The sequence below is a fragment of the Calonectris borealis genome, chromosome 5 (genome assembly GCF_964195595.1).
Source record: "Calonectris borealis chromosome 5, bCalBor7.hap1.2, whole genome shotgun sequence".
NCBI lineage: Eukaryota > Metazoa > Chordata > Aves > Procellariiformes > Procellariidae > Calonectris > Calonectris borealis.
The window spans coordinates 29,220,961-29,338,261 of NC_134316.1; the positions used below are offsets into that span (position 1 = coordinate 29,220,961).

Here is a 117,301-nt window from a genome sequence, read left to right on the forward strand (position 1 = left end):
AAGCATATTATGTCACATATTTCAGAAACTTCAAGGCAAATCTGCCTTTGGGGGGCAAGTATATACTCACACCCGTCTTCTGATACAGAATTAGGCAGAGTTCCTACACAGGCAAACTCCAGACAAAAGGAATTTAATTCCAAATAATGGTAAAACTAGCCTATGCACAAAGCTCACGCTGGCTCATCTAGATCACTTTTTACGCCTACTTAACTAAATACCTTTAAAACCCTGTGTTAATGTGCTAATATAACGTTTACACCTTGTTTCTCAGCGTGTCCACCTGACAGTTCCCACCACAGCAGCTACACTGATGCCAAAATAACTCCAGTTAAACTAGTTCACGGTCTGGTCTGCATGCAAAGCTCAGGATACATCCAAGGGTAGGATTTAGGAGTAGACTGTGTTAAAAAAAAGAGGTGTGAGGAAAGTTCCCTCCTGCATTCCCTAACACTGTGAAACTGTAACAATTTACAGGGGCTTTTATCCTTCCCTAAATTCTTATGAATTGATAGTTTATAAAATAAAGGGACAGAAGGGACAGAGTTAATTTCACAAAAAAGGATGGTTACGTGCACAAGGTCTATACACCATGGAAATATGAAAGACTAGTTATACAGATTAATTCTGGTTTGACTGAAGAAACAAAGTCCAAATTATTCCCAGCAGCATTTTGTTGTTCGCCCCCCACTGGAACTGATTACATTTTACGACTCTCAGCAGAAGGACCTCTTAATTTCTGGGGGGTTTTATATACACCGCGCACCGATGCCGAGTGCTGGACGTGATCTGGCTGGTGTACGGGGAATAGCGCTGCTCGCGGCGCCGAACCCAGTGCCGCTTCTTCACCATCGACCGAAGGGGCGGCCAAACCCGGTGCCCGTGACCCATGCGCTTCAAAGCTTTCACGTGGCCGGGAGCCAAAAGACACTTCCTACCCTATTTCGGCAAAGGCCTCAAAGGTGGAGAGGGACGCGGGCCTCCCTTGGGCAGGGGTGACCCACTTCGTGGTGGGCCGCTGCGCACGGCTGTTGCGCCGGGGCCGGTGCCGGTGCCAGCTCCAGGGGCTGCCCAGGCTCCCAGCCCGCCGTTGGGAGCCACGCGCCGGACGCGTGCAGGAGGTCGAGGTGACGGACTGCGTGGCCTTTCTGCCGCAGCCGCAACCCCGAGCCTGCCTCCTCGGGCAGCCCGCCTGGGGAGCGGCGACTTTCAGCCTCCCGCGCACCCCCTGGAAGACGGGTCGGACAAACTGCGAGGGCCTTCCCTAAAACACCTCCTCCCGCCGACGCTCGCCTCCTCGGCCTGCTCGGGTTAAGCTTTAACCAGCCGCCTTATCTACAGGGGAGCGCGTCCGCCCGCCACGAAGCTGCCCCTAAAGAGCGGCTTGCGAGGGCCTTCGTCGTTCGGCCGCCATTGCCCACGCAGAGACCCCGCAGCGGGGGCTGCGGCCGCGCCCACCGCCCGGGACCCCCGCACGCGCCCGCCGCCGCCAGGGGGCGCCCCGGCCGGGCCGCCTGCCTCCGGCCCGGGCCCCGGCCCCGGCTTGCAGCGCCCGCGGCCGGGTTGCCGGCAAGGCGGGCGCCCGGGGCGGGGAAGAGCCTCAGGCAGCGGCCCGCCCTGCCAGCCGGGCCTCCCTCCTCCCTGCCGCCCGCACGCTCGCTGCTCTAGCGGCTTGAGGGACTCGAGGGCCCTTGGTGGATGGATGTCCCCGTCCCCACACCAACGCCCAACTGCTCGTGGTTTAGGCAGGCATGGAGCCAGATGTCGGGCCCTTCCTCAGGGAAGCCGGGAGCCAGGCGTGGAAGCTCCCTCCATCGCGCAGGCACTGCAGCGGTGCCCTGGCTGCTAAAAACGGCTGGCGTAGAAGCGGCTCTGGCCGCACTCATCAGAAAACACGTAGTTCTCAAACGTGTTTTTCTTCCAGATCCCACAGTTAGCGCCAAACTCTGTCCCGATCCCACCGACGGGCCAGCCTGGGGAGCTGGTGCCCGCCGGGGTGGCAGCATCGGCCTAACGCTAAGATACAAATTGGCGGCAGCAAATGAAACTTCTCTGGCAGCATTTACTCATTAACATAGTCAGACCAGGCTTTGCCAGCCAGCAGATCACTGCTTCTATTTGCTTCTGCAAAGTTGTTTGGGAAGTCACAACTTTTTGTAACCAGGTTTTATGTGAACGTTAAGAAGAATTCGTATGTGTTGGCCTCAGAGATGGGCTGTAGTCATAGGCTGTTGTGGAACTCATCAAGAATCCGACCATCAGCGCAGACCCGAGCTGTGTTTCCTGGCATACCTTTCCCTTTCCTCCTCCTGATTTTTATGACAAATTGTCCTCCTGCCAGGAGATTCCTTCAGACTGTGTGAATGAAGTACTATTGGGGGGGAAGTGTTTTATTTCAACTTATGTCAGCTGTTAAACATTTTTATCCAAGCATGTGCGCATGCAATATGCACAAGTATTAGATAATGCTGAGGTTGTAACTCCTTTTGCTGCTAAACTCTCAGTTGCACAACAGGCAAGAAATGGAGAATTGAGGTCATGTGTATGCCTTGCATGGTTAAAAACCTATCTACGAAGCCGGAAATTCTCTCACTGAACTTCAGTTTTGTCACAGAGGCACAACACACCCACTCACAGACATAAGAAAACAAAAATCAAGGTAGTTCAGGGCAGTGATGGGAAGGCATGGGCATTTTTAAACTTGATCTGACCTTTTAAACCTTTTTCCTTGGTACTGACGTTAGCGGGGGTACTTACCGAGATAAGGTATAAAAGCACACTTTCTTGCACACTTTCTCCTTTTTTCTCATTATTAGCTGCATTTCAGTCACTGGACCTCAGACAAGTTAGTGGTACTGAGTGTAACTGAAAGCTTTTCTTGAAGGAGGGGTCTAACCCGTTGCATACATTAGGGACTAGGCAGAGCTGTAGGTGACCTTTTGTTTTGCCCTAAAGGAGGCTTGCAGTTAAAAGTAACTTTCTGATTTCTGGGGACAACAGGATGGTCAGTATGCTGTTTTAAGTGTTACTGTTCCTCTGTAAACCTGGATTTACATACAATTTTTTATGACATTCTGTAATTATGATAACTAGGGTACAAACTTTTACAAAGTATTTTAGCCTGAGATATTTATACCAATTCAGCCTTAAACATTTAGAGATGCATAAGGATAAATTGCATCACTGGAAAGTGTTCCTATAGAACAATAAACAATGTGGATATTTGCATTTTTACAACATTTTATCTATGTCCATGCTGTGGGGTTGTACTGAATGAGGTCTCAGGTACTATAACTTCCATGTGTGAAGGTGGTCTTAGGATTGTAAAGTCTTGCCTTTGCTTTTTGTTTAGGAACTTCTTGGATAACTGGAAATTACAACTGAAATAATTTTAATTAATTCACGAGTTACTGAATCTTTAACAATTTCATTCTGTCAACTGTTGTGCTAAATTGGTACCGGTAACAAAAAGATTTACATTTTCTTCCTTGCTAATTCCTAGCTTAGCAACAGTACGGTAACAATCCTACTAACTTTCCAGCTGTCCTAAGTCTTCCAAAGCCAGCAAGATCAAAGCACACACTGGATTTACCACCTTTTAAGTTGTTTTTCCTTTAGTTCTGCTCTACATGCATGCCTTATGTAAACCGAACACATTTATGAGTGCCTGACTTTTAAGAAATGTAGAAATTCCATCAGTATCTCACTTTCTCCTGGGTGTGAGGCCCCAACATGGGCATTGTGGGACAACGGTGTCCACCTAATATGTGCCTGTCCCTGGATCTTGTGGGAGGAGGGAGAATGATCATGTAGGCTGTGCCTCAGGAGCTCTCCTTTCGGAGGATCTCCCTTGAATATAGCATTCCCCTAAGGAATATATTCTGTGGCCATAACATAGTATGGTGGGCTCCCCTCCAACTGTAGGACTCAGCACACCAGGCTTGGGTCACTCTGCTAGCACCCTGTTAATACAAGCAGTTATGGAAAAGCAGTGTCCTGCAAAAGCATGAAATCAAAACTGCGGCTTATTTTGTACTCAGGGCAAGCTACCACTTTACTCCAGTCGTTGTCCACCTGGGCTGAAGTGGTGGCCAGGGTCTACGCACTTGCAGGATCATTGTGGTGGGGCTGTTCCACCCGCACACACCACAGCTCGCTCATGTGTTGTCAAGTGGGGAGACATCCAGAGTCCCCGTCGAGCCAGCTACTGGCTTCTTCAAGTCTGCTTTTATTTGACATCTACCATCGGAATAGTGCCTGGATAGTTAATCTCTTTGCCTTATCATTCCTAAAGCCATCTATGAAAGATGAGTAGCAGGACAGAACAAAATAAGGTGGGGGCCAAAGGAGTCTCATATTAAATGGATAAGTAAGTCAGAATACTAGTCACAGTTGTGAGTCATCACATTTGTCGAATGAATGACTCTATGAAAATCCAACACGGTCTGTATTTGAGCAGAAGTATATGTTTCAGATTGGCTCATCCATGTAATGTTTGACTAAATAACCCACATCAGCTACTGCACCAACTTCTCTTCATGTGCTCCTCAACAGAAACTCCACTGCGTGGGACCTCTTTCAATATGCAAGCAGGTTTGTCTAATCTCAGTATTACTGAAAAAAAAGTTGGGACTGTGTAGTCATATAACAAAATCATAAAGTAACATCCTTGAAATTATTGGTTCTACTCATCAGCTGGACAGAGAGGTGTTCAATATAAGTAATTCAAATAAGATGAATGCAAGCTTAGTAAATGGTAGGTTAGTATTATGCAGTTCGATAGTTCTCAATCTTAAATTTGACTGCATAAAGAATATTTTATCGATTCAGATCCAGGTTTCAAGCAGGCTGATGCAGGATATTTAAATCTATTGTAAAATGCCATACATCACTCCAGATAGTGACAACGTGCATATGTAGCAAAAGATAGCAAATTCACCCATCGTTCATTCAAAATCATTCATCAGTCATCATTCATTCTAAATATTGGTTAGCAATGAGAAATTCAGCATATTTTAGTGTCAGAAAATTACAGTAGTGTCAACACTCTGTATCCTGTGCACTACAACTGTAGGAAAGAAAATGCAGTACCAATCCTCTCAGAAATTAAGCTGGTTTCAGAGACATTATTAGGAAATGAATAGTGGTTTCACAACATCATTTTATCGTTTTGTAATCAGGTTAGAGGCCAATCATACATGGTCATCGCTGCAAAGTAGATGAGGTCAGAGTTCCTCCCCGCTAGTGTAAGTTTATCAGCTTAAATACCTTTAATAGCCTTTTCTGAGAGGGAAAAAATAGGATATGATTAAAGTAAACTTTAAAGGAACATATCTCTTCATTTCTGGAGCTGCATGGAAATTAAACATGCAATATCCGTTAAAAGCAGTGAGAACTGTGTGTCTAAATCCTATTAAACTGTGAAAAAAAATGAAGAAGATGGAATGCCTCTCTGTAGAATAACTCTGATTATATACGAAACATCTCAGTGCTTCCCGAGGGGTGTGCTTTGCTGAGGGACGGGCCCTGCTGTATTGGGTGTTTTTTAGCCTTAGCAATAGGCGAAGCAGACTCCGGCCATGACTTACTGCCCTCTATGCTAGCAACAGACCCAAAGATTATGCCTATGTTTGCAACTGTGGAATGCCTGGGTTAAGTCTATTAAGAAACGACCAAAAAATGTGACTATACCAAAAATTCACTGACCACAGGGATTGATTCTTTACCTTTATTTGTGACCCATGTGAAAGCAACAAGTGTTGAACGCGTCCAGCAGCTGCAGAATAAGGAACCTCCTATCCTTGTGATTACAGAACTGCTTTAAAAGCATGTTGAAATACAACTGAGCTAGAATGACAGAAAAATGAAACGCGTTGTGAAAAATCATCTGCGTATCTCTTCCTTTTTTTTTTTGACTGAGGTATGTTATTTATAAGTGAGTATGTTATTAAAAACTGAGCATAGCGCTTTACAGCCAGTAAAAGACAATAGACCAAATGTTACTGTTACCCACAGCTGGAGTGGATTGATAAAACCAGCACATTGTCTTTGCTCACATAGTTTAAATAAAGATATATGATCAAAAGAGTAAATTGGCTCAGCAAGGTGGCAGAGAAAGGGCAAAAAGTGGACAAAAGCTATATCAGTAAGTTATAAAATGCATAATCAGATAAATAAGGTGTTTTTGCTAGGTGTCGTAAGCTTTAAAAAAGTGATCTATGGTTTGTTCGCGTTACGGAAATGAAGGATTTTCAAAACAGTGTCTGGAAAGAAAAGGGATGATACTATCCCCCAAAAATCTACTCAGTGCATTAAAATGAGTCGATGCTTACATATATGTTATACTTCTCCTTTTTCACATGCTCCAGTCAACAGAGAAAAAGCTAGAGATTGATATTATGTCATTTGACTGAACAACTCACTAGCAATCTATCATTTACACAACTAAGTGCATCTTTCGCATTTATCTTCTCAACCATATGTTTTTTACAAAAATTAGAGTTGAGAACCTAGCATGCCATTCAAAGTCCAAGGAAGTTCTTTATGAAGAAATCCAATGAATTTTTTTTCTCTGACTTCAGCCAAACCCTGAGAGAACAAAGTGGCAACTTTGGGGGAAAAATAAAAAGAACAAAAAAGCAAGTGAGTAAATGGCTAAACATACTCTACAGAAAAAACTCTCCCAACTGCATGATAATACAGGTAAAACTGAGTAAAATTTTTGCCTTTGCATGGTTCCAAGTATATGATTTGGCTAAACATGAGTTATTCCAATATAAAGTTAGGTGTGAATTTAAAGTGGCAATGCTCTAGTAAAATAATTCCACGTGCTCTTCTTGTTCCAGAATAACAATAGTCACATGTGGAATTATTTGGTAATGGATATAGCTGAATAGATATTTTGGAATATCTGAATAGATATTTTGGAGTATCTTTGTGTACAGCAGTTCTTGGTGGTTTAAAGACAAGAAGAAAGAGGACGGGACAAGGAAAGAAATCTCCGATAAAGCAAGGAGCAAGTGAAAAGGAATAAAAAATTTGCAAATTGTGGGGAGCTTTGAAGGAGCAGCTGGGGGGCTGCCCCGAGCCTGGGTCATCACTGTCCCTGGGAAATTGTTCTACCCTTGTAAAGCGTAGAGAACAAGTGTTTGGTAATGTTTTATGTTCCCAGTACAACTATTTTTAAAGTTCTATGAATGAGAACTGCAACCTCCCTGGCTAGGGAACTCGGTTTAGTATGGCTGTTAGTGTGTAAGTCATCTTTTAAGAAGAAAGCAGCTTCTTTTTTGCCGCTTTGTGGCAAAATCCATATCAACAACGCCACTGAATGTCATCGATAATCCCATTCTTGTATCTTGAATGAAAACTATATTTTCAGTGATGTGTTAAAAAACCCAAACTATTGCAAAAATTAAACACAGTGTAAAAAGACAATAAATATTCCCATGGAAGGAAAGTAACCTTTTTCTGATTTCTCAGAATTAATTTCCATTGAATTCTCAACGCCCACTTAGTAGACATTAGCTGGTGTCATAAAAAATTGTTCTAGTTCCTGTTGACCTTACTGGGAGCAGAATCAGAGCCTGGATTTGTGGATTTTAAAGAACAGAGCTGGATTCAGAGGTGAAAACTGAATGAACTGCTCCTCTGTATCCTAAGAACATGAAAACACAGTGCAACCCTATTACTCAGTGAGGATCTGTTCACTGGAAAATCACTGAGGGAATAATGAGGGAGGAAGAACAAGAGGAGGACGAAAAGGTGAGAAGAAAAGAGAAAGAGAGCGAGAGAGAGCAAAAAGGAAAAAGGAATTTGCTTTTGATGTCACGGTTCTATCAACTCATGCATTTTTCATGGATACCAACTAGTGCTAAAATAATGCTGTGCTGACAATCCGAGCATGAAAAAAATCAGCCAAGTTCCCAAACATCATGATACTGCCTTAAAAATAATGAGATTTACAAAAATTCAAAACTCAAAGCTTTTCTTTCCCTTCTAATTTGTAAGCCTTTTGGGTTTGCATATTCAGGCTTTTCTCTCAAACTTGAGATTTAGAAATGTAATTATTTTTAAGGGGACCTGAGGTTCCAATTTAATCACATCTGCTGAAGAGCTAGAGCTTAAAACAAAGCTAAGTGTTGCAAAATCTCACTGTAATCATAAGAGCTGGCAACACTAAATGTCATAACCATGGCATACTGTACAGTTTTGATGCAAAACGAACTAAAAATTAGCAGATGTTAGATACAAGTGAATTAACTCAAGTTGCATTTGTGCCCTTTGCTAGAAAGTAATTAAAAACTGAAAGTGAAGCCAGCTGGCAAATGAAAATAAACTGGTGGGACTCAGGAGTTAATATGTTTTGTAGCTCAAGCTTCGTATTTTGTAAACTTAACTAGAAGAAACGAGCATTAACATTTCTCAGTGCTTTTGGTTAAAACGTGATCACCTTTTAAGCAAAGTAATTCATGGATTGGATGTAAACATTCTTTTAGGTTTCAGTCACACAGGCTACAGCAGTGCCGATCGTTGCCTTTACTTGCAGTGGTAAAGAAAACAACCTATGCACAGGTGCAGGAAACAGCACGGGACCTTCATTTGCAGGAATAGCATTTTAAGTTGTAAACTTAAACTACTTAGATATCAGCCTTCAGGTATTAGTCACCTCAATAGTTCTATGGAGTTTCTACAATTATCTTGCAGATTTTTCATATACGTGTTGGACCTTGTGATGATGAACTATAATGGATGTGGACTTTCTGCGTTTTTATGTCTTCACTCTTAAGAACACAGTTAAATTAACACCCCAGTTTTAATTACCAATGGCACTGTAAATGCATTAGTGTTAAAAAAAAAAAAGTGGTGAAAAATTAATACACTAGTAAAACCATGGAGTGACATTTTCGCTGAACTGGAAAAAAATGAGGCAACGTTAAGGGGCCCGCGTACGGTTCTTATGCTCATCTTAATGATGTGTAATTTCACTTTCAGCAAAATATATCCGTATGCCCCTGTACGCTCTGATAGCAGTATACTCCTTGGCTTTTGGGCTGTTAACTGAGAGAGAAACGTCTCCGGAATGGCACTGTCAAACGCCGAAACGGCTGTGGATCAGCCGAGGGGAACACCCCTGCAGGAGACGCGCCTGCCCTCGCCCGCAGGGCAGGTACTGAGGAGAGCGGATCCCTCCGGCACCGAGCGGCGGGTGGTCTCCCAGGGGCTGGGCGGCTCCTCGGCGCCCGGCGCCGGTTTCGGCAGCGCTGGTAACGCCGGTGGCAGGAGCCGCAGGCTCGGCCGCCCCTCCGTGCCGTGCCGTGCCGTGCCGTGCCGCCCGGCCCGGCCCGGCCCGGCCGGCAGCGCCGCGCGGCAAGAGCCGCCTTCCCCCCCGCGGTCAGCCGGCCTGGCCCACCCCCCCGCACCGGAGATCTCCGGCTGATAATTCAAAAATGGAGGATGCGCCCTCTCAGCCATTAATTAATAATGTAGCTCGCTGTCTTCCTGTGTGACACACGCTGGAAGGCACCGAGCGGCCAATAAAGATGTAGGGGAGAGCAGGGGAAGGCTCCTCCCCGCAGCTCTTCCTGATTGAGGGCTTGAAGAAGTAGATCAAAAACTTCCCAGGAGCCGGGGGGGGCAGAGGAAAGGGGAGAACCGCGGCGAGGGGCACCGCGCTTCGCACCGGCCAAGCAGCAAGGGCAGCCTGCGGCCGCGCCAGGTGGGCAGGAGGGGAGGGAGACCCCCGGAGCCCCCCGCTGCGGCAGGCCGGAGGGCGGCCAGCCCCCCGCGCCACGGCCGCGCTGTCCCGCGGCGGCGGAGCCCGGCGGCGGCCGGGCCGCGGGGCGGGAAGGGCGAGGACCCCCACTAGGCAGCGTCCCGGCCGGCGGGGAAGGAGGGAGATAAGTGGTCGGCGCAGCCCCTCCCGGGTGTTTGCTTTGCGGGGAGGAGGAGGCGGAGGTGGAGGTGGCGGGGGAGTGGAAGTTGGTGTCCGGCCCGGCGTGTGTGGGTCAGAGGCGGGGGAAGGGGGTGACCCGGGGGCAGGGGAGCCAGAGGAGACAAAGCGCGGCGACGGCGGCGGCCGGGGTATCCCCGAGCCGAGCACGTTGCGCGGCTGGGGCGGGGGGCGCCGCCTCCGCCCGCCGCTCGGCGTCATGGCCCCATTGTGAGGCAGAGGGAGGCGGAGGCGGGAGGAAGGATCCGCCGCTCGCTCCGCGCGCAGTCCCAGGCAGGCAGCGGCGTGTCAGGCACACAAAAGGCCGCCGTGCCGCCGCCGGCGCTTTCTCCCGCTCCTTCTCCGGCTCCCCCGGGGGGAGGGACACGCCGGGCCCGCTCCCTCCTCCCCGGGCCGGGGGGCGCCGCTGCCCGCACTCGCTCGCTCACTCCCTCCGTGTTTTTATTTTTTTTTTTCCCGTCCCTCTGGAAGCGGGTCCCGGGGCAGGAAGAGAGCGCGGAGCGGGGCGATGCCGCTGCTGCACCGAAAGCCCTTCGTGAGGGAGAAGCCCCCCGCCGACCTTCGGCCGGACGAGCGCGTTTTCTACTGCAGGGTCACTAACGAGATCTTCAGGGACTACGAGTAAGAGGCGACCCCCGTGTCTGTGTCCGTGTCTCCGTGTTCGTCCGTGTGTCCGTCCTGCCCCCCCACACCCCCCCGGTCCTCCGGCGGCGGCGGGCGGGGAGCGGTTTAACCCCCGAACGGCTGACACCTGGGCGGGCGGGGAGGGGAGGGGATTCCCCGGCAGCGCCGCGGGGAGCCCTGCCGGGGGGGGGGTGTGTGTGTGTGTGTGAGGGGGGGCGCGGCTGGCGCCGAGCCCGTGCCCTCCCGAGGGGGGGGGGGGAAGAGGGCGGATCTCTCGCCCGGGGCAGGGGGAATCCCTGCCCCTCCTCAGCGGGGGTATCCCGCGGCCCCCTCCCCGCGCGGGGAAGGCGGGGGGAGCCGGCTCCTTCCTCCCCCCGCCGCCGCACCGCTTCCGCGCTGTCGCCCTCGCCCCTGTCCCCCTGCCCCCGCCGGGGAAGTGAAAGTTGCGCGTGTGGGAGGCGGCGGGCGGCAATGAGCGTCTGCCGGGCCCGGGCTCTCCCCCTCCCCTCCGCCCCCGCCAGCAGCCGCGTGTCGGCGGCGGACGGCGCTAGGCCGCCTCGCGGAAGGGGCCGCGCCGGGCCCGGGTTCAGCCGGCGCCGCGGGGCAGCGGGGCCGCCCGCCCGGCATGTGCCGGCCGCCCTATTGTTGTGGTAGCGGCCGGGTGGGGGGCGCCGCCTGCGGAGCCCGCTGGGCTCGGCCGGGCTCGGCTCCCCGGCCGGCTCCCGCCGCGGTTAACCCCTTGCTGCCGGCCCTCGGCCGGGCCGGGGTGTCGGAGCCGCCGCGCCGCCCAAGGCCGCGCTCGCCCCGCCTCCGCGGGGAGCCGCCGGCTGACCCGGTTGGAAATGGCTGGTGGGGCCGGCGGCCCGGGCGCGGTGCGAGCGCGGCCCGGGCGCGGGGGTCGCTGCACCTGTCCGGCGGGGCGCGGGCCCTGCTGCCGGAACCCTCCCTTCCCGGCCGGGCGGCACCGCCAGAGGTTAAACCCGGCCTGAAACCGAGCGGTCACACCTGTCCCCTCAGGAACCCTCTTTCTCGTGAGGTTTCTCTCCCTCCTTCCGTCCCTTCCTTTTTTTTTTCTTTTTTTTTCCGTATTTTTTCTTTCTTCGTGTGTAAAAAGACCAGTGGAAATTGTGAAACTGTCGTTAACCGTTGAAGGCGTACTGCGCGGATAGTTACGAACTTACTGCCGCTTACTTTATCGCTTGTAAGAACAATGGACAGAAAGTATTTAGCGAGACGTTTTTCAAAAGCTGGTAAATACATGTGTTTTCACCCCCAGTCTGATCCCGCCTACAAAAGGCCCCCGCATCCAAACTCTCTCTTTATTTTTTTTTTTTTTTAAAGACGTGCAGAGTAATGAGATTAAATCTGAAATACTTTTCATTTGCAGCATATGAAATTAGAGCACACCTAAATCTTTTTCGTGTTTAGACTTGTTTTTCTTACTTAAATACACTTCACCTAATAAAATTTTAAAGAAGTTGGATTAGGTAACTTCGGAGGGTAATGCCTTAGTGTTTCCTGGGCGATACACTCTGGTGGGGAAGGGGGGTGTTGAATATTTTGTTGGAAGTTTTGTAAGGAGTGTTTTCATTATGGGGCGTATAAGAACCTAACGAACAAGAGCTGACAGCCTCCAGTTTCTGTAGGAATTAAGTCCCCTTCTGCCAGCTTCCAATATTTTGAAAGCTGCTTTTCTGGTTACAATTATTATTATCACATAATTAGATGACTCTCATGTATTTGTTGACATTGCACTGAAATACGTTTCAGGTATGTGTAGTTTTGCTAAAAGGTCAGCATGAAAAGTATCCTTTTAAAACATCTTTCTGTTCTCAAAGGGTTTGGTGAATATTTTAAGTACTCTGACACGCTTATTTACACTGCAAAGATGTTGTCACTAAGAAAAAGTATGAAAGACCAAATTCCATATTTAACCAAAGTTCACAAATTAAGGGATAAATTTAGACTTCTAGGCGATCCCTAGAAATGTCAGTGGGTGGTTAGCTCAGAGGTCAGGGCTTAGAATATGGTATTTGGGAAAACTCTGCAGAAAACTCTGCTATGCTTGTTTTTTGTGTACGTGGGGTGGGTTTTTTTGGTTTTGGGGTTTTTTTAAATTCTCTTCTGGCTTTTTGTTAGGTTGGGTAAAATTGGTGCTTTGGATTGAAAAGTTTAGTTCTTTTTACTTAGCAGGGTGTCCTGGCACAGATGAGTAAGTTTAATGTTGGTTGGTTGTGGCATAATCTAGTGGAGAACATAGGTCATCTTTCAGCAAGTTTTAAAGATGCTGATCCTTGTCTCTGCTGGTTGCAAAGTGATGCTTCAGATAGCTAGTGTCTTCTGAAAACAACATCTCCCATTTCTTTGCCTAAGCAAGGGCAATTAGATTAATAGGAATAGGGAGGGCCCACTTTTTAAAAATCGTGTTAGCTGTTTCATGAAAGAAAACCATTGTCTAAATCAGGCTTCTCTGAATCTGCTTTTGCAACAGCAACTTGAGTTTTTTGAGGGGAGAATTTAAAAATTATAGTCTGACTAGATCAAGCAGGCTGTATAGATACATGGTAACCTGAATTCACCCTCTTCCTCAACTATATGAACGCTTTTAATTACTACAAACGGTTAAGACTTAAGTTGTTTTCTTGTTTGTTTGTTGTTTTTGTTTTGTTTTGTTTTTTTACAGAGCACAAACTTAGTGTTGAAGAGCTTCTTTCATGCCCATGGCAGCTTTAGTAGAGATGAATACAAATCATACATTAGTATTACTCTTCTCTATATAAGAAATCATTATGCTAACGCAAGGAGAATTTGGCAAGACTAGTATTTTGTAAAGTGACTTTCCCGTTAAGAATGTATTTCCTTTTTAATCTGAAATACCATCACATAATTTTGTAACCCTTTAAAAGGGGGTGCATTGAGGTGGCAGTGTTTGATTGTATTTATCAGGAGTAACAGGAACTGGGGGAACTGATGTTCTTTGTGCTTGGTTGTAGTCCTGGTTAGAGGGACAGGCCAACAAAAGAGTCTCTGGAGCCATAATAGTAGCTGCAAAAGCAAGTATGGGGATGCACGAGATGCATAGGATGCATAAGAAACACATTAAACCAGTGGGATGTTACCACCAGTCTTTGACACCTTGTCTGTGAAAGTTAATAGCTGATACAGACGTGCGGTGAAAGCTACTATGAAAGTATGGGAAGTCTTGCTTGTGAAGACAGCCTGAAAATGATAAGTAGTATAGATACAGTGGTAGGAATGTTCTTCATTCTAAAACGGGGAGGAAAGAGCAGTTTTGCATCTTCAAAACTTACTGAAACTTCTTTATAGATTGGCCTGTGGAATTCTTGGTTACAGTCAAGAAGAGATCTGTTCAAAAGGCTTTTTAAAGTGTCCTTAGTTAAGTGGATTTTTCTGTTTTGTTGAAGAGAAACTTATAACTTGAAATATATTCCTTAATGCATAATTAACCTGTAAATACTAATGAATAAATGTCTCTTTATCTTTTTTTTTTGTTTGCTTGTTTCTTTTGTGCATTATTTTTATAATATGTATTATTGACCACTTCTGGCGATAAGGCAGAGTACAAGAACGCTTTTGTAATCCAGAATGGCAGAGTTGGTCTTCCATGATTACCCTCCTACCATAGACTAAATAAATTATATATTAGAAGCTCATAGGGGCTTCAGGATTAAAAATAACAATTATTACAAGTTAGCCATTCCATAGATTTATTTTTTCTTGCTTTTTTCTCTCTCTTAAATTTCACTTGCTTAACATGACTTGTCATATTTTACATTCTCCGATATATAATTCTTCTTTTTAAAAAAAGAACACCCCCCAACTTGTTTTTAATAGATGCTAAGAAAATGAATGAAAGTAAATGGTTTGAAACAAACATGTTCTTGAAGCACACTAAAAATACAGTCCAAGAAGATCTTGGACTCAATGGGGATACTTGGTTAGTTCAAGCAAAACGCATCTGATATTTCTAGGCTGGATTTTTATATCCATTGCAAGTGCAGTCAGCACAGAGATTGCAAGTAATTTATTTCTAGCTTCTATTAATGAACTGCCTCCTATGAAATACCTACAAAATAGCAGTATTTCTCAGTGATTTGCTGATAATTTTGCTGTTTACCTTAAGTTGCATGGAAAACTAACTATATAATGGAAATGGAAAAAGGCATCCAGCTGAGAAGTCAGCATTAATTACTACTACAAAGACAACTCAGTTTTTAGTCCCTGCTCCTCAAGTAGTTGAGCTGATGTGGACATCTCCACCGGGGCCCTGCAGTCCCGTTTGGCTTCTCGAGGCAGATGGGACCATGCAAGTGAGCTTTGTGGATGTGTTTTGTATGAAATTCCTTCTCCATATTGTCAAGAGTTACTGAGATCTTGAACCAGTGAGGAAGCCCCAAAGACTGTAATACCCTACGTAAAGAGGTAGATAAGGCTTCAGATGTGAGATAGCAGTAGATGCACTTGCTGTTGTGAATTTAAGTTGAATTTAGAATATGATCAAGTGCATTATTACTCTTTAAGTAAAGAGAAAGGGTATTACTGCTGCTGCTACTGTTCTCTTGGTTTGGTGGCTGTTGTGTCTGCTCTTTGTATATCTTTTTGTGATAACTGACATGCACCAGAGAGAGACGGGGACAGAAGGAGCACTACAAATAACATCTACTGTTATACTGTTGGGATTTTGTTTTCTCCTCTCTCTCAAACCAAGTTAAAGTGAGATCATTAAAACATTGCAATAAAACCGTGTTAACAGACTAAGCCACAGATGGTTTTGATGTGCTATAGGTAATGACTAGCTAAAGACAAATAATGCTTTCAAAATTGAATGTAACTTTTTTCTGCACAATTTTTTTCTTCCCTATAAGTTCACGGGGCAAAAATCCACACAAAACAAAAGAGGAAATGAGGAAGAATGAAACTAGATACACAAACTACTCTTGTATGCAAATGGAAAAATGTTTTCCTCAAATATGTTTCAGTTAAAGTAATCTTAGAATTTTGCATTTGTAATAATCATGGATTAAAAATTTTTAGAGAGGGGTTTGTTGGTTGTGTGTCGTCCCCCCCCCCGGTAAGTTCAATGCTGTTGCTTTAAATAGCCTGATTGCCCGGTGTCCCCTCACAAAGAATAGCAGCAGCTCTTAAAGGGACACTGTCAGCTTCAACCTCAGTCTCTCCCTCCCACTCTGCTCTCTCTGTCTTCCCCCCTCTCCCCTTTCACTTTCATAATTTTTGAAAATTATGTTCTGGTATATTTTTTACTAACTCTTAGGGTGGTTTTCCTGGCTAAAGGTAATTTCAAGAACATCTTTGGTAAGTGAGACACAAGAATATATGTCGAGACACACAACTGCATGAAGATTGGAGTAAATGTTCCTTTATCCATTGAAGTCAGTAAGACTACTAAAAATTATTGTGAATCTAATACAGAAGTATTGAAATGTAGGGCAGGAAGAGACCTGAAGAGATCATATTTTATGTATTCCATCACCTTTAAAAAAAAAAAGAGACAGATTTTTGTCTGATCTGTTCTTTAAAATATTTAAGTAACTATTCTATACCTTCAAGATGCTGATTCACCATAGTTGACAGGAAAAAAAGAATATTCTGTCCTATGCACAAAGAATGACTGACAGCCATCCGTTCTTCATATATTGAAGAATAATTTCATTCTCCTTTGTTCTTCTCCTTTTCTTGTTTAGAGTAAGCAAACCCAAATTATTCCTCATTACTTAAAGTGTCAGACCCATGTACTGTCAAATATATTAAGGAGATGCAGGTGATATAAAAATCTGAAATTTTGTAGCTATTAAGTATTATTCAGATAATGTATCTCTTCCTCTTCTGTCCTTTTTCCCTTCTCGCAGCTGATGTTCTTCCTAAAGCATCTTTCTCTCACTCAGAGGAATCCTGTGCTCATACAGAAAGGATTATCTTGGCCAGGACCCTCCATTGTCTTCAATCTGGAATTTCCATTTTCATTTACAAAATGTTATGGTTCATCTGTCCATCTGCAGTGAACATCATCATCTGCGTCGGTCTGACTGATGCACGTTTGCCAGCTTGAGTTTGCAGGGAGCCTGCAAGAAAAAACTTGAAGTGTGAACTGTCCAATTCTCTAACCCCATTACTAGAAATTATTTGAACAGTTTTTTCCTTTTAAAAATGGGAACACTGCGCAGCGTAATTTTTTTTTTAGACGAATGAAACTTCAGTATAGGTATCTCGTGTAGCATGCAGTGTCCTGAAAGTACTGTGTGTTTGCCTTGAAATAGCTATGCTGAACTGATACAGGGCAAAACAAAACTCGGTTTGTCATGTTGTGTGTTGCATGCTTATCGATACTAGTCTGTTAAGCTTTTTAAAGAAAGGCAAATAAAAATCGTTGTCTGAGCTGGGGCATATTGAAAGATTGCTCTGCTGTCTGATCACTGATCCGTAGTATATGATATGTTTTAACATGGTTTTGTGAATAGCTACAGCATCTAGTTCATCTAGAAAATGTTTTAACAAACTGCTGTTTTTCTGATACCTGTCAAAAATTGACAGATACTGACTAATGAAAGCTCTTCTTTCTTGATTCCAATATAATAACTAGTAAGCAAGCAATAACACCAAGTAATTTTAGCATTAATTGGAAATACAGGGAAGGAGGAGAGTCAATATTTGCTAATGGAACAAGGGAGGAGAAGAATCTGTAGGAAAAAATAGTTTAATGCTTTTTCTAAGAGCAATGCAAACAGTGAAGGAGTAAAAACTATTTAGAGAACTACTTGACATTAATTTTCTACCTCTCCCATCTTTTCATTTGTGAGCTAGGGCACTCAAAATCTGAAACTTACTCAAGTTTCAACATGTTTCTGTGGTCTTAAGGTTATTTTATGCTTGTACAGTTTTAGACCCTCCTCTTGCAAATATTTGTGGAAATGTGGGGGATGTGAGGAGGATATGACACCTATTAAACTCAGTGTGATTATTTTTATGCATAAGGCTTCTTACACGTGAATATGTGTTTGCAGCACTTCTAGGTCTTGATGCTGTTACTGTAGTCTCTAGAGAGAGGAGACTTTGATTTTACAGTAACAATTTATGATGCCATGGCTAAAAAGTGGTAAATAACCCTTGATTATCTACAACCCGTACAAGAGTAGAGCTGCCTTTGCATTTCAGGCTTGTGAAAGAAACTTGCTGCTGTATTAATAGCGAGCAAATTGAAAATGTTAGTCAGAACTCAACAGTTTCCTTTCTCTCTCCCCCACCCTCTATCTTTTCAGTGATTTTTTTGAACGCACCATTCTGTGCAACAGCCTTGTGTGGAGCTGTGCTGTCACAGGTAAACCAGGACTCACATATCAGGAAGCACTGGAATCAGAGAAGAAAGCCAGACATAATCTTCAAAGTTTTCCAGAGGCACTCATCATTCCAGTTCTCTACTTGGCCACCCTTACCCATCGCTCCCGACTTCACGAGATCTGTGATGAAATCTTTGCTTATGTCAAGGATCGGTATTTTGTTGGTGAAACAGTGGAAGTAGTTAGAAATAATGGTGCAAGGTAAGTATATTTAAAAATAAATACGTATTTCTTTTTGTTTGGTGTGGGTAGGTTTTGTGTGCACTTTTTTAAAACCAAAAATCAAGATAAACTCCCATCAAACACACCCAAAGTGAGGTGTGAGGCTTAACCTAGCGATACTGTTACTGCTCCTCCCTACTTTAATTAAGACTAGGATTGTATTGCTGGGCTCGGTATCCCTTTCCTTAGCTTAGAAGCAGCTGTGGAGGCAGGACAGCTCTCTCAGGTCTGGACACTGCAGTTTTTTGGTCCACATGGTAGATTTGCAAAGGAATGTCAGTCCCCTGGTGTGAGAAAAGTGGGTTGTTTGTAGAATGACAAACTAGGAATGAGAAACTAGGGGAAGCTATGAATTAAAAATCATATGAAAGTTTTGATGAAATCATCCAGAATGTAATTCATCATGTGGTGTTTTGTGTACTCAGAATGGTGGAACTATTGAAAGCTTAAAGAATCAGGTAAAGTTGGATATTTGCTTTTTAGGTAGTGGCTAAAATTGTGACTGCATTCTCAGAGAAGTTGGGAATTAATCATAAAATGTTTGTAATAGGTGATTATCTGGGATTTAGTGATGGGTTTTTTCCCCAGTCAGAGTTAGTGTTATGTTTACTCTTACACTGATGTATATATTGCAAGCGTTTTTATTGTTATCTTAGACTGATGAAAAACTTGGAAGAATTTTGAGCTTCCGATACTTTCTTTCTCATATCATTGGTACATATGCTCTGTAGTATAAGTAAGTTGGTTTACAACACATAGCTAGCTTGAGTCTTTCTTTAAAGCAGCTTCTGGGAGAGGACTAGAAAAGGTCCATGTTTTGTCTAAATGAGTTTGCATATGCACCTAACTGAGGTTTAAAATGTGAAAGACTTGAACATGCTCAACTTGGAAATACCTGCAGAACGTGTGCTAAAGCCTTTGTGGGTTCAGCTGTTGCTGTTTTTGTGGTTGTTTATTTGTGGGGTTGTTTTGTTTTGCTTTTTTTCAGGAGGAAGGTGCCAGCTTACACTGCAGAGGGCACAACCTGTTGGCTTCTGTGGGTAGCCTGAGGTCTCGGCATCTGGTGCCTATTGGGTGATAGGAGAGGGCTGCTTCAAAACAGTCATTGGAGAACATAGTTAGTCTATGAGTGTTTTTAATTGGCTGATCCAGTTCTTAATTAAGGCAAATTTTGTGCTATACCAGGAAGAAAAATCTGTTATGTGCTACAGGAGATAAGTTGTAAGGAAATTTGTATGGGTATGTACGTAAGGTTGGTGCTTAATAGAAAAGCTTTCCATCTCTTCCCTACTCTATTCCTTTCAACCAGTGAAGTCCCAATCTGCAAAGCCAGGACAAGAACAACTTTCGGTAGAGTTGCTGCTTTCTGTACAGAAAACCTATATTCAAAGTTTGTTTCTATCATTCTCATCTTCATACTTGCCTAATGACTAGACCCAGGTTACCACTAGTATTACAGTCATTTTGCTTAGAGAGTGAGGTTTTTTCTTCTTTTTTTTTTTTAACTAGAAACCTGAATATTATGAACTGTCAGTGTAGTTCAGCTGTTGGTTTTCATTTGCTCAATGAAATGCCTTTGTTTTCAATCTTTGATGATACTGTCAGTTTCCAAACTAATAGCAAAGAGAATGCTTTAGAAGAACAAACTTTTTTCCCCAAGAACAACCCTCCTGTCTTTCTCTTACTTTTCTAAAGTCTTCTTGCTAAGATATTGATGCATGTGCATCTTAGCTTTTCAAAGCTTAAATGAAAAGTAGGCTTATATGCAGTAAAGACAAGTGTCTTATTTCTTCATCTTTGAAATTCAGAATCCTTTTCACTTTTCTTTTTAGACCATCATAATCAGTTTTTAAGTTTGCCCGAACAAAATGGTTTCTACTTGCCATGTAAGCTAAATTCTGTTCAGATAAAGTTGTGATACGGTTCTATCTCATGAAGATAGCGCCATCATTTTTTTTACCAGCCTTTAATTCAGTCATCTTGGTTATTCAAAACTGTGTTGAGATACATATCTTAATTCTTAATTTCTTAATTCTTAATTTCTTAAGCCTTTGGGGTGGGCTAGCTATCATTCAAAATACCGAAGATTCAGATAAAATCTATTTCCATCAAAAATTAACCTGCTAGAGATTGTATGTTTGAAAACACATAAGTATAAACTTGTGTCTGGTAAAATGAAGCATGAAAAAATTTGCCTTAGCTGATTATATGCCACTGATACTCTAGACAAATGTCGCTAGTTCAGGCCTTTACTACTAAATCCAGGAAAGAGTGCAAATAACATGGTAAGCAGGGGGATTTTTGTGCTTAGAGATACATAATTAAAGAATACAAAGTGGGAGGAGGTGAGGCATAGTTATTATTCCGCCCAATTAACAGTTGACTTTGACATATATTTTGAAGTACAACATAGGGGGTTAAGTATACCAACTCATGTTACTTGTAAATAACATGGCTGTTCAACAGAGTGATTTGGACATGTTTGTCCTGTGCAGCTATGTTTTTGTGATCTTTTCTAGCAAAAATGGTCACAGTCCATCTATAGTGTAATAGCATCCTATGAGACCAACAGAATTTGGCAGATCATGAAAACCCAGTTGTGTCATGGTGTTGTAAACCCTTCTACTGCATTTATGTATGAAGCTTTTTGCACATGCAATGTCAGCAGGATCGTTTGTTACCTGAGCTCCGTGCATCATTTAATGCGAAGCCTACAACATAATGCATGTGTAATCAGGGGTTGCTCAAGCAATTTTTAGTATTCATATTTTATAGCTCCTAACTTTGCTCATGTAATATTCTTGTAGGATAGATTGCTTTGATGCAGCTTTCTAGATTTTGAACAAAGTAAATGGGAGGGAACCCAAACAGTAGAAGGGTTAGCATTTTGGCTTAATGTAAATATTTTTATCTTGAGCGTATGAAATAGTCTATAGTACTGTAAGCAATGGACAGGTGATCTAGAAAGAGTAAGAGGACAAGTGCTTTGTGCAGAGGCTAGGCAGAAGATTTTTTTTGAGACCGGTGGTTTTTGTATCAACCCGTGTGTTCTGGTTGTTGCAGAATCTGATGCCCCATTGCTTTTTCTGATCTTATGTCCCTATCAGGCTCTTCTTGTTTCTAGCCTTTTGTTGTGCTGCTCAGTTTTGAATTTGGCTGCTTCGGCCTTGTTGCTGAGGTCTGGTAGGAGGAACTCGGAGAGTTTGGGAGATACTATGTCTTCCTGTTGTTTTGGTATGTCTGGTGTCTTAACAGCCCTTACCAGAAAGAAATTGCAGAGGAAGCCCCCCAGTCCTATGATGTGGCAGTCTCTGAAAACGATGAGTGCAATTTGGTAATCTAGTAGAAACAACAAGGAGATAATTCTGCTTGCTCTTTAACTCTTTCAGATGATGTATTGATTAAAAATGGCCAGCTGTTTTGGTTTGTATGTGTCCAGCTTTTCTGGCCAAACTGACTTTTCTCCAAAGTGGCAGCTGTGCTATGCTTTAAAACATGAGGTGCTTGGATTCCTGCTTAAAGAACCGTAGGAGCTGTGTAACAACGTTTTCCTAGTACTGCCTTCATAAAAGATAAAATTATTATTTGAAACATCAGTCAGAAACATCATATAATATAGACAGAAAACTTAGTCTCAAATTAAGTTTGTTTGTCTGAGTTACCAAGGAATTGAAAACAATTGACACTGTAAGTACTGTTATTTAGATGTCAAATTGCTGTTTATGGAAAGTAATTTATTGAAAAAGGCATGGAAATTATTCGAGATTTGGGGGGGGGAATTAGAGCAATATTTCATGTTAACCATGGTCAATTAAGATGTAAAATAAGCAGCTGATGTTTTAGCTCACACTTTATCGAAGCAGAGGAAAAATGCTGATCACATCGCTGGAATTGCTTCTTATATTTGCTCTTCAGAACTGAAAGTTTAAGACCCATATGATACTAGTTGGCCTTTTATTTTTCCACAAGGAATGGCATCTCTTGCAGTAACCTGTCCATTTGTTGCTGTCTTAGTACTCTGTTGGATTATTGGTACTTAAAACTTGTGAAACTGATTTTCAACATCTTGGTATCTGAAGTCAGTTACCTGAAAGTTGGAACTATGTGGTATGAAAGGCCTACCTGAAGTAATCTCAGTGAATGCCTCAGACACACCAAATAAAACATACAACTGTGTAACTCACTCAGCTGTAGGACCTGTTCCTTTCTCCTTGAGGTCAGGAGTGTGCTTTTTTTTTCCTTCATTATTTTAATTTGTCAGAGGAAAAACTAGATTTAAAGCATGTGTAAACAAGCAGTTGTGATTTATCATCAGTGTTCTGAGACTGGATGCCATCACAAGAAATAATGGCAGCCTTTATTAGGGTAAACAAGTGAGCAGGGTGATAATTAGTTAATTAATCTGTAAGCTTGCAGTCTGACTTCAGCAGTGAAGAGATCGGAGGTTTTAGGTTGGACAATTCTACTAGCTCTTCAGCTCCCCCTCCCCCACCCTTAAAAATAGCTTATGTGACGATGCCTTCCCTTCCCCACGGAGGGTGGGAGACAACCAGTTGTTGTCCAACAGTTAGTACGGAGCTTAATTAAAAAGTCAACCACCTGCAGACTAAAATAGATTGCTTAAAGGTAGTGTATAAGAAGGAAGAAATCATACAAAACGTGGCAGATATAAAAAAGGAATGTCTTTTTTCCATTGACTTTGACCACTAGATGACACCACTGCAAAAGAATACTTGGCTAATGTCTGTGAGCAGGCAACACCAGAGTGCTTTAAGAGAAGTTTTTAAACTGAACCTATTTACAGAAGTAGTAGATGACCGTTCTTAGTTAGGAAGATTGCTGCATCTGATTATACATTAGGTATTGGCTAACATCCTTTCTCTGCTCTGGATGATCTGATGTTGACCATTGCCAAGCTGTAGGAAATGTAGATAATCATTGGAAGAACCTTGTCTGTAAGTGAAACTTCTTTTTTTAACTCATCAATTGTTTGGCTGATGTGTCCCAGTGCTTTAGGACTTTCATAGTGGATTAACTACTGCATTAAGCCAATTAAAAGATTTACACACTGTTTTTGTCTCTGTAAGTGTTAACTGGGGCACAGGAAGCGTGTTGCTGGCCATGACTATGCCTAGCTTGATGTGGAGTTGGGATGGTAGAAGATAAGCCTTGTAAGAGATAAGATTATAGCTAATTTTCCAACTTTTTCATTCAAACTGGCAACAAGGTATTACTTGCTTATATATATGTAGTTGTCTTCTGAGAACTAGGAAAAGTTAATATAAGACCACTAGGTAGTAAAAGGCAAAGTGTCTTCCATGTTTAGACTTTAACAAGTTACAGCGAATTTAAATTATTTTCTAGTCCACCAACAGATTTTCCCTTTGATATGTAGGCTTCAAAGCTGTTTGGATGTAGAGGTACTGGAGCTAACGTCTACGGAATCAGAAAGTTACAGTGTGTGTTTGTAGTGGGAAGGCTTAAGCATAAGTTCCTGCATACAAAGAAAGTTTCTAACTTTATTTCGGAAGGTGAATTTAATTCCAGCAAAGTTAGTGTGGTGCTTATGAATCAGCATAGCTGACAGTATTGGAGAGCAACTTACCTATTCATAGAGCAAGTACAGTTTGTATTCTTCCACCATTGCCGTTTAAGGATCAGTCAACTCCTGGCCTGGAAAAAACACATTTAAGGAATTCACTTTCCACTGCCCTTAAGTCCTTTGGGATATAAATATATTTGTATTTCTTGGCCAATAAATATATTTGTATTTGACTAACGGAAGCTATGAGATGATGATATCTGGGAGAGAACCTGCAACTCCTTTCTTACAGGTTGTTGAACAACTGTTACAACTATTTTTGGGCGCTGCCAATCTCTGTTAGCGCTCTTTTCTATGCACACTCTCTACTTTTATAGCTATAAATTTAAAGGTATGGGTTTTGATTGGTTTGTTTTATGATTTTTTTTTTTAATCAGTACAATACTATCAACGGAAGGCTGGGCAGTCAAAACAGTGCATATACTGGTGTTACTGCTAGTTAGTGCTGTCCTAATTCCACAGGAGGCAGCCGATGCAGCTACTGTGTATGTAGGATTCTCTTGTCCTAAGCAAAAACATCCTTCTTACTAGTTTCTTTAAAGCACACAATCTTGCTTATAACTTGACAGAGAAATGAAAATGCTAAAACTCAAAACCAGCAGCTCTTGCTGTACTTCAGGAAGCCATTATGTGCATAAAACTTGTCTCCTTGTTGTATGCTTTTGTTTTGTGTGTGCATTAAACTGTACCAATTAGCTTATTAAAATATGTCACTTATTCCTTCAGATCTCTCTCACTTTTATCTCTCTAATTACTTCCAAGTGTATGAGAACTGTTAGGACAAGGATATGAGTTACTGCACTTACCTGACATTTACTTCTTAAACTTACTAAAAGCTGACAAAACAGAATGAAGCTATAGCTTTTTGGTACTTCTTGGTTCTTGCTACTATAGCTTCTTTTATTAGTGACTGTTTTGGGGTTTTCTGTATTCAACTAACTTTACATACTATTAGAAAAGGTGTGCTTTTTTAATTTTGGCATTTGAAAAACTTTGCTTTCATTTGGGTGTCTGTTTTAAAAAGTGAATTTCCTTTGCTTTTGACTCACTGATCATTGTTTTCTTTTTATGTTAAAAGTTGGCCTCAAAGTATTGCAATATTCCCCCACCACCACAGCCTTCTGCATCCAAGGGATGTTTTTTGTCCGCTTATTGTAAAGCATACAGAGGCATGTTTGCAACTCACCTGGGTCTTCAAGGGATCTTGGTTTTTGACCTGAAATGAGGACATAGCAGAGTGCTGGACTATTATTTATATGACAGTAGTTAGCACCAGCCAGGTCAAAAGCTGTTGTGTAGAATGCTCAGCTGATGGGCAGTGAGAAGTGGTCTCTCCTTTCACAGCTTCCAACTTCAGCCATGGTTGGATGTAAAGGCCTGCTCAGCATTTGGAAGAACTTCTCCGAGTTAAGTGAAAGTGCTGATAATTGCAGAGTTAAGGTTTCCGCTTGACATCCTGCGATGGCTGGTTTTGGCCTGTTACATAGTGGAGTACAGCTTGTCTTTCTCCTCTTCAAATTGTGGTGTTCTACTGCTTCAGCAGAGGTAGATGGAGATACCTGCATGTCCTGCAACTTGTAATAGCTTGTGTATGTGCTTTGAGTTGCTGAGCTGAATGAAGGAGAAATGTGGCAAGTAAGTTATCCTTACTCTTTGTTCTGGGTTTTCCTGAATCACTCTCACCTTGGACTACTGGTGAGTTTGAAGCATGTACCATGTCTTGCCCAACTACCTTGTTAGGTGTGTGGTTTCCCTGGAACAGACTCTGCTAGTGACCCAGTGTTCATTTGCCTAGATGTCATTTTTCAGTTAGGAAGGATAAACTACTGAAATCACTAAACTACTAAAGAAATTACAGTGTCTCCTTCTAAATGAGGGAGGTCTTACTACTTCTCCTTCTTCCTCTGCTTTTGGCTGTGGCCAATATTTGCCTCTTGCATGTGCTCTAGTTCTCATCAGATCCTTCAGTGAGCCACTTGAGGTAGCTGATAGGACAAAAACTTACCCAGCTCTTCACATTGGGTTAGTTTTGGGGTTGGTTTTTTTTTTTGTTAGGTAAGTGAATTCAGTTCAGTGGCAATCAATAAACGATAGTGAGCACCAGAGCTACAAAAAGCAAGCACCGCACCAAGTATGTGGCTGAAAGGAGGAGTGGCAAGGGAAAATTTCCGCCTTTTGGCAGTGTTGAACTGTTAAGTCATCCCTGCATCTCATGGAGCAGCAGCCTGAGACTGCGGATGCAGTTTGCTTTTGTACATCTTCAGCCTGGCGCTTCCTTACTTTTCTGGGACTGAGGTTCAGTCCTACCTTGAAGTTTTCTCCTAGTTGTGTTAAGCTGCTCTTCAAAGCACAGCCCAGAATCGTTCTTCTAGAGAGGCTGATGGAGTTGAGTTTCCAGAGAAACTATGTCCTGTGCCACAGTCTCCGGTGAGTGTCTCTTGCCCTTAGATTGCTGGAGTCAGTTATGTTCTTTCACCTGTGCAGCTGACCAGCCCTACCCGAAATTCACGGAAATCAATGGAAGATCTCAGTTTTTTTCATTTGAGAGAAAAGGAGATGTACACTGGTATTTTTTAAAAATTACATTGGTGATATCTCCTCTGGCTTTGTGTTTAAAATTTTTGTGCTCCTCTGTTGTTCTTCTCTTTCTTCAAAAACCAACAGATTTAATCATATAGGCTGAGCACTTCTTGGAACCTTTCCCATAACGTAAGAGGACCTCAAAGAGCTTGGTTTCTGAGCTTAGCAAAAAATAAAGCTGTGAGCATAAAGGCCATCCTTGGGTAAGGTCAGAGGACCTGTACCCTGTTGTTGAAAGCAGCCTGTAGTGCAGAAGGAGGTACAGGGTAGTCCTTTTGCAGGTTTACTATTCTAGCTTTTGGCTGTCAGTGTCTGAGCTAGAGTTGCTGGGACTATAGTGTAAAAGTTCATGATGGCTCTATTCTCAATTTATCTGATCCTTTTCTGAATACCTTTGGGATTCACTTAGTGTGGCTGTAAGCTTTTTCACAATATTTGTCGTTATTTGAAGGAATTGCCTCCTGACTGAGGGGGATATTGGGGTACATATCTATTTACTTTAACGCCACTGTCTTTTTAGATGGAGGTGCCCCTAGTTCTTACTTTATGGGAAATAGTGAGTGAGCATGGTTTGACTTTGACATAAGCTCTGTAAAGATCTTAAGGTATCCTTTTTAGAAAGTATTTCAAGTAGTACACTTCATTTGAGTGTCTTGCTTCAGCTTTCAGCTCTGCTGATTTATGTGCCTTGTGATATAAAATAAGAGTTGTAGTAAGTGAACTTGGGGAAATATTGAGAAGAGCAGATCTTCATTCGCACTAGAAGCAGGGTGGCTTTGCCTCTCTTAGCCCAGGGCTGCTACTAGCCACGACTTGAATGTAGCAAGGCTAAAAAAAGTCTTCATTTGTCGATAATTATTTCTTTAATGCCAGAAGGAACAGTTGCATTGCTTACTGTAATCCCCTGTCTATCAGTAACCATTAAATTTCATTGGATTATGCTTTTATTGAGCCAGGTAATGTGTGTTTCACTTGATTCCTTCCCCAAAGATTTCTGGTAATTATTTGAATGCTGGCATAGAGGATGGAGAATCACTTGCTTTCTGTGATAGCTTATTCCATTAGTCATTCTCCCTGTTTAATAATAAAAAGGGGGGGGGAGGGGGAAGGCAGCTGTATTGGGGATTTTGCTAGTTACTGAATCAAGTGTGTAGAATACATAATTTCCATTCTTACAGAAGGAGATGTGATACCCTGTAAATTACAGGGCTGTCCGATGGATAAACAGGTAAATTAAGTGTTGGTAAAATACTCTGTGACTAAATATTGAAGTCTTTTTGTCCAGGAGGATTGATTCACGTGTGTGTGTTTTAGCTGCTTTGTCCTTTCATGGCATTGGGTAGTGTAGGTTGTGATTTGACTTCACGTGGCTGTTCTACTGTGATTGCAAATTTAGTGTATATGCGCTCCCTCTAGTGGTCTTCAAATAGTAAACAAATTAGAAAAAGTGTCAGAAGCCTTAAGCATTGGTGCTTTTGATTATTTTCCGTTAGAAATTAATTTTAAAGTGTTTTTTAAATTGAATTGAACTCTCTAGGAAATATATTGTATAATCTGAAACAAAAATAATTCTACTAAGAAGTCTTTTTTAGCAGGTGATCTCTGTTGGAGCCTAATAATACGCATTCTGCCATGCAGTCAGCTCCATATTACTTCGTATGAGGGGGAGGCTGTGATGTTCCAAATATTGGAAAACTGAGATACTGTGATGATAGACTTTTCCCTGAGGGCTCAGCTGGAGTCTGGTGCAGGGCCAGACCTTAATAAGCCTCGTTGGACTTGGACTTATTTTGTGAACAGCCACTAGGCTCTGTCTCCATTACATACTTGGGTGCTCTTGCTTCTTTACACGGAGTCTATTTACATTTTTGCAGTTAATTAGCCTGGGCTCCACTCACCAGGAAAATGTGTCTTTCAGCCCCAGACCAGCCAGCTTTGGAAACGGGGCCGGCTGCATTGGAACGGCAGTGTGCCTGCGGTCAGTGAATCCAGCGGACTCAGGCTGCCCCTGCGTGCAGGCAGCTCTGGTGTCCCTGTGGATAATTAAGCACTGGTCATATTGTTGTCTTCAGGAATATATAAAGTTGTTAATAGGTTGGGGTTTTTTTTTAATTATTTTAATTTTTTTTTTTTTAAATAACCCATCCCATTGGAGCATCCTGGAGCTCTCTCCCTGTTGGAGAGAGGCTTGGGGAGGACAGCTACAGGCACTAACTGCGTTACTGGTCCTAGCTAAATTCACAAGTGAATATGACCTAGGATATTTTAATGTTTAACTTTTCTCCCTCTGCCCCCCTCTCTTTCCCCCCCCCCCCCCTCAATGTGTGCAGATTTTGGATGGTACTGTCTGCTTGCAGAAAGAGGTGTTTAAATTTTGACGTTTCCTTTTTGCCAGTGTTCCGTTCAGATAGAAGAACACTTAGAATTTGTCTGTCATAGATTTGTTGGGGATTTTTTGTTTGTTTTTAACTTAGGCGTGATGCCATGGTAATTCAAGTCCTGTGCTCTATTTTATTCATTCCAAGAGACAGTGTTTGGTGCCCAGAGAAGAGAATTATTATGTGTTCTTTCTGCCCCCACGCTTTGAGCTTTTAGTAGTAGTATGTGACAGCATCCATTGACTGCAATAGTTAATTTTCATGAAGCAGACAAGGCTTTAGGAGATTAAACAAAAAAATATGAACCATGGAATTCCAGAAAGGGGTGAAAGTTAGTGGTTAAGAACCAACTATAATACAGTTACCCAGCATGAAGTGTGATTAATTATACTTTTAATATGTAGTTAATTCTGCCTTTTATAACTAGCATTCAGGATGGCAAAGGGATAGACTTGTTTTGTCAATTGTGTGGATGCCAGATGGAGCCTTAATATGTGTCAGCAGATAAAGGGGCCATTATTAAGATTAGATGCATAATGATCATTTCGGCCTTGTTTATTTAGGTCATCGACAGCAGTAGAAGATGATCTCTTATAAGTAAAAATACTTTAGGATCTGAAAATCTTTTGCTTTTCTTAGACTGCTATCAAAATAAATGTAAAACGTTTGGTGTCTAGTTTTGAAGTAACACATTAAGTTAACTTTTAGTTTACTTAAGTGAGAACGGAAAAAAATTCACAACCACTAATAATTCTGCCAGTGACTTGATTTGTTGTCCTGAGTAGTGAAGCTAATAGCTGTGTAAGCAGGTGAATTTGTTCATTTATTAGATGGAACTCATGAAATTAATATTTTTTCCTAGTATTTCAGTGCAGGGCTCTTAGGTACTTACTTATTTGGTAGACAAGACAATGTTCAGTTATATATGTATTCTTAAAAAAAACACCTGCTACAACTTTAGACTCCTTGCATTAGTGAAAGACTTCGATGGTAATAAATGTCTGTGTTTTATTTCAGGTTGCAGTGTAAGATTTTGGAAGTCATAGCTCCAGCCCATCACAATGGAATGGCGAACGGCCACGCCAGCAGTGCTGACGAAGACACAATTGTCATCAGTGACAGTGACGACTCAGAAACGCACAATAGCTCTGCACAAAATGGGTAAATGATACTTTTACAGTATAAAGCATTTGGGCGGGCTAGAAATGAGACTAAAACAGACGTGGCAGGGTCTGACTGAAACAAATTATTTGATCCGTATGGATCGTGAGTGTTCAGCCAGCTGAAGGTGACAAGCTGAATATTCACAGGTACCAGTTATGCTATGTGTAATCCACCAGAGAACTGTGTGTTATGAGAAATGGAGTACCCACAGAATAATCATTGTTAATCTGTTTGGAATGACAGTGTTTCTGTTGAGAGATGGTGGAAGAGCCATGCGTGACTATCACTAGTCCTGTGTGCTGTGGAACCTGTGCTGCTGTAGCTTGGAAAATGCAGTCATGTTCTGCATTTCTACAGTCTGGTACTACTTGGCATGATGTACTACTTCACTTCCATCATGGGGCTCAGATTTGAGATTGCCTTACAATAAGAGGACATGCTCTTACCTGAACTCTCTGAAAAGTCTTTCCAGAGACTTACTGTGTTTCTGTCCAAAATACACAAATATACAAAGCTTTCTTCATTGTGCATGTGTTGACATAAATATATACCATTGTATTTCATGGATTTGATTATGATTTTAGGTGCAGTGGAACAGTGTATGTCTTGTCTTAAGGAACTGCCTATAGGCTGGAGTAGCTTAATAACATTGAATAAGAGAGCGCTTCTTTGGCTATAATTGTGGTGTTTAATTTGGAGTATCCCTTTACCGACCAGTAATTGAGCTTATCTATGCAGCTTATCCTAGCAGTATAATGAGAAGAAAGATTTCTGTGCTTTACAAGCACAATGTTGATGGAAGAAGAGGGTTTGAAGTGGGCCCCAATCTTGCATGTACCAACATACAGGCTTTACGTGAACTGTCACTGCCTTGGAGATATCATGTGGATGTAGAAGTTAGTCTCACTGATTCCAGCATGAGGACTTCCATGTCCTGACATGCCTTGAATAAGTAGGGTGAGGCTCCTCACTTGGCTAAGAAGATAGCATGGGATAAATAATCTTTAAAATTCTCTGCTGTCTCTTGAAGGCAACGTCCAAGTTGTTCATGAAGAGGTCCTACATCTTTGAGAAAATAAATGCATTTTCTGTGTTCCAGAAGGCATATGGCATTTGAAAGGAGGTTGGTCTTGGTATAATGCAAGTGTGCAGAGAGCTGACTGTGGGATTGATTCCTTTATATTGCTGTCACTTCCATGCATGCAGAGCTGGTAGTAAGACTGAGCCTTACACTCCCAGTCAGTCTGTGGTTCTCCCCAGCTGATTACTTATTCTGACAATGCTGACAAGGGAGGGAAAGTAATTTCTTTCTCTTAGAAAGAGAAATCTTTTGAGAATATACAAATTTTTGAAGCACTATTCTGTGGCATACCTAACTAACATTTATGCTACAAGCTTAAATTGCAAACCTCTTACGGCTTTAAAGTGCTTACTGGAAGTTTTACGCGAGTCTTTTTATAACAAATGCAAGAGTGTAATAACACTCCAATTAGCTTCTGGATATATTCTGGATATATGCAAACCTTTACTTGCTGTACCTGTAGCAAGTATCTGAAAGTAGACCATTGTTGTCAATTTTTTGTATATTGGCATCTAAGATTCTTTATACCCTTACTCATAACAATAAGAAATCCCACTGAATTGAATTACATCGTTTTGCAGCCCTAATCCTTCAGGGACTATATTCTGCTGTTTAAGGAGAAACTTGGATGTGGAGAATATGAATGTTGTTTGCCTTGGGACCAGTGTCACGTTGATATGCGCAGAACCACAGTTCTGCCTCTGTCTGCACACACATCTCCAGGTTTTGAGACCCAGCCTTCGTGCAAAGCTGCAGTGCCGTTAAACAATGGTACAGCAGATGCTCAGTGTGTTTGTGAGAGAGGGGGAGGGGAGCACAGCACAGATTGATGGGCCATCTGCAAATATTTTTCTTAAAGAATCTGTAAGGCTAGAGAATCTTAACTGAAAATAGATGTCATTAGAGATACCAACCTTTCTCTGACCCCGCTTCTGTCTGCGCGGGGCAGAAATAGCCACGCGTTCTGTACAAGTGTTCCTGCTGACCTTTTTTATTGTGTTCTGCAGTAAAAGCTGAGGTTGTACAGGGAGAAAGAGGCCAGGACGCTCTCACTCCTGCACTCCCTCAGAAAAACAAGCTGCCTTGTAAGGCCTGGGTTGCAAAGCAAAAGGTAGCAATCTTCTTAGATCTTAAACTGTTGATGCTGTGCCCTGGGACCCTCTGGTACTGTAGGATAGTGATCATCATAGAACAGCAGTGTTCATACCTTAAACTGCTAGTCATTAGGGGTAAGGTTGAACTCTTGCATTCGCTTTAGCACTTAGCAGCAGACTGGAGATTGAGGGGCCTGTGCTGCCAAATATATACAATACTAGCTGCAACTTAATTCATGGCATTCCTTCTGCTGGGACTATGAGTAATGTGAACCATCAACCACATCAGAAATACTAGAAAAATTTCTTCTAGGTTTGCTGGCTGGTTCGTGGCAGTAAATTTGGGTGTTTATTCAATTTGAAGTGAAGTATCATCTTTCTTTTGGGGAAGGGTTAACTGTTTCTGCAAATTTTGTGATGCAAGCAGAGGTAACAGAAAGTTTTTGGAAATAATGCCAGTGGAACCTTACCATCCAGATTTTTTACCACCTTCAATCCAGTTTTCCGCCTCTATTTGGAGAAGAAATTATGAACAGGATATTTCAAAAAGTGCTTGTCATTAAAGCTATACAATGTCTCAGCAGAACAAATCTTTCCTCATCTTTAATTCTTACCTTTCCTCTTTCCTTTCTTCCTCTCTCATCCCTCCATCCCCTGAATCTAGTAATAATGATGGTAGGTCTTAGTCCACTTTGTATTGTAAGGAAAGACGGAAGTACAGGATCAAAGGCAGCTTAAAATCTTTATCGGAAGGTTCGAAGTCAGGATTTTGTTGCAAAGTGCTGTTGGCTTGTCCCTAGAATGGTGTAACCAGTATGCTGTTATCAGTCTTCAGGTTGCTGTATTTCCATATTGAAGTTTTAGTTGGATTCCAGAAAATATTTGCAGTTCCAAGTGGGAAGTTGTAATTGCTCGGTATAAAGTAGCTTGGCAGCAGCAAAGGTGTGCAGAGGCCAACTTTTCTATCAGGATCAATATACTGACAGATTACTTCTGTGTAAGGCTTGCACTGGAGCGTAAGGAGACCGTAAATGATTGTGTTATTTAGCAAGCACTCTTCAAGCGAACTTTTCCTATTCCCAGACTTATTTAAAGAGAAGAAGAAAAGCCACTGCCTCTCTTTGGAAAATGAGGACAGCATTCATTTTAGATGTATTCCTGATGCTCTAACCCTCAGTAATTTTCTGTGCAATTTTTCTAGTTCCTTCAATACCGCAAGATATAGGTAGCTCCAGCAAGACTCAGACCAGATAATATAGATAGTCGTGTCCTGGACAAGGTAACTCAGAAGGACAAGGTCTCAGAAGTTTCTTGGTAAAGCTACCTTAAGACCATGCTGTCTGAATATAATACAGCAGGACTGTAAGCAGAAATTTATGTCCAGGCCATGTGGTCACCGTGCCAAAGTAATTGAAGGGCTGATGAGATTATTATCTGTTGGTGGTTCAGAATAACCTCATTCAAAAAATGCAAGACTCTGCCAGGTGCTAGGCATGTTTACTTGAGTGCAGTAGAAACTAGTATAATATGGGCGAGTCAGTTCCAGTTTTCACCTACTAAGTTACAAGATACTCTGTTATTCTTTCCTCTGGATCTGGTAGTCTGTCAGAGCTGTCTCGTGAAGACTTGCTGTAGGGGATCTCTGCTGCAAAATGGGTCTAACCTTTGCTAACTCTTTTGTGTTTTATATAATGCTTTATAAAGTAAAATAGAACAAAAATAATATTATGACTTTTATGCCAAAGCGACTAGATAATCTATGTAATTTTTAACACTTTCTACGTGTACTGAATGACCTTTTTCTTCCTCTTCTGCACTAAGCAAAATTTTGACTTTAAATTTGGAATTATGGAGGAGGATTTCAGGAATATGTTAACTTTTTAAGATAGTCATTGGAAACTCAGAAACTAAGCAGAAAAAACTTAGTGCGTTTGGAAATTAGGTTGGGGATATTATATACGATCCATTGAAGGTGAGAGAAGGATTTACTCAAACTAAAAAGTAAAGGTTAACGATACAAGAGTTAACCGTTCAGTTATTCTTTGGGCCCTGCTTTTGATTACAGACAGTATCGGAGCTGAGAATCTATTCAGAATGTATAAATAAGTTAATATACTTTCAGTATAACATTGGCACTCTGATGCTTTTTATTTTGTATCTGAACATTATCTGTTTGGGTCCTTCTTTAGCTTGTTAGACTAAAGGACTGGAAACGCAGGGGTGTATGGTGAGGGAACAAGCTTGTATTTGATACTATCCAGAAACTCCTAGCAACAGCCTTCATTACTTTAGCTTTCCTACCTTGAGACTGAAGGTGATCATGGAAGACCAAGTCATGGTATGACCAAAATATGAAGCCTCTTTTAACAAACTTAAAATTATAGGCAGAGATGTTAAAATCTTGCCAGTGTGTATACAGACTGACTTTGTTTACACAGTTTCTCTGTTTTGCTATTATGACTAGCTGGGTGAGTTTTTAAATTATTTTTCTTAAATTGGAGTTGGTCACTTGGTGAGTCAACTTGAGACTGTAACTTGGATAGCGTCTTGCAAGGCAGACAGTGTATATCATTGCGCTTATCTGTAGGTCCAGTAGACGTGTTGCTCTTTCCAAGTCTAAATCTTCTCTTCTGTCCCTTCATTTGTTTTTAACTATGTTGATCATTTAATCATCATAAATTATTTTTCTCCAGAAATTTGCAAATTATTCTTATCTAAAATGACACTAACTGTGGATAAGTACTGTTTCTTTTACACTTCATTTGTATGAATTAATGTATTTATTACTAGGCATCTGAATGTTTGAACTTCTATTTCACAGAGTTAGTGGGGAACAAATAAGAATTGGAGCTAATTTCGTATTCAACAACCTTGCAAAGTACAGTTCACTACATCTTGTGTGTGTTCTTCATAGGGGTAAAGAATAGCAAGTGGTATATTGATTTATTTTGTTTTGTCACAGACTCCACCTTCAAGCATTTTGTAAATGCCAGGAGGACCGACAAAGATGATGAAATGCATAGCTGTAAATCTCCTAGTTCATCCACATAACTTCTTCACCTTCCCTTACTGATGAAATAAGATGACGGTTGAATTCTTCCTGATAAAGCAATACAACTTTTGATTACAAATTGCCACCCTAGGAGAAGCTAGTTCTGTTGCTTAGTAGCAAAATGCAACATTATTTAAAGAAAATCTCAGTAATTTAACTCTGTTCATGAAGTCTGTCCATAAATATACCACACTATTTAAAGTATATTGTCTATGGCAAAAACCCTGTCTTTGTTTTTTTAAAGGAGTGAATTTTGTTTTGGTAGCACACCAGACCTGGGTGGTTATTATCCTAGGAAGAGGTGTAAGAAAACAGTTACTGTTATGTTAAAACTGAAGAAATGTTTTCCATGGGGGAAAAAAATCTAGTTCTCTGTAGCTGATAGCTGTAAAAGGGAAGTACGCTTCAGGGAAAAAAACATGTAACTTGGTAAGCATTTATTTTGAAGTGTAGATGCATTGCCTTATGATTCCTGTTATTTTCAGAATGTTGTTGGTGAGGGTGGTTTTTTTAAATTGGTATTTCAGAAAAATATTCTACCTGTCTTTTATTCATTTTGAGATGTAATCCGTAGCTCTGTGGCTACTATTTTTATTCATTTTATTTAACTTTGTCTTTTGGACTCCCTCGTTATCATCTTTTTCTCCTTTTTCCTGCCTTCCTGTTGCCATCACAAGTACTGAGGGTATTAAGGAGATGGTTTTCTGAGGGATAGGGATGTATGATTTCTTGTCTCCCTCTTTGTTCTTCCCTTCTCATGTCCCATCTCCCCATTAAGAAAACCAACATCCCTGATCCCTTTTCCTGTTCCTTGCAGGAACTGGCTTTGATGCCGATCTAAATCTAATGGCAGAAAAGTTGGCAGAAGTGAATAGGTCCTCTTTGGTACCAGTAGAAGTTACAGCCTGTATTAAATATGGCTGGGTATTTTCAAGAGGTCCATTGTGTATGTGTATAAATATATTAAATGTGTACAATGTAAGACTGATGTTTTGTGATTGTACTTAACGTTTTATTTTTTTTTAATTTTTAAAAATATTTGTAGGGAGAAGAAAGCCATAATTGATCCTTTTTTGTTCAAATACAAAGTCCAACCTATTAAAAAAGAACTATATGAAGCTGTTATCGTTAAGGCATCGCAACTAAGGTAAAAACTAGCATATGAAAGTTAAAATTGTACTTTATAACTGTGTGAGTTGTGTAAGTCACTGTAAGATGTTTTCGATATAAAATGGCATTTTAAAATAATACGTTAGAACTATAATTAGAGCCACTGGAACAAAACACTGTCTTTCATGGGCTTTCTGTAGCAAGGGTTCCAAGCTTTACTAGTATTAACACAGATACCTACTCCTTAAAAGTCTCTGTGCTTTCGTTGGCACACAGATGAGACCGGTTGTTACTTCTGATACCTGTGCCTACTGCTATGACTGATGGAGTAGGTGAAAAAAAGTTTGAGAACCCTGTGCTATGATACTGATGAACTATTGGTATTGTGAGCTCTCTCTGTGTGGTAGCATTACTGGTTTGAAATGTTGGAGCCGACATTGGCAATCAGACTGCTTTACTGCTTTAAAATAGAAAGCTGCAAAAAGTTTTTGCTTCTTAAATAACATAATTTTGTCTTGAATTTAGTTAAAACGTTTTTTTAGAGTAGATTGTTCATCAAAACTTTATATAAACTGGATACTTTGGAAAAAAACTTCAGTGGTTTCAAGTTGTTTAGTTCCAGCATGAATCAAGATTAGTTTTTTCATTAACTACTCCTGTGTAGTTGGTTTTCTCCTTCCCGTGAAGTACTGCGGGTTCCCTGGGATGCCAGGAAGCATTCAGAGCACGCACTGTCCTGTAGTGAGGAGTGCCACAGCCTGAGCAAGCGGTGTGTGAATTCACCCCTCTCGCTTGTTGGCTTGAGACTTCTGTGCCTTGCCTTCCCGTTTGAGAGATGTGAATGCTGCTTTCCTGCTGGCCTTGTTTGTTTGTTTGTTTTCACCCCCTTCTGAAACAATCGGACTTTAGTTTTATTTGGGAATTTTAAAAGCTGCTATGATAGAAAGGAATTTTTGGAGGATCTAGCGGGGATGAATAAGCTGTGGAGTTCGTCTGTATGTGTCTATGAAAGAGGACATACCAGCATCTTCAAAACAAAAATTACAGATGCCTAAAACAACTGTTTAAGTATTACTTGGGTTTTGTTCTGTTCATAAGGAAATTTTTAATTGAATTGGGGTTGCAAAGAAGGGCTGTTAGTACAATAGTAAGGGTGTAATTTATAATTACAAGAATGAGAAAAAGGTCAATCATATGATCTGTTACATGTGTTCTTGCACATATTGTCAGCTGTACTTAAACAATAAAGATGTTAGTTGATAAATGCTACCTTTCTTTCCTAATACAGCCGGAGGAAACATCTCTTTTCTCGTGATAGACTTAAACTTTTTCTGAAACAACACTGTGAACCACATGATGGAGTCATTAAAACTAAGGTAAATAAGAAGGAATAATTTGTGGGATAGAATATTGACCCTACTCAGTCTTTTTTTTTGCTCTTCTCTACTAGCTGCTCAGAGCTTCTTTTTTTTAAACTACATCAAGTTTAGCTTTTTATAGGTATAATATATTGAGTTAATATTTGACTTTTTCAAAATAAAAGGATGAATACTGCAACTTTTTCTGTAAAAACAGATTTTTGTTAACTTTTGCTTGTATACAAGATAGTAGTTTTTCTGTACATGAAGCAGAATTTAATTCTCTAATTTCTTCTTTAGCTACCAGTTTAGAAAAGTCCCCAAAATAAAAATGGGAGCTTTTACCTAGAAAAATGTTGTTTATTAAAACATAATATATTTTTGCTTAGTCTAACACTTGAGTTGTTTTCATTCTTCAAGGTATGCAGCTGGTATTTCTGAGTCAAATAAAAATTAACTATTTCTGTTTTGGTACAGTAAGCTAATATTATTCTGTTGTAGTGCTTTTAGCTGGAAAATATTTTATTGTAGATTGAATTCAGTCTCCAGTTCTTCAGAGAAACAGAAGTACCGAAGAGTTCAGGTGGCTGGAATGGGCTTTTGATGAGGCCTTAGATGTTGAAGATGTTAAGATGCATATCTTTGTCATCTTATGTGGAGATGTAGGGTGATAGTTAGTACAAGTTCAGACTAAAGTTCACACCTTGGTCTGTGCAGGATGACTGAGAATTTCTGTTCCCTTGTGTTCAAGGAATTGAGTGGCTTTTTCCACGCTTACCAAATAGGCAGTGATTTTCCTTGCCTTGCTTGCTATGCTGTAGGAGATCCTGGACTCTTTCACTGCATATTGCAGCCTTGACCCTGAAATCCTTCTTATCTTCATCTGGTGTTTTTTTTTTTTTTTTTTGAAAGTAGCATGTTTGTTTATTACATCTGGTATTTTGTGTGTGTGTTTAAGAGGAATCCTCATAAAGCTGTGTAACTGCTCATTCTGCACAGGAAAGCTCTGAGATGAGAGCATCAATGAGAGTCTTGCCTCTGAAAGTTGTGGAAAATAACAACGGCAACTAGTTTCTAAATAAGTTTGTAACTTTAGAGTCTCTCTTTTAAAGAAATGGAAATAGAAGAAAATAGAGCTGAAAGGGATAAACCACCCCCTTCCTTGGGCTTGTTCGTGATCATGTTGTCCTTGATGTGATACAGTGTGCTGGGTCTAGTGATCTATTAGCGATGCTTTCTGGTGCCTCAGGAAAATTGTTAAATTCTGTATATGTGTGCATTTGTCATCTTCTCTTTGTTTGGGCTTTTTGTGGAGTGTCTCTTTGTTCCTTTGCTGATTGCCTTGCATTTCAGCAGTTACGCGAACATGTCCTATTTGGAGTGTCTCCTTTGTATCCTCATCCATATCACTTGATAAGGACAGACCCCCTGAAGTCACCAGGTTGAGAAAGCAGACTTGAAAAGAAACTTTGACAATTCAGAATGAGAGAAGTCATAAATTTTCTCCTCTTCCAGGAATGTTTAAGTATGATAGAGAACTATGTGATTCTTCAGTAAATTGATTTTCCGGCTTTCTCTGTCAAAAGTCATTCTCGACGCATTTCAGTAACTTGCTAGGAAGACTGTGTCCAGCTGTGTTTGCTAAAACGCATCTGAAGAAATAAAATCTTACCAAATGAGGCCAAATTCTATTTTCAAATGTGTGCATTATTATCCACTTGGTGGATTAAGTCTACAGTTATACTATTTCAGAGTGTTATTTCTTATCCTAAGCTAACCAGTTGTGAATCTAGTTACTTTTATTGTCCTTCTTTTTTGTGAATTAGTGATTCATTAATTAGCGTATATTTATGAAAAGGTAAGAATTTCACAACGAATATCTTGTTTTCATCTTTCTTACTAAGGCAACATCAATTGCAAAATATAATCTAGCAGAACAAAATTTTTCCTACTTCTTTCCTGATGACCCACCCACATTTATCTTCAGTCCTGCAAGCAAACGGCGAGGGAGACCTCCAAAGAGGGCATCTACTAGTCTTGTAAGTAATAACATTTTTAATTCCAAGTGAAGACACATCAGCGTAGTCTTTAAGTTCCTCCATTTTCTCTGAACTTTCAGAACAGTTGGAATGCAAGGTTGATGTTGTGCTTTTTTTCTTTGAGGATGAATTGGGATATATTAATTAAATAATTACTATTAAAGTAATTGCTTTATAGTTAAGCTGGTAAAAGGGACCATACTTGATAAGTTATCTTCTTATTTTTATCTATCTTATTTCTGTGATCTCACCAAGAAACTAGCTTTTCAATGGGTTGTGAAGGTGCATAGAGTACTTGTCCCTTCTGGGAATGATTAATAAATAGTTTGCTAAAAAACTTATAATTGTATCTAAGAGTACAAATTAGTCACTTGCCCTCAGATACAGTTATGTCACTTGCCTGTATTTAAACACAGCGAAGCTTCGTGCTCTAAACTACTTCATTTAAAAAGAAAGCTGGAAGAAAAAGTTTTGGGTCCTCCATCCCAACTATTAGGCAGGATCTCTGACTAATTAGTATGTTTGTGGGAAACTCTTACAACCTGTTTTTATTCTTGTATTAGAGAACTGTTGAAAAATTGGGAATATCTGTTGCTGGTCATTTCACTGTAGATATCATGTTCTTTTTTTCCACTTCCCCTCCAAATTCTCTGTCAGGAGGACGAGATTACTGCTAAACAAAATACCCAAGGAAACAAAAGTAAAGTAGCAAGGGAAAAGACAAGGTTCCAGAAGCAAAAAGAAGATACGCAGGCCATGGGTAAGTTGAGGTTTAGTCCTGTGACTAGTAGAACCAGTTTTTGCAGGTCTGAGAGCAGGCCATAATTAGAGTATTTTTGGGGTTGTACCTTTCAAAGGGAAAATGTAATAAGCGTGCACTGCCACAGCACTATTGCAAAGTGCTCCTTTCAGTGGTTAGAATGGTTGTTTCCTGAATTTTTTTTTTTTTCAATTAAACTGGGGAAATGTAGGAAGCTTGCAGTCCAGCTGTCTTGATTTCTATCTCAGATAATAAAGAGCAAGATAAAATTCTTGCAGCAGTTTGGATTCTGAAGTCATGTATAAATTTTACCTGCTGAAGGTATATCAAAACATGAACATTTAACACAAATCAATCTGTTGTGTAAGTAAAACCTGTAAATGGAAAAACTACCTCAAAATTTAAAAGATCTGCAATGCTTTCTAAACCTGTAATAATCCTTAAGGAAATCTTGAGTCTTTCTGAAGATGTCTGTGCATAGATACTTAAAGTATGTCTAAATGTTCTGCAAGATTACTTACAGTAAGTTTACAAATTTTTCTAATTAAAAGAGCAGAAATCACTTAAGAGATTTTTATTTCTTATTTTCACTTAAGAGATTGATTTATTTTAGCTTAGTTTTGACCCTTTTCTGATCTATTTAAACTTGATTTCAAATGAAGTAAGGGGACCCACATACCTTTTGTATGGGTTTAACTAGGTAAACTGGTGTGTCTTCTTGAGGAGACAAAGCTCAGACAAGGAGATGTTCTTCTGGATTGTAAGCACTGATGTCCTTCCTAAGGAAAGGCTTTCATCTGTGGAAATATTTCAGTGAACTTCTGGTTTCTACTTCTCGTTTCCATTATCATAGAATGTTTTAGGATGGCAGGGATGCCTGGAAATTATCTGGTCCAACATCTGCTTAAATAACTGCAAAGTTGTCTGAGGCTGCTCGGGGCTTTTTCTTCACAGGAGATGGGGACACTAGGGTTTAATGGGCTCCACTAAACTTGTGTGTCCACTTTTTTGCACAACTAGTATCTATTTGTTTATGGGCTGGAAATGACAGCACAGAACAAGGTAATTGCTGATCAACGTCAAAGCTGCTTCCTTTCTTGTGTGGCGTTAACTGCAACTTCTAGAAGGCTAGTTAAGACACGTTCTGGCTTAATTTTATCTTTGTGTTATCCTGTTGCACCCCAAAACCCAATATCCTTGAAACATATAGTTTCAAACAATGAAAGAACAATCAGCCTTGAAATAATCATAGAATAATAGAATCATTAAGGTTGGAAAAGACCTCTAAGATCATCGAGTCCAACCGTCAACCCAACACCACCATGCCCACTAAACCATGTCCCTAAGCGCCTCATCTACACGTCTTTTAAATACTTCCAGGGATGGTGACTCCACCACTTCCCTGGGCAGCCTGTTCCAAGGCCTGACCACTCTTTCAGTAAAGAAATTTTTCCTAAATGTCCAATCTAAACCTCCCTTGGCACAACTTGAGGCCATTTCCTCTTGTTGTATCGCTAGTTACTTGGGAGAAGAGACCAACACCCACCTTGCTACAACCTCCCTTCAGGTAGTTGTAGAGCACGATGAGGTCTCCCCTCAGCCTCCTTTTCTCCAGACTAAACAACCGCAGTTCCCTCAGCCGCTCCTCATAAGGCTTGTGCTCCAGGCCCTTCACCAGCTTCGTTGCCCTCCTCTGGACGCGCTCCAGCACCTCCATGTCCTTCTTGTAGTGAGGGGCCCAAAACTGAACACAGGATTCGAGGTGCGGCCTCACCAGTGCCGAGTACAGGGGCACGATCACCTCCCTGCTCCTGCTGGCCACACTATTCCTAATACAGGCCAGGATGCCGTTGGTCACCGTGGCCACCTGGGCACACTGCTGGCTCATGTTCAGCTGGCTGTCAATCAGCACCCCCAGGTCCTTTTCCTCCGGGCAGCTTTCCAGCCACTCTTCCCCAAGCCTGTAGCGTTGCCTGGGGTTGTTGTGGCCGAAGTGCAGGACCCGGCACTTGGCCCTGTTGAACCTCATACAGTTGGCCTTGGCCCATCGATCCAGCCTGTCCAGGTCCCTCTGCAGAGCCTTCCTACCCTCGAGCAGATCAACACTCCCGCCCAGCTTGGTGTCGTCTGCAAACTTACTGAGGGAGCACTCGATCCCCTCGTCCAGATCATTGATAAAGATATTGAACAAGACCGGCCCCAGTACTGAGCCCTGGGGAACACCGCTCGTGACCGGCCGCCAACTGGATTTAACTCCGTTCACCACAGCTCTCTGGGCTCGGCCGTCCAGCCAGTTTTTTACCCAGCGAAGAGTGCACCTGTCTAGGCCGTGAGCCGCCAGCTTCTCTAGGAGAATGCTGTGGGAGACAAATAAGTTGTATAACATGGAGATCCAAATGTATTCTTTGTATTTTCTGCCACCTCACTAGAAAGTTGTTGATATTCAGACTTTGTAAATACTTAGTGTTCTTTGTTGAGGACACAAAATGATGATGAATGCATCAAATAAGTAACAACAATAATAATAATTAAAAAAACCTGTGGTGTCACTCTTGTTCTGTGTGTTCATTTTTGGCCCAATGTTGGCCCATGATTATAAACTTTATTTTTTTTTTAAAAGATGCAGTTCTTTAATTTGAAACCAGCAACATATTATACTGGTTGTTTGAAAAGTATGATCCCATCCATACAATAAGCTTAAAAGCACACTTTCAAATGTACTATATTAATGTAATAATATATTTAATCTAAACATTTTACCTGTAAATAATGTTTAATTGGAATGGCAATTACTGATATTCATAAAGACTCTTATAAAAGAGCTGCTATAGTACTTTACTAATGATGTGAAAAGGTAGCAAAATACCAAGTACCTTGAAAAAATCAAGCTTCTCAGTATGGAGAAGACTATGGGGGATCAACTTCACTGCTTTTGTTTGCAATGTATGTGTAGTAGCTATCTGTGAAAGCAACCTAGCCCATTTTCAGAATTTTACAGGAAAATGTAATCAAAATCTTTTTTTGAGTGCCATCCACTTGGTAATAGAAGTAAGGATCTCTCTTCATTTTCTTCACTTGTGATTCTAGCTTTCTTGTTTATTAATTAAAATGGTAAGCCCCCTGACCCCCTTTTATTTGTTAGCCTGTGTGTGGGTTGACAGACATTGTCTGTCCACAGAAAGTGGCAATTTGTATCCTGCTGTTCTTCTGCAGGCAACTACAAAGAAATCTGGATGTCCTCAGGCAATAACATTTATTACCAATTAAAGTTCAGCTTAAACTGTATAACAGAAGCAAAACTTGCACAAAACCCACTGAAATACTAAGTAGGTTTCAAATGTATTGACTTTTCAGTAATTCGGTAATAATTAAAGATTTAAAGATCACTTATTTAAAGGTTTTTACTATCACAAATATTTCATGGTTATATGCCACACCTAGTTGCAACATGCTTTTATTAAGCAGTCATTACTAAATATGTTGCTGTAATTATATGCAGTTGGAATCAGTTCTCATCTTTATATGTCACTTGATAGAAACCAATAAACAAGTAATAAACTTCTGTATACTCATAAAACAGAGAAATTTGACTTTATTACAGTGATGACAACCTTATAAAACATGTATAATACTTAGGCTTAAAATTCTGATTCTCTAAAGAACTTTCAAGTGATTGAATTTCTGGTTGGCATAGAAACAATTCGGTCTTCATAACAATATCTTTTTCATATGGTAATTATAAAAAGATCAGTCTATTTAGCACAGTTAAATAAAATTAACATTTTATAAAAGAAAAAATAACTTTGGTTTGTTTGGGTTTTTTTCTCTGTAGCTTTTGAAAAAGCTAAATTAAAAAGAGAAAAGGCAAGTGCTATAGAAGCTAAGAAAAAGGAGAAAGAAGATAAGGAAAAAAAGAGAGAAGAATTAAAGAAGATTGTGGAAGAAGAAAGGATGAAGAAGAAAGAAGAGAAAGAGAGACTCAAAATAGAAAAGGAAAAAGTAATGCATTTGCAGTATATGTGTTTCATATAGGAACAGTATAATGGCTTTCTAGTTTACTTAGTTGCTATCTGCTTCAAGTTATTTTCCATTAACTGTTTTCAGTTCATAGAAATGCACTTCAGAAGAATAGGCTGTTATATGATTATGGATTTGTATTTCTGGGTAACATTCTCTATATCATAATTTTAGTTCACAAAAAGTTCACTTTGAACTTACTTCTGAAGTAATGTGGTGGTGGGGTTTTTTGCCAATAATGCATGACAGTATTTGATTTGATGGTTGTCTTCCACTTAAGTGTTAAAGACACTGTACTGCATCAGATTCACAGCATATTAAATGGTTGTGGGTTTCCTTGTGGTTTCTCTTTGGATGGGAAATGCTAAATATCTTTTTGTCACTTTGAATATGAAGAAATTATTTATTCCATTATATTTTACTGCAGCCACATCCACTATCTATTTTGGTGGTCTTTTTTTGCAGCAACTTTCATAAATACTCTTATTTTTAGATATTTTTTCCTCAACCACTTCTGTTTAATAACAAACAAATGAAAAAAACCCCAACCAAACAAAAAAAAACCCACAACAAAACCCCATGTCTAATCCAACAAAGTATCACCAGTTTAATTCTAAACATTTTTGCCAATATCTTCTTATACAAAATAAAAATTATTAGATTATTTAATTCTAATTAAATATATTTTAGTTTTATTTTTCAGTGTGATTGAAATAGTAAGTGGTGCAGTTCTAGAAACTAATAGGGCGATCTGACCATATTTTTTATACAATTATGACTCTGTCTTTCAGGAAAGAGAGAAGCTGCGTGAAGAAAAAAGAAAATATGTGGAATACCTGAAACAGTGGAGTAAGCCTAGAGAAGATATGGAGTGTGATGATCTTAAGGTATGCTTGAATTTGGAATAGCTTAGGCTTGTACTTTACAGGGTGCCCAAGCTAGATTCCCTAATGCAGAGGCAGATCTAGATCTGATCTGAATGCTAGGGATTGTGAATCACCCGCAGTCATGTAATATTTCCCAGTGGTGATGCTAATAGGATCGTCTGCATCTGCATTTTCACCCTCCAGAAAAGCTTTACAGGCCGTTCTCAGTCTTAACATGGAACAGATGTATTTTTAAAGCACTGATCTTACTGAGTGGAGGGTATTGAGTATGCCTGACTTTTCTGTTAAATATAGAGCGTGAGCTCACCTAGAATAAAGCTGAGTTACTTAAAAGATTTGAGTAATGAAGAAACCAAATTTTTGGCTGCAAAAGGTAGAAAGGACATTAACTTGTTACTCCCTGCGGCATTTTTTTGATTTAAACTCTAGCAGTATTCTTGCTTAACGAGCATCTTTCTGGATGACCCTGGAAACCTATAGAAAGTAACAAGAATTTACCTCCCAAACAACTTAATGTTCCAAACAAGAATATAGTGTGGCTGTATGTAATAGAAGATTGTCTAGTGTTATACATTTATGTACACTCTATTACGATTAATTTTGGCAGGGGATAATGAAAGGAGGCAAAATTGTCAGAAACACAAGGACAGGGGTTTAGTTGAGATACACAGGGAAACATGACAGCGCAAAAGGACAAGTGGGAATAGAGGAGAGTGTTAAATTAATTTAAGTGATAGCACTGGTTGGGAGGAATATGAGAACTGAATTTATTTGCAAGGAGAGCTGTATAGGCCTTTGAAGGTGAGAGTGAAAACTCTTAGCTGTGTACAGAAAGGGAGAGGAAACTGAAGAAAGGGAAGAGCGTTGTCAAAACGAGAGGAAGCTGTGCAAAACGGTGCTGCTATGTTTCAATTGGAAAAGAAAAAGGGAGGGGTGGGAGAGTAGTATCATCACTACAGTGAAAATTGACAAGAATATGAATAAAGATGAGTTTAGGTGAGGAAGCAAGAAGAAAGATCTACCCATAGACTGCTTTTCAAAAAATTCCCTTCTCAGGAAACATACTCTGTTCTTCTGAAAGCATAGTATTTGGCATTCTTCTCGTTAATGTTTGTGGAAAGGAGCCATCCTTCTGGAAATTGTTTGACTCTGTCTGCTAAGAACATTAAGTGAAGACAAATCTTGAAGATTTACATCAAGATATTAATTTGAAAGTCAAACTCAGTGTTAGATGCTGTCATCTGTGATTTGGAGGTGGTGTCTCTGTTAAGTGGTCTTGGTACATGGTTACATCAGCTCCCTTTAAAATGTCTGCAGCTATCATAACTGGCTTACCAACGCAAAAACACAAATACCAGAACACTCAGTCATTAGACATGATCTTGCATATCCTAGTATTAGATGGGTGTGTTTTTATGTGAATGTGTTGGCCTTTTGTTTGCTTGTCTTTGCAAGCAATAATGAGTAACTTTTAAAAAATATGTTTATTTTTGCTTGTCTGGACAGTTCCAACAAACTTAAATTCAAAACTCTTGTAAAATAATACAGGTTTAAAGGAAAAATCTTGACAGCCAGTGTTCTTAATTTGTAGCGGATTTGAGCTCCTTTAAACAAAGGTATAAAATTATTCAACTTCATGAACATAAATAAACTTTTATCTCAAAAGATTTACGGCCAAGTTGCATGCTCTTTGTTTTTTAAAGTTAGCACTACCACAGATGTTACTGTGATAATTGATTATGTATCTTGCAGAACTATTTTCAGTAAAATGTAAAGAAACCTAACACATACACTCCTTAAAATCATAGACACTTTGTTTTTAATCACTTGTGTACTCTGCAGAAACAAAATACGATATTAAGTTGTCCCATTTGGATTGCAGGAACTTCCTGTTCCAATGCCAGTGAAGACGAGACTTCCTCCTGAGATCTTTGGTGATGCTCTGATGGTTTTGGAGTTTTTATATGCTTTTGGGGAACTTTTTGATCTTCAAGATGAATTTCCTGAAGGAGTGACTTTAGGCAAGTTGTCATTTATGTGGCAAGGTGCCCCAATTTTGTGGTGTCCCTTCTCCTACCAAACAACCAAACATCTTAAGTGCACCGAAGTACCAGTGCTACAAAATTTTCTGTGCACCTTTAATATGTCAGTGCTTACAAGTGCATATCAATCCAGTTTTCTCTTCACAGTCAACTTCTGCAGTGTTTAGAAAACCAAAATTAATTTCAATGTAGAAGCTGTTAATCTACTTATTAAAATGTCTACTTGTACTTTACTCTTGCAGTTATATATTAAGAAAATAATGTTGTTTTGTCGGCACTCTTTCTGACAGCATCAGCTTAGGAATATTGGCAGTAAATTATGGAAAAGTAACTTGATTATCATACCTGAAGGGGAAAAAAAAATGTTTTCGTTCTTCAGTACATAATTGTTTTCCAACTTTGCGGCAAAAGTGACGCTTCTTAAACTTTATTCACAGAAGTTTTAGAGGAAGCTCTTGTAGGAAATGACACTGAAGGCCCACTATGTGAATTGCTGTTTTTCTTCCTGACTGCCATCTTTCAGGCAATGGCCGAAGAGGAAGAGGAAGTGGCCAAAGATCAAATAGCTGATGCTGAGACCAAAGGTCAGATCCTTAATTTTACTGCTGAAAAACTGAAATTCCACTGGAATTAACTTTAAACTGCATGATTTATGGCATTCCTTTGTTTAACCTTGTCTTATTATGCATGGATATTGTATGTAAATGGACTTGTTTTTTCTCTTTTATCTGAAATTAAAGCTTTAAACTGGGCATGGATGGTGGGGTCTGGGGGGGAATAGAGAAAAAGCAAGCTCATTGTTACTATGATTGTATCCAGCAAAGCATAATAAGCTTTTAACAGCACTGCTTATGTTTTGGAGGTGAGGGAAACTTGGCTTCACCTTCCTCGTCTTCCTTCAGCACTATTAGATGTTTCTCCTGAGGGTCAGGAAACAAGGCATTTTCCTAAATCTTCTCGAAGGTCTTTATCTGTAGCTATAAAAAAAAATTCCGGACCTAACTAGATTAAAATCTAAAACTCCCCAGCACAACTATAATGGAGAATTCAATATTCATTGACCTTCAAGACTTAGAAGTATGCATCCACAACTCCTAGATACTACCATGTTTTTCCCGTAAAGGATCTCACAGTCACTCTGCCTTTGGTCTTCACTCTGAGGCTGAAGTTGCCCATGTTTTCAGAGGTATTTGGTATATGCTAACCACTGATCAGCAGGAGTGCAGGCTTTGTTCCACATTTATGTGGTCAGGGACATTATATCTGTGCCTTCACACTAAGTAGACTGTTTCTGTTCTGTGTTCAGGCAGCTCAGTGATTCGGTCCACGGTCTGTGAATGCTCTAAGCCTTATTCTGCAGAGCGCTCTACCTGTAAGATCTTACTGATGCTACACAGAGTGCTTTGCAAAGGGTTTGTCCGTAACGCAAACTTAAAGTATTCTCTATATCCCCTTTGCACAGTTTTGGTTTTTAATGCCCTTATAAATAGCTCAGCTATTTATAAGGCGTGCTGTGGGTCGGGGAACTGATCTGACTACTTTGTTATGCTCAGCAAGTATCTAGTGATGGTCTCTCAAAAGAGTGTGCTGGCGTAACTGAAAAGGTAGAAAGAAGCATCAGATTGGGAGCCTTGAAAATATTTTAAGATGTTACTGTTGCATGTACCTTCTGTGTTTTGAATCTGAGGTCTAAGACTTCCCCCAATTCTTTTGCCTTCTGCAGTGCTTGGTGGAAAGGCAAGGCAACTGTTGCCACACCGCTGTCGTCCACTATGTCCTGTGTTTAAGGGCTGCCAAATTTGCTGACTAGTTAAATGAGAAACTTTGACCCCTCCTGCTAGTCTTTATTTCATTAGAGGTAGATAGGAACATAAGAGCACTCCTTGTTGAAGTCAAGTGAATTCTGTGGTTCCCCTGTAAGGCAGATGCATGAGGTACAGGAAGGTTCCTTTAATTTCTCTCTTGAAGACGGTGCGTATTCTCATGCTTAAGGCTTATGTCCAATCTATAAAATGCCTTTATATAAAACATGGGCACTGTCTTCAGCAATACAGGCTGCTCTTGTTAATTGAATAAAAGTTACAGATTTGATATGGTGTTAACAAATTTAGACTGTATTTTAATTACTGTTGAATTTAGCAATTAAACTGTATCTTTTAATTACTGAGAGCATTGCTTGGGCAATATAAGCAAGGATTCCATTGTCAGGTAATCATAGAATAGCTGATTAGATTCTTTATTATTCATAGGACATATTACATATGTAATGTAACTTTCATATTTTAATTTGACTATATGGGGCTGGCAATTACAAAAATCTGCCATTTCGCTTCTAGTTTAGCAGAGCTGTGGGCAGGGTACTATATCTATTATCTTTTACTTGCCTTTGAACTTCCATTTCTTGTCACTCTTGTTGAGACATCTTCTTTCCTGTAGAAGAATTACATGTTCTCGGCTTTGTAATTCTGACTAACCAAACTAGTAGTAGTCAGCATGTTTGCTCACTTAAATTCTGTACAGGCAGTGTTTCTGCAACAGAAAACACCATGGGCGTGGGGTTTTGGTGTGTACAGTACTTTCTCAAACCTTGTTATACAGATACAGCGAGAGGGGAGGCGTAGAGGTTAATTTTGCAACGTCTGGGTGACAGTTTTCAAACAACATCAATCATGATAGAAGACTGTTGTGAATTTGCTTTTTATGTAGTCTTTAGTTTGGATTTGCGGCTCTTTATTGACTTGATAACTTTGTAACTGCTTAATGATTTGGACTGGTGATGTGGACTCACTTTGGATAAAGTGAAATTGTTGAAACAGCATACAACGCTGAAAAAATTCTGCCAACCCTCTGGAGAAATACCTGTAAGTGCTACGGAAACTTCTGTCTAAGAAACAGGGATTTTGCTGTTTCTTCCTTTCACTGCCTGCTTTCCTGGTCAGTTTGCTAATGTGTGATGCTCCTTATTAAGTGGAGATGCTTGTTTTGGTGAAACATGGTTTCTTAGTAATGGTATTTGTGCAGAACCGGGAGGCTATATTTAAGTTACAGATTAAAAGTGTAGACTGAATGGTGATAACCAGTATCAAAATGTGTGATTGGTTTGGATGGTCTTTCCTAAAAAGAAAATGATGGTAGGAAATAATAGTTCATTTGAGGGAATGAAATACAGGTGTTCTTGCACTGTTACTTGTTTTTGCTTTAAAGTGTGTTTACGGATTTGGTTTTGCTGCATTTTATGTTGCCATTGTGCATGTTTTGTGCATTGTGATTGCTTTAACAGCTTATATGTAGGGAGAACAGCGTATAGCATGTGGTGCATGTCCTTAGCTTTTTAGTCGGATTTTTAGTTGCATTTAAAGATACGTAAATTTTAATTTGGATGTTGAATTGAGTTTTGAATACATTGATGCTTTTGTAAATATTGGCCCTCTTTTCGCTTTGTCTGCAACTTTTAAAAAACGGCTTGCTTTCCTCCCCTCCACAGTACAAGTTTTAATTTTCACTAGAATAAAGTGTTTATTTCCTTAAAGATTTAACAGAGGCTTTGGATGAAGATGCAGACCCCACAAAATCTGCACTGTCTGCAGTTGCAACTTTGGCAGCTGCATGGCCCCAGTTACATCAGGGTATGTGTGGGTTTCACTTCTTGTTTTGTTACTGTTCTTATTTTAGTCTGTATTTTAAAGCACATTTTTTATATTTATATACATTTAAATGTCTATATAAAATAACTGTTCATTCTTCTCAACTGTAGGCTGCAATTTGAAAAACTTGGATCTTGATAGCTGCACTCTTTCTGAGATTCTCAGACTTCACATTCTAGCATCAGGCGCTGATGTAACATCAGCCAATGCGAAATACCGTTACCAGAAACGAGGAGGGTTTGATGCTACTGATGATGCTTGCATGGAGCTGAGATTAAGTAATCCTGGTCTCTTGAAGAAACTTTCAAGTACCTCAGTGTATGATTTGTTGCCAGGTAATAAAAGATAATAAATGGTTAGATTGCTCATCAAGTGATCAGTTTTGTAACTGCTTCTGATCAATAATGGTCAAAATTATTATTACTTTATCATAGAATAATGTAGGTTGGAAAGAACCTCTGGAGGTCACTTAGACACACACCCCCTATGCTCTAGCCCCCACAAGCAGGTTCCACCAGATCAGAGATTGCAGAACTAGGCAGTCTCATTACTTCTGAGTAGTTTTTTTAAATCCCATTTTAAAAAAAAGATGTTAGTTTTACTTGCAGAAGGGCATCTCTCTGGGAGAAGCATGTGAGTGTTTGATTCACCCCCTGCTTTTTATTGCTGTTCTGGTTTGGGTCTTTTGTTTGTTATTTGGAAATAGAGAAAAAATTACTATCTACTGTTCCTTTTTGAAGATAACATTGCATTCTCTCCTTTTGGTGCTAAAAGTTAAAAAATTAAAAATAAAGGTTGGCATCTCTGAGCAAAGCAGATATTTCGGGAAAAGCCTCTTTGCAAGTACAGCTGGTGCACTACGAACGTTTGACTGTTCACTTTTTCTTGAATGAGAAACAATTTTCAGTCTGGAGTCTGTAAGAGTAAGCCTTTCTTCTCCTGTGAGGAAAGGCTGAGAGAGTTGGGGTTGTTCAGCCCGGAGAAGAGAAGGCTTCGGGGAGACCTTATTGCGGCCTGTCAGTACTTAAAGGGGGCTTATAAGAAAGATAGGGACAAACTTTTTAGCAGGGCCTGCTGCGACAGGACAAGGGGGAATGGTTTTAAACTAAAAGAGGGTAGATTTAGACTAGGTATAAGGAAGAAATTTTTTACAATGAGGGTGGTGAAAGACTGGAACAGGTTGCCCAGAGAGGTGGTAGATGCCCCATCCCTGGAAACATTCAAGGTCAGGTTGCTCTGAGCAACCTGATCTAGTTGAAGATGTCCCTGCTCGTTGCAGGGGGTTGGACTAGGTGACCTTTAAAGATCCCTTCCAACCCAAACTATTCTATGATTCTATGATTTTATTTATCGGTTGTATAATGAAATATAAACATTGGTCTGAATTTTATTAGGAGAAAAGATGAAGATCCTTCATGCCCTCTGTGGGAAACTGCTGACTCTTGTCTCCACTCGAGATTTCATCGAGGACTCTGTTGATGTGTTACGACAGGCAAAACAGGAGTTCAGAGAATTAAAGGCAGAACAGCATCGCAAAGAACGAGAGGCGGCAGCAGCAAGGTAAAACTAGGATATGGAAAGCTAAATTTTGTTGCTACAAATTAGATTAATTCCTTGATTGCAAAAGGCATATAAGAAACAATAGCAGTGTTTGTGTTGTATGCTGGTTTCTTGAGACCCTTGACAGGAGTGACACTTTGTTGTGCTAAGCATTGTGCTTTCCCACATTACTGTTATTTTTAGAGAATGCTGTAGTATAAAAGAGAAAAATGTGGCCAGATCAGATACAAGATTAATTGCAACTAGTTTTCTATATTCTTCTTACTATTAGGATACGTAAGAGGAAAGAAGAAAGGCTAAAAGAACAAGAGTTAAAAATGAAAGAGAAACAAGAAAAGCTGAAGGAAGAGGAGCAAAGAAATCCTGCTGTAGAAGTATCTGTTGGGTACGATACATGGTATTACTGTGATACATATGATATAGCACTTCTCAGTTATGTGGCCAAACCTTACCTTGTAGTTTTCATTGACTTGATCATATACAAAGGTATATTTTAATTTAAATATACAGCCCTTACTGTTGATTTTATTTTTCTTCCTAGTGTTCTAGAATTGCTTTATGAAAGTGATTTTATTTTTAAAATCAACTTTTATTATACTCATAATTCTATTGAAAGCTTGACAGTTTTACCTAATGACAAGAGAAACTTGAAAAATCTAATTTGGGGTTTTTTGCATTACTTTTTGTCTTGCATTGATTTCATATCTATGAATATCTTCATAATAGACCATTCTAGTTCGTTTTCTAATTTGAGGAATTGGTCTGATCTGAGCTAGATAATACTGACCTCACATTAACAGTTTATGAATCAAATTTAATAGCATTTTTTAAAAAAATGCTGTGCTATCCCAGCTGATTTCCATAAACCCAAGACTTTTTGTTCTATTAATAAAACTGTATGGTTTCAGGTGGTAAGATTCATGCACCTGCAGCTGTATATGATTCCAGAAAAAAAAGCAAAGTGTATATACAACACTATCTTTACCTGCTTGAGGAAGGGAGTTAGTTAAATAAATCTGCTTGCAAAAGGTGAGCATGGGCCAAAGACAGATTTGTGCTATGTTTTTGAAACTATAATTGAGAAAAAATAATAAAATAAATGTTATGCCATAATGGTTGCGTTGTAGTTCTATAGGTTTTTAATTATATTTGCCAGATAAGGGAAAAATGTGTAATAAGCATTTTATAAAACGGTATACATTTTGGAAAAGGAAACATTTTTTTTTAGTCATGAAAAAAATAATTCAGGTCAGTAGAACTACACTAAGATGTCTCCAAAAAGGATGTGATTATAATAATGCTCTTCAAATGAAAGAGTGAATACCGAAGTGCAGGTTTTAGTCTTTAATGTGGAACTTTCCATCTACAGTTCAGTGGGTTTCTTTTGGGTTTTAATGTATTCTATGATTTAAAGTTTATTTTTAAAAAGCATTATAGGTCTTTTACTAGCTTAAGTACTTCTGAGAGGAAAATACTGTTTGTGTTGAAGGTGCCTTATTCTATTGCGTTTTTTTTTTCATTCCATTCAGCTTTGAATACATGGTTGGTGAGTTAGTCACCTTTTGTTTATTTTCTTGTGTCAGGGAGGAGGAACGGGAAGACCTTGACACTAGTACAGAGAGCAAAGAAATTGAACGTAAAGAGCAAGACATGGACACAGTGACAGAGGATGAAGAAGAGCTGGGACCAAACAAAAAACGAAGAAGAGGTAGCGCTATAATGTATTTGTTCATTTGGGTACATGTATGCACACACACGCATGCATGCACCTGGGAAGTTCTTGGGTTTTAGAGTAAATTTTTATACAGTATCAATCTTTCCTGTGAATTTTTAAAGGAAAAAGAAAAAAAAGAAAAAACAAACAAACAAACCCCCACCCAAACATAATCATAATGGGCTATTAAGTGCATTGAGCTGGCCTGATTCTAGTGGACAGCTGTACTTTTTCACACTTCTTCTGTTTCTTCTTGTCTTCCATACTTGCTGTCGGGATTCCTCTTTTGTCTAAAAAAACCTGGGCTGTTGCCTGACAAACCATTACAGTTAGGAGTATTGCACTCAGAGACTGAGGGAGAGAGTTGTAGGAGTCTTACCTAATTGGGTATGGTGTGGTTTTGATTCTTTTCGTTAGGAAACTGCAAAAACAACAGGTATTTTAAAAGAAAATGTTATATTGAGTGGTTGGGTTTAGTTTGCCTTTGTTAATGAAGCAGCATGCCATCTGTACAAGAATGCAACCAGACTTAACCCCAGATTTAATTTCGTCAGCAGTGTGCTAGTAGGAGCTGTGGTGCAGTAAATGGCAGAGCCTGCTATTTGTAACTAAACATAGATACCGCCACAGGAGGATGAATTGTTGATGGCTTTGGGCTGCTAGCCCATCTGTATCTTTCTCCCGTGAAGGCTTTGTGCTAGTGTCTGTGCCAGCAAAGTCCTGGATCATTGTGGACTTAAGGTTGCAAACTTCTACAGTTCCTAACAGTACCTGGGAGAGAAATTCTGAATCATTCAGTAATACCGGTTTGCATGTTTATTACAGCTTTACGATGGTAAAACAATGAGGTCTTAAACAGAATTTCAAGTTTTTCGAATGCCTGTGTTTGAGACATTGTACCTGGAGGGCAGACAAGTGTTATTTCATTCCTACAGTTGGAGAAACTGAAGGTCACAGTGGGAATCAGTAGAAATTGAGTGCTGACAGCATCTTTTCGCTGTTGCATGTGTTAATTACAAGATGCACTTTTCTAGATGGCTATTGGGACCTGATTCTTTGGTAAACTGAGATGTGAACCGGAGTACTTTCAGCTGCTACAAGTTCAGGGGAAAAAATAGTTGTATATATACTTTAAAAAAAGTAACATAACTGAGTTTGCAGTAAAAGCTCTCATATAGGGATTCTGGTTTAGCCTGAGGTCTTTGGGGGGGTTTAAGTTGATCATTTTGAGTATGATAAATTAAGTCCAAAATGTAGTTTGTATTCAATAATGAAATTGCTAAAATTTTACTTCGTAAGATACTTCTATAACATACTTTTAAGTTCTTAAAATTGTGATTCTTTTTTTATGGTGTTAAAAATGACAATGTCAGTAAATGAGACTTGGTCTAGTTTCTGCAAAGTGAAAGTACACTAAAGATGGCTTCCTCTTTATCAAGGGAAGGGGGTTAATCCCTTGAATTTTTCTTTAATAAAACTAGTATTGTTTCTTGACTGAGCTGATAGTCCTTGACAGTGTAAGTTTAGATAATCAGAAAGGGACAGAACCAAAACCCTCCCTTTACTTGAGTTTTTGGTTAAAGAAAGAATTGTGTTGCTATCATTCTTCTTCCTTTAACTTTTAGGAAGGAGAGGGCAAAATGGATATAAAGAATTTACAAGACAAGAAGAGACCACTTGTGAAAAGAGTGAACCTCTTACTGCTGAAGACGAAGAAGCTTTAAAACAGGAGCAACAAAAGAAAGAGAAGGAACTGTTAGAAAAGATTCAGAATGCAACAGCCTGCACAAATATCACCCCATTAGGTCGTGACCGTCTGTACCGACGCTACTGGATTTTCCCCTCTGTTCCTGGATTGTTTATAGAAGAGGACTATTCTGGTCTCACAGAAGACATGTTGTTGCCTCGAATCTCTTCCTTTCAGAATAGTGTACAGTCTTGCACAAATGAACCTCAGGTATTCAGTAAAACTGGAGAGTCTTTGAAATCTTCTGAATCTACCTCCAATATTGACCAAGATTCACACACCAGTGTTGTCGTAGAGGTGCCAAGGCCAGTATATAAACCAAACCGTTGGTGCTTTTACAGTTCTCGGGAACAACTGGACCAACTCCTAGAGGCTCTCAATTCCCGAGGACATAGGGAGAGTGCCTTAAAAGAAACTCTTTTACAAGAGAAAAGTAGAATATATGAACAACTAAGCAGTTTTCCTGTGGAAAAATTCCATATTCCAGGTAAATGAAATGTTCCTGATATTAATTTGCTTCCACAACTGTAATTTCTATATAATATTCTAGAAACCTCTCATTCTCATCTAATTATAATTCCTAAGAAATAAGAATTATTCTTAAGCATTGTTTCACTCTATGGAAAACAGGTTTGGTTTTTTCCTTTCTTTTTTTCTTTTTTCTCTCCTCCCTGGCCCACCCCCCCCCCCCCGGATCTTTGTGGTGTTTTTCTGGCATTTTGTGCTAAAAAAAGCAATAATTTTTCTATTATCTCATTGCTTAGTAAAATGGGATTGGCTTTTAAACAAACATCTTTAGGAAGTAATTTGAGCTTTGGGAAAAGATTAACTGGGGAATGAAGATTAATATCTGCTAAAGGTAAATTATAGTATTGATCATCTGATGTCCTCATTTCCAGTATGATGAAAGGAGACGTAAGATACGACACTGGAGACAGAAACATCGCAAAGGGAGGCAATTACTATTACCTTGATTTGTTGAGTAGCACATGTTCTTTCATAACATTATAATGCATGAAATTATTCAAAAGCCTTCACTCCTATTGTGAACAAGGGAATGATAGCATATTGCAGGGTCACGCTAAAACCTTTGGGAGGAAAAAAAATAGTGTAGCACTCATTGCATTTAAGATAAACCCTGTGAACAGAAATGTTTGCCACCTATGCATATTTGCAAGCACTAATTTAGGATCTGGGCATACTATCAGCTCTTTCCTGTGGCTTTTGAGCTTTTGGATGAATTTTCAGTTCTCTTATGAAGAGGTTTTTGCTTGACAACCCATCATCAGCTCTTCCCTTCTTTTTCATAAATTATCTTGCTGCCTTGTTCCTTCCCCCCCCCCCCCCCCCCCCCGCCTTTAATTAGAGGACACAGTCTAGTCTGTGCCTGTGTCATCTTATCTTTATCTGTTTGTTTTGTTTTAAAGTTAGGTTTTTAAAAGGGATTATATCTTGTTCTGTTAGTTTTTGTGATTGTCAGTTGCACATGCTTGTTTTAAATGTTGCCATGATTAAGATCCATGCAGGAAAGAAAACTGAGGAGTGCTCCTGTAAAGTAAGGGCCATCAAATATGAAAAATACTAGAAATGTGACTTTATTCTCTTTCTTGTTTGGTTTTCTTTTTTCCTCCTTGCACTTACAGCAGAGATTTGTTATTTATTATCTCCTACTTTAGAAAGTATTTTAAGACAAAAGAATGACTTTTAAATTGACAGGAATTTCTCATCCTGTGTGTTGGGATGAGCGGATGCTAATCTATAGGTCTTCCCTTAAAAGTATACTCTGCTTGGATCAGATGCCTTAGTTGGCATGGAGATGTTGGTGTTGGCAACTGTCGCTAGAGGAAGGGAGTTTTGAACCTGTGTGCTTTTGTTCCTTCCACCAGTAGCTACTTTGAGGAACGAAGTCCACTAACACAAAGTTACTTGGTGTTTTTGCAGACAAACCTCAAAGTGACATCAGACCTTTTTCAGGACGGGGAAGGATGCAGAATGCCCATGATGGATCTCACTTATCTGCAGAGAAGCAGCTTGAACTGAGACTTAGAGACTTTCTTTTGGATATTGAAGACAGGATCTACCAAGGAACATTGGGGGCTATTAAGGTATTTGTGAATTGTAGAATACCTAGGAGCACAGTGGTGCCGTCGAGTCTGTAGCTTAAATGAGAACTCTTGCATGCTATGGGTTTTACTGAAAGCATAATTAAATTAAGTGTAGACAGTAATTGGCACTAAAAGTTTGTGGCCTTTGATTCTTTCTAAACGTCAAGTTTGTGTGTTTGCTTCAGGTTACAGACAGACAGTCTTGGAGAGCAGCCTTAGAACATGGGCGGTATGAGTTTCTGAATGACGAAAACAAAGAAAATGGTATAATTAAAACTGTGAATGAAGAATCTGAAGAAATGGAAACTGATGATCAAGATAAGTTTATTGTGAAAGACAGGTAAGAGCTATAGTTTTAGTAATGGCTCTTCCCTGTAAGTTTTATAGCAGTGCTCTGTTTTTTTTAAACCTTCAAATTGTTTTTACCTTCAAATTCTTTGCAATAGTATTTTTTAAGATTTGAGTTGTAAAATGTGAGATTTTTGTATTGGTTTATATTTTCTAAATGGCACTGTTCTATTACCGTGTAAGACTAAGACACCAATTTTTACAACTTTTACTATTCAGATATTACACTGCTCAAAATGTACATTAATTATCAAATAAGGAGTACATGAATTCATTTTAAAATCATTTAAAATGCAGAGAAAGGTTAATCTGGCAATTTCTGGTTTGTTTTCGAGGGGGGGAGGGGAAAAAACACCCCAAAACTTTGTGGAAAGAGTAGGAGTGTTTAAAAGGGCAAATGGTAATAGTAACAAATTGCTGGTTGAACTGGCCAGTGTACCTCTTCATGAGTCACAGTAAGAACCATCAGTGTAACAGGCCATGGTCTGGATTAATCTTTAGCACTGCAGCAAAAGAGAGATATAATCTTATAACTTTATGAATTATGATCCTTCTGTAGAGCAAGCTGCAACATAGTAAAAGAGAGGAAACCTCAAATCATACAGTGTTGCAACTGTAAAAGTGTTTTGTTGGTTTTTGTTTTTTAAACAAACATTTGAGACGGATGTGGGACTCTATATCGGTGTTTGTTGTAAACCAAACTATAGAACCTTGAAGATTTCTAAATATTTAATTCTTAGAACTTACATACTTTTCAGAAATAAACATCTACCTTAATACGTACAAAATTGTATGTCTTGATAGGATGTGAATGTTGAAATATTGCAGGAAATATTGGAGGCGATCAGTGTACTAACACACTGTTTGCTTATGTATTCTGTGAGATTTTCTGCAATTAGACTTTTATTTTATGAAAGCTTTATTTCTGGGTGGACTTTGGAATGCTGAGTTGGATGTAGGAATTTCAAGTTCTTTAAGGTTTCTCCATTTTTATTTCAGTTTGCTGAATTAGTATTTTCATATAAGACTGCCCTTTGGATCTGAGTTCTCTAGTTGCATGCAAAATGGATAGGGTCATCCTTCTTTATATTAATGACACACAATTTACAGGCATTTGCTTCCTGAAAACCACAACATAGAAATATTCCACTGTTTTAATTAAGAAGCTAAAATTTATCTGTTTCCAGTTACCTTGGGCACTTGCTCCATTGCCAACTCTCAATTCAACTGCAGAAGCTTGTTGCTTCATTTTTTTTCCATTTGATACTGACTCCATCAAAGTTTCTGAATAAAGTCTACTCTAATATAGAATCTTGCATATTAAAATAGAGACTATGGGATTCTGAAATCATGTGACAGATTGCTTTTGATGCTGGGCTTTTTATCCACCTCAGAGCGAGTGACATCTCATTAAGACCTTGGAGTTTGACTAGTGAAATGTAAATAACTATGCAGCTTTTTTTCTGTTTGCTTTCAGGCTCTTGAAATGTGTGTGACTGCAAAATATAATGAACAGCTTTTAAGTGTGAAAAAAGAACAGGAACAACCAAAAGCATTGCTCATTCACCAGAATAAAGCAGAATCCAGACAGCCTTAATTAGTTTTTTTTTTTATAAATCCCAAGTAGAAATTGAATTTTATTTTCATTAGTGTGAGTTGCTCTCCTACACTATACTTAATGTTTGTGGTTCAGGAAGATTAACTATACTTTGAAATGATTACTTAGTCTTTGGTCAAAGAAGGCTGTTTTATTGGAAACTTACCCTTTTTTTTTTTCTTTTCCTTTTTTCCTTACATGAAGAATTAGTATTTTAGAAAAATCCTCCAAGGATGAGAACATATAAGTTAACAATTCTTGATTTAACATTCTAAAATTACTTTCTGGTTTTATTTCATTTATTTTCTTTTCAAAAATCTTACTAATTGTGGGGATATATGTAGTTGAAGTTCTGCAGATGGAAGTATTCTAAAAGGCTACACCTCACCACTGGAAGTGTTTTCACTGAAGAATTAGTGGGGCTATACTCTTCACAGAAATCTCTCATAAACTAGCTGATGAATGTTGCATCAAATTTTCTGGAAATCTTAATAATTGTATTGAAATTTGTCATCCACATTTCTTGAAATTTAGATAACTTTGTTACCTAAAGATGATTTATCTAGATTAGCTAGACTAATTAAGCAAACTCGAAGTGGGGTAACTAATCACACCTGTGCAGTATCTGTTCATGTCCATAGTCCATGCATGTAAATGAAGTGAAAAAAAAAATTTACTGTGGATACAGACCTGTACAAGTACCTATGGTGTTAAATTCAAAGTATGTTAAAAAAAAAAAAGATAATTTAATACACTTTTATTCTAGACTCATTGGGTTAAAAACTGAAGCTCCAAGTGCTGCATCAACAAGTACAAGTACTCCTCAGCCAGTTAATAACGTGGTCCACTACTTGGCATCTGCACTGCTTCAGATAGAACAAGGAATTGAGCGCAGGTTTCTCAAAGCACCTCTTGGTAAGCTTTCAGAATTGAAACTCTATGTCTAATTTTGTGTAAGATTTTGTAATAAACAAACAACCCCCCCCAAACTTGCTTCTTCTGTAAGACTGGATGCTTTAGAGGGACATGTTGGGGAAAAGAACAAATAACTAACCTATTGCTATGTACCATTGTAAAATCAAAAAATTTTAGATTGTTAGTATACAAGGCCACAGATTATGAGGAAATATTAATATTTTTCTTATTATTCTGCATGTCCTGAATTACATGTATTAATTAAGTAACAGCATATTTTACTCCTAAATACATGCCTATTTAACCTGGATAATTTCAGTGATCTTGTTTTTGTGGCCCTACAATTATACTGATGCATTGGGAGACAAATTGTACCCTTAGGCAGAAATGAATGAGCTTTCTGGAGGAATAGTCTGTAATTCAGCATTACTGTCGAGGCCAATGTATCATGCAACTATACAATGAGTTTCTTCTGTGTGTTTTTAGGCTGTAAAAATGTATGGTCCTTTTTATACTGTTTCTGTGAAAGCAATATAGGCCTGGTTTGTCTGGATCACCTTGTTCAGCAATAACAGAATATTTACAGTAAAACATAGTCAAGATTTACATTGCGAACTTTCAGATCCTCAGGTTTTGCATTTATAAAATTTGGAAATAAAAGGTTGCAAAAAGAATTTAAACCAAAGCACGATTATTGCATGACTTTAACGCATATTCCTTCCTTGAATTCCTCTGACGTGTTCTAGGGGTGAGAGAGGGGATCCAAAGTGCACAAAGTAACTTTGTTTTCCAGTGATCCCTTAGGTCTGGATTCCTAAGGGTCCTTTTGCAATTCAAAACTGGGGTTTTGTTTTGGAGAAATGTGTAAAGGTGGTTCATCCTTCCTGAGGCAGCTGTCTCAGCCAGGCTTCCCTTGCGGCTGCCACGCTGAGGACGAGCTGTGCTCCGTGCTCAGCTGGACTGCTTTTCTTTTCACTGGAAGGGTGCAGCGTGGTTTACCAGGACAGCACATACTAGGGGTCCTCCAGAGCACGAACTGCTTCACATCCTATTAAATTGATACTCTTCTCTGATAATGACTCCATACAAAATCCTTGGGCTCCGGCAGATTTTGCTGCAGTAGCTTAAGATGAAAATGCAGGTTTTGGTGTATTAACACTAGACGTTAGTGCCCCATGGCACAGTTGACCTAAAACTGTTTCTGCATCTCAGCTGCTCCTGCATGGAGTCTGGATATCAGTTGCCACTGAAGATGAGTTTGAGCTAGATTTGTGCCAGAGACTCTAACATGCAGGCATGCGTTCCCTTCCACAAGCCTTTGTTATCAGTGTGATGACCTCTAGAAGAGGGAAATGCAGCAAATGATTGAGATGAAAGGGGAGAGCGTAGGAGTAGTTTAAACCACAGCTGTTTAAAAGCTTTACTTGGCTAATTGTTTGGTCAACTCAAGTATGTCTGCCCTTTCCAAGCCAGGCATGATACAGCTTGTTTCCTGCTATATGACAAGATTTACAACATGTGCATGGAACAGTTAATTGACAGTACATTTAGTGTTTGTCATATTTACTCTGCATGTGCAAGTTGTAAATACATTGGGCAGTATATGCCTCCATTTCCAGTTCTCTCTGGGAGTATTTTGGCAACAGCATCTTGCTGACAGCTGGAAGGTTACTACAGTGTGCCCTTAAGGGGAAAAACATGGCTGTTAGTAGGTTATGGCCATAGATCGGGCATCCTGAGTTAGAGGAAAAGGACTAAAAGAAGAAAAGTGTCCCTAAAGTATTGGAGAGAAAGTTTTTTAGCAATCCTCCTACGTCTTTTTTTCAGTGGTCCCAACTCTGCATGATCTAATGATGGTTCATGTTTTTGCCTGACCTTTTGATGGTGGTGGGGTTTCTTCTTTATTTTTAACTTGGGAATCCTGTTTTCCTTTAGATGCTTTATACTGTGTGACAAAGAAAGTACATAGGGAAAGCAGTCTTATGTGATTTGCATGTCTTAAATCTCATCTGTTCATTTACCATACTGTGCCTGTGCATCTCTTCTGCTGTGAAAAATGGTACCGCTGTAAGATTACTATAATGTATAGAATAACTTATATAGCTGAGGGAGCAGGAAGGATCCCAGGTCTCCTCTGCTCTGGCTTACTGCCCTAACCGTTAAGCGACAGTGTCAGGTTCCCTCTTCCTTGCTTTACCTTTGGTGCTAAGCATCTCATGTTTTTGGTTGTATAATGGGCCGCTTTTAGCAGGAGAATGAAGGAAGGCAAGATTTTAGAGAGCTCTTGGAGGAGCTGCAACTTTGAGTGGCTCTGTAGTAAAGAAAGTTTAAAACACACACCTATTTGCTGATGATTTTCTGAGCGCTGGGCAGTTAGCTGTATGAAAGGTGCTCTGACTGGGGAACTTCTGGATGTGACCAGAAGGCGCAACTGCAGAGTGTCAAGGAAACCTGTTTGAGAGGCATCTGGCAAACTTAGGCACTTTAGAGGTCAAGCAGCAGTTCTGGATGCAGCCCTTTCTGGATATAACTCTTCAATGTTTCAGACATGCTTAAAAAAAACAAGAGTGTAAAATTTGCATAATCTTAAATTCAGCTTATGTTCCCCAGTTGGAAACAATGTCTTTGCATGCTACCACAGCAAGTTCTGTTTCTTAGTTTGCAACTTGCATATGTATAACAGGCAAAGAAAAGTTCCCTACTTAGCTTGACAAGCAGGTGTTAATAGTGTTACTAAACCTTTTAATAAAAAGTGGACACCGCTTCTTGCTCGGGGATTGCCTTGTGCTCAGAATTGAGGTGCCCTCTTTCATTCACCCTGCCAGGAAGTGGCCAACAGTACTCTGACTATAGAAATTAGCTTTTAGTTTGTAACCACTGCGTTTTGGTTTGTGGGTTTTTTGGTTTTGTTTGCCTATTATATAGATCATTGTGTTTGTACACTCATTTTTTTTTCTAACAGGAGTTTTTTTTATAGTTGTTCCAACCGTCCCCTAGAAAAATCCCTGCATATCTGTTTCTAATGTTAAACCTGACAAACCCAACTTTTTAAGCTGATTTAATTACCACTGAAGTAAAACCATTGGAAATCAAGCAAGTGCTAGGAGTTGTGTTTTGGTAGCAGTACAGAGGAACACTTTTGGTAAAAAGAGTACCCCTGCATTTTCTGGAAACTGAACGTGCTTTGTCTTTGTCATGATTTCAGTTGTTGCCTTCACTGTGGAGTTTTTCCCTCTCCTCTCCTTCACTGTGCTCTGTTCCTGTTAGGAAATGGAGCCATGCTTAGCAATTTTTAGTTTTCACTCTATTTACAGCTCCTAGTACTAAAGACAGTGGAGTGAAATTTACTGCAGTCACTGGCAAGTTTATCCTGGTGGCCTCCAGAGTGCAGAGCAGACAAAGGGACCCAGCGCAGCAATAAAAGGACCAGCTGCTCCTCTCTGCTCCGTTTTTGTTCTGAGGCTCTATCAGGCTGCCAAGAGCCTCGCTGGTGATTCTGATAAGTTTAGAGTTGAGGTGCATACCAAATATTCAAGTGGAAGAGCAAGAAAAGACTGACACAGAAGATAGCAGTGCAAATGGAGATCTAGAAACCCCAGAAACGGCACCCTGTGCTTTGCAGAGCTGCTAGATGGCCGCTAATCTTCTGTTGTCTGGTGATTAAATGTAACATGACTTGAATTGCATGCATTTCTTAATTATGAATTGTGTTTTAGAAAGTCTTTCATTACGCATTAGCTATGAAAATTTTTTTTTTTCTTCCTTCAGTCCAGCCCAAGGTAATGTTTGGGGAAAATCACAAAAAAGGGGGTGCAGCTTGCAGTACATGGTTTTTCCTGCAAAAATTCCGAGTTAAGATGTAAAAAAGCCTTTTTTTTGTTTGTTTTGGTTTTTTTGTTGTTTTGAATAGCTGTTTGATGGAAACTCTGAAGTGCTACTTCTCAGATAAAAAATATGTTTGAGGATGAAGAAATACAAACAATTTTTATTGTGGATTTTTCTTCTTTTTTAGTATTAATTACTTTTCCTTACATTTCAAAATACTTTGCAATGGAGAAGTAGGTCTCATCATTCCTATTACATATATGTGAAAATTGAGGTATAAAATGATGAAATGATTTGGTTGCCCTGGAGTTCAGTGAGGCAGCCACGGAAAAAACGCTGCCTTCTGCATTAGTGCAGGACTCTAGTCATTAAGCATCCTTCAGATTTCCATACGAAAGGTTGGATTTTAATTCATGGGAGCACCTTTGTGACTGATATTGGGAACCATTTACCTCCTTTTTAACATGTGCCATGCACTTCTTGCGGGACAAAAAAACCCCACAGCTTCTTCGCTCCTTTTTGCTTGTCTTTGTTCCATTCCTTTCTTTTTAGATTTTGGTTATTTTTGTTTCCTTTACTCCCAAAGTTGTTTCCTTTTCTATTTATAATTGTCCTCCTTATAATAGCATCAGACATCTTCCAGCAGTGAACTGGGATAGGATTAGTATATATGCATGCTTTGTTCTCGTTCTCTGTGGTTTCGTTACTTCCCTGCAGAGTTTCATGAGCAGAGGCAGTGAAGGTGGAAGTGGGCTTTTTTTTCTCATGAAGAATTTCTGTTTTCAGAGAAGGCAGTCAAAGAAGGTAGCTTGCATTTGAAGCAGATGAGGTTTACTATGGCTCTTACTTCCTGGGAGAGTCATTTCACCATTTTAATACTCGAGAACACTCCTGCACAAAAATGTCTGAAGTATGTCATTTCACATGAACAGATGAGCTAGTTCTCTTGGTCCTTGAGGACTGTGCCCATAAACTGGCTATATTTTTGAGATCTTAGGAGGTTCATGGTAGCATAGACCAGACAAGTTGTTTGCTGAGAGAGAAACCTGTGGTCAGTAAGCTGCTGCTGTAGCCGTTTGTTGGACAGAAAGGTAAGGGAGGGTAGGTTTAAGAGCTTTCCATTTAAGCCTTCTGTTTGAAGTGGGAGTCAAAGTAAATCCTGGGATGTGCAATTCCTCCATTATTCTCTTACCCTTCCCTGCCTACGTTTTTTTGCACATGTTGGGAACCACTGTTCTAGTTACATTTTTAGACTACACAAGTATAGATTATAAAAATTAATTTAAAAAATAATCCACCATGCTTCAAAAAGGTATTTGAAATAACTTTATGAATTTAATGTTAGGTGATGCAGAAGATGATAAAAGGAACCACTGGGGGGATAAAAAGAGGAAGAAAGTGGAAGACAAGACTAGTCAGAGAGATGGTAAATTTTAAATGTTACTTGTATTGCTAACAATTAGGAAGTATTGAGTATCAGGTTTTCTTTTTTTTTTTTGTTCTTTTTTTTTTACTTTAATAATTTTGTAGCCAGTTCCTTACATTGACAGAATTGCAGTATTGAAGCCAAAGGTTTAAACATGGTAGTAAAACAAATACAGCTCAAGGATATTTTTTTAAGTTTTCTGCAGCCAGAGATAAAGAACTGTGTTTTCTTTTTATCACTTTGGGACAGAAATCTGCATGTTCACATAATCCTTTTTTTTTTTTTTTTTCCTTCACCCCCATTCCTTTTAATGCCCCCGTTTTTTTTTAAACTTCGCAGCATTGTGCAATTGCATATCCTTTCTAGAAATACTAAAATGGAAAACCCTTCCCTGAACTCAATTAGCTATTGATAGATGAGTGCATAGATCTGTCAAACAACTTCATTTGCATTGTAGCAAGGCTTGGAGGGCTTAGCTGACAGAGGGGTATCCCACTGCGCAATGTAGAGCTGCTCAGACACAAAGGAAGAGGCTGTTTCTCCCTCCAAGTTAACAATGTAAATGAGAAAGATGATGGATGGAAGAAAAAAGTGTTATTCTTATTTTACAAATTGGGATCTGAAACAGCGGGTGTCGTTTGGCGTGTTTCTTTCAGCAGCAGGACGTGCTGAAGCAGGTCGTGGTCAGTAATTCCTCTCTCTAGGTTGCAACTGCCATTTTGCAGTGCAAGTATTTGTTGTGTTGTGTGATGAACTCTATCGGTGAACCAATCCAGGCTAGAAATAATTGCCAGAAAAAAGTAATAATGCTCGAGCTGCCATTGTCAGCAAAAGAAATGCTTGCCAGACTAATATACACTTAAGATAAAGTGTCTTTGCCAGAGTTATAGTAGAAGTCTGCAGCAGAACTGAGAACTGAAGTGGGTCTCACGGTAGATTCTAGTGTCCTGACAAGCGGTTTTAATTTTCTTCTTACTGAATTTTAAAAAATACATTCAGAGATATACTGCAGTGCCGTGAAAAGGACCTTGACCACTATCCTTGGTAAGACTGAACTTGAGACAGGAAACCTAAGGATGAAGTAATAGGAAATTTTAGGAAATCCGGATTTGTATTTGCAGTTCAGGAGTGGCTATATTTTATTTATGAAGCTGTATTGCCTGTTTATCCTCTGCCTTCTCCCATAGCTGCTCTTGTGCTGCTTGCTGCTAATGCAAATGTATGCAAGATGAGGCAAATCCTGGCAGCCAGTTGATGAAAAGGCAGAAAGCCCTTGCCAGGAGAGCAATTAGTCTCATTTTTGTTCTTTCATTTTATTTGTTATTAGATATTTTCTCTTCCTATTCCTGAGGAGAAAACATTTGGCAGACGGGTGGATTGTAGGCCATTCCTGTGCCCACTGTGACTAGTGCAGCAGGCAAGGTGGCATTTTATACTGGAGTGCATCATTAATCGGCTAGAGAACATACAGTAATAACTGGACTAACACTTTTAGAAGGGAACTCTGTGGACATTTCTATAATCAAAAGTACTGCTGTATTGTCTCTTCTTCTCCTCAAACTTCTTTACTTTAAAATGCAAGAAATAGCTTTCAACATTCGTAAAGAAATTCCCTTTCTGCTCAGCAGCAGCAGTAGTGCAGAGTGTAATTTATACCTTCTTGTTTCTCTAGCTCCTCAAACAGCCCATTTGCTTCTGTAATTCCCGGCTGCTCATTCCCGTTCGGTACTGCTACCCTCACTATTCTGCATGCGTATTTCTGTGGCTGCTTCAGTGGCCGGGATTGCAAACCAAACCTGTTTGAAAATACAATATAATTTCTCACCCCTTCCCTCCCTCCCCATTTATTTCTGACTTAATTAGGATCCCAGGTCTTACTTGGTTTGCCAAGTAGGTGTGTAGGTGTGTACCACAGATTCACGTGTGCTACATTGCTTATAAAATATCAAGAAAGCAGTTATATTTCAACCAGACCAGTTGCCCAGTCTGGTTAACCACACAGACGTGCAGGTTCTTGTGAAGGTGGAGTGCAAGGCAGGAATAAAGGCATTGAGGTGTGGGGAGAGGGCTGAAAAATGTCTGCTAGACTATACTGGGGCAGGGGCAAGTGCGGGTGAGAAGAGCCCTTTAAGTTGTTTTTTTGCCCGTGAAGTCTCTGTTTAATGCCAGGTGCTTTCTTTAAATGCAAATATTTTGGGATTTCAAAATGTACACGCAAGGGGAAGTAAATTGAGAGTGTGATTTTTTTGTTTTGTTTTGGTTTTTGTTTTGGTTTGGTTTTTTTTTTAATCTTAAGTAATCTTCATTTATACTTTATAACTTGAATCAAATTGTTAGGTTTCCAGGTTGACATCTGAGTAAGACTTTTATGTCTTACTCATGTCCTATGTATGTGCAAGTTCTAAGTTGAATTGGTATTGAAGAGTAAAATCTTATGGCTTCAGCAGCTTGGAAACTAAGGAGGAAATATTCAAGTATTGAAGAGATAAGACAAAGGTTGTATTATTATCCCAGTTTACTACTGCTATCTGAAAGTCAGAGCCTTACTTCATAGTCTAGAATAACCTGGGTGTTTGAAAAAGAAGTTTGATCATCCTGCTTTTTCTTTTCTTTTCTTTTCTTTTTTTTTTTTTTTTAAATCTCCTTCTTTAATGGAAGATGCCAGTGATGGTGGACGATCCTATAAAACAGTTTTGGATCGCTGGAGAGAGTCACTTCTTTCTTCTACCAGCTTGTCCCAAGTATTTCTTCATCTGTCTACATTGGATCGAAGTGTCATCTGGTCAAAGTCCATCCTCAATGCTCGCTGTAAAGTGTGTCGAAAGAAAGGTGATGCAGAAAGCATGGTGCTGTGTGATGGCTGCGATCGAGGCTATCATACTTACTGTATCAGGCCCAAGCTCAAGGTATCTGAGGGAAAAGAAGTGCTTCCTTTTCGCACAAAACTTGAATAGTTCTTACGACTTAATTGCATATTACTAATGCTTGCTTGTTTTTTTTTTCCTTCTGTTTCTAGGTCATTCCTGAAGGAGACTGGTTTTGTCCAGAGTGCCGACCAAAACAGCGCTCTAGACGCCTCTCCTCCAGACAGAGACCTTCTGTGGAAAGCGATGAAGAGACTGCTGAACAACTAGGAGAAGGGGAAGAAGAGGCAAACTATGATGAAATGGGACAAAGTGAGGAAGAGCATTATGAAGAAGAGCAAGATGAGGAGGATGAATCTCAAGAGGAAGAAGAGATAAGGTAAATAGACATCTGTTGAAGTGGTCTTCTACGGAAATATCATCTTGATTATTAGGTGGAGTAATTTTTCACATAAGCACATATCTTGAAAATCCAGTCTGAAGATTATTAAAAAAAAAAATTGCAGCTTGTTATGAATTTGGCTCTTACTGATGAGTTTAATATTAACAAAAGTTAGGTCCACTGGACTTAGACTCACTTTTCAGGATGAAAATTCCAGCCTTGGATGTGTGGGTGAGAGATGGCCATCAGAGTTGTAGTTCTGTACAGCTACTGTTTGAATATAAAGTGGAAAGAGTTTCAAACAGCAAAGATTTTCTGGAGAAAACCTGGAGTTGTCTTTGTCCAGTTTTGAATTTTGGGGCACTAGATGCATACAGTAAGTATTGAAACATTAGGGAAGATAAGGTCATCCATCGGAGGCTATGTGACATTGGGAGGATGTGAGGACTTCTGCAGTAGCTGTTTTAAAAAAAAAAACAAAAACAAAAACAAAAACAAAACAAACCCCCAAAAAACCCCCACCAAAAAACCCCAACCAACCAACCAACCAAAAAAACCCCAAACAACTAAATAATCCAATGTGATAATTTCAGTAAAGTGGTGGATTTGATACACGTGCCAGAAGTGTAAAAGTTGAAGGAAACTTTTCTGATTTTGGAGTATTTTTCTTCTTTTTGGTACAGTCTTTTGAATTGACTGAAGCAAGATTATTTGCGGCTCTGACAGTTCGGATTCAATAGTTGGAGAGAACTTGCATATCCTTGAAGTAAATTTATCTCTGGGATCTTCCTTCTCTCCTGTAATGGAAGGAGAGTCTTGAGTATTAGTTATAAACCCTGACGAGAGCATAACTGTTATACTTAGTGTTTTAGAACTGCAGTTTATTTATGTAGCTGATAATATTGTTCAAAAATCCTAGTAGTTACAGTTGCTGTGAGAAATAAGTAAGTGATTTAAAGAAATTGATAGCTGGTGCTCCAGTTCATGCATTCATATTGCACAAGCTGAAAGGGTGATCAGAATTCTGAGCATTTCTTTAAAGTATGTGCTCCACGTAATATTTAATTAAGAGACTTCAGAGCAGTATTTAAGATAATGGTAATTGGATGACTGCATCAGCTTGAAAGCCAGCTGCTTACCAGTCCAACCTTGAATGGTTGGGTTTTTTAAATGCTGAATTAGAAAACTGAGGGAAAAGAGAGGAATGGAATTTTGGGATAAATAAACATAATTGTTCACTTTTTGTAGCCCATCAAAGCAAGGAAGACCCCAGGTCAAGCTTCCATTAAAAATGAGAGCAGCCAAACTCAACAATCCGTTCTCAAGTCGGAACAGCCAGCGTCAGGCAAGATATGCTTCTCGGAGTCAGCAAAACACACGTAAGCAAACTGAATCTTCATCTAAAGTTACCAGAAGGGGTTTAAGAAAAGTAAAATCGGCCCCTCCGTCAGTGTCAAAGCCTTCTTTAAGACTTAATAGCCGGACCACTCGTCAGAGCCAAAGTTCATTACAAGCAGATGTATTCGTGGAATTACTCAGTCCTCGAAGAAGACGAAGAGGAAGAAAGAGTGCTGATAACACACTGGAAAACAGTCCTTCCAATTCTCTCGGATTTAGAATTGTTGATACCGCAGACTCGAACGAACGGCTTAGGAAGTATCCAGTTTCTGCTTCAAAGCTTTCTCTTCCTGTTACTGAACCCAAGAGAAGAGGCAGGAAACGACAATCCACAGGTTAGAGAAATGTGTTTGTCCAGAATGAAAACCACGTTCTGTTCCTTGCTAAAATATTTGTGTGGTAGAGCAAGGAGACTGGAAGTGGTGGTTGAAGGCATTTTTACCACTTCCAACAAGACAGTTCCCTTCTTTTGCAGTGACAGAAGTGAACCTTAAAAAAAATTTCAGTTATCTAAAGAACAAATACTTAATTTGCCAAGGAGATTTATCATATCCATCTTTGACATTTCATATTTGCACACAATATGGAGCAATTGCTAATAAGTGGATAGAAATGTGAAAGTGGTATTTATGCCTTAACCCATGCAAGTGCAAATGTTTACTTACAGCTTTTATGGTTTTGTTTTATTGAAGAGTTAAACAGTGAAGAACGCAGATGCAGGCAAGGTAGTGAAACGTACAGCAAGAAACTGCTACCAGAAGAATAATGTCGTCTATCTGTTATAGGGCTAGCAGTGTCCTTGCTTGTTAAACTAATACCAAGTATCTGATGGTAGGGAAATACTTGGAAAGCTACACTAACCTTTTAAAAACAAAAAGGACCCAGTGTGAGACTGAAGAGTGTAAAAGAGCTTGTACTTCAGTGTGGCAGCCTTGTATTCTGCATCGTTTCTGTCCTTCACCATTGGGAGTTTCTGGGCTTATCCTCTAACCACCCTGCTGACTATTCTTGAAAGCAGATAAAACCACGCTGAATAGAGGTTTTGTGGAAGTAAAAGTTATGAGCAGGCGGTTTATTCTGTTTTTCTTTAATAGGGCTTTTCTTTAAACGTGTAACAAATTGTTTTAAAATTGAAATCAGTGAAAAATACCCTTTCCAAAATTAATGCGGTGAAGGAGAATTGAGGAGGAACCCAGCTAAGTCCTGCTACTTATCATTTTGTATGGCAAGAGAGACATTAGTGGTTAATAACAAGGCTGTAGTATAGTTAATACCTGAAGCCAAACTACATGAGCTGTGCCGTGAAATTACAGTTTTAGTACCCAAGAATAATGGTGTTTCACTTTTTTCAATTTTTTTTTTAATTTTACTTGTCAGGTTTTTATTTTTATCTGGTGGGGTGTTGTTTTTTTTCCAGAATCATCTCCTCAGACCTCGTTGAACAGGAGAAGTTCAGGACGTCAAGGGGGAGTCCATGAACTCTCAGCTTTTGAACAACTCGTAGTGGAACTGGTACGACATGATGACAGCTGGCCTTTCATGAAACTGGTTTCCAAAATCCAGGTAACTAATAGAACTGTAGAGGGAATGGTAATGGTTGAGAATCCTGTTTGCTGCCAGTAAAACTTGAGATTTTATAGCATTGCCCAAACAGGGGGATACAGCTAAGCCATGGGATTCAAGAGAGCTCTTGCATTTCAGCTCATATATTTGGTGCCAGAAATAACTTTTCTAATTGACATGTTATTCGAAAAATTTTAAATATGCTTGCCATCAAGCATTTTAAAATGTGAAATGCTTTGATTGGGGGGGAGGGGACCAAAACCCCACACCAAATTGAGCACGGGACTGCTAAAGGTAAGCTTATGGTTATTAATTACTTAGTTGAATTCATCTTCAACTTATGCAAAAGTATTTTGAGAACAGACCTGCAATAAAATAACAAGGTAGGAACAACTTCACTCTGATGTTAATTGTAATGCAGTAAAAAGATGATTTCTTAGCTTAGTTCTTAATTTAATTTCCCTCTTGTTTAGATTTTAAAATACTTGATGGTAAGGTAGGTACCCAAAGTAAGTGCTGCTTTAGAGGTTTGTATAACAATAAAAGCTCCCAAAGCACATCTGCTTTTCTGCAGGCTACACTGGCTTGTCAGTTGTAAGGCACTGCTGGAACTATCCTCTAACAACATGCCTGTCCTCTCCAAGCCCTCTGGAGCAACTCTGCAGAGACATTCTTGCAGGACCTAGAGCTCCGTGGTTTTAAGTGCTCTATTAAAATTAACAGTGATAGCTGTTAAATGAAGACTTGAAACTCTGAAGAGTCACAGATAGCTGGAAGGTTTAATGTATCTGGACAAAAAGAATGATGTACAAACGTGAATGAAAGATGTAAGCGCCGAGGAGGAGAGGAATTTTGAATGAAACAGACACTAGTGTCTGCCTACTAGAGTACAGGAATTACATTGGAAAGTGCAAAATCTGGTGAATGCAAGGAAGCTTCTTAAGGAGGGATGGAGAATTCAGCTTAATTTTGATCCTGAAAAGAAACTGCTAGAATTCAGTGCATTCCAGTTTGCCTGAATCAATCACTAAGGGATAGTCTCTGTATAATTTGGAAAGAAAAATCCGTGCCTGAGTGACCCAAATTTTCTTCATCATGATAGAAATTTTGGGTTAAACTTTATGCTGCCTTTAAGACAATATAAAGAATGCACTGAATGATCAGTGCACAGCAAGGCAGAAAATCACCTTTCTTTTTAGTACTTATGTAAACAGCACTCCTAAAGGGAAAGGAATGAAAAATGTGTCAATCTAACTCTATTTCTCTACTAATGCTTTTTCTAGGTTTGTTTGCAGGTTGCACTTGATACAGTAAAGTTACAGGTCATAACTAAGAACTTGGTTTTAAAACATACATGATGGTGCATGTGGGTGTCTTTTCTTGGGGGGGAGGGGAGGAATATCAAATTAGGATCAGATATCCTTTTCTTTTGTCCCCCTGCCCCGCTTTTGTGTGAGACAGTCACCCTAAACTTGGTGCTTACCTGGAATTCAAAATCTGTGATCCAAATGATCAGTGCCCTTAAGGGTTAAGCAATCCTTTTCCTCCCCTCACTTTTATCACATAAATGCTGTTCTGAGTGGCTGTTTATCTCTGGCACTGAGTACTGTGTCCTGCTTGCTACAGAAAGGTTCACTACCTTCTCTTCAACACAACTAAACGGAATCTCAGGATTTCATTTCTCTTGCAAGCCTGCAAGATGGTGAATGGTAGTGGAGAAAAACAGCCATTACTCATGATTAAGGAGCTTTTAATATTGTAGTATGTTACACGAAAATGAAAAGTTTTAAAATCTTGGAAACAATTTTTGCGCTTGACAGATGGGAATAGCTGGAACACTGTAATGCTTATCTGCTCATGCAATTTTCTTACAGTTGTTCACAGGGTATTTAGGATTAAATTTATCCATTGAATTGCTGGCTAATGTTTGTTGTGGTCTGCTACTCTAATGATATAAAACATGGAAAAGCAATACCTGAACACTAATATTCAGTTTAGGAAATGGAGGTGGTTGCTTGGGACTCCTCTGTTTATTTAAAAACAAAACCCAAATGCTTTCTGCTTGCACATTATTTGCTTAATTTTTTACATAGGTGGAATTTTAAGCTTCCACTTGTTTGTTTATGAATAATTCTTGTTTTGTTTTGTTTTGTTTTTTTAAAGGTACCAGACTACTATGATATCATCAAAAAACCTATTGCCTTAAATATAATCCGTGAAAAAGTGAATAAATGTGAATATAAGTTAGCATGTAAGTATTATTTATTGAAAGAGGTAATGAACCCTATTCTTTCTTCTAAAATAAATTCTTGTCCTAAACTAGAGCTGTGTCAGAGGATTAGAAAGCTGAAATTGTGTTTGGTTTGGGGTTTTGTGGGGGGGGGGTGTTTGGTTGTTTTTTTTATAAGAGCATTTACTAATATTTTTTTAAATAAGATTTGTTGAACATAGTTCCTTTACTACCAAAATACATGATGTAGAGATAGATAAGAAATGAGCAGCTGAGAAACTGCTGGTAATTTCTCAAGCCTTTGATGTCAGTGAGTGACACTGAAATATTTACAAAAGGTACTGTTGTACCTGCTCGGTTTGTATTTCCTTTATTGATAATCAGAGAAATTTAAGAATGTTTATATGGCACTCCACTAATATAATGATAGAAACTTGACACATATGTAAAGACATTTTTGTGTTGCAACTCTGTGTGGGATCACTGTAGTAATTCAGTGGTGTCATACTGCTTTGTCATGCTGCTCTCTGATGACTTGAGACACACTGAATTAATTTATTTACTTTTTATTTACTAGCGGAATTCATTGAAGACATTGAGCTGATGTTTTCGAACTGCTTTGAATACAACCCTCGTAACACGAGTGAAGCAAAAGCTGGAACTAGACTTCAAGCTTTCTTCCACATTCAGGCTCAAAAGCTTGGACTTCCGATCACATCTGGTAATGTGGACCACGCCGCTCCCGCGGCAAAGAAGTCACGAATCTAACCTCTGCCTTCCAAAGGATTATTTGAGGGAATCTGTTATGTTCATTAAAATGAAATGTTAAATCACGCAGTCGTCATACCTGTATAAAGCAATAACAACTGTTCAACCACCTTGAAGTGTGGCCTGCACTATATTCTCGATGTAATATTAAGCACTCAGGAGAACGTAGGAAAGATTACCTTTGCTACAGTTTTATTCAGTGTCTAATAATTTTGATAGATGTACTGGATACAGTACTGGTTTACAGAGGTTTTGTACATTTTTAATACATTCATGTGTCCAAATATCTTCCAGAAGTACATTGTTTTTTCCTGCACCAAATGACCTTGTTTCATCCTCTAGATTTTGTAGGAGCTGTGGTATTGAGGGCTTTATCAACTCAGATAAAATCTTCTGCTGTAGCACAGTTGAAGAAACTGTGTGTGTTTAAAACTTGTTTGAGCATATCTTCTCAACACTACACATGAATGAGTACAATTGCATATCTTTTAAGTACTGTACCAGTGCTGGCTGGAGGTATTCAGTCTGAGTTTATTAAGTAGATATTTATTTAGCATTCAAAGTAATTTGTGAATTTGTTTTGTATTTATAAAATTTGTATGTGGGGATTAAAAACAAAAAAAAAAGAGTTCCATAACTTTTTAAATTTTTTTCCAGTGTGGGTTTTTTGTTTTTGTTTTGGGTTTTTTTTTGTTTGTTATTCCCCTCTAACTTGATGATCAATCAATAAATACCTTCCCCTGTCCCTGGCAGTTCTTCTAGCAATGAGTAAATTTACAGGACTGTACTATAAGTTTCTACGTACAACTTTGGAAGTGTACAAATAAAATGACACATTTTTCAAAGTATTTTGAGCTTCTGGCATTTCCTTTTGAGTTATAGTGCTACACCATCTTCCCCATTAATTTATGAGGACAAGTTGCTGGAGAGAACACAGCAGAATTTGGTTTCAGTGCGAGTACCCCAACCAGCATTTTCGGCAGCTGCAGCCAGTGTGATACCTGGCCTCCGAGTGATGCAAATGTTCATCAGTATGTAAGGAGTAATCTAAGAAGTATGTGTGTAAGTTGTATGGTTCTTTAATTAGGATCTTTATTCTAACAGTGTAAAACCTCATAGCTTTGTTTAGCTGACCAGCAGCTGCTTTAAACTATCCTTACTATCCTTGATAGTTTTACCTTCAGTATTTATTAATTTACATTTATTAAACTCAGTTTGAGTCAATAGTTTTAAAACCTTTTTAAAACCAGTTTTGCCCACCTGGAGGCCTGCCATACTCTGCGAAAACAGCATGGAAGAGAAGTTTGGGGGTAGGAGTGAAGAGGGTAAGAAAAACTGAAACGCGAGTTTGCTGCTGCAACAACTTTTCTCTGAGTTTGTGCCGGCTTATGTTATAGCATTAAGACCTGTATATGCTACAGACCTGGACAGCTACTTGCCGCGTAGTTGTGGGTTTTCTTTGCTGCTGTAGTGCTTACCTTGCCTTAGAGGTGGCAAGAGTGGGCGTTCCCCGCAGACGGGGAACGGATGGCGACAGAGAGGAGGCTGATCGGTTTGAAGCGTCGGATTTTTGTGGTTTGTTTGGGGTTGGTTTGTTTGGTTTTTTAAAGTCTAAGAATGAGAACAGAGAGGGTTATTGTTTAGATGTGCGGGGGATATTGTTTAGATATGTCTGTTAATACTTCAGTGTTTCTATACGAGCTTTTCCTTGTTCAGAGCTGATACCTCTCTCCTGTCAAGATCAAAGATGCATTTCTTCTTCCCACCACAAGGAATGCTAAATACCGTAAGGAACGCGCGCAGCAAAGACTTCTTTGCAGGGTGTAGGTTGTACTTGATATCCCTGCGTCTGTCTAGTCCCAAGAGGATGTGAACATCTGACTAGCAGGTTGCACACACAGTTGTGCAAGTTCTTGTTCACATGAATAGTCCCCATTGACTTAAATGTGAATACTCTGAGGGGGGGCACCGTGAGCTGAACAAGCCCATCTGTGGCAGATGCAATTTAAATTGTTACTGTCCCCAACCTACTCCCAGCTGTTCATTCCTATCGCTCTTCAAGGTTATTTCCTTCAATAGCTTCCCCTCAGCAACACAACTATAGTTTTGAGTTTGGGTAGAGCAGGTGGGAACATTTTAACCCAAACCTCTGCTTGTGACAGTGGTGTTCGTATGCTTGCGCTATGAGTTATCAATTTGTCATTAAGTTTGCAAGCCTAAGGCCTCAGTTAAACATGCTGAAAGTGAAATACAGAAAAGTGCCTGCTTCTTCGAGCAGCTGTGCTTAAAATATTCCTGTATGCTGCATGTGCAATGCAGATCTGACTGTCCTTGGCTTCAGTGGTGCTCACAGGGCATGAACCCAGCCCTCTGTTCTGGCAGTAGACTGCCTGAGTTGGTACTTTCATTGCAGCTTTTTCAAACTTCAGCTATGCTTTTTCTGAGTTATGTCAAGATGTCTTTTTACGGCTGTTTATTTCCCCCGCACATACCCCTTTGGAGAAAGGGGAATTGCTTCATATCTCCCTCCATGTCTTAGGGGCTGAGATATTCATGCTCCTTGTCCATCTTTCCCCCAAAACACACCCGTGTCTTGCCGTGATCAGCCATCCCATGTGCTGTCACCACCAGGGTAAGGGATGTGCAATATCTGCAGGGGGCTCCAAGCCAAAGTTTCACAAAGGTGCAGAATGGATAACGTCAACGGCTTCATCTCCGATTCAGAGGCCCTGACTAATCAGGCTGTACCAGACTCTTCAGGAAAACAGGCAGTAGGCTTCCTTGAGCTCCAAGTCCAGCGTCTGTCCTCCAAGCATTTTGACAAGATCCAATAGTGAAAGTCTTTCCCTCCTTGGTAGCTCTGCTATATCTCAGCCCTGGCAGGTATCCAGAGACTGCTATACCAGCTGTTTTTCCTGCTGTGCAAATTCTGCCCCTTTCATTTATGTCAGGGCTGGGAATTACTGAGTTACCACCCTAGGCACTTTCTTCTGATGCTTTTTGTACATAACTCTCGTAACCGTGGGGCCAGTTCTTTTGGAGGAATTGGGCTCCAACCCAAAGGACTCTCTCTTCCAGGAAATCTCAGCGTTTCCTCAAAGACAACTTGCTCAGCTCCTGGCCACCACAGACTGTCAAAGATTCAGAAGACAAATCTGCCATCATTGGAAGCTGCCCTTCCTACCCAAGCAGGACGAGGTCAGAAGGAGACGACCTGTTCCAATGCTGGATGCAGCCTTGTGTGGTGGTTGCAGTCAAGCCGATACTGGCTGTTCATGCCTAGGCGTCAGCTAGCAGCACCAATGTAGCAAAGTTGTGCCAGGTCCCTTCACCTGTATCAGGAGGCAGGTGATCACCTTGACCGGCATATCCAGTGTCAGATTCACCTGCTGGAAACCTTTAACAATGCTGGAAAGCTTGAGCTGCTTTGGTCCGGCAGACCACGTGACAGATGTGAGCCAGCACTCTTCATTGTGAAGGGTTTGGGCTGGGGCCACCACCTCTGCACCCAGTGTTGGATGGCTCTTGTGGGGAGGGTGAAGTTTTAAGCATCATAGGAGAAAGCACATAAATGTTAGCATTAAGAGCAAAGGAAGATGACTTTAGCATAATCTTAGCAAATAGGGCATTAGAACCAGCAAGAAGCAGCGGAAAACCAGCCTGAACTTGCATGTATAATTATAGGGAGGCAGAGATTGCTGGACCCTGAACAGTCCAACTTGATGCAGTCACCGGCTGCCATCTGCCCCCCAACCAGCCATCTCTGAAACGATCATCGTGCAAAGAAGTGGAGATTCTGCTCTGGACGTGTGCAGGGAGCAGATCCCTGGGGACACCAGACCACGCCAGAGTCCTGCCTAACATCATGTTGCTGCTGGACTGGTAATCTAGTACTTCAGGATTTAGGAGATTACACGTGTGGTTTATGATTTTTGAATCATTGATGTAACCGCTGAATTAACCCTTACTTTGCAACAATCTTTTATATGCTAAGTTTTATACTGTTTGTATTCAAATAAATAATATCTTACACTCGTCACGTCGCCTAGTGTGGACCACTGTCATAACTGATTGCAACAATTTCAGCTAACACTTCTTGAGGCTACCAAGGACTATTTCTACTCTGCAAGAGCCTTCTCACTCTAAAAAAATTGCCAGTGTCCAGACGAGTGCAGGTAGTTTTCCCTGCGGCATTCGGCTCGGTTGCTGTAACTGCAGGAGATCTCTGCCCTGCACTGCTCAACTCCCGTCTTCATCTTCACAGCAGTGACTTCTTGGGCCAGTTCTGCAGAGGCGCTCCTTGTGCTTTACCCAGCTTGCTCTAAGGGGGTATTCGGAGATTTCTCAGCCTGCTACCACCGGACCAACTGATGTCGTCCTCCTCCCGCCTTTCATCAGCAACCTACTTCCCTTAATTTGGTGCTTGCTTAAACAGTGCTCTATTAAAACTTCGCCTTTAAGTGCTCGATTGTATAGATGTCTGATATCAGGCCTGCATAACAACCCTTCTTGGAGAATCTCCAGTTATCACCGATAAGAAAGTTTCCCATTTTGGGGCAGTCAGGTTCGAAGATGTTCAGATTAAGTCAAATGCAAAAGGTAAAATGTGCTGCAAATCAGAAAAATCATAAAGACGGATAAGTAAAGCCGTCAACTTGCTTCCCATCCGTTTCCTAATAGGGATGCTGAAGTAGCACCATCCCTAAAATGTGTCTGTGTATTTGTAGATGTAGGTGTGTATATTTGTGCAAAGTTTTGTATTTTTAACTGCTGTAAGCCACCGACTATCAGAATAACGGCTATCATTCCTGAACATTGTACTTCTGTGTCTTCAAAAGGTACATCTCCAGTACCTGGGAAAGTGCTGGAAAAACTGGGATTTACTCAGACCGTGAGTGGTGCTGGGAGCAAAGCCCGGCTCCCTCCTGCCTCCCCCGCTCCCAGCAGCATCCACTGGCCTGAGCTTCAGTGACAATGTGCGGCTGGGTCTGCGCTTAAACTTGAGGTTATTCTTTTAAGTAATCAAACAAATCTGGTCTGCTGTTGGTGAAACACTCCACCCTCAGCCACGCACCCGGAGCTGCATTCTGGCAAACAGGTACTTTTCCAAACCAATGCTTTTTAATATTTGGAGTGCATTAAAATGCTAAACATCGATACGAACTACACCTGACGTGTTTTTGGTGGCAGAAGGCCACAGGCTGCATACATTTTCCAAAAAGTGCACTGAGACCAACTTTGGGTTTGTTTCTCTACCACAATATATCAGCTTCCTGCGTTTGTAGTGCTGCTTTTCTGGAAAATTGCTGAAACTGATTTTAAATTTTTTTTTTTAGGTGCAACTCCATCTTTAAATTTTTTTAGGTATGAAAGAAGAAGGAAAAAAAAATGTTTTCTGGGCCTCCAAAGGGAGGAGCGTACCAGCCGCTGCCTGGCGAGAGGCTCTGGGTACGGCGGGGGCTGGCCGGGGCGGGGGGTGCTCGGCCCCAGGCGAGAGCCCCTCGCCCTTCGCCAGTGGGGCAGAACGCAGCAAGCGCCGGCGCTCTGCCTGCGCCTCCCGCTGCCCACAGAGTATATCCAGCTGTTCAGGTCACTCGCTTTTGATGATAGAAATGTTTGATTGGGCCAAGTTTCCTACAAGGATGTTACATGACAGCATGCTCTCCAAAGCGCTGGCCGCTGCCCACAGAAGATCGGCTTTCACTTATTCTTCTCTACAGTGGTTCGCCTTGCCTTTCTTAGATTTGTTTCAAAGAACCACGAAAGAAGGGGGTCTTTATTCTAGTAACGGAGTGCCACTGCGCTAGCATCGTGTCGCAGCGCAGTTATTCTGGCCCTGCGTACAGCCGGATTTACGAGTGCTGCGTGGAGGAATTGAGAGTGGCAAGCTTGCGCTGTGATGTCCCTTGTAACAAAGTTGTCTCGTAGAGGATATTCCTGCTCTGCTAGGGTAATATACAGTCTAACGTGAGGTTTGTCGATTTGCTTTTCTTAGTTTACCAATTTATTTAGGCGTTATATAGCTATTTCCTAGATTAACAGTCCTATAAGAACGTGTATCGTAATCTATGTGCTTCCCTATTTTTCTTCTCCAGGCGCCTTACAGATGAAATCAGTTTGCAGAGGGAAGGACTTGAAGAGACGGGTTGTGCTGTGGCTTGGCTGCTGTGAATCATGCGTTTGAAATGGCAGAAATGTGAGCCAGGATGCTGAAACATTTGGGTTTTGGATGGCAGTTCTGCATTTGATTCTGGGCAGTGTGGGGATTTGCCTGTGGGATCAGGGCTTCGTAGCTGCCTTTCGCGAGCATTCCTGTGTGGATCCCACCACCGGAGCCACACGCCGGGCTCTGCAGTCCGGGCACCACTCGAGAGCGCTGCTGTCACCGGAGGACGCTTCGGCACTGACCGACAGGTCCTGCGTCCAGCAACGGTTATAAATATTCCTGTGCCCCAGCCATCCTAAAGCCCATCCTCAAGCACCAGAAAGTGATCTCAACTCATGTATTTAGCATGTTAGGCTTAGCTAATGTTTTATTTTTAGATTGCTATCTGAAAAAGAAAAACTTAGAGGTTTTAAAAGGCAAGATCAACTTTTTAAGCAACATACTTTATGAGGGGGCTCTGCAATGCTTGAGTAGGTTTAGTTTGTGCATCTTTTGTTTCCATAGTTGTGCTTCTAGGAGGTTTCTTAGAACCAGTCCTTGGGTTCAACCTTCATCAAACAGAATTCCCTTCCATTCAGATGCAATGCTGCAAACTGAGTCCTAGGTCTGTCTGGAGCAATTTTAATAGCATTAAAACTTCAGATCCAAAAATGTCTGTCCTCCTTTTTGTCCGGCCTTTGTGACTTCCAATCTAAACAGGCCATGTGAATTAATCTCCCCTGTGTTGGCACTTTTGTGATGACTTCCCCCATCTCCTGGGGGGGATTTGATCCTTTCCTGGTGACTACTTTTTGTATTGCAAAGATGTCTCCTTAAATCAGACCTACAATGTCACAGAAGTGCTGATCATTATTAAAAACAGTCCATTTTCCAAGGACCTTATTCCAACGCGATGACGTAACCCCAGTAGGAGGGGAAGCACGGAGCGATGAAGGTTAGTAGCAGAATCAGCCAAGGCTGCAAGACTTGGGATTAGTGCCCGAAATCTGCGTGCAATCTGTGTACAGTGCTGCTTTGCACTTGTCCAGCCACAGGAAAACACGGATTCCTTGTCCCACCAGGAACCCTGGCTGTCTCAGGGGGCCCACTTTTTGGGGGCTCTTCCGTAAAGAAGAGCGTAACAAAGCTGAATCCTTGTATTCCTTATGTGCCAGCCAGCCCCAGCCTCTTGAAGGTCTGCATGTACCTATCCAGAAGGCAAAGAGCCTTCTGAAATCATTGCCACCTTTTCCTGGAGGTGCACCCGTTCCAATTGTGTCATCTGCTGAGACGTCTGACTGCATCCTACCTTTTGGCAGTCATCCTCCTGCGAACCAGGCTGAAGCTGTTCAAGAAATTACCCCTTCCAGCTGTCCTGCTCCTCCGCTGAGAGGAGTCGCTGCTCTGTGGCTGAACAAGGTTTCAGAAACCTAAACAAGATGAAACCTCTGTTAGGAAAGTTGTAGGTGTGGACTTTATTTTGGTGACACTACTCCTTACTCCTTCTTTGTGTAAGTTTTATTATATTTATGTACTAAATTTTACATACTGCAAGGAAGTGAAGAACCAACTGTTGAGCCGCAGGACGGAGTAAGAAAACAGACCACATTTTAATCTCCATTCTGATTTTAAAAAGAAACAAAAAATTCTGCTTCTGTGCTGTGGCAAGTCTATTGAAATCCTAGCGTAAGAGGCAGCAGAATTTGACTTCCTAAGCTTGGAGGGAGAAACTTGGAGACGGCCAGCATAAGGACTATCGCTCGATTTGTAAGACATGGGAGAAAGAGCAAAAATTGCTGAATGCTGCCGAGGCACGTGCATAGCAAAAGGACATTGCAGCGGTAAGAGACACGCGGCTGGAGCAAGGCGTACGGCAGTGCTGAACAGCCACTGTAATAACAGACAACTTTCTTCTAGTGGCAAAGGCAGGGAATTTTTGCCATAAACTTGAAGAGGTTAGCGAGGGGTGAAATTGCTATTGAAGAACCACCTCCTGGGACCGTCGTGTTGATTAACACGATTAACATGCTAACCTTAGGCATCCCAGTTTTATAGCTCTGCTAGAAATTCCTGGCAGAAACCAGCAAAACTATTGACGGCATCTCCTCTGTCTTACTCCTATGCGTGTCCTTGAATAGTGCTGGGAAGGAGGATGAGGCTGTTGGATTCGTCCACAGCTGTGAGTGGATGCCGCGGGCTGAGGGAAAGGCGCTTAAATAGGAGCTCCCAGGCGTGACTCCCCATGCGTTACCCTCCCCTGTGCAGCAGCTCCTCTGCTGCAGACACAGATAGCGAGAATAACGTATTTCAAAGTAAAAGCGGTGTACTTCGGCCGACAACCAGCTGGCAGTACCAGAAAACGTTCTGTTTTTTCTTCATACTGGTTTCACAACTGGCATGCTTTTAGTGTGAGAGATTTTCACTTTTAGGGGACTCTGCCATTAGCTCATTTTATCGGAAAAAGTTACATATATGAAACAAGAACACAAAGGGAATGGATTAGCCAGAAGGGGTTTTTCCAGGTGACCGATACATCTAGCAAATTATGCCATTGCTTTCTGGTTGCTTGAAGAACATTTCTGGACTTTTATTTTATTAGAATAATTAAATAATAAAATCTATATCTTGTTTAGGGTTACAGCCTATTCTACCAAAGCACTCTGGCAGCTCTTCCCCTAATCCACTTACCCAGCGTATAGGTCAGCTATATACGCCTGGTTTTCTAAAGGTCACTTTGGCTCCCTTCTTGCCGTTTCACTGTAACAAGCATTATTCTGTGATGCACAGCAACTACCGTGCTCCCAGAAAATGACGCTGCTTTTTACATTTCCTCTCTTTAGATAGGATTTACCATATTGCATCCATGTCTGCTATATAGCCGGGGTTCTATGTCACTGTATGTACAGATATATGAGAGATATATATATATAAAAATGCTATGTACATATATATACAGATGCAGATATATCTCCCGGTAGCTGGAGATAACAGCCAACATCAAACCCCTCGAACCTAGTGTTGTCAGAGGATGCTTATTGAGAAGTCTGACTTTGCTGTTTGCTTGAAACAGAGGTTTCAAGAAAATAATTGTTCTGACCTACGTTTCCTTCCTTAGGTGGAGGGATGGTCTGGGATTTAAAGTAGGGACAGCGATTCACGCCTTCCTGCCCTGCACCTCGGCCTGCCACAGCCTTCCTGACCCCGGGCAACCTATTCAACAGGATAAATAATACTCATCAAGCAGGGATACTTCATTAATAATTTTAATAAAGAGCTTTGATACCTTGGCATAAAAATGCTACAAGTAGAAGTGAACAAGAATACTGTCTCTACCATGGAAGCGGAAGTTGTCTGTGAAAAAAAGTGAATAAATCGAGTGAAATAGTCAGTGGCTGATCTTACAAATCCTTCCTTACCTGAGGTTATGCTGTAAATTTATCTCAGATGTGAACAAGAGGCAGCAAGAAGACAGACTTGGGAAGAAACTGCTCCTGGGGAAAATGCATTTTGCAGGGCATACAGGAATTTATGAAGGCTAGCAGAGTAAATAGTAGTTACTTTTTCTAGTGCTATACATGTGCAAACCTTTGTGAATGTCGAATATGTGCTAATTACTTAAAAGTAATTTTTATCTTCTGTTTTATTAATAAGGCTGAGCAAAGTTTCCCTGTATTTTAGACTTCAGGGGAATTTTTTGGTTCCATTTAGCCATTTTTCTACCATTAGTTTCCACATTTCTCTCATAGGAGGAATTTTTATGTCCTTTTTTGTTATGTTTAAATACCATCCCTAAAATGATGTCATTACGAGACATAACATTTTAATTAAATCTCCCTTTTATTTCCGTGGACCAATGACAGGCCTGTGGCTGCCCGGCGTTATGATTCACCGGCACGTGTGACTTACCGGCACAGCGCTGAGAGCCGCTGGGGGAGCGGGGGGAATCCCACCCTGCCCCGACAAGCGTGTGCCCGCTGCTCCCCGAGCACCCGCGCTGACGCTGCTGCTGCTTCCTCCTGCCTCCCGCCGCCCGCCCCCCTGGCGCACGGCCCTAAGGGGAACTCGGCCAGGGCCCGCGGAGGGTTGAAGAGCTTTCCAAGGGGAAAAAAAAAAAGGGGGGCTTTTCTTCAGCCACATCGCCGCACGGTCAGAAAAGCAGCTCCGCCTGGCAGGGAGAGGGGCTGCTCAAACCAACCGAAGTATCGCAGCTCGAGGAGACCTTACCCCACCGCCTACAGCCCCGGCCCCTTGCTGCAGCGAGAGGGTCGGAGGGGAGGACTCCTGGAGCCCCGGGTGGCGGCTGGGGAAGGCGGTGGGAAGGCCGGCAGCCCTGCCACGCCGGGGGCCGCAGCTGGCAGGCGGGCAGCACCCTCGGGGCCACGCCGGGGCTGCCGAGCGTGGCGGGAGCCGGCGCGCGGGCGGCGGCCTGGCCCCTGACTCAGCCGCGGGAATGTCCTGGCGCGGGAGGCGGCGAGGGTGACGCAACGGCCCCGCTGGCTCCCAGCGCCCCGGCGGGCAGGGGCCAGCAGGCAGGGCCCGACTCCTCGGGGAGCGGCGGCCAGCACCGCGCTCGTCCTCGCCCGTGCCCAAGCCGTAAGAAGCTGATGATGGCTCGGAGCCCCAGAGGGACCTGGGGACCACACCGGTGGAAGAGGCTGCTTAAACCAGCAGGAGCGACCCTGCCGAGGAACGTGGAGCTGGAGCTTCCCTTAGGGGGAAAGCCAGCCTCCTGGTCCGACGGCAGGGCTTGCTGGGGACCCGTGCTCCAGGCCAGCCCACGCATCCTGCCCCTCGCTGCAGGCTCTCAGGGTTAGCGCACGTGGCAGACACTGCAAGTCTTGCCAGCTTGCAGCAAAATCGTGCTAGGATCCACCGCTTACGGTCAAATGTATGTACTGTATAATTTTTTAAAAGAAATGTATCCGCAGTGTAAGGAAACACATAAAAACTCAGTGTTTGCCTTTCACTGGGGTTTTCTCTAATACTCTCTTACATTACAAGAAGTTCGGTTTTATCCGGCATTCTTTGCACTCCCACTGAAAATACAGAATTGTTGGAGGGAAACTGGATGTTTTCCAGAGGTACGCAGGAGAGCAAAGGGGGAAAGGAAGTGCCCTGAGCAACAGATCTCATCAAATGCAGCTTCCTATGGATTTCTCTTTCCTGACTGATGGATTTTTTTTAACTGAACGGTATTAAGACTTTCTGTTATTTCAGTGTATACCTATGCAAGTTCCTCTGCTTTCCCTTTGTAGCCCTCTTCCTGAAGGTAATCTGGCTACACCATGAGAGATCTGGTGTCTCCTAGCAGAAACCAACAAGTTCCTGAGTTGAACTGGTAGACATACAGCCCCACTTTCTTCTATCTCAAATGAATTATTTTATGAAACTTAATTACTTAATTAAGGATCTTAATTACTTTTGTGACCTCTATCTTTCTGCCAGATTTAACTCAAATAAGCTAACAAGTTAAAAAGTCACTGGGACAAGGACTAGCCCAAGTGAGAGAGGGGATGCCCGAGGAGGCCAAGCAGAGGTCTGGCTTCCATGGGAAATGAGGCTGAAATGGCAACGCTGAGTTTAGTGATGTTGCCAGAGAAGCAAAGAGGATATACAGGATACAAAAAGAAAGGACTATGATTTCAGAGAGCTTCAATGCATAAGGCAACTTAGTCCATTATAATCACCTCGCACTAATGAGCATCCAGGAGTTCAATCCAAACGAACAGTGCCTTCTGCTTCACGGTGAGTCATTTCTTCCATCCACGGAGGGTGAGGGGAGGCTTGGAGGGCTTCCTCAAAGGCATGCGCTCCGCATAGGGTATCATTCACAAAGCTTTAGTGCTGCTGCTGCTGGGCTCTCTGAATCATAGGGCTATTTCGGTGGTGCCTGGTGGGATGCAGGTCTTGTGGCACGAGGGTAGTGAAACTCGATGCTTCCTGAGCGCAGCAAGATGTCAAGGTGGGGAACCAGCTTTGTCTGAGTGTGCTCCAGCAATAAGAATTCCTTGGTCATTATTGCTCTTGGCTGGATACTGGCCATTTCTGTGGCCTCCAAGGTCACCACTGGGCTCTATCACAAGTGCCTTCCCTGATCACTGCAGTCACCGGGAGTCCATCGTTCGTTTTCTTGAAAATGAGAAGCCCCTTTCTGTTTACCTGTGACCTGTTTTTCACCCCTGAGAAATGCTCTCCAATTCTGGTGAACTCATTTCTTTCTCAAAGATTTCTATAAAGTCATAAAATATTCCTTCTTCAGCCCTTCCTTATCCTGTACCCTGATGACTGCCAGGTACTGGTCAGTGACGTGCAGCAGCAGCCCCGCACGCCTGGGTGCCTCAGGTATGCACCTTGGAGGTGAAGAGAATAACAAGCACTTCTGATTCAGTATTCAGTTTCCATGGTAGTAAAGACCCGAGGATGAGTCATGCACCGTTTTGGAGTTGTCATCCCAGGAGCATCTACCCAGCCGTGCAACTCTGAAGCTGGTAACTCTTTCCTGGAGCATCTACCCGGCTGTGCAACTCTGGAGCTGGTAGTGTTTCTCCACCTTTCGTTTTACGAGCCTGGGATGTGCAGTGCAGAAGCCCTACGTGCGTGGCTGAGGGTGCACTGCAAGGGCACAAGATTAGGGCGCTCACACACAGCAGTTTCATCGTATTGTACAAGCGTTAGAAGAAGCCTGCTGAGCCCACGGTAGTGACTGTGGTCACTGGCACTGGAGGATGTACTGCGCACGTGCACAGCTACCTCTGCTTCCAAAGGCAAAGGAACCCCCATGCTGCGATTTGCCACAGTGGCCTCCCAACACTGTGTATGGCTGCAAGGACGCAGACCTTTGTTTGGGACACTGAGAAGGGCATGTGTCACACACAGCATGCCATGACACGCTGCAGGGTCATGAAGGCTGTTTTGGGATACATTAAACCATCCTGATGATGAGGATCTGAAACCGCGTAAGTCCACCCCAGTCCGCCAAGCTGCGCAAGAGCAGCAGATGCCCAGAAGCGAGGCTGTCAAGGTATTCACATGGGCTTATGTTGGCTTAAAGACACATAAAATCGTGTCTTCCGAGTTAGCCATTTTAGGATTTGTGCTATTAATTCCCTTAACAAATTTTCACTTACCCTAACTAATTACTTGTTTGATCAAAAAGCAGCATGTATTGTATTTGAAAACCGAATTAGGTAATGGCTGACTCTTTAAATGCAATTATGCAATGAAGGTGCTCCTTCCTGGGTCCCACACTGCTGGCACTGAACAGGCAGTAAATGAGTGGCCATCAGCTGGAAAAAAAGTTGAGTCTAATAGACTTGCTGTTTTCAGCTGTGTGGTGGCTGGGGATTCCTGAATGCGTGGATGTAAGGAGCTGAGGGGTAACATAGCTCCAGGTTAGTGATTTCAAGGCTGATGGGCCTAATTTTGAATCTTCATGAATGCGGTTCAGTCTTGAAATCTGCATACAGAGAGGGCAGGATGTAACTCAGACTGGAAACATAGTGGCTCATCTGGTCAACATAGTGGTGGACAGTAATGGAGAAAGGGGAGAAAGTCCCACATACCTCACGCGGTGCAGTATGAATGTATATACACGTACATATATACACACATGCATGCTGACAAACAGTGGTTTGCTGGTTTCCACCAAGGTACTACTAGCAGTTCAGGTGTTTTGGGGAGAGATGGCTGACTGACCACAACACAGGCTGGCTGCTCATACATATTGCTGGTCAACGTCCTGCATGTTTAGGATCTCTTGGCTTTCAGTCACACGAGTTCGGGGAGCAGAGAGCCACATAGCACTGACAATCCTCTTCTCCACTTGGATGGGCTAGAGATAAAATGCTCCACGTTTGGTGTCCTGTGCCTGAAGCCCCGTCCAGCTCAGTATGGACAAGTGAAACACTCTCGGGAGGGTTATCCTTCCTTGTTTTCCTGTAAGTCATCTTCCTATCTTTTAATGCTGCTCCTTCCACCTTACGTGTTGTGACCTGCCCCATCGTCTGAGCAGCTCTTCCGAAAACACAGAAGGTGCTGTCTCTGCGCCGGGCCCCCCGGCCTTTCCCTAGAGAGACCGCCGGCAGCCATGGCAGCAGCACAGCTCCTGTTCAAGGCGGGACAAGGAGTCGTGGCACACAGCAACGACAAAATGCCCCCTATGCCGGCTTGTCAGGCGCGTGCAGACAAACAGCACCTGGCCATTGCGGCTGAACAGGGGTGCGATGCCAAAACCGTGACTTTAGAGCAGTAGAAAGCACCTTGGCAAAGGGAGCAGCGCTGGGCAGGGGGTGCGGGCCAGGGCAGGGAGCAGCCGCGCTCCGGGCAGTCGTGGCTGGCTCCAGAAGGAGCCGTGCCGCCACCGTGCCCCCACCTGACACCACTACCGGCTGCTTGTGCTGCACGCCCCCTCAACAGCCAGCGACCCGCCGGGGTAGGCCTGGGGCCGGCCGAGGGGGACGCCGGGGGCTGCGAGGCCGAGGCGGCGCCGGGGCGCTGCCAGCCGCATCCGCGGGCCAGCAGCGGCGCCTCAGCGCGCCGCGCGGGCGGCCGGGCGCCGCCGGCGGGCGGCGGGATGGCGGCGGGAGGGCGGCCGGGCCCCGCCGCCTGCAGGCCCGGCCCGGCCCGGCCCTGCCCTGCCCCACGGGGGGCGGCCCGGCGCGGCGCGGCCCGGCGGCACGTGGTGGCGGCGCGGCCCATGTGACCGGCCCTCCCCGGCCGCCGCGGCTCATCCCCCGCCCGGCCTGAGTCCCCGCCCGCCTCGCCCCCAGCGCAGCGCAGCGCAGCGCTCTCCTGCGTGCAGCAGCCCCGCACCGCAGGCAGCCGCCGCCGCCGCCCCGGGACTCGGCGCCATGGTAAGGGCGGCGCGGCGGGGCCGGGCGGGGAGGGCGGCGGGGGAGGCCCGCGGCGGGGCAGGGGCAGCGCGGCCCGGCGGGGCGCGGGGCTGAGCCGAGCAGGCCGGGCGCGGCGCGGCCCGGCCCCGCGGCCTCTGGCGGCCATTTTAGTCTAATTTTAGCCGGGTGCGGGGGGAAGGGGCGGTGGGAGCGGCCGCGGGGCAGGAGCGGGCGGCGGGGCGGGCCGCGGCGGGGTCGGGGCCCGGCGGCTGGGGCCGGGCGGCGCGGCGCAGCGCTCCCTGCGGCATCGCCCGGGCGTGCGAGTGCCCGGCTGTGCGTGTGAGGGGTGGGGGTCCGGCGGGCACCTCGAGGAGCCGCTGCTGCGGCCCGCCCGGGCCCGGGGGGTGTCCCCGGCCGGCGGGGGAGCGGGGCGGCCGGGAGCGATCGTCTGGAAGCGCCGGTGCCGCGGGGGCCGGAGCGAGGGTGGCCGAGAGCAGGGCTGGAGGACGCGGGGCGGCGGGTCGCCCCTTGCCCGGGGGCGAGCGCCGTCCCCGCGAACAAAGCGGGGAAAGGGGGCAGGCGGGCTCCCTCGGGGACAAAGGCGGCGGCTCCCAGCGCGCCGTGCACCTGCCTTCCCCAGGCAGCCTGCTCCGGCAGCGCCCGCCTCGTCAGGGCGGCTGTGGGACCGAGAGCCAGGGCGCTGCGGTGGGGTTGGCTCGCTCGCTCGCTCGCAGTGGGGCTTGCTAAATTATTTTCTTTTTGCCGTGAGCTCCCCGTTTGCCCTGTCAGTGTTTCGTTTTCTTGCTGTTCTAGGCTCGGGTTTTGAGCGGCTTGCGAGCCTTACGGGGAGCTGTACACATTGTAACTCGTATTTTTGTGTGAAGGAAGAGCAATCGAATAATACTCGTGCAGCAGTACGAAGTAAAATTCAGGAGTTTTTAAAGCGCGGTGGTGAAGCTGACACAATGCAGAAAACATTTCTGCTGCTTGTAGAGCCTTACATCACCCAACAAAATGAGAGTCATGACAGTGCTGGATGTGAGCTGCTGCTGCAGCGTTTGTTCCGCTAAAAAAAAAAAAAAACAACCGAACAAAAAACCCACCTCCCATCCCAACTCAAAACTACAAACTCCTCTCCTATGTTCAGTTCCCCCCTGCGCCCCATTCTCCTCCTCCCCCCAAATAAGCCAAATGCATGATAAGGTAATGGAAAACTGTGCGAGTAGTACAGTTGTATGCCTAGTTGTATAAAACTGCTATCCAGAATCACAACTGAAGATGCTGAGATCTGCAACAAGAGAGTACAGAATTTACACCTCCTTTATATCTTCTGCTCCAGTCCTGCAAAGCTAACTAAATTCATGGTGTGTTAAGATTGAGTATAGTATTTTTATTCTTACGGGGGCAGACAGACTTCTTTATCTAGCACTGTGGGCTATCATCTTTTTTAGTGAGTGTTAATTTTTGCTGTTTAAATTATTCCTTTGATCTTATTTTACAGGCTTCTGGAGTAACAGTGAATGATGAAGTCATAAAGGTTTTTAATGACATGAAAGTAAGGAAATCTTCAACCCCAGAAGAGATTAAAAAAAGAAAGAAAGCCGTTCTCTTCTGCTTAAGTGATGACAAAAAACAAATAATTGTAGAGGAGTCAAAGCAGATATTGGTTGGTGACATTGGAGATACTGTGGAGGACCCCTATACAGCCTTTGTGAAGTTGCTACCTTTGAACGATTGCCGATACGCTTTGTATGATGCTACATATGAGACAAAGGAATCCAAGAAAGAAGACCTGGTATTTATATTCTGGTGTGTAAAAGCAAAGCTTGCTGTTAAAATTGAATATTCTGGAGTTAACACTGGATGACTGAATAACTGTTTTGTTGTGGTTTCCTTCTTTCCTTTAAAGGGCTCCTGAAAGTGCACCTTTAAAAAGTAAGATGATCTACGCAAGCTCTAAAGATGCCATTAAAAAGAAATTTACAGGTACAGAGCTAAAAATGTTTCACTCATTAATTATAATGCCATTTAGATCTTGAGGTTCTCACAAGTACGTTGTTGTCCGTCTGTCTTTCAGGTATTAAACATGAGTGGCAAGTAAATGGTTTGGATGATATTAAGGACCGTTCAACACTTGGAGAGAAATTGGGAGGCAACGTGGTAGTTTCACTTGAAGGAAAGCCCTTATAAAAAGACAGACAAGTGCCATCTGGATCTAAGGAGCTTCCATTTCTGCAGCTCGTTCAATTGGAATAGTATTAGTCTCCCCGTCCCCTTCCCTCCTCAAAAAATAAGTCCCTTCCCTAATGCCCCTGAAGGAGATGTCATTGTTAAGCAGTCTACCAGTGATTGCCATTAGACTGTTTAATCCTGGTAGTTTTATGTAGGATCCAAGGAATGCTGTCACGTCATACTCTTAGCCAAAACTGACGTTGCAGGCATTCCTTGCAACATGTACAATGAATGTGATAGTTAATGTGAATAGTCTAGCAGACAGCAAAGGGTAAGCTAATGGAATGCCTTGAAAGTATTGTCCACTGGTCGGATGGTAGACTCTATACAGTATTACTTACAGTTGCACTTGATTGCAGTTCCATGAGGCTCTTGTGCATTCATACACCTCACCTGCCTTGACAAGCCTATTTTTGTGACATGGCAGCACACAACACTATGCATTTAAAGCACTTTTTTGTAATATGTTTGACCCGCCCCCCCCCCAAAGGAATGCCAATTAAGTTGCTGTAACTGTGTCATCAAATTATTGTAGTACCTCAGTTTCATTCCTGTTACATGCATATCTTTATAAATGAAGTAGCTGTTATGATGCCTTTTGTTTTCCATTGAATGTACACTACTGAACAGGAGTAGAAGTTATCTGTTTACCGTGTGAGTCTTGAAACACTAAAGTTTTGTAAAACATCAGTCATGGTGGCAATTTCTGTATTAAAAAGAGCCTTAAGTGGAACATTGTTTTTTTGAGATCAAAAATTGGCCACGTTGCAATAAAACTTGTGGCTTATTACAGAACGTTGCCTTGTTTTCATTGGAAAATATAGTTTTTAAGTATGTTTAATTTAAGCATATTTCAAATAACTTAACTTCTGTGGAAAGTATTGTAAAGATAAACAATCGTTAATCTCATCTTAAATAATGCAAGTTTTTCATTCCTAATCATGATTTAGGCACTGCTTTACAATACTTTGTGGCTCTGTTCTGATCATTCAATAAAGGACCTGATCCTAGTTTACTGTAAAAGTAAAGAAGCTACCACTACTAGAGACCATGAGTTCCATGAAACACTTATGTCAGAAATGTAAAAATACGAAGTAATTAACCACGCAGTGTGTTTTGTACCTGAATGTTCTTAAAGTTCTACATGTCAGAGTAAAACCTTGCACAAAATCTTACAGCTCGCCGTCTTTTTCAGTAAGATGGTGTGTAATGACAGTTACGTGACATGCAAATATGAATCTGGTAAATAATTTTTGTTTCTTGAGTGTTGCAGTTAAGATGCACTTGGTACAAGAAATAGCCTAAATGAACCGTTCTACTTGTTAGCTTCTATGTAAATAGAACTGGAAAGTGTTTGCCCCTACGGAGGCTTGCATCGGGGACATGTTTTGGCTGGGATCCAAATAATGCTCTCCTTATAGAGAATTTGATCTGCGCTGTGTGAGCAATCCTCCGTTAGCCAGAGCTATTTATGGCAAACACATGCTTTTGTATCTTGTCATCGTTATCCACAAATGGCAAAACTGGACATGATTCTCCTGGTATGCATAAAGGAGCGCTGTTAGGCAGCCACTCGCAGCTGAACTGTACATGCTGCTAGAAGGAATGCTCTTTTATCATTACTTTATTTTAAAAAGTAGGTAGAGTAGAACTGTGGAGCTTTTAAATACGGCCCCTTTATGTTCAGTCCATAGCCCTTCTTCAACAAGGAAGCGGATAATCATAAAAATATTTTTTTCTTTTTTTTTTTTTTTTAATAGTTTAAATAACCTAGTGGTACTGTGTTTAGGCTCTCTTGTCCTGTAGAACTTTGAGACTTTGTTTCAGGCTTCTGGCTGTCCTTATGACTTGCACACCTCATTGTGTTAGCTGTTCTATGTAGACTAAACTTTACTAGAATTTAACTAAAAAGGCATGATGACCACTGACTTACTAAGTGTATTAATGAGTCTTGGTTTTGTTCTACAAAACTCTCCTTTCAGGTACCTTTTAAGGTTGAGAAGTAACTGATGGTATGCATGTTGTCTAGATAAAAAAAAAAGATCTTTTTATTCCTCAAGATGGTCTCTTTATTTCTGATTATTCACGTTGTGTGCAAAGCCCAGTTTAATGTAAAGATCTACTTTGTGCTTTATGTTTGACTTGAGTTCAGTACAGTATGATGAAATGATCTTTTAACTGATTTTCACAAGGTATAAATGATTTCTTTAGAAAAAGCCAAAACTGAAAATGTTAAATTTTAATAAACCATTTGAATTTCATTTTAGACAGTAAACTTTTTTAAGCAGTACTGTGTTTAAATTTATTGTTTGTCTCTGCTGCAAACAGTCTGGAAAGATGTCTGTGGCTTCTAAGTTGAATATTAAAGGTTACTTTTTTTTTTTAAACTAGCTTAGGTGTATATTCACTCAGTCCAAGTAGATATAAAATTGAAGCACAAACTGTATTTATGTAAGATTCCTACCAAAACAAGTTTTGGATCCAAAAGGATCAGCCTGCCTTCAGTTTGTTCTTGAAATGACTGACTGACTGATGCAAGGTCCAATTCAGATGGCTTGCTTTAAAAAAAAAAAACCAATAAAGTGCTACAGAACTGTTACTGTTTGAATTATAAAACAAATGAGAGACAGCTGGCATCTGTTCCAAAATGGTTTGTCAGCTGTTGTTTTCTGTCATTATGCAAAATGGTGAGGGCCTCATTGTGATCGAGAAGTGGAGGCAAATCCTCTCAAGTTGAATATCTTCTGTGTATCTCCGTGTAGACGTGACTTTTGGGTATCTTGGCTTCAGTTATTTTATTGATAAAGAAATGTTAAATAAAATTTTCATGAGAGTAGCTTGTGCAGAAATGGCATTTTTCTTCTAAAAAAAGACTTCAAAACCAGCAGTTGTTTTGTTTGATTTGGTGAATCCTGGAAGAGGTATAGACATACGGGTTTGATTTCTCTGAAAAGGGAAATCGGTCCAAGACTAGTGTGAGTAGGTGAGGTTTATGCTTGTGGCGATTTCAGAAATGCAAAGCTTAAATTTATACAGACTTGAGTGTAAGAATCACTCCCAGTCAGATCATGAAATGGATTTTGAGTATGTTCAGTTAAAACCCAAAGTGTTTCTCTAAGCGGAAGAGTCTTTTTCTGCTGTACCATTCCCTCAGAACGAGTGATGGAATACAGCAATTGCCACAATTTGATAATAAGCTTTACTCTCTTATGCCAATTCCAGTATAAACCAAATTTTCATGTCTGCCTATTTTTTATAAACTTCTGTAAGTTCCCCTTAGTTTGTGGTGGCGAGTTAATGATTGTAGAGTGAAAACATGGCACTAATGGTGGATGAAAGATCATCAATGTAGCACCTGTCTATAAGTATTGAATTTCTTTGAAATATTTCTGATTTTGAAAACCTGCTATAAATAAAATTAATTTAAATGTCTTCAGATGTTGGGTATGTTTGTGTGCTAGGCAGCATCTACACTAATCACTTTGCTGTTGTCTTTGGATTGGGAGCAGCCCAGACGCTGTGAAAGGAGAGATCGTGGAGTAAATGCGTGGAATATGGGCATTTTTGTAATGGGTTTTACCTACAGCCTGTTCAGTTTGACACCCAGCTGTAGCAAAGGCCAGCTCTGGAGATAGGTATAAAGAAGTTTTTAGTAGGTTGATGCTGAATAACCTTTTTCTTGTGTTGGGTCCCAGCTCATATGTTCAGAAAATTAGGTGTTTTTTAAAAAAGTAGCAAAAAGTATGTTTACACTGACAAGTAATTTTTAACACACTAAAGTGAGCTGATGCAGTGTGAAAAAGGTGGCTCCATGAAGAATGATCAAAAGATTATCCTTTTGGTATCAGTGGTATCTCTCCTGTTAATGTAAAATTTCTTGGATCTAGGAATAGCTTAATTGGAAGAAAATTTTGTAAACAAAGCTGTCAAGAAACAGTTTCATTGGATTTTCTGGAAAAGACAGGCTTTTACACTGTAGATAAACAATCTTTTTAGTTTTTACCTAATAAGCTTTCTACGTGGCTGTAGGGGACATATATGAGAATACGCATTAAAAATGAGTGAAAGGTCTCTTTATGAAATTAAGTATCTTTATACAAATTATTGCTTAGTTACAAAATGTTCTGTTCTTACTATATGTATATCCAGTGCTTGATACTATTCCTTGCATTGCTTGTCTCTGCCATCTACTAATAATATCTGAAAAAAATACAAAAGTGAAAAATTACAGCCGTTCGTAGGAAATTCAAACAGGTAACATAATTTATGTTGTTCGTTTGATGATGTGATAGAATTTTCTTTTTATATTGTAAGGCTTACAGCAAAAATGTGTGCTATTTGGAGGCACTGAAAGTAATTTTGACATGTCTTTTTAATATCTTGTTGTAGGTTAATATTTCTGTTGTCAGCTTTACTTCGTAGTTACTTAGAAAACTAATGATTGCAAAAGAAACTTGAAGGTGCTGGGGATTATTTTTAAAAGTTTCCAAATATCAATTCAGATGATAAAATATACCAACTTCAATTTCCCGCTGTTAGCTTAATTTTTATTCTTGTGTGAACAGGCTTAGGAATGTGTGTGTAGCTGTAATCATGCCTTCTCCTCTTCCACCTCTTTATTTTTAAAAACAGCTGTGTCACTGCAAATCCCTACCATCTGCCCACCATCTTCTGTAAAGCTTTACGGACAATCTCCACTTGTACCTTTTAGTATCTATTTTTCCCCTCTCTTGTTTGTGATTGTAGGGATTTGATTTAGTAATATTATGCTCCTCAAAAGCTTTTCTATTATGCAGAAAGTTAAAAGCATCAGTTACTCTCTGGTGAGCACAGCTGCAGGGTATACATTGGCTTGAAAAAAGAGATGTGATTTTGAGAACCTTATTTGTGTCTGCTTCCTCTTAGTGGCAGCACTGCTTTCATCTGTGACCTCCTAGTAAGGCTAATGTGAGAGCTAAGCTTTTCTTCCATTTTAGCTGTTTCATCAGAAAATTGAACGTGCATGTAGCAAACAAGGTGCAGAGAAGCAGAGGAAGGTTTAGAAGAAGCAGTTTTTCATAGAGACCTGTACATCTGGGGGGGAGGGGCGGGGCGGGGAAAGGGTTACAGCACAGGATTTGTTTTCTTTTAATTTCAGCATGAGCTTGCAACTGTAAAGACTGAGCTTATGTTAGCTTTTGCTCTGCCTGAACATACTGATTCCACAGCCTCAACTGTCTCGATGCTTTCAAGCAACGAAATGTGAACATAGAGCTCTGTATCGGTGAAATTTGTTTTACTCCTATAAATATGAAGCCATGCTATAATGGAGCTTTTGGTTAGCGATATCATATAGGTGGTGCACCTAAGCTGCATTTGAACAACCCTTTAAAAATGTGTATTTTTTGATTATACCAAATACAATAATTAAGCTATTACATTGCGAGTGAGGATGATGTGGTGTAGTTCTTAATTAGGTGACTGCAAGCGACAAATATAATTTATGGTCATATTTTAGACTCTTAGCCCTGTTATTTAAGCATGACTTAGAGATGAAACATTTCCCGGTCCACAGAATTCATTGCCTGCATAAATTCTTTTAAGAAGCAGTAGCGTAATTTTAGCTCTTAGTTGACTATACTGATGCAGAATCTGTCACCTGAAGGTTTTTATTCTTCTGTGTTGGTGAATTCCCTTTGTAGTGCTGCATTATTTCTCTGCATCACGCTTCAAAATCAGTTCCTGGAACTCTCCTTCCAAGTAAGCAGAATTCCTAAACAATATTTATTCTTCATGACTAAAGTAGAAAGGCATCTTGTAGAATGCCCATAGGAAACAAATGCATGGCATTAGCCTACATGGCCACCAAACATGTTTGGCCCTGCGTGCCATCTCTGATTGCTGGGTTATTCTGATGAGAACGTCAGCCCGTTCAGGTTTGTGTGCAACAGCCCAACCCAGAAAATTTGTGGAAACAGAAAAGAATGTCTTCATTTTTCTCAGATAAAGACTTTACAAGCTGGCTGAATGCCTTGTTCACTGGTAAGGTTGAGTGAAACAGCTATCGGGGTTTACTTTCTTTTAAAATTTTTTTACCTGTTCTGACAAAAACACCTGGCTTTGATTCTAGCCAGTTTTATAGATTTACTTCGACAGGTGCAATGGTTGGAAGTATCTTCAGGACAAGCTATATTTAGGTATATAACCTTTCGATAATTCTGGTAGTTGCTTTGGTCTCATTATTATTTTAAATCAGTCACTTCAACTCCATTACAATTTTAACTGCCTGGAGTGCAGCATTGCCGATATAATGGCAACACAGCATAAACAACATTTAAAAGTCGTCATCGTCAAAATTAGTAATAATTTAAATCAATTTTCTTTCTATAGCCTGGTCTCAGTTTTGCGAGGAGGATGACAACTCTCTTAAAAGTCAAGTGGTTTTCCAGTGAGCTCCTGACTGAACACCTGCCATAGATCTTCAGGTAGGGTTGAAGAACTGGTGGAGCATTCACACAGAGCAGTTTGCTTTGCTTTCTTGCATAGCTGGATAAACTTCCTATCCTGGGATATGTTGAGGTTACTGTGGCATCAACGTCTAAAGCATTTCACCTCCTTTTTCATTCTGAATAGGATGGACAGACTGCAATTACAGCTTTTTCTTATGGTAATACAGTCAACCATCTCGGCTATGAATTTTATTTTTTCCTGATTACCAGAAGGGAGAAAAGAATGCTTCTCATAGCACTGTGCAGCATAAGGCCAAAATACAGCACTGGAATTACATGCGGGCATGATCATTGTTTTCAGCTATCCTGGCTGCTGTAGCAGGTACAAAACGTGATCTTGTCAAACTTGAGTTGTGCATGTGTCTTGGTAGACTCCAGAAAAGAGCTGGACTCTAGCTCTGTCCCTGCAACATCACGAGACTACGCCTACTCTGGAATTCCTCTTTCAGGAATCCTACATGGCTGTGCTACCCGACTTCAGAAGTCAGAGTGACTGATAGCTCAGGACATCTTCAAGAACACTGGGACTGCTGTTGCTCTAATAGTGAAATACAAAGTCGAGATATTTCCAGTAATAGCTTTGGGCACACCAGATTCAAGAAGCACCTGGCTCTGTGTTTATCTGCAGTTATCCTGTGCACAAAGTAATAATGATACATAAAAATATATTTTACACCGATAGTAATTCAGAATCTTACTTTAATTTAACAGCTGTTTTCTTTGGAAAATAGTGAGGATCAGATTTTTCCAAAGGCTTACTAATTAATATCCAGGAAATGGAATAACATATTTTCATGTTTGTGCTTTAAATATTGTTTGTCTAGATATTTAAGGAACCTGGAATTTCCTGCTTCTACATCTTCTTTTTTTTTTTTTAGAAATGGTGTTAATAACCAGTCTTTCTGCTGTAATAGCAAACTGTGGGAAGACGAGAAGAGTTATTTCTCTTTGCATCAGCATCTTACGTTGTGTGAAAATACAGATCCTCTCAGTTTCTTCTTAAAATAGTGTTTGGATTACATTCAGTGGTTAACAGACAAGAACATAAGATTTTTGTAAGTCACATTTTACAGTATTAATATGAACATGCCCAGGTTTTTGAGCTATGAGATGAAAACTGTTCATTACCAAAGGGCATATTTGGGGGAAAAAATTAGTAACTTTTTAAAGCTTGTATTTTTTCCTGATAACAAGTTTTTTATGCCCATGAAGTTCTGTTCTTTCTGTTTTGTAAGTTACTTGGTTTTGGTGTTGTGCCAGTTTTGGCTGGAGTAGAGTTAATTTTCTTCACAGTAGCTAGTCTGGGGCTGTGTTCTGGATTTGTGCTGGAAACAGTGTTGATAACACAGGGATGTTTTCGTTACTGCTGAGCAGGGCTTACACAGAGCCAAGGCCCTTTCTGCCTCTCACCCCACCCCACCAGCGAGCAGGCTGGGGGTGCACAAGAAGTCAGGAGGGGACACAGTCAGGACAGCTGACCCCAACTGGCCAAAGGGACAGTCCATACCATGTGGCGTCATGCTCAGCATATAAAGCTGGGGGAAGAAGAAGGAAGGGGGGGTGTTTGGAGTGATGGTGTTTCTCTTCCCAAGTCACCATTACGCGTGATGGAGCCCTGCTTTCCTGGAGGTGGCTGAACCCCTGCCTGCCGATGGGAAGCAGTGAATGAATTCCTTGTTTTGCTTTGCTTGCGTGCGTGGCTTTTGTTTTACCTGTTAAACTGTCTTTGTCTCGACCCACGAGTTTTCTCACTTTTACCCTTCTGATTCTCTCCCCCATCCCACCGGGGGGGAGTGAGCGAGCGGCTGGGTGGGGCTTAGTTGCCGGCTGGCGTTAAACCATGACAGTCCTTTTTGGTGCCCAACGTGGGGGTCAAAGGGTTCGAGATAACGACAGGTTTGATTGGAATTCCTACTGTGAAGAAAATTAACTCGACCCCAAACCAGCACGGGTGTTCTCACTTTCCCCACACTGCATTGCGTTTCAGTCTAATATGGACTGGATTAAATTGTTACCAAAGGAAGGAGATATTATGTATATAAAATATGTAGTTACTGTAGGAAAGAGTAAACTGTTTGCTTGACTCTGTCTTATGGAGCTATTTCTTTCTACCGGGATGGGATCATTAAGAAAAAGGGACGAATGGGTTTGCTGGGAGCACTCAGTGGGAATGAGATTATTATGGTAGTGCTTAATCCTGAAATAATCATAGACCATCTCATCACATTGCACCAGCATTTGAGAGAGATGAATATTCTAGCTACTTTATGATATTAGTCTGAGATCATTTTCCATTGTTATAAATTTGGAGCTCTCCAGATAAATATAGAATAGAATATTTATACCTTTGATTAATGTTTCGATGTTTTCATATATGTTATGTTTTTAAAAAGATGATTCATAACTAGTGGAAATGTAGTTCTTCAACATCTTTTACAGGGCTGAAAATTAAAGTGAAAGTTATAGATGCAACTAGTTCACTTAATCTATTTTGGGAAATTGCTATAATGTTATCAGGCTTGCTTCTCTATCTGTTGGGCACAGTGTAAAAGAGTGAAAGGGTGTTATGGTGACATAGTATCTGTTACCACTGACGTTAAATGCATTTAATGGTAGTGAAGTTACAAGTCATGCTGTATGCAAAAGGAATAAAAAATATTCTCAGATCAGAATTTGTCATTTTCATAGACAGTAACATTTTGTTCCCTTTGAACAGGTGTAAGTGTCCTGCTGTGTCTTTGTTTCCTTAAAGAGGAAAATATCAAAACTGAGCCTTTCCCCTCCCTTTGACTTGTTTTCTGTGTCCCTTCTCCTCCAAAGCATTTCCCCCCCTCTGGCCTACATGCAGAAATTGCTCACCTGCTCCCTCTAATGCATTGATCTCAGTTACCCCGGCTGCACCTCCTCTCATCACCACCCTTTTCGCTCCCTGCTAGCTCTGGTCCTGTTCCCTCGTGCTAGCAGTGTGCTTTAGTCTTTATCATAAACACAGAGCAAACAAGAAAAAAACCCCACCAAACCGCTTTTGATGCATTTGCTGGTTTCTCTTGTTAAAAATATGTAATCTTATGAAGAAATTGTTCAAAAAGTAAACTTGGCTATGGTTTACCGAAGTGGCAAACAGTTTGAAAATCTCTCGAGATGCTTGAACAGTTCCATTCTGCCCACGGGATTTAACTCTGAAATCCAGACTCTACCATTTAGATGGGGAATTGCCGTATTGGTTTTTTTAATGCTTTCCTCTGTGCCAGAAGTCTGAACTGTCCTTTTTTGCAATCATTAAAGCACCTGGTTTCAGCTGTTAACTTCCACAAAAGTGGTAAGTACTTGAAGTGTGGGGAAATGCTATGGATGCATGAATTTATGGTATATTGAAAATTGAAGCTGTAGAAGTAGTATGAAATAAACTGTGTATCACCATAGAAACCTGAAAGTTAATTGCACGGCTCATTGTTTCATAGTCAAATGCACTACTTCATAGTCAAATCAAGAAAATCTCAGTATTATAAAATTTATACAAAACTGCTACAAGGATTAAAGGCCATATTACAACATTACACGTTGAAAAAATAAAAAAGAGTTTCAATAAATCATGAAGTAGCCTTTCATATAATCAGAAGTTATATTAATATAGTATCTCTTAAGAGTTTTCATCTGCTTCCTTTTCTGAAACCTTGTATTATGCTTGTTCAGCTCCTTGGGCTCTTCTCTGCGGTCACAAGCACTAGAAACTGACAGCGCTGCAGTGAGGATTTATTTCCTTTTCCTGATTTTAAAAAGAAAAGAAAAAAAGTCTGATGAAGAGATATATGAAGTAGGGCCATCTGAGGGTGCTGTTCGACAACATAGTGAAGGCAATCGAATGACACGTGGGAGGAGAGGGGGATTCCTGCAGAAGCTGGGCTGAATGCTCCCCCTCTTTTCTGCTGGTGCTTATACCTGCCTGACCAGGCAGTGAATTTAGGACTCTACACTTCTCACTTATTTTGGAAAGGTTATTTTTTTGCTTGTTTAGGAAGGCACAATGCCTGAAATGTTTCAGATGTTTCTGAGAATTGCCTCGGTCTTGGTAGTTCAGTGTACGGTATGCAGGGTGTCTGTGGAGGAGCTAAACTTACTTTGTGTTCATGACAGCCACCGTGCTCCTGCGTGTTGCTCTGTGCATTGCCAGGCGACGCCGGGCTATGGTATTACACACGTCTTGTACAGTAAGTGCAGCTCTTGCAGGAAGAATTGAACGTTCTCTGTCCATACATTACACAGCAGATATGTACACTCGAAATATATTTAACATAGATCAGAAGCATCAGATGTTTGGGTCTCTGGTAGGTAGTGAGTGATTCTGACATAGTCATAGAATCATAGAATCATTAAGGTTGGAAAAGACCTCTAAGATCATCGTGTCCAACCGTCAAATGTGTCTCTGCTGGCAAATCTCAGGCAAATCTCAGGCAATCTCACTCCTTTTAACAGTGCTCTGGCCACCCTTCCCCCATGAAGATCCGTGATATGAATTAACTGAATTCCTCAGATTCTGAAGTCCTGACTGCAAGCTTTTCAGAGACTGGGAGTCCTGCCATGCCATAGTATTCCTAAGGGTGTAGGCAAGCATGCTCCATGTACAGCACGTCACAGAGCTTTGAATATCCAAGGGCCGGCACTTGTAGACAGTTTGGGTTTTGCTTTGTTCATTTAGTGAGACAAACTTGGTTTGCTCAACTCAGCTTTCATTTAGCATTCCAGGTGAATTGTATCTAGTGGTGTTTTCAGTGGAAAAGTCAATTATGAGTTTACTACAGACTAGTTAGAAAACAAGAGTAATAGGCAAAATAGCTCACCTGATGTGTATTTGGAATTCAACAGCTGCACACATGCGCTAAGTATATATGAAGTTGGGTTTTTTTTTGTCAGGATTGATGTAATCCAGGCATAATCAGGGGTAGCTCCATTAAAATCGGTGGAAGTTAGAAATGCTATTACAAGTTCATCAGTGTCTGGAATCATTAGAACGGTATGGTGTGATGTTAATGGCAGCAGGGGAATGCTCTGGGTGTATAGTAGATGAAGACAAATATTTTACCAGCATTATGTGTATTTCAGAGCATTCATCACAGATTTGCAGCTTTAGACAACAAAGATAATATAGTCCAGACTGAAATGTGATGGGTCTCAACATATACAAGAAATTCAGCCATGATTCTTTTAATCAAAAGTTTATTTTAAATAGGCATTATTAATTTAACCTAATAGCGCTCACTTTTTAAATGCACGAAATACAATGATAAAAGCTGTTGTTTTATCATATGGCCATTTATATCTATTATGACCTTTTTGGATCAGCATCCATGTACTGTCTCCTCGCGTTCTGTACGTGCACAGAAGCGCACCTCATTTTTTGGAATTTAAGTTCAGAAAGCAGCATTGATGTCGAGGCCCGTTTGCAAGGCAGAAGCTGGGCTTTCCTGTCTGAGTCTTCCCGGTGGCCCAGTGTAGGAAGGGTACTTTAAATGTGACTAGCATACACCGACAGCACTAGATTCAGCACAAACATTGCACAGCCCAGTCTTATTGCCATATTAATTAGAAAATGGGTGAGTCCCCTCCATTTTTTATACAAAACCATAAGAAAAACCATTAGAAAATCCACCCATTATGGAAGAAGCCTGAATTCACCTCTCTCTCGACTAGTTATGGTTCTAATTCACATGTTAGTGCCCTAACCAGGTCTGTGGACTCCAGTCTCTGTTTGGACTGCAGAGGGGTTAGGGGTTTCACTGGTATTCCCGTGTGTCAGCCTGGCCTGATGGCCGAGACTCATCCTTTGACGCTGCCAAGGTACAAACGTCACCCTCTCAAGTGCTTCAACACAGTCACCCTCACACTGAATGCAGCAGAACTTTACATCTTGAAGGACACTGGTTACTGGTTAGGGTCTTGTTTGCCTGGTTTCTGCCTCCAGAACACTACAAATGTTTTGTATGAAGAAGTCACTAGTTAGTGATTAGGGAGCAGACATCTAGAAATCAGACATGGTGGTGTCTGTATCATCGTGGTGATGATGTATCATCACATCCAGCTCACTTCACTCTTTGTAAATTCAGCTCTTAGAGATTATAACACGAACATGTCCACATCTAACACATGCTCATGTTATTTGTCTGTTTAGTACTTCTCTTTAATAAGCCTGGTGGGTTTTTTTGAAGAATCAAATTCAGTTGTCAGAATTCTTTATTTATTTTTATGGCATAACATCGCTCTGTGTTTAATTTACTTCTTCCAGAAATCATCTCTTGATGACAGTCTTTGATCAGAGGTGAATGTGTTTTTCTCAGCCTAAGCTCCAATGATGAGATGCCAAGAAATATTTCCACATATTCACAGTCTGGGAAGCGAGAGAGGTGTCCCTGTAAGCTACTTCTATAAAAATCAAGTCCTGCTGCAAATACAGCACTACCCATGTTGCCAGGGCTTGCAGAGTGGACTCACTGAACAGGTCAAAGCTCTTTTGTTCACTTCTTCCCACGTGGGAACTGTTTGGTCTTATGCATTGCTGAAGCATAGGGCTGCCACAGCCAAAGGAATACAGACTTCCCCTGCCCATGATGTTCCACAGCACCTGAAATGTCTGCGAGGCTGATCACAGAGCTCCAAACCTGCAGTAAGCAGATGTGGTATGGGTCAGGACTCCATGCTGTGCATGTGAAAGCCTGCACATAATTTTTCTATGCAAATCTGGCTGACAGGGAATGGAACCTGATGCCACCCAATGGGGCTTTCATTCCAACCACTTGCTATTGCCAGCTATCAAGCCATATAGCCCCCCCCCCCTTTTTTTTTTCCCCAAATGTAGCAAGTTCACCTTAAAATGAATTAATTTTTTTCTTTCTACTACTACGATGGAGATGATGTTCCAGAATCCTGCTTTGACGTTTTGAAGCCTTATTTTAATTCCAGCCTAATTATATTCTTGGGCATTTTATCTTGTACCTGTACTGTTCTTTACTTTGAATAGCCTTCCCTTTCCCTTTTTTATCCCCTGATGTTATATTCTCTTCTTTTATTTGTTCACACTAAGATATTGCTGGTAAGATAGCCTTCTTCATCCCGTTAATTGTCCTAGCACCTCTTGATACCTGGTCCATTTTGAATCTATCTTTCCTGAACATGTTTGACCAGGCCTTATCACTACGTGTTATGAAGATATTAATGCATTCCTTTCTCTGCATCGCAGGATCCTATGACTTCTTCCATTAAAGTCTGATAGATATCATGTGACTGATACATCTGTTTCTTTCTCCTCCTCTGCACTTTCCTCATGCTTATAGAAATTTCTTTTGGCCCCTAAGATCATCACTTTGCATTATTCACTACGAAATTCCATCCTATTTCTGTTACTGCAGTCCTCAAGGTCATGAAGGTCTTCCTGCATGATACTCCAGTCCTCTTCTGTACCAGTAGTACCTTCCAGTTTTGTGTTATCAGCAGATTTCATTAGCTCATTTACTTCCTATTTTTTGTGCCAAGGTCATTAATGAGAAGATTAAATAAGATTGTTCCCAGAGTGAATCTAGGAAACTCCATTAATAATTCCCCTTTCTCCTAACAGAAGACTCCTCTTCAGTCAGTTTCTTATATGCTTTACAGTTCATATGCCAGTCTTGATTTTCATCTTAATTAATGTTATACAGAATACATTCAGGAGTCCAGCAAGATTAGGTCTAGTGTCTATGTCTGTAAAGAACAGGCAATCATTTTTTCAAATAAATACATCAAACAAGTATAGAATAATTTATCAATGATAAGTGGATATTTTTATCCCACTTCCATATCCCTCTTTATCTTTTATTACGTTTCCCTTCCAAATGTGTCATAAAATCCTGATCATTATTCAGCTCAGACATACATGCTTTGGCAGCTGCCTAGTTCACTTATTCCCTTTCTTGAATATATCTAAAAATTAATATTAAGAGATCAGTATCTCACTTTTATTGTTAATAAATTAAGCCCCAAATATTTGGTACTTCATTCAAAACAAAAATGCTACGAATTAGAACAAATTAAGTGATTTTCTAATATTCTATAAATAATCCTCGGAAATGTACAAAAGAGGGGAAATATGAAAACAATGAAACAGCTATAAACTTTATGGTGGGTGGCATTCACAAATTCTATAAGCATCATTTAGCCAACTTTCAGCTGTGGGGCATGCTGTTATCTCACTGTGGAGCCCTACATGACACCCTTGTTGCCTGATATGAATCAAAAGCTGGCAGCACTTCAGACTAAGCTGTGACGTTGCACATCCTTAAAATAAATTTCAGCATTGATGTGTTTTAGATTCAGAACCAGATGTGAACTGCAGGTGACCCAAAGAGGAGGGGGTCAGAAGAATTGCTAGAATGCTAGGAGGGGACTTGAGCTGAAAATGTGTAGATTTAACAGAGTCTTACTGAACCTGATTGAACCTTACGTGCTCTTGTTATTTGCTTTAGCTCATCACAAAGATTATGCATGTCACACACAATCACATCTCAAGCAGCCAAAACATTTTATGATTCATGCGGAAGTCATGCCGTGTACCTTAGGGCATTGGTTCAGAATCGTTGCAGAGGGAAGAGCATCACCTAATGAATCACGACACTTTTTGCTCTCCTTTCCCATAAGCTTGTCCCACAGGTACCGACTTGGTGTAACTCAATTCTATTGTGTTCCAGGATTTGGTACAGTATTGTACCACTACAGCACACTGGGGTGTCCTATGGAGCAAAAATTAATGTACATTCTAAGATAAAGTAGTCATGATTAAGCAAAAGTCTTAGCTGTTGGTGGCTCAGAGCTGATTTGGTGACTGTATGACTGGGAAACAGGATTACATGAAGTCCAGAGCTAAGAAAGGTCAGTCCAGACTGGAGGGGGAATCCACTGCCAGGACGTATTACTGGAACTCCTTGGTCTTCAGTGCTACAGTTGGGTGATTATATGGAGATGTAAAATAAGAAATACAGCAAAGAAACTAATTTTCTATGGGATGTGAAAGGCAAAATTTAACCTAAAACTTTTTTTTGGTGCATTTGCAATTGGGCTTTACACTGCTGCCTACCTTTGTCCTAAAGCACTGATTCTCTGGGTGGGGAGATTTCAAAGTGCGAATTCCAAGAATAGCATTGCCTTAAATGGTGGGAAATGAGCTGCATTGCAGGTTTGGTAAATCTGAAGGTTTTGTTCAGCCACTTAATCATAGCTGCCCCCTCAAGTGAGAAATAACAAAAGGAATTTTTTTGAGAAGGTGGAACGAGAGCAAAATATAATGATCTGAAACTGTATGGGTCCTTTGTGTTTTATAAAAGAAGCAGAGGTAAAAGGTTTCCCATTGTAGGGTATTATCAAATGACTAGAGCCAATAAATTGTCCATAATGGTCTTGACTTCATTCAATCAGCAAAGCTCCATTGACTTTAATGGAAAAACATTGATTTGCACTAGCAGAAGAGCTGAGTGGAAGGAGGTGCATTCCTGACTGTCTTGCTCATGTGGGTAATCTCCCTGACATAATTCTCAAAAATAAAGATTATTAAGGGTCTGTGTTTCTTTAGTAGCTCCATTCTGCAGGTCCTTAGCCAAAGCTGTCTTTAACAGCCCTAGTGCACAAAGTGCAAGGAACCCACTCCAGAGAAGGGTCTGAATGTATTCCCTTTTTTTCCCTGGCCTGGAGAGGATGCCTCACCGGTCCGGAGGCACAGCTCCCTGCTCCGCTCCTGGTATGCGTTGCTTTGTGAACTTGTACAGTGTCTACTACAAGGGCAGCGAGCTAACACAGAGGCCTGGGAACTCAGCAGCAATGAACAGGACACTGAACCCCCTGCCTTTTGCATGGAGTCAAACACTGCCCTGATAGAAGAATTTTTGGTGCCCATGTTATTCCATGTATCAGCAGGATTTGGCCCTACATGTCACGGTTGCTGTGATAATTGTGGACAGATCTGTGAACACAGCAGCTATGATAACACAGCTGACCTTCCCAAACCCAAACTAATGTTCTGGATTTGTTTTTGTACCTTGGGAAGGAGAGAGCTTGATCCCAGCGGGAGGACTGGAAGCATTTCCTAGGCTGGTTCCCATTGCTCAGTTCCCATTCGCAGAGCCACCCATGTGGCCCAGCATTCCCTTTGGCCACATGTAAAATTCTCAGTGAGGCTGGTTCACCTGTTCACTGTCAGATCCATCCACTCAGATGCAAAAATCCATAAGTCAAAAGGCACAGGTGTGGAAAAAGAAAAAACAAAGTCAAAGCACTAGTGCTTTCCTTTCTTCCTTCCACCATACGCTCACCAGCTGGGACAAAAAGCATCCGTAACGCTGCTCGGTTTTTCTCTGAAGACCTGATCCTGTAACAGTGCTCAGGTCTTCTCTGAAGAGCTGATCCTGGACCTGCTCATGAACATCACAAGTATTTCTCTTTCTGACCACATGCAGTACAGGTCAGTGGCTCAAATACCTAATGCTTCAGTTCCCCACATTGCAACACAAAGCTTGTTTGCTCTCAAATACAGAATTACAGTTCTAATTTCTGCCTACAAACATATAACCTCTCATAGTACCACATTATCTTTGCCTTGACCACGGGACTATTGCAGCTCAATAAAGTGCCAATGGAGATTCAAACGCTATTCCATTAGCCTTCATTCCAGATTATAGCCTGGCCTGGTTAACATCACAAAGTTGTGCTGGCTAGAGGCTGATGGACAAGTGCTTTTGTTATCTGTAGCCACGCATGCTTTGTGCAGACGTCCGTGGTGATGCAAGCTATCCCAGCTGAACTTGCGCTGAGACAGGCTCGGTGTGTTTGCCCGATGGTATGTCCTGTCCATCAGTGAAAACCACCACACTACTCTAAAACACCATAGCAGGAGCCACATTAATTTTTCCTGGTGTGCCCACTGGGTTTTCACAGGGTGTTTTATTGTAATGTACCTGTGGGCTCATCTTCGCTGAAGTGCAGGTTGAAATAATCCATTAGTAATGCCACAAAAGGTTTCCCGATTGGTTTAAGCCAATCTAGAACTGCACTGCTGCTGAAAAGCGGGGTGCTACCCTTCACACTCTCCCTATGTTCCTATCGTGCTGGCTCAAGTGAACCAGCTGGAAACTGATCCTGCAAGAAAAGCAGGTAAATGGGGTCAGCTCCCTCATCTGTCTGCCCCTGGGGCTTCACTGAGGGAGTGCTGGGACTGCAGAGGGGGCACGGCAGAGGGGGAGGTGTGACTTCCCCTCCAGCAGCAGCATGGCCTTTGATGGGCTTAATCCAAACTGTGCTCTATGGTTGTTTCTCATTCAGCATCTCCAGATCCAGAGAGACGGTGTGATGAACCAGACAGAACTGGCCTGTGTGGAAGCGTGGGCTGCAGCTCAAGTGCTGGCGGTCACACTGTGGGAATCGGTTATTCAGTGCAGCGGTTACGATCGCCCTGTACACCTTGGCGGTTTTGCAGTGAGCACCATCAGTCAAGTCAAGCTGTCTCAGGAGATGTTAACTCAAAAGCAGACAGCTGGAAGTAAAACTGCAGTGAAGCCTAGCAGTGAGTGCTCTGTGGGGCTGCATCTTAACCCATGCCTCTTACTGCAACTGGCTATCCAACCCAATTTAAAATTAACAAGCATCTGTACCTCCATAGCTGTTAAGTCAGGAAAAGAGAACCAAGAGGGTGATATGCTTGGCCAGCCAATGTCTATGTGGCCCAATTTTTTTTTTTTTCTGCTACCCCTCAAGTCAGTCCTAAGGCCTCTGGCTCTGAAGATACTATATAGAAAGGAACACATTTGGATGCAGCATAGAATTTTTTGGGGGGGGAGCTGGACCACTGGGCAAGCAGGCATTTGAGACAGTGAATGAAACATAGGATGTGTCTTAGAGCGGCTGCTCCCATGCAGCTGTGCTGTAATATGAGTCTCACAACAGATTCACCTGGAGATGGAACCAGCTTTGGTTTTGAGTCAGACATCATCATGTTTGAAGAGCTGCCCCTGGTCATTAAACAATGTCTCAGCTGATTGTTGTTTTAATGCTGGTTGATGGCATCTATCAAACTCAGCTTTTTCTCTGGTAAACATATATCAGAAATAACGTGGGTTTGTTTTTTTTTTCCCCTTGGCTTACCTTGGATCATTTTGAATGAGACCCCTTTGGTCAGAAAGTCTTTAGGATGCTGGTCAGGTAAGGCTCACCTGATATGTGTAGGAAGATAAAGGACACCTGGTTATTGTTTGGCAAGCTTGCGAATGTTGCCTCAAGCAGACCAGGTTAGTGGTCATCACATTCTCTCATGCTGCAAGTGACGCTCTAATACTAACGGCATTCATAGGATGGGCTAGGAGACACCCAAGGTTTTCAGGAGTGAACTCAGAAGAGTGTGGCTACCTGCCAGACATGAAAGAGGGCAACAATGAAATTCAAGTGAGCAAGAAGCCAGTGAGGAGCACATTAGAACGGAAGACTGAATGTAAGACTGAGAGTAAGAAGAGACAAAAATGGAATGAGCTGGGATTGATTACAGAGAGGACCTGAAGGCTTGGGAGAGAGGGGAGAGGTGTCATTTTGTGATGAGCTGGAGAGAACAGGCAGACCAAAGGAAATCGGGGCACGGAACGGGGTGGTCTAACAAAGAGAAAGGAAGAGACAGGTTGGAAGGGGAATGAGAGATTAGGAAGGAAAAATGCTAAATATTAAAAAAGAGGGAAAAATAATTGAAAAGCAAACAAAACAGTATTAAGAGAAAAGGAAATAAGGTAACAGGGAGCAAAAGATAAAGAATAATGACTAACAGTCCCCAACAATAGGTATCTACCGAATTAGGCAGAAAGTGTCATTCCGTCTGTTCTGGCAAAATAAGCAGCATTGTGCAGTCCTTCCTGATACCCATTATTGTACGCATTATTGTATGTGACAAGACATGACAAGAACTGCTTTGTCTGCCCTGCCTGGTGCTGCCCTGCTGGGGCAGAGCTGGCCTTTGAGGAATGACGTGTATGAGGTCAGTGTTAGCAAATCTGCATTTTATCCTTCTTGGTCACACTTTCATCAACAAGGCCTTATTTATACTGAGGTTTTTTCCTGAATCTATTTTACTATTCCCTAGCCCTGACAAGAATCATCAGTGCTAGCCCTGATGAAAGCACTACTGTAAATGGCCTAAAAGGTATTTTTACCTCAGACTCGTCAACATCTGACATGAAAAGAGTAATAAAAATGCTTCAGAGAAGTCTCCCATAATGCTCCTACCATTGCAGTTACTGATTGATAGAGTTAAGACTACTGTGAGGCTGATATCCCAAAGCATTCCTATTGCCCTCCACAACCCAGGGGTTAAACCAGGCAGCTCTAAAATTAAAAACCTGAGAAGCAAGGTGGGAAAAGAATCTCCCTGGTTTCAGCTATGACATCAACAAAAAGGTTTTTCTGTTTCTGTTATAATTTCTGTTACAATAATTTAAAGAATTTTGTGCTAGTACTTGGTGCTTAGTCTGGAACAAAGATGAGGCCAGAAATTCTGGCTTTCTCTTAAAGACAGACATATGAAGAATTGGGAAGAGTGATAAAAAAGGATTCTCTCAGAATATTCTCTGAAGTGCTTGTGTTTCAGCTAGTTTATAAAGGAGAAGGGACTGGAGTTTAGGAAAAGAGATGAGTTCAATGGCTTTAAATCCAGAGTAGGCAGCTGAAACGCTTATCAGTCTGTGATTTTATTTATAAACATTTCTATGCATCCCTGTGCAAAGGAGAGAGCTTCTTTATAGGCTCTTTCCGAGACAATCTTATAGGAGCTATGGGAAATGCAGCCTCCTTGCGCACCCATTTGTGATGAAGTATTTGTGTAGAACAATGATTGCCTACAATGTGCTACAGAAATATGACAATTAGGTTAATAACAGTATGCAATCCAAAGAAGAAAAAAAACCTTCAAAAGGTTCAGAGCTCAGAATAAGTGATTTTTACCTCTGTTTACGGGGTAATATATTCTTCTCCTTACAGCTTCTTGGCATTAGTTCATGGCATGGTGGAAAATGAGGCTTTAGATAGTTCAACTTTCTGCAGCGGTCTAGCTGTATACAAGCATTAAGTCATTCATGGCAGACAAAGACAGAATGTGTCTACAATGCCATGTAAATGAATTTTAAAAAGGCAAAAAGAAAAAATTTGATTCTTTCCTAGGGAAGAACTGTGCTGAATTGCATTACAATGTATATGCATACGTATACTCAGCATCTGGCATAAGGAGATCAGGATTTTTAAAACTGCAGAGTGAGCCTTTTCAGGGTCCCTGCAGTCTGAATAGAAACCCACACATCCTTATTATCTGCATATGGCCCCATTATGCTTTGGAATTCACAGAAGTCTATTCCACACTGAGAAACAGATTTTTTTTTTCTGATGGAAATTATTGTTCTTCAGAGTGGCTAGAAGTTACTAGGCACATGCTGTACTAAGCTGCATTTTGCTTTCTTCTCTAGAATATTATACATTTTTTTCCCTCCGTTCTTTTAATCCTACAGCTCACATCCTCTTTGTGTTCCTAAAGGAATATGATCAGTTTGATAGCCATTTTTTGCTGTAAAGTGATCTATCCCCATAACAAGTAAAAAGCCTCTAATTGCTAATTGAGCTTTTTAGACTGGTTTTATAATAAGATTTTGAAGCCTTTTTCTCCCTCAGCCTGAATCTTCTGAAAACATTACAGTTAAAAGCTCTAATTTTCCACAGAAATAAAAGGTAAATATTGATTTATCTTTTTTAAATGTAATTATCTGCTCTGCCAGAAAAAAGCCTTGCAATATAGCTTTAATGATATGGTTCCTTAATACAGTTTCAGTTAGCAGCAGTAGGGAAAATTTAAATGAAGTATGTAAGGGAATAAAATATTTTCATCTCAAAGATGAAACGAAAGGAGAAATCAATCTGGCACTGAGATACAGGAAAGCTGGTCCTGATGACCACAGTTTGTCTGCAAGATGTTGTATTTGAGCTCCACGTGAACAATACATGAGGTTGTTTGAAGGAAACTGAGAGTAATTAAGTTTAGAGAGGGAAGTCGAGAGATTTCTCAAAAGAGAAAAGTGCATGAAGAATAGTTCCTCACACTTTTTAAAAATATGTCAGCTAATGAAGTATCAGAACTACAGCACTTGCATACATCCAACGCTTGCATTCATTGAATCACTCCATGATTAGTCATACAGTACAGGTAGTACTATATGACATGATGCCATGGAGTGGAAAGCCTTTAGATCTCTGCAGTGATTCCCCGAAAAAAGCCAAATATTTCTTAAATGTTGTGGCTTCTAGATTTCCAGGGATATCACACTCAAACACAAAGGAAATGTTACTGGTTGGTTAAACCTCGGCCGAGAAGCATTCCTAAAAATATGTATATAGCACCATCTACTGACACTATGAGTCTTTGCAGGGGAATGTTTTTAAAAAATCTGAAGACCTACGGGGTACAATAGTGCAGCAGTTTTCCCCTAAACGGCGGAGGATCCCTCTTTCTACTTACGGCTCTGTAAACTCACAATAATGATGATCCTTGCCTCAAGAGTTTAGCAGCTAAAAATGAGACAAAATAAAACATGGTAGCCAAAAAGAAAAACTTAAGAAAAAAGGGAGGAAAAATGAGACGAAAAATGAAAGAAAAAATGAGTAGCTGAGTGAGTCAGAGCGTGTCCTGGAGCAAAAGTGAGATGTTGTTGGTAAAGGGAATAATTTCTCAGGATGTCATTTGAGAGCCCCAAGACTTTCCTTTCTTCTGGCTTCAAACTCCTGCATCCTCCTCTGGGCCCTCCATACAGCTTATCAGAGTCAATGCAACTCACCCGACAAAGCAGTTTTCCCTCCCTTTAGCCCGTGTGATTTTTCTGCTGGTGAGAGAGGTTGACTGGAGTCAGGGCTTGCTGAAGACCAGAGCTGGTGTAAAGTAGACAGCCAGGTGTGTGGAGAGGGGAGGAATGTGATGGTACCAAAAGGCTGTCAGATTGCCTCAGTTACAACATCTGATTTCATTCTTGCTGGGTTTTATCTAGTTCATTGACCTGGTTTATTATTGTTACGTAGACATAGAGGAGAGTGTGCGAACAGCCAAGATGGAAACTCCTTACTTGGGGTGAGCTCAGCTCTCAAAGGAAACTGAATGTGATCCTGCAGCTTCAGAGCAGGCTTATTAAACTGAGTCTTGACAGAAGAGCACTGAGAAGAGGTAGTGCTCTTCTCCCACCTACTAGCTAGGATGTCCCCATGGCATATATGATCTGTCTCTCAGCCACTGAAGCAGAAACAACGTGCAGCAAACATTGCTCTGCCAGCGGGGAGGAGCATCGGCACAAAAGTAGGGCAAGACATGGAGCTGGAATAAGTTGATCAGGGCAGGATGAAAGATTAGTATCATGGATAGTATTGCTGCTTAGCAGTTTTGGTACCATTTGGTACAGAGCACCTCTAGAGCCACAGTACTGCTGTTGTTTTGGAGTATGTCCCTCATGAGCCTCCATGCCATCCAAAACATGACTGAACTGCTCCCAGAGCCACACTGGAAAGCCATATAACCTTATTTTTTGGTAGATGCACCTGAGATGGTCATCCTGCCGGATTCATGCCAGTCAGCTGGACTACTTAGCTGTCCCCTGGAAGAGGGAACGGTCTCTTTATTACTTGTGAAGCCTTTTCTCAACTCTTTGACTTGGGTTCTTCGGTCCTTCAAAAATGTATTAACAATAAATAATAAACAATTAAAAAAAAAAAGCTCATTCTGTCACTGATTTTAGTTTTTCCAGAAAAACAGATGTTTGCTAGCTGGAGTGGTAGTACGGTACTGAGCCCAGACTGTGCACAGAACAGGATGCTAATGCATGCAAGTGAACCCCCAGAAATCAGTTTTCTGTGTGACTTTGTCTTTACCCCTTCAGCATGACAAGGTCGGTGTTTAAACAGAGGTCACACACTCTTTCTCAGTATCTTGTAAAATATTTTTACTTGTCTTGACTCCAGTAGTAAATCAGTACTTTAGATGATGTTGCATGTGTCTGTATCAAGACAGAAACAGACTGCGTACATGGAAATTGTTTAAAGAACAGCTTTTTAAATTATTTACAAAATGCGTATTCAAAGGCCTCTTTCCACAGCTGTACTAAGAACAATTTCCAAGAGACAATTTCCATTTCCGAATTCCAAAGCACACTTCTAAGCAGTACAGAGCTCAGGAAGCTTTCTCTTCACTTATCTTGAGGCTGCATGAGTAGTATTTCTCAAGGTGTAGTTTCCTGATCGGCTTAGTCCCATCTAAATCCATGGTGCTACTGTGGCAAGCGGTGGTCCTGTCCCACCAGTGCTTGTGTCACTAACTATGGGCGTGGCTGGATTATAGAGCCAACTCAGATGGAAACTAACATCTGTGTTGCAGGATTAATTTGCAGCTGGATCAATGCCCTCATCTGTCTGACTGTGCGCCCATGGGAGTGCTGCTGTCCACGCCTGCCACCATCTCTCAGCAACGGCACCCACTTAGACGGGTTTATGCTGATCATGAAACCCCACCCTGAGGCTGTTTCTCGGCTGTTCTAGCTCTGATTCACAGACAAATGCTGTCTCAGCCATGGACTCCCTACCTTCCATGCATGTATTCCGTTTAGTCTGCGGATGCTGATGTTTTCCACTGTCATTAGACAAAGGGGCATTTAATGGCTCCATTTCTTAGTCTGAATGAAAGGCAGTCATCAATCTTAGCCACGTAACTGCCCATAAATCAAAGGCATATTACAAACCACTTAATTCCTAGCACTGTGTAATTGCATAGTCTGTTTCATACACCCACTTGTAAAAATGCATGTGGAGAAGGGCTGATGCTGCAAAGCCCATCTCGCACAGAACTGATGGAAAGAAGAGCAGGACAGCATGGAAGTGATCCGTTATGAATAAAGGTCAGGGATGGCAGCAGAGTTCTGCCTGTTAGGCGCATTTTCAGAGGTTTTGCACGCTTGCTCTCAGTGCGCCAAGCGTTCGCCTTCTGTATGCATGAACAAAGCCACTCTCGCTCCTGCAAACCGCGCACGGGAAATATTCACCACCGAAGCGTGGATGCACTTTGAACACCAGGGTCTCGCAGCTCGCCAGGCCCACCAGTAAGCCCCGGGAGCGCTGCTGCGGC

General features: G+C 41.2%; 2 protein-coding genes across 8 annotated transcripts; both read left to right on the top strand.

The window, feature by feature from the left end:
* The first annotated feature begins 9,424 nt into the window (after positions 1-9,424).
* On the top strand, positions 9,425-75,771 carry BAZ1A (bromodomain adjacent to zinc finger domain 1A). 6 transcript variants are annotated; one of them, XM_075151671.1, is made up of 28 exons: positions 9,425-9,715; positions 10,421-10,570; positions 17,869-18,147; positions 29,746-29,889; positions 36,165-36,266; positions 37,518-37,605; positions 39,492-39,626; positions 40,284-40,386; positions 44,219-44,385; positions 45,195-45,290; positions 47,173-47,311; positions 47,770-47,916; positions 50,863-50,958; positions 51,087-51,311; positions 52,371-52,536; positions 52,808-52,921; positions 54,120-54,244; positions 55,876-56,484; positions 57,939-58,102; positions 58,288-58,442; positions 60,814-60,962; positions 66,133-66,213; positions 68,872-69,119; positions 69,230-69,456; positions 70,708-71,192; positions 72,275-72,420; positions 74,584-74,671; positions 75,228-75,771. In XM_075151671.1, exons 2-28 carry the CDS (start codon positions 10,458-10,460, stop codon positions 75,416-75,418), a joined length of 4,782 nt encoding a protein of 1,593 aa, XP_075007772.1. In that variant the 5' UTR covers positions 9,425-9,715; positions 10,421-10,457; the 3' UTR covers positions 75,419-75,771. The 6 variants fall into 6 exon arrangements, with proteins under 6 accessions (XP_075007772.1, XP_075007773.1, XP_075007774.1 ...); XM_075151672.1 differs by lacking the exon at positions 66,133-66,213; XM_075151673.1 differs by lacking the exon at positions 50,863-50,958.
* Positions 75,772-90,264: 14,493 nt separating this feature from the next.
* On the top strand, positions 90,265-99,209 carry CFL2 (cofilin 2). 2 transcript variants are annotated; one of them, XM_075151685.1, is made up of 4 exons: positions 90,265-90,415; positions 91,896-92,203; positions 92,304-92,380; positions 98,996-99,209. In XM_075151685.1, exons 1-4 carry the CDS (start codon positions 90,413-90,415, stop codon positions 99,055-99,057), a joined length of 450 nt encoding a protein of 149 aa, XP_075007786.1. In that variant the 5' UTR covers positions 90,265-90,412; the 3' UTR covers positions 99,058-99,209. The 2 variants fall into 2 exon arrangements, with proteins under 2 accessions (XP_075007786.1, XP_075007785.1); XM_075151684.1 differs by lacking the exon at positions 98,996-99,209 and adding an exon at positions 92,472-96,058 and having other exon boundaries at positions 90,266-90,415.
* The last annotated feature ends 18,092 nt before the right edge of the window (positions 99,210-117,301 follow it).

What these genes read in the sequence shown, in the direction of transcription:
- BAZ1A (XM_075151671.1), top strand. Translation starts at nt 10,458, where the DNA reads ATGCCGCTGCTGCACCGAAAGCCCTTCGTGAGGGAGAAGCCCCCCGCC. An exon ending in AGTGTATGATTTGTTGCCAG is followed by an intron (nt 51,312 to 52,370) that starts GTAATAAAAGAT and finishes GAATTTTATTAG; the next exon opens with GAGAAAAGATGAAGATCCTT. An exon ending in AACTGGTTTCCAAAATCCAG is followed by an intron (nt 72,421 to 74,583) that starts GTAACTAATAGA and finishes GTTTTTTTAAAG; the next exon opens with GTACCAGACTACTATGATAT.
- CFL2 (XM_075151684.1), top strand. An exon ending in GACCTGGTATTTATATTCTG is followed by an intron (nt 92,204 to 92,303) that starts GTGTGTAAAAGC and finishes TTTCCTTTAAAG; the next exon opens with GGCTCCTGAAAGTGCACCTT. An exon ending in CATTAAAAAGAAATTTACAG is followed by an intron (nt 92,381 to 92,471) that starts GTACAGAGCTAA and finishes TCTGTCTTTCAG; the next exon opens with GTATTAAACATGAGTGGCAA.